Source organism: Leptodactylus fuscus, chromosome 2 (genome assembly GCF_031893055.1).
Source record: "Leptodactylus fuscus isolate aLepFus1 chromosome 2, aLepFus1.hap2, whole genome shotgun sequence".
NCBI lineage: Eukaryota > Metazoa > Chordata > Amphibia > Anura > Leptodactylidae > Leptodactylus > Leptodactylus fuscus.
Genome location: NC_134266.1, coordinates 117,880,594 through 118,024,772, shown reverse-complemented (window position 1 = coordinate 118,024,772; position 144,179 = coordinate 117,880,594). Strand labels below are relative to the sequence as shown.

General features: G+C 41.5%; 2 protein-coding genes across 2 annotated transcripts; both read left to right on the top strand.

Annotated features, from left to right (window-relative positions):
• The first annotated feature begins 47,520 nt into the window (after nt 1–47,520).
• Nucleotides 47,521–109,114, top strand: LAPTM5 (lysosomal protein transmembrane 5). Its single transcript, XM_075264592.1, has 8 exons — nt 47,521–47,629; nt 74,375–74,465; nt 83,510–83,586; nt 85,388–85,516; nt 85,971–86,099; nt 91,160–91,249; nt 104,374–104,472; nt 109,017–109,114. Exons 1-8 carry the CDS (start codon nt 47,543–47,545, stop codon nt 109,089–109,091), a joined length of 777 nt encoding a protein of 258 aa, XP_075120693.1. The 5' UTR covers nt 47,521–47,542; the 3' UTR covers nt 109,092–109,114.
• Nucleotides 109,115–117,156: 8,042 nt separating this feature from the next.
• MATN1 (matrilin 1) lies at nt 117,157–127,827 on the top strand. The gene is made up of 8 exons (XM_075264552.1): nt 117,157–117,357; nt 118,774–119,120; nt 120,761–120,983; nt 124,106–124,231; nt 124,329–124,733; nt 124,932–125,084; nt 125,166–125,246; nt 127,319–127,827. The coding sequence occupies exons 1-8, from the start codon at nt 117,267–117,269 to the stop codon at nt 127,369–127,371; spliced, it is 1,479 nt and encodes a 492-aa protein (XP_075120653.1). The 5' UTR covers nt 117,157–117,266; the 3' UTR covers nt 127,372–127,827.
• The last annotated feature ends 16,352 nt before the right edge of the window (nt 127,828–144,179 follow it).

Sequence of the window (144,179 nt, the reverse complement as noted above, 5' to 3'; positions counted from 1 at the left end):
ATATATGTGCAATACTATTTCACTAAGATTCATCTATGTGTACTGTTTTATACGGTGTTTTGCATCTGTCCAGTATATGTGTATTTCTCTATATTGATGTATATAATTTTTAACATTGTGTTAATAAAGGTATATATTTTTTTATACTTGAACCTGTAGTAGGATATGTTGAGTGTCGATAACTATCTGGCCTGTTCCAGTTTTGTGTTTGTATATCTATGTTTGTGGTTTAAGACATGCTAGGTTTGAAGGGCTTAATGAGGGAGGGAGGTAGGATTGAATTATGATGGGTTATACCTATTCCTCCAATAGACGTGCTATACTTTTGGTATATTTAATCACCCCTGTCCATGCCTCTGCCTCTAGCCACCTTTTTTCCTGCTTAGCTTGCCTCCACATCTACACTGCTTTTGCCCCTAGACATCACCCCTGTCCATGCCTCTGCCTCTAGCCACCTTTTTTCCTGCTTAGCTTGCCTCCACATCTACACTGCTTTCCCCGCTAGACATCACTCCTGTCCATGTCGGGTCGATGGCCTCGTCGTCCACCAACTCCTCTTCCAATTGCTCACTCTCACTTTACTGCAAACCGCTCATAACCACAGCTTGCCCTGATGGCAACTGTGTCTCGTCATCATCACTGAGGCGCAGAAACGCCGGTTGCGGGTCCACAACCACAAAATTGGTAGGAAATGGCGGATACTCTAGTATTTGGGCATCAGGACACACAAAGTCGTCTGGTAGCTCCTGAGATTCAGGAGGGGGCAAGGGTGGGATGACTCTGTTGGGAAGATTGAGCATGTTGGGAGGAAGGAAGGGCAGACTCTTGTGTATGAGCACGACTGCAGGTAGTGGCAGACTGGCTGGTGGAAAAGTTAGCCATTTTAACACCTGTTCCTGGTGCTCGGGCCTGGTCTGAGTTGTACCCTGCACCCTGCTTAACGCAGCTTTCATATCAGGAATTGTAATGAGCGCATGCTAATGTTTCGGTTTACAGTTATGTTTCTGTCCATATTAATGTAGAGGAAAGAAGTTTTCAAATTATTTATCCACTTTCATAGAGGTTCTAGTGAGTTTGTAAAGTGTCCAGTGGAAAGGATGGGATAGAATTTCACATAAGTCTGCCACCCATGGGCACTCATGGTGCAGAAACTGAGGGAGCTGACTTTGATGAACCCTTGGGTTTTGGAGATGGAACTCCATCAAAGGTCTCTGCTGCTCACACACCCTGCTCAGCATATGGTATCTAGGGTTTGAGCGTGTGGTGACCTTGCACAACAGCCGGTGCTTCAGGCAGATGTAGCTGGAGCATATTGAGGTTAGCAGCAGCTACTGTGGACTTGCCAAAGTGGGCACACAAGCGCCGCACTTTAACCAGTAGATCATGTAAATTGGGGTATGTTTTTAAAAACCGTTGCACCAATAAGTTGAAAACGTGGGCCAGGCATGGACCATGTTGGAGGCTGGCAATCTCAAGAGCCGCTACCAGGTTTGGTCCATTATCACACATGTAAAAAAATGCCTGGCCCCAGGTGCAGCGGGAAAAAAAAAACCCTTGCCATATCATCCAGGATGGCATCCCTCACCTTGGAGGCAGTGTGCTGTCTGTCCCCCAAGCTGATGAGCTTCAGCACGGCCTGCTGACGTCTCCCCATGCAATTGTTGCAGCATTTCCAGCTCGTAGCTGGGGTTGATTTAACGGCGGCGGCGGTGGAGGTGGAGGTGGAGGAGGAGGAGAAGGAGGGTGGTGTTTCAGCACTCCTACCAGGAATATTGGGCAGGGAGACAACGCAGGCCACCACAGTTTGCGACCCTGTCCCAGCCTCAACTACATTTAGCCACTGTGCCGTGATTGAGATGTAGCGTCCCTGGCCGCATGCACTTGTCCATGCGTCGGTGGTCAAGTGGAACTTTGTGCAAAACGCAGAACTTAGGGTCCCCTGACGAAGCCCACTTGTGGGTGAAACACATGTCGGGCGTTCCTGATACTGCTTAGGTATGTGTGGGAGATATTAACAATATAAGTGCAGGTTATTGTGGTGACAACACTCTCTGTGTTATTATGGTTGGTTTACCAATGTGATTCCCTCACCATGAGAAACTGTTTGATATTGGTATATGATTAGAGACTTGTCCTCTTTATATTGGTGGTATTGTTCCTTTATTTTCCCACCTCTCTATGCAGTATACTGGTAATCTGGTACATGTGGCTATATACACCCCCATTGTAATTGTTGTTAGTATATTTTTGTACATTTGTATGTTACCTTTTTAGTGTAAATTAATAAAGTATTATTATATTTTATTATTCTATATGTGTGGTTGGATTGTTCTTTATGGCTCTATATGGAATTCCCACACTAAAGTGTTAATATTAGCCTTGGTTGTACTCATTATATTGTTTTCTGCCGGTAAGAGGCTGAAGTCACCTAAAGGGCCTCAATCTCTGCTGGTAGCTCAGCTTATGGGCCTGTAACTTAATTTGGAAGGGCTCATGTTAAGGGCCAGAAAAGTGAATTTTGGAAGGTCTTACCACATCACACACACACACACTCACACACACACACACACAAACACACATCCACAATGACAGTTCAGGGTGGGTACTGTTGGATTTCACATTGCCTATTCCATCTGTGGTTGTTATGGGCAGCGTGATTTAAAGGGGTGATTGTTAATGTTTCTTTAGCTTAAATTTGTGTTTCTGTCCATCCAATTGGGAAGAAAGAAGGTTTCCAGGTATTTTCCCACTTTGATAGAGGTTCTTTTGAGTGTAGAAAGTGTGTAGTTGATAGGCTGTGATGGTGTGGTAAAACTGTGACTTGGACTTGTTAGATTCCACCAGGCAGGCTTGTCCTGCTGTCCCAGTCGCATTGCAGAGGTGTTGGCATCATTTCCTATGGTGTGATAGTGGACTTGGTGACCCTCCTGAGTCGAATTATGGGCTTCCCTGAAACGAAGCTTTTTTCCCCATAGACTATAATGAGGTTCAATATTCGTTCAAATAGTCGAATATTGAGTGGCTATTCGAAACGAATAACGAATATTGAATATTTTACTGTTCACTCATCTCTAGTTATAGTCATTGGAGTATAGGCATATGTGGGAGGTTGCCCACCCTCGGAAAGCCATGATTGATCATATGCTGTTCTTGGTAAGCAGGAAAGAGGCATCAGCACTCATCTGAAATTTTCCGTCTCTTCAAACAGCTGATAGATAGGGTGCTTGGTGTTGATCCCACTTTAAATGCACTAATGTAAGAACCTCGGAACTCACAGGTGGTATCTCTACAACTGCATTTATCACATTTCTAGTCTATTTCATCCAGTCCAGAACTAATAGAGTCGGCATCCTACAAGACAACAGTAGGACACAATCTCTGGTTTTAGCTGTGGCTCTTAGCTAGGGCTATGCACTAATTTAATCCATTTTGCATTCTAGACTTGCCATTTCAAGTTTGTGGGGAAGCAAAGCAACAGACTGTACACAGATGTGATCCATATGCAATTCATTTTTTAGTCATTTATTGCTAAGCTACACTAAGACATGAAAAGAGCTGTCAAGTACTAAAATAGCAGCTTGGACTTCCTCCTGTTATTTTTAGCATATAAGAAAAATGGATGCCACACAGAAAATAAAAAATAGACACACTCAACACACATAAACAAAACAGCGCAGTACCAACAGTCAAATATGATGGAGGTTCAAAGGTGTTTGGGGGCTTTTTTGCTGCCTCTGGTACTGACTGTGCAAGACATCATGAAATCTGAAGTTTTCCAAAGGATTTAGGGCCTCAACGTAGGACTCAGTGTCAGAAAGCTGGATTTACATCTTAGATCATGGGTCTTCCATCAGGAAAATGAAGCCAAATTTACTTCACAAAGTACCCAGAAATGGAAGGAAACAAAGCCCTGGAGAGTTCTGAAGTGGTCAACAATGAGTCTGGATCTAAATCCCATCAATAACCTGTGGAGAAATCTTAAAATTGCTGTTCAAATATGAGAGACCTGAAGCACAAAGGAAATAAACATGCATATAACAAAACATGTGTCATACCAATACATTTTTGAAAAATATTTTCTGGAAAAATTTCTGGCGTGCCATCACTTACCGCCATAACTGTATATAATAGTTCCCACTTATAAAAGCCTCATTTATATATAATAGTTGCTCCTTTATAAATAAGTCCCATTATATATAATAGACCCTTCCTTATGAATAATAGCCCCATATATACAATGATCAAAAAAATAAAGGGAACACTCAAATAACACATCCTAGATCTGAATGAATGAAATATTCTCATTGAATACTTTGTTCTGTACAAAGTTTAATGTGATGACAACAAAATCACACAAAAATCATTAATGGAAATCAAATTTACCAATGGAGAAGACGAAAGGATGGCACAGAAGTCTGAATGATGTTACACCACCATTGTATCAGTATAAGTTATCAGTTATAAATAGTTTCCCCTTATTAATAGCCCTCTCATAAATAATATTTTCACTTATAAGTAATAGTCCCTATTATTATAATCGCTCCCTTATAAATAATAGCCCCCTTTATAAATAATAGCCCACTTAAAGGGGTTGTCCAGTCAAAACTTTAAATCTGCTGGGGACAATGAAAAAAAATGGATACTCACCTGTCCCCGTTGCGCCAGTGTTGCCCTCTTTTGTCTTCTCCCCAAGGTCTTCCCAAGGGGTTGTCTTCTTACCCTTTTTATGCTTCCCAGCCCTCTCTTGTTTTTTTGCTATTGCTTCTCTGAGCGTGCTATCTACTGTTTGCTATTTATTTACATTTCTGACCTTGGCTTTTTCCCTTTTGACTATTCTTCTGTTTCCAACTCTGTACTGCACTGCCCGATTGGTACTGACCCTTGGCTTTTTTTTAGTACTATGTCTGTTTGTTTGTCTTGTCTGCATTTGTGTGTACACTTATATTACAGGAGAGGACTGTCGCCTAGTTGTCCTCTACTGTCTTGGGTAGTTCAGGCAAGTAGGTAATGTTGCAACTGCCTTCCTAGTTCAATGATGGCATAGTTGGTATATCAGCATTGGGGGACCCATTTTTAATTTTATCCAAACCAGATTTTGTCTAATAACAGCCCTTGCTACATGGAAATTGTTCCTGGGTTCCAACATATGTATCGCTGGAGGTCTAAAAAGGAGTATTGTCAGGTTACCTTTCTAACAAAAGAATTGTTCAAAAGGGAAAGTCCCTTTAACTTGCCTATACTTATAAAAAACAAAACCTGAAAAAATAATAAACTGATTTGGTGTACAGCAGGTTAAAATCTTTCTTCTTGCCAAACGTACATTGCGCACCTGTTACTTGTAAGTTCTTACTGTGATTTGCAGTCTGCAAGAGTGTGAAACCAAGACATGACATAATTAGAAACAGAATTAGACTCAACAGTAACATAAAATCTTTAATTTTATTACATAAACCAGTGGTCTGCCAAGTGAATATTTCTAAAGTATCAGTAACATGCAGTCAGTAAGTGAAAAGCAAGAAAAATATCTATCTATCTATCTATCTATCTATCTATCTATCTATCTATCATCTATCTATCAAGGGTCATCTCGTGATACTATACTTTTACAGCTGAATGGTGTTGAGATGGCACCCTCTGTATTCTGTAGCACTGCTATTCTATCACTTCTAAACATAGTAATTTGCACAATAGGTGTATACTAAGGAACTGTGTAATGCACTGTAAGATATTAGTTAATATTAGAGATGAGTGAAAACCGTTCGATTGAATAGATATTTTACAATTGAAAACTACGAGGCAAATGCAGTAAAAATTTGTATCCCCTCCCACCTTCTGAAAAAGGAATTGGTGGCCGAAATCAGGTGACCTCCACTTTAGACGAATGGTGAATTTAACATTCGATTAATTTAATAGATGTACAGGCAGAGTTAGCTAGGGATTAGCTTTATTTAGGGGGGGGGAATGTTACTCACCCAGCTCTTTGGGGCTCTATCTGGTCAGGATCCCTGACAGCTTACGATATGCGGGAGCTGATTTTTTCCCATAGGAATGCATTGACCAGCGTTGATTGGCCAGTGTACAACATTCGGCTAATCAGTGTGCAGCATGGTTCAACGCACACTCAGCACTGCTACATCAGATGCAGCAGAGCTGAGTGTGCAGCATGGTTCAATGCACACTCAGCACTGTTACATCAGATGCAGCAGAGCTGAGTGTGCAGTATGGTTCGACGCACACTCAGCACTGCTACATCAGATGCAGCAGAGCTGAGTGTGCAGCATTGTTCAATGCACACTCAGCTCTGCTGCAGCTGATGTAGCAGTGCTGAGTGTGCGTTGAACCATGATGCACACTCAGCTCTGCTGCATCTGATGTAGCAGTGCTGAGTGTGCGCTGAAGCATGCTGCACACTCAGCTCTGCTGCATCTCTGTGTGTGCTGAGCTCTGCCACTTCTCTGTGTAGCAGTGCTGTGTCAGCACTGCTACATCTGAGATCAGACCACAATGGAAACTGCAGTGGACGGATATTAGACTCCGGCTTCTCCGGCAGAACCAGCGTTGATTGGCCGAATGCTGTACACTGGCCAATCAATGCTGGTCAATGCATTCCTATGAGAAAAGTCAGCTCGCGCATATCGCAAGCTGACAGGGATCCCGACGTAATACAATGACTTGGGCATGTTAGATGCCCCCAGACATGCTTCCCCTGCTGTCCCAGTTGCATTCCAGGGTGTTGGCATCATTTGCTGAGGTGTCATAGTGAACTTGGTGACTCTCCTGAGTCGAAGAGTGGTTTCCCCTGAAAAAAAGCTCTTTTCCCCATAGACTATGATGGGGTTCGATATTCGTTCGAATAGTCAAATATTGAGCGGCTATTCAAAACGAATATCGAATATCAAATATTTTACTGTTCGCTCATCTCTAGTTAATATGGGTGTAATGGTTCACTCTAAACCCATACTACTGATAAGTATAGAATGTCTTTCAGGTCCCAGAAGACTAGAATACTGCAAGTCTGATAATACGAGTTACAGAACACAGAAAATGTTTCTTGGAAAATGTTATTGATGAGGAAATGAGCTATGTAGATATAGATCTATCAAGAACAGACAAAGCAGAAAACATTGCACATTCAATACTGTTAGAGTTGTTTGTGCCCTCTATTTGTTAATGATTAGAGATGAGCGAGCGGCGTTTGAATATCAGGCTCCTCGAGATATTCGATTCCAATTGAATACCACGTGGCAAACGCACTAAAAATTCATATCCCCTCCCACCTTCCCTGGCGCATTTTTTTGAACCAATAACTGTGCAGGAGTGGTAGGACAGAAACTACGACAACGTAGGCATCGAAAAAAAAATTGGAAAAAGAAATTGACTGGCTAAATCACGTGACCTCCACTTTATACGAATGGTGGATTTCAGAATCGGTTCATATGAGACTGTGAACTATGTGACTGTGAGACAGGGATAGATGTACAGGCAGGGTTAGCTAGGGATTAGCTTCATTTAGGTAGGAATGTTACTCAAACAGCTCTTTGGGGCTCTATCTCGTCGGGATCCCTGTCAGCTTGCGTTATGCGGGAGCTGACTTTTTCCCATAGGAATGCATTGACCAGCGTTGATTGGCCGAATGCCATACAATGTACAGCATTCGGCCAGTCAACGCTGGTTCTGCCGGAGGAGGCAGAGTCTAAGATCGGTCCACAGCAGTCTCCATTGTGGTCCGATCTCAGATGTAGCAGAGTTGACACAGCGCTGCTACATCTCAGATGTAGCAGAGCTCAGTGAACGGCCAGCTCTGCTGCATCTCAGGTGTAGCAGAGCTCAGCGCACGGCCAGCTCTGCTGCATCTCATGTGTAGCAGAGCTCAGCGCACGGCTAACTCTGCTGCATCTCAGGCGTAGCAGAGCTCAGCGCATGGCCAGCTCTGCTGCAGCTCAGATGTAGCAGAGCTCAGCGCACGGCCAGCTCTGCTGAATCTCAGGTGTAGCAGAGCTCTGCTGCATCTCATGTGTAGCAGAGCTCAGCGCACGGCTAACTCTGCTGCATCTCAGGCGTAGCAGAGCTCAGCGCATGGCCAGCTCTGCTGCATCTCAGGTGTAGCAGAGCTCAGCGCACGGCCAGCTCTGCTGAATCTCAGGTGTAGCAGAGCTCTGCTGCATCTCAGGTGTAGCAGGCTCAGCGCACGGCCAGCTCTGCTGCATCTCAGGTGTAGCAGAGCTGTGTCAACTCTGCTATACCTGAGATTGGATCACAATGGAGACTGTTGTGGACTGATCTTAGACTCCGCCTCCTCATAGACGAGCCTCCGGCAGAACCAGTGTTGATTGGCCAAATGATGTACACTTTATGGCATTCGGCCAATCAATGCTGGGCAATGCATTTCTATTGCATTATTAGTGGCGTAATACAGGGACTTGGGCATGTTAGATGCCCCCAGGCATGCTTTCCCTGCTGTCCCAGTTGCATTGCAGAGGTGTTGTCCTCATTTGCTGAGGTGTCATAGTGGACTTGGTGACTCTCCTGAGTCGAAGAGTAGTTTCCCCTGAAACAAAGCTTTTTTCCCCATAGACTATGATGGGGTTCGATATTCGAATAGTCAAATATTGAGGGGCTATTCGAAATGAATATCGAATATTTCACTAGTCGCTCAACTCTATTAATGATACATAAAGTAACTGTTGTCATTTTGGAAATCTTCAAAGAACAAGCAAAAACACAATGAATGTATATGATGAAATGGGACCTGGGTGTCCAGACCTATCCTAAGGATAGATTATTAATTGATAAGCCTTGAAAACCCCTTTCAAAAACACAAAACATCCCACGTTTAATAGCTAAGTTAGGGTGAGTTCACATGGGGTTTCTTGGTCAGGATTTTGAGGCGGTATCCGCCTCAAAATCCTGACCAAAAAGATATCTCCCATTGAAATCAGTTCTTTTTTTCCGGGAGCCCTTTGTTCCGGCTCCCGGAAAAAGAAGCAAAATGCTCATTCCTTCAGGCGGATTCGCCGTGCAACATCCACCTGAAGACACTCTCTCCCGACTAGGCCAATTCATTTGGGCCTAATCTGGAGCTGAGTGCGCGACTGGAAGCCGGTGCACTGCACCGGCATTCAGTCGCAGCTACCCGTATTTTGGACCAAAAAAACCCTGTGTGAACTTACCCTTAAAGTTCGCTGCACTGCTTAATTAAATAAAGAATTATTTAGTAAGGTGAAGTTAAGAAAGATGCCTTTCTTAATCTGCAGTGAAGCTCCATTTTCATGAAAATCAGTGTTGTATTCGTAGAAGGGTGCCTTCTCCTAACAGCAATTTTGAGATCTATAAACAGGTGTTCAATGGGATTAAGATGTGGACTCACTGACTGGTCACTTTAGAACTCTCTGGTGCTTTGATTCCATCCACTTCCATTTACACAAAATTTTTAAAAAGGGGCAGCAAATTTGTCAGGCCTATTTTTGGAGTTTTGTGTGAAATTATGTCCAATTTGCCTTTTTTTCTCAGTTTTTTTATGTTGTTCCAATACACCCAAAGGAAATAAGCATGTATATTTTACAGGCAATATATGAAAAGCATAGAATGCTTAGATGCATTATAGAATGCCCGGCGTTTTAGGCAATGTATGAAATGGGAGAATCGTTACATACAGTACTTTGCCTAGACATTCTGCTACTTAGGCAAAGTATGAAAAACCAAACATAGAATAAGAGTGCCATTTCCCCAAAAATGTATTAAAATACAATGAAAGTTGTTTAAAACCCAAAATGTATTAAGGGCCAAAGCAAATGTTTGTTTTTTTGCAGCATTCCCTCGAATTTTGGACAGTTCCTCATCGAATCGTTGTTTCACGTCCTTCTCCAACACTCCAGCTTGCTCCTCCTCCCACATTTTCATGGACATTCACAAACAAAACTAAGTCTAAGCCTGAAGCAACGGCAGAAACCATCGTATCGCGCGTGTGCATGGACGGCGGGTTCATGCTAGAAGCGCGCAATCGGAGATGCTGCTAGTGCCTTGCTGAAGCGAGAATATCACCTATTTCATACTTTGCCACTTTCTCATTTGGTATTGTATAGAATGCCTAGGCAATGTGTGAAATGACGAATCGCTTCATACATTGCCAGCTTGTTTTAGGCATTCTATACAATGCCTATGCATGGTACAGAATGTCGGTTTCCATACATTGCCGGTAACATATATAACAAAACATGTCTAATTACAATCATTTTCTGGAAGGAATACTTCAAAAATTTCAGGGGTGCTAACACAGTTATGACTGTATATGTTATGTTTTACATAGTTAAACATATTTTTTTTCTTTAGGAATTGTGTTAAAGCCACAGGTCCCAAACTTCATGAATGAGGTACCCAAGTTTGAGTAAGACTTTTTTTTATGATCAGATGGTTAATATAAGTCACTAGTAGAATACCCGCGGCTTCGCTCGCGTAAAATGTGTTAAATTGTTGGTTATTAGAGATGAGCGAACACTATTTGAAACAGCCGTTTCGAATAGCACGCTCCCATAGAAGTGAATGGAAGCGGCCGGCACGCCAACTTTGCCGGCGGCCGGCAAACCCCCCACGTGCCGGCTATGTCCATTCATTTCTATGGGAGCGTGCTATTCAAAACGGCTGTTTCGAATAGTGTTCGCTCATCTCTATTGGTTATGCTAGCTAAAGTAAAATTTTCAGTGTCAGACTGAAATTGATGCTTAAAATTGAAGGGCATGTCGCTTGGAAGCAACACCTGACACTGATAAGAGATATAATGAGAGGAATAGTAAATACAGAGCAGCCTTCACACAGTATTAGGGTCCATTCACATGAAGGAAAATGACGCTGTATTTGGTGCTGAATTTTCAGAGCTGAAAAAAAGCCTCGCATTGATTTCAATGGGTTTGGCTAACTTTTTTTCCACTCGCGTAATTTTCTGCTAGCTAAAAATTAATCACCATTTTCCTTTTTTTGGCACTGATTTTGACGCTGAATCCGCATCAGAATCCACATGGAGAAAACGCCTCCCCATAGAGTTCTATGGGTTCCACTCGCTTTATTTTTCCACTTGTGGAAAAAAAAGCTTCCTTTAGGCGGATTCCGCCTGCAAAAACCAACGCAATGGGTGGTGTAAAATCCACATTGCGGATTTGGCAAAAACCACACAGAAAAAAAAAAGTAGTTTTTTTTTCAGGGTCCATGTATTGTGCTGAAGGAGAAAAACAAAAAAAGACTCAAAAAATGCTCCAAAAACCACTTCAAAAAACCATTTCTTAATTCCTGAAGCAGATTTTTTTCATCGCTAAAATCCTCGCCATAAAACTCCATTCTAGCAGAAAAAAAAAAATATTGAGGTAAATGGGAGGCTTTTTTTTATCAGTGCTGAAATTCCATACCAAATTCCTGACCATTTTCCTCTGTGTGAATGGACCCTTACTATGACCTGGAGGAGATGACATCTCAGTAATGAAAACCACCTCACAGATAGACTTGTGGAGTTGCCCATAGCAACCAATCAGAGCTCAGCTTTCACTTTACCTCAGCAGCTTCAGTGATGAAAGCTCCCTGTATAGTAAGCAATACTGACAATCCTATTATCAGGCAGTTTTCGCCTGACCAATATTGCTGCTCAGTAAGGCTGCTTGCACACTACAGGAGTTTTCACGGGTCTCTGTGCCATGGATTCTATATCTCCATAGACTTCTATAAAACTGCTAAATACACAGCTTTGTGCATAAAGAAGTCTATGCAACCACCAAATCCATGGCCTGAAGGCCCGTGAAAAATACTTTAGTGTGCAAGCAGCCACTTAGTGCGTGCGTGTGTGTATGTGCACATGTGTAGTCCGTGTGTGGGTCTTTACATGCGTGCGATCCACGGGTATGTATGCGTGTGTACATGCACGTGTGTGGTCCATGTATATGTATGCATGTATGTGCGCATGTGATCCATTTGTTTGTGCGTGTGCAGTGCAAGTGTCTATGCGTGCAGTAGTAGGGTGTGCTCTGTTCGTCCATGTGTATAGTGTGCATCCATCCAAGTGTGTTTGCGTGCATGCGTGTGTGTAGTGTGCATGTGGGATTTATGGGGTGGTGTTGTGGTATTTGTGGGGTGGTGTTTGTGTTGTGTGTGTGTCTAGAGTGGACTTGTGTTTGTGTGCTGTGTTGTGGCATTTGTGTGGTGTTGTGCTTGTAGGTTGTGTATATGTGCTGTCTGTGTGATGTTTATATGGTGTTTGTGTGTTGTGTGTTGTGTGTGGTGGTGCGGCCCCTTTAGCAGCGACTAAGGTTGAGCCGATCTTGACTTTTCAGGATCGATTTTAAAATCCGATTTCCGATCATTTTTCATTCGAACCCGATCTCGATCCCAATTCCGATCCCAATGCGAGTCTATGGGATTTTTTTATTAATCGGAAATCGGATTTTAAAAGCAATCCTATTCACTATACAGCATGGAATCTAACATTTGAACGCTTTAATTGTTAGAATCCACGCTGTGTAGTGATTCACTAAGTAGCCAGAGGATTTTTTTTTTAATCCTCTGGCTACTTAGTCCCCCCTGGTGTCCACTTACCTCCAGAGATGGCTGCTCCGCTGCTCTTCTCGCTGCCACTCCATGCTGCAGTCTTCTTTGGTCCCTGCCTCTCAGGTTAGCAGAGTGTGGGCAGGTACTGGGAGGGGAGACGTCACTTCTCCCCGCCCTGTACCTGCCCACACTCTCCTAAGCCACAAGCCCCGCCTTCCTAGCTCTTTAAACACTAACCTGGGAGGTGGGGCAGTGAGGCAAGGAAGACTGCAGCGTGGAGTGGCAGCGAGAAGAACACCGGAGCAGCAGAGCAGCCATCTCTGGAGATAAGTAGCTATGAGACATGTTAGTTTAGTCTCCCTTTAGAATGAATGGAGGCAGCCGGCGCATAGGGGGTTAAGGCTGTGTGCCGGCTGCTTCCTTTCATTCCTATGGAACCGGAGCGGAGCCTTCACACTGAGTATACACTATATACTCAGTGTGAAGGCTAAGGGGAAATAGTGGGGAAATAATCCTCGATCTCGATCCCACCTAAATAGATCGTGTTCGGAATTCCAACCGCGATCGTGAAATTTTCTCGATCGTCGATCGGAATCCGATCTTTTCCGAACACGATCGCTCAACCCTAGCAGCGACTCTTTGGCACCGCCTCTATAATCCGTCCCTGTCAGTCACAACTGTTGTTTTCCCCTCAGCGCTTTCACTTTCACATTTCCCCATTATATGTATAGGGCCTAAATTCGGGGGCCCAAATCTCATGACGGGGGGATGCTAGTGAGATGTAACGTGAGCAGTATTCTGCTCCTGTGGGTGGAGAAGGGACGTGCCAAATTTCAGCCAAATCGAGTGAGAACTGGATTTGTATAGAGCAGACTACTACAGAATTTGAGTTTTATATATATAGATTAAATGTCTTCAGTTTCCTGAAATTTTATTGCAGGCAGTTGGGCGGGCAGTCTGGAACATGTCATAAATGACATTTCTGCCTGTGTAGAAATGCATTACTAATATGGTCGCTGATGAGGGTCATGTGGGGCGACCTCAAAATATATATACAGTGTTGCATCTATTGCAGGCCATTAGAGTAAGGTATTTGAAATCCAACCAAAAAATATTTTTTTAGTCTTGGTCTCAAGTGAAATGCTGCATTCTGGCTGTGGGAGAAATGCCACAGCAAAAACGTCAGTGTTTTACAGACCCTGCAAATTCCATCCACACATTGTAGAAAAATAACCGCAATTTCCAAAATCGTCAATTATGTCTACGGAAACGCTGGCAGCTTATCTATAGGTCTAAGTGAAGCAGAAAGTCTGCAGAGGAACTGCTACAGCTGCTATGCGGGGCCTTAGCCTTAATCTTTTTTTTAATGCAGCCACTTTTATAGTCCTGCATTAGACATTGAAAAAGTAATCAGCTCAAGTCCATTGATCCAAAAATTCTGCCAATCTGGCAATCATCTATTTTTATAACAAACAAACATCATGTTTTTATTGTAAAAAGCTTACACAAAACCATTACTGCTTTTCATGACAGTGCCGTATTAAACACACAAAGTAACAATCAAGCAAAGGCTAACAGAATGGGAAGCTGTGCATATAATAGAACTGTAATCAGTTTTACAAAAAGTGGAGATGCTGAATACATTCCTATAATCAGTAAATGCTTAGGATCAAGTGACCCCAATAAAAAAAGCATCACTTACACTGCCTTGCACAATTTGTTTTATTTGTATTGTTGACATAAATTGCGTAGGCCATACTGTCAGGTTTTTCAGGATGGAAGGCCTATCATTAACCTAAATTTCCTGTAAATATAGGTACAAAACACAAAACACATATAAAGCACAAAATTGCCTTCTTAAATGGTCACTCACTTTAAAGTTTATGGTGAGAAGAAGTAGAGGGAGGCAGAAGCTAAGTGAAAGAAAAGCAAAGGCATAGACTGCAGTAGATAACACCACACAACAACAAAACACTTATCGTCTGCTCCTGGGCAAAAACCATTTGTCATATACTAAATCGAGTATGTGGATTCCAAATCCAAAGTAAGAATTGTTGTAACATGTCGGGAAATTTTACTATGCATAAGTATGTCTGAATGAATTAAGCACTTGGAAAGCAGTGAATCATTTTGAACAGAACAACAAAGTTTTTGTAGTAAAAAGTGTATGAAAATGTAATGGAAAAGTAAAAGTCTTACTTGAACGAGGCCCAGGACTGTTAAAAATGCTTCAAGTATCTGCTTTTGTGTTTGTGAATGGTCATATTTTCCTTTTGCAGAAACCAGTAGTGGTCCCCCATCATGTTGGGATTCCAATCTGTTCTCCATTGTAGAAATATCTTTATGGAAACACTCTCCATGTTCATCACTTACGTGTCCAAAATTGGGTGGGAAAAAGTCAAGATGGGAATGTAAGCAATGTATTTTCAATGACATTCGGCAGCCGAGTTGTTCATATGCTGTAAGCTTGGTGTCTACTAATTCAGCAGAGTTTTCAGCTCATCTGTTCCCAAGTAAGTTCTGCACTACTAGCACAAATACATCCCAAGCTGCAAGGTCCATAGGGTTGAGTTTTGTTCTGAATGTGACATCGCATTAGTTTGTTGATTTCGGGGCCAATAAAAATTCCGACCTTTATTTTATTCTCCGGTTTCAGTGCGCTAAACTTCTCTTTCAAATGCTGGAAACCATTTCCATCACGATCAAGTGCAATTACAACATTTTTCATTAAACCAAGTTTAATGTGAAGAGGTGGAAGATAAACTTGAAGTGGATCGACCAGTGATTTGTGTTGTACATTGTACTGACCAACTGTGTGCTCGACTCTGAGAGGCCACTGTCTCGTATTGTAATGATCGTTGTCATCACGACTGTTCCATAGGTGCAATAAACACATATGCTTTGTGTACCCTAACTGTAGGCCAAGCAGCAGTGCTACCACTTTCAGGTCAGCACAATTTTTCCATTTAAGTTCTGAGTAGAGATGAGCGAACAATATTCGAAACAGCCGTTTCGAATAGCATGCTCCCATAGAAATGAATGGAAGCGGCCGGCTACGTCCATTCATTTCTATGGGAGCGTGCTATTCGAATAGTGTTCGCTCATCTCTAGTTCTCAGTATTTGATCATTTCCAATTATCCTCTATTTATCAGGGACATGTGTACATCTAACTCCAAGACCATTTACATCAGTACAGAAACAGACATTGCTTTTCATTGCATAATATGCAGCTAACTTGGTGTGTAAATGATGAAAGTGTGAAGTTTTGGTGCTGGTGCAGGTTTGGGTATGTCCATTGGAATATTTTCCAATATATAATGCATTAATATTAGAAATGAATAGGCTTTGCATCTATAACTTAAAATCTAGACGTGTGAGGCAAATTCCAAGATCATATTTGGAATCTGCGCACACTGGATTGCATTCCTCTAATCCCTTCTCTCACTGTAGAAACTTATGTGCACCCTTTCCACTTGCAAAACAGAAGCCCACCTGTTCACTGGTGAAAAGTTTTTATGTTGCCTCAACACCACATGCACAGTCATAGTGACCTGACCCTCTTTAGTTATGTAACTACGCCCTTTGCTGGAAGGAGAAGTTTGCACAGTTTTGCTTTCCACTGTGTGTTGTCATCAGAAGGCTTTCCAAACACAAAAAGGAGGAGCAGTCATTGGGGGTATTGCTATAGAGTGCAGACTACTGGGCCCTAGCACTGCAAGCAGATTACCCTCAAGGAGCAAACAAGGGATTATGAAGATAAACATGTTTCCCTTAGTCCTAACAGCGGCACAAGATTTCACCACATTGTGCTGCTGGTACGGACGACAGGGAAACATTATTGCATTTCAGGGACAGGTAGTCTTCTCATTTCTCTATTACCAACTCCAGTTTATGTAACAGGTGCCAAAACACCAGTTGACATCATCATGGTCAAAATGTGAGCTCTCACACCTTGGCCAGCCTGGTTTGCAGACAAAATAAGGTCACCTATCTATAGTTTTAGTTACATCTGTGCTTTTTGTCATGTAGTCTTCAGGACCAAGACATTTGATCCAGATGAGCCTCTCTTCAGGAATGTGATAGTATAAAGCAGTGGTTCTCAACCTGTGGTATGGACACCCCAGGAGGAAACCATCCACAGTACCCAGGGGTTGTACTGATGGAGGTGCTTATAGCATAAGTGGCACATTGGAAGCGAATGATGCGCTAAATCCCAAGTCATCACTAACTGCAAAGAGTGCCTTCATCAGTACAGATGGAAGCGTTCATTTCACTTCTAAAAGAAGGGATGGCCATTGTCATACATGTGTGGCACTGTGGGGGCCATTATATTCCATGTAGGGGCACTGTATGGGTCAATATTTTACATGTGGAGGAACTGTGGGGCCATTATGTTATATGTGAGAGTGCTGTGGTGGACGTTATGTTTCACATGAAGACACTGTGGGAGTCATTAGGTTACACTTAGCTGCCATGTTGGGCCATTACATAACTATGATAAGTCATTTATAAAAGATTGCTACTTTTGGGATAATCGGTTAGGACTTTTTGTCACTAGGGGATAATTCACTTAAAAACATTGAGAACCACTGGTGAAGAGTCTTTACCAGGTGAAAAACTAAGTCCTAGTCTGAGAAGTGAGTTGTCTAATATTTAACATGATACATTCTATAGTTTGTCAAGTATCCGTGCTTACCAAGGACATCTTCAATCAAAATCCTTTCATGCTACCATACACCTAATGCGTTTCGGAGTAATACGGACACTCCTTTTTCAAATGTACTGTCTGGTTACAGACTCACAAGTGTATATCAAATAATAGAGGTTCCTACCCATTGGGGGTGTGGACCAGTTGACACACACTTAACAACAATAAAACATAGAGATAAAACCAGAATTAAAATGAAAGTAATCTGTTCCTACCAGGAATGGTTAAAAGGTACCACAGTAGTAGTTCAGGTAAATACCCATAGTTAAATCCAATAAAAACGCAATGTACCACTATTGAATGCTGTTTAGCGTACATGTATAGTGGCATTGTGCATGTCTGCCTGATTGCCGCCTTCTGCTACTGCAGTAACATTTTTCTTTCGGACACCACTCCCTGTTTCCTATTGTCCAACAGAAGGCAGTAATCATGAGGACATGCGCAATGCCGCTACACGTGGACCAACACCAAACTAGAACTTGCTAGTAATTCAATAATGAACATTGTGGTTTCTTCTCTGGATACATTTTTATAATATAAGTGCTCCATTTGTGGAAAGGCACTCAACTGCTTTTAACAACCCTATAAAAAATAAATGCACAACTGCTCTATTTAAAGTGACACTCCAGAGTGTTTTTTTAATTTGTTTTTGGGTTTGGGGTTTTTTTTTTGGCTATGCGAGGTTGTAATGTTATATATTTTCTTTGCGGTCATTGGTTGATAATAGTTACTGGTTTGGCTATTTAAGATCTGGTTTTTGGGATTAGAATCACCCCCTGACGAAGCCAGGAAGTGGCGAAACGCGCGTTGGGCGCGCCATAGCTGGGTAGGCTCATTATACTGTGGATTATACTCTGTGCTGGGTCTTTATACATTTCACTATTGGGTTGCATTTTTACTGTGGTTATATGTTATGTGCTTCACTTTATCACTGATATTTTTATGGTATTTTGTAATACTTTGGTTTATTTATCTGATTGTATGTGGTTTGCACAGTTTTTTATATATGACCTAGCTCAGTCCTACCACCATTAAATTATAACATGTTAGCCTCCCACACTGTGGCATATATTTTATATTGGTCCTTCCCATATTTAATATATCATTGAATATTGTGTATTATTGTTTCTATTTATTTCAATAAATATTTGTACTTTATTTACAAGTGATCCTGTCTTTATAATCCAAAAAAGAGTAGAAGCTTATCTCTAAACATGGAATTTTTTTCGCTATTAGCACATTAGAAACATTTATATACAACACAGGGTAGTTTATATGGTAATGCTCGGCGACTTTTTTCATATTTTCCTTTACCGTTTTGAAAAAATCTTAACTTTTGTTATTTTTCTGTTGACATAGCTATGTGATGGCTTATACTTTGCATCACATGCTGTACCGTATTTTACGGACTATAAGGCGCACTGGACTATAAGCCGCATTGCCCATGAGCGCCTTATAGTCCGTCTCGGTTCATATATAAGGCGCACCGGACTATAAGCCGCAGTCCAGTGCGCATTATATCTTATTGAAAGCGGCGGCAGGCAGACTTTGCCAGCGGCCGCTTAACCCCCCGCGTGCCAGCCGCTTCTACTGGAAGCGCTCGGCAGGCGAGGAGGGGCTCTATCAGCAAAATCATGCTGATAGAGCCCAACCGTAAACGTTAGATTAAACTACCCCCCCCCCATTTTAAAATAAAAGCCTGAAACAGAATGTGAAACTTACCGAGCGGTGCAGGGTGGGCGGGCATTCAGGCCTCCTCTTCCTCCGATGTTCCGTCCTCCTCCGGCGCTCGCAAGCTGATAATGGCCAGGGCACATGCGCAGTAGAAGCATTATGATATTGCGCATGCGCCCCGGCCATTGTCAGCGAGCGCCGGAGGAGAAGGACGGAACATCGGAGGCAGAGGAGGCCTGAATGCCCGCCCGCCCGCCCTGCACCGCTGGGTAAGTTTCACGTTCTATTTCAGGCCGGCGTGACAGCAGGGCTGCCGGACACTTCCCATTCATTTCTATGGGAGCCGGCATGAAAGCGCTCCCCATAGAAATGAATGGACTGCTTTTTTCCATTCATTTCTATAGGGAGCGCTCGCATGCCGGCTCCCATAGAAATGAATGGGAAGTGTCTGTCCATTCATTTCTATGGGGAGCGCTCGCATGCCGGCTCCCATAGAAATGAATAGGAAGTGTCCGGCAGCCCTGCTGTCACGCCGGCGTGTACGGCTGTGATACACGCCGGCGTTCCATAGTGTGAATGCATCCTTACGGTGCCTTTTATGTATGTATGGAAGCGGCACGCAGTCTTTTCCGCCGCTTCCATCCATATATAAGCCGCACCGGACTATAAGCCGCACTTACGATTTCTGAGGAAATCGTAGGTTTTTATGTGCGCCTTATAGTCCGGAAAATACGGTACTTTCTTTTGGCACCATTTTGAGTTACATGTAATATTTTCAGTATATGTCACTTAGTACGGAATGGGGATCATTACGATTTCATTGATACCATATTTATATTGGTTTTTCTGCTTTTACAAATTAAACATCACTTTTCAAAATTGAATAATTTTCCTTGGGTCACCGTATTCTGTCACCTGTACTGCTCTTTATGTGCGGGGCAAGTTGTACTTTTTATTGGCACCAATGTTTGGGGTGTATGACTTTTAAAGCACTTTTTATTGCTATTTATTGGGGAAAACAAATTGACCAAAACACATTAATTTGCGCATCACAGTATCTTATTTTTTTTTTTTTAGCAATATTTACCATACGGGATAAATAATGCTATATTTAGAAAGTGAGGACTTATATGCACATTTGGATATCTAACATGTTTGTTTATTTTGTGTGTTTTTTAAACCCTTAGCGACCACAAATGTATTATTACATCCTGGTTGTTTGGTACCAGCCGCCAATGTCACCATGTTTGTGAGCGGCATCAGGAGCGGGTGTTAGCTTTAGTGCCAATCAGGATTTTTAACCCCTTAGATGCTGCGATCAAGCATGACTGCTGAATTTAAGAGATTTCTCTCAATAATAATTCCCCATCTGCTCCCCCACAGTGAGGTCGGGGGTGCCGATATGTATTTTCCACAGCCCAGGTTCTGACCAGTGACTCCAGGCTGCCAGGAGCCCCACATACCTGGTTGATCCTACTGCGATGGGAGAAAGTCAGTCTATGTGTCTGCATAGGCTGACTTCCTCTATACACTGAAATAAACTTGTATAGTACTGAATCAGGGATCAAAACATCACTAGTTCAGGTACCCTAGTAGGACATTTAAAAAAAGGGGGGGGGAAGCGTTAAAAAAATTAAGGGTGTTAACAAAAATTAATAACTGAATAAAAAAACCAAAATACCCCTTTACTACATAAAAACCTAAAAATTTCTAAAATCAATACATATTTGGTATTGCTGCGCCTGTTATTTAACCTGCACAGGAAACGTCAGAAACATTTTTTTTTTTTTTTTTTTTTTTTTTAAAAAGGAAAATTGCAGAAGTAATGATTTTTCACCATGTCATCTTACAATATTAGCTAGCCTATAACAAGTGATCAAAAAGTGATATGTACCCCAAAACAGTACCAATAAAAAGCACAGGTTGTCCCACAAAAATAAGCTTTCCACCAACTCTGCCAACTGAAAAATAAAAATGTTAAAAATAATTAATGTCCCCAGATGGGTTTTTGTTCTGAAAAATTAATAGCTTATTAAAACAAATCTATAAATTAGATATCACTATAATCATACTGAACCACAGAATAAATGTAATGTGTTACTTATGTTGTACACCACACAGTAAAAAAAAGTAAAGAAAAATATAGCTTTCACAATGTGAAGACAAAAATCTCAGCAGGAAAGGAATATACTAGAAGTGACCCCCAGAGTTCCCCCCTCCTCAATCATAGGAGGTACTGTGGATATAGTAGGCAATTTGGTGTTCCCAATGTACTCGGCACAGCTTACATATTCACTTTTCACCATCCTCAGAGCATTCACATCTACGAAACTTATGCTTACTACAACTCTTGATAAATTCTTTGAGGAGTGCAGTTTTCAAATTGGCTCCCTAAGGGATTACACTTTGAAGCTCTGCAAACTTGATAAGACATCCAGATACCAAACATCTAAATCTGCACTTCAAAAGCTACACAGCGCTCCCTCACATCTATGCCCTGTTGTGTACACAAACTGAAGTTTATACCAACATGCATGACACTGGTGTACCCAGGATAACATACTTAATGTCATATGTGGGTGTCAGCTGCTGTTTGGGCACACCTGGGCACAGAAGCGAAGGAGCACCATGTGGTTTTGGGAGCACAGATTTATACGGTTTAGTTTTTGGACATCATGAAACTTTTGCAGAGCCCTGAAATGGTACAGATATAAATTTTGTTCCAGTTCACAGTTGTGTCCCACTTGTTGTTGATTCTTCCCCCCAAATTTTAATTTTATACCTTTATGTTTGAAGCCTGAAATGTGGCAAAAGGTTGGCCAAATACTTTTGCAAGGCACTGTATAACATAAGGAGCATTATCCTGGGTATGACAGCATCATATATGTGAGCTTAAGCTGTCCTTTGTCACACAGCAGATGTGAAAGAGCGCTATGTGCTTTTGGAGTGCAGATTTAGATTGTCTTGTTTATGGAGACCCTAAAATTGCCCCTACAAAATAGGGTAAAAATAGAAATTGTGTAATGAACTTTGGGGATTTGGGACTAAATTGATGATTTATTAGAAAACAAAGTATTTTTTCGTTTTCACATCCCAATGTTAATAAAAATCTGTGAAACAGATATGGGGTCAAAATACTCAGTATAGAGCTTGAAATTTTCTGTGTGAGTTGTAGTTTCTGAAATGGGGTCACTTTTTGGGGGTTTCCATTGTATTGGTACTTTAGGGGCTCTGCAAATGCAAAATGGCTCCCGAAAACAATTCCAGCAAAATCGGCCCTCGAAAAGCCAAATAAAGTTCTTTCCATTTGAAGCCCCACCATGTACCCATAGAGCAGTTCCCAACCATTTATGGGGTGTGCTGCGTTCATGAGCAATTATTTAGCAAACTGTGGGGGGCTTTTTCTCCTTTAACCTCTTGTGAGAATGAAAACTTTGGGGATAAAGTGACACTTTAAAATTTTTCATTTACACTTAACGTAATGTTAATAAAATGCCTGTAAAATGACTGTGGAGTCAAAATGCTCACTATACTCCTTGATAAATTCTGAGGTGTTTAGTTTTCAAAATTGGGTCATATTTGGAGGGTTTCCATTGTTTTGGTACTCTATAGGCTCTGCAAATGAGACATGGCGCCTGAAAACTATTCTAGTAAAATCTTCTTTTCAAACACCCAGTGTCACACCTTCTCTTCCGTGCACTGCTGTGTGCCCAAAAATCAGTTTACACCCACATGTGGGGTATTTCTGTGCCCCAGAGAAATTGTGTAATAAACTGTGATGTGCATTTTCTTCTTTAACCCTTTGTGAATGTGTTAATTTTAAGGCTAAATAAATGTATTATTGAAAAAAATAATGAAATGTCTTAATTTGACCTCCATACTGTTCTTATTCCTGTGAAATCCTTGAAGGGTTAACAAACTTCCTAAATGCTGTTTTGAATTATTCAATGGGTGCAGTTATGAAACTGGGGGGTTTATTGGGATTTCTAATATATGGGCCTTTATAATCCTCTTCAGAACTGAAGTCATCCCTAAAAAAATTACTTTGGGAAATTTTCTTGCAAATCTGGAAAATCAAGGCTCACTTGTATGCCTTCTAAATAAATGAAAGATTGATTAAAAGCTGATGCCAATATAAAGCAAGGTATGGTAGATAATATTTATTAATGTACTAACATTTGCCCATGACTTCGTCTGCGGGTTGGCATTTGCGCTGAGCTGCTATTATTTAGCCAATTTGTGTTGGTTAGGATCCGCCATGCGCCCCCTGCACCTTCCCTTGCTCTACCCGCGCACCTACCCCCTTCTTCCCATGCACCTATGCCCCTTCTCCCCCTGGTGCCCCCAGCCCCGTCTTTCTCTTGTCCCCCCAACCCCCCTCCCGCAGCCCCCCTGCCCCCCCTCCCGTGGCACCAACTGCCCCCCCCCTCCATCTACCCCACATGCCCCCCACTCACCCCCAGCCACCTGGCACCCTAACCCCCGCCGCTCAGAACCCCTCCCCTCCACAAACTCCGCTGCTGTGTGCCCCCCCATCCTGCACGCACCTTTCCCCCCCACCCCAAAACCACCTCCTGCGGCATAGGTTGCAGACCAGAATCTGCCAGCCTACTCACCAAAGCTCTCCACGCTATACTGTGAGCGAGTGCAGAGGCTGGATGCTTTCTAGATCCCCAACTGTGTGGCAGCCTCCATAGCCCGCAGATGCCAGCAGCTGCTTGGTCCCCGGCAGAGGCGGAAGAGTTCAGGTCCCTGGCGTGCGCACACTGCCGGCACAGCCGATGAAGTTCTCACAGGCCAACACCACATCCGCTTCCTCGGGACGCTCTGGAGATTTCAGAGGAGCCATCTTCTTCTGCCTGCAGGCCGGACGATAGCTCTTCCCACACAGTCACACCAGCCAACCGTGGAGCAGCTCAAGGGCCTGAGATGATGTCATCTCAGGTCCTTGAGCAGATCCCGAAGTGCAAATCGGCATTAGCATTGGTTAAGTCCAGTGGTCTACAGGGATGGTATGTAGCCTATGTTTCAATCTGGGTGCCAAGGTATGTATGTGTGAAATTTCAGACCAATCCATTCATCCTTTTTGGCATGATTGAAGAACAAACATCCAAACATCTAAACATCCAAACCTACAAACTTTCACATTAATATGATATAGGTGGTATGACTATCTGGCTGAAACGCAGAGCATTTCACATTTTGTGATTTTTTTTTTCCAAATTTCCATCAAATTTCCTATTTTTTTCTTAAATAAATAAAAAAATATTGATCAATGTTTACCACTAACCTGAAATACAATGCGTCAAAAAATAACAGTCTCAAAATCATTCACTTGTGTTAGTTATAGCGTCTCAAAGTTATTGCCACATAAAGTGTCACATGTCAGTTTCGAAAAATGAAGTCTGGTTCTTAAGGTAGTTTTAGTCTACGTCCTTAAAGAGGACCTTTGACCTCCTCGGGCACAAGCGGTGTAATACAGTACTAGAAAGCCAATAGATCGCTGAATTCAGCGCACTATGGGCTTTCCCGTTCTATGCCCCCGTTGAAGAGTTATCGGTGCCGGTGCCATAGTTCTTTACTGTCAGAAGGGCATTTTTGACAGTCAGTCAGGAACGCTCCTCCTCACGGTAGCGTCTATTGCACTGTACTGTGAAAGGGGGAGTTCCTTACTGCCCAGCGATGACGCCGAATGGTGAGGAACACCCCCTCCCCTACTCCTGATAGTACTCATGTCAAAGTACAGTGCAATAGACGCTACTGTGAAGAAAGGTGTTCCTGATTCACTGTCAGAAACGCCCTTCTGAAAGTGAAGAGCTATGGTACCGGCACCGTAGGGGCAAAGAATGGGAAAGCCTATAGTACGCTGAATTCAGTGCAATGTCGGCTTTCTAGCGGTGTATTACACCACATGTGCCCTAGGAGGTGAAAGGTCATATTTAAGGGATTAAGTGAGGGATTAAAGACCCATAATAGGAGATATTCCTAAAGACTGGATTACCACATGCAGTTTTCTTGCAAGCGTTCAAGGCAGTTGTCACAGAATTCGGGGTGTCCTTGTACTGCACCTCCACTACTACTATTTGATGTAATTGGTATTCATGTTCCACAGATGCTGAAATGAATACCCATAGTATTGTATGGGCCCCTGCTGAATCTTCTTATACCAACAATGAAACAGTTGTTACATGATGCATCCTCTATCACTTTGCACGTGAATCCTAAGGCTTTCAAGTCACTGCTGACTGGTCACTGTCCTGTCTGCTTACTGGATGAGGAAGAGGAAGCCTAATATTGCCAGCTGTACCCCCTAGAGAGAAGGTAAGTGCTTTTACCACTTCTGCAATCTTGATATTTATAAAGAAGTTTTAGCAATAAGCTTTGTACATAAATGACTGGAAACAACCTCATCTAAATCTGGAGGATCACATGAATAATAACTTGCATTTTGTCATTTTGTCAAATCAGTTTTTATTGATCTCACCATGTAAATGGTTTAATCCTAAAGAATACTGTTGCATAAACATAAAATATAAAATTGAAGATTCCTCAAGGATTATTCTATTCACACTGTGTAAAATGTCAGTGATGACTTGAAGCTTAAGGCCTCATTTACATTTGTAGTTCATACACTGCAAGCATGTTTATTGTACCCCCAAAAAGGTCTGATCATGTCCCAGGTTTCTATCCATTTTGATTAGGGCAGCATGGTAGCCTTGTAGTGCTGGAGTTCAAATCCAGCCAAGGACAACATCTCAAAGGAGTTTGTATTTTCTCTGTGCTTGCATGGGGTACTCCAGTTTCCTATCACATTACGACATCCGCATGGTGCGGTAAGATACGAGCAGTGGGCACACTTGTGGTTTTGGAAATTGCAGCGTGTCGATTATACCTACGCAAATACTGTCAGTTTCCCTATAGGTATAATTGAAACAGGAAACCTCTGCAAACTTTCTGCGAAAGTGCTGCGGGAAAAACTGCGATGCGTTGTTGCCACAGTTTTTCCCATAGCACTTTTTGCTTAGGGCTAGTTCACACGGGGATACCGCATGTACATATTCCGTCGCGGCTGCCGTGACAGGATGCCAATGCAGTGCATGGCATTCCATTGCGGCTGTCCGCTCCAGATTAGGCCCAAATGAATTGGCCTAGTCCGGAGGGTGCTGTTTCAAGGCGGACGCCCCGGCTGAATCAGCTGCGGAATCCGCCTGAAGAAAGGGCAGCTCGCTTCTTTTTTCCGCTAGCGGGAACAAAACGCTAGCGGAGAAAAGAACACTAGCGGTCTACATAGACTTTGAGGAGGATTCCGCACCAAAATCCACCCCCTCTTGCCCCGTGTGAACTAGCCCTTAGTCGTAAAGAGCAATTTTGTTGTTGAGAAATCCAACCTTTTTTCCATATGTAAATAAGTTTGGTACACTCACAACTTGGGGTCACAACTGCTGAAGCTAATTTGTGGTTTCAGTAAATTGCTGTCTCAGGTACATGTCAGTCTCTGTTTAGGGTGCAGCAATAGGACTTTCTTATTTATTTATGCAGGCTATCTGGACAACATCTCTTTGACACTTGCAAAGCCATAGTACTAACCAGTGGAAAAATTAACTACTGTCTGCCAAAAACACAAATAAACTGGAGCTGTTAATCTCTTATGATAATACGTTGGTGAGTTCTTCATTTTGCATGGTTTGTAAGCAGAGATTATGATGTTAATCTGTTTTTCTCTTAGTCCCAATTTCTGAATAAATCTATTCTAGAAGGACAGAGTTAATTTCTGCCCAGGTTGTAGAAACAGATTTGGTAGAGTGAGCATTAGTAAATTCAGGAGGATCTAGATCCTGCAGTATGAAGGCCAACCTTATGGTCTCTTTAATCCACTGAGAAAGATACGGTCTAGGTGCTTTGAGCCCTTTGTTTTTGCCAGAAAAAGAAAGGAACAGATTTTCTTAAAGTCTGAAAGAGAGAGACTTCTCAAAATAAATTCTTAGACATCTAGCAATGTCAAGAGAGTATAGTTTAATCTCTTCCAAAGTAGCAGGTTCTGGATAATATACTTATAAGGATATTACCTGTTTCAAGTTAGCGTATGATGGGTACCTTGGGACAGAAACCCGGCATAAAATGCAATTGTACTCTATGCTCATGAAAGGAGATGTACGGATCCACAGAGGCCTGCGGTTTACCAATTCTTTTAGCTGAGATGACTGCTAGCAAAAACACTGTTTTAAATGTGAGAAATTTAGGACCTACTTCATCTAGAGGTTCAAAAAGGAGGCTCATGTAGTCCTTTCAGGACTGTGGACAAGTCTTATGGGGATGGGGTGAGTTACAGGAGGTCTTAATCTGGTTGCTTCTCTTTATTAAAGGGTCCTAAGGGAGCTGTCTGCCTAAACAGGTTGACAAGGCCAGCACTTGAACCTTCAATGTATAGGTTCAAGTCCAGCCCTTGTCCAGGTTGTCCAGAAGGAACTGAAGAACATTTCAAATGAAAGCACTGGATTCCTCAATCCCTTTTCTTGTGGTCCAGGTAATAGAGATCGAACATTTCCTTGTGTGGTTCCTATCAGTAGACTCTACTCTAAAAAGTGAGAGAGTGTTCAGGATGGCTGTAGAGAGTCCTCTACATCATAATGGGGACTGGTTAACCTCCAAGCTGTCAGATTGAAGTATTTCAGAGCCGGGAGACCTAAGATACCTGGTTCTAAATGGGGGAAGCCTCAAGTAAGACCCGTGGCTCTTCTGTATGAGTTGGGAAAAAGAGCTCTATTTGACCAGAATGGAAGGATGGCGACTTGGTCCTGTCTTATTTTCATCAATCCTTTCGCTGTCGTGGAAACTGAAGGGAATATGTATGCCAACCTGAACCTCTAAGGAACGAAGAGAGCAGAACTTCTCCACCTTGGCATTAAGTGTGTTTGCCATCAGGTCTACTTCTGGATAATGCCACTTTTGGGTGATTGCCTGGAAGACTTTTGGAGAGACCAAACACCTGGAATGGCGAGACTATGACTCAATTAGTCCACTATCAGATTCAGCGATCCCTTGATATGTACAGCAGAGAGATTAATTAGATTCTTCTCTGCCCAACTCAAGATCCTTCCCACTTTGCTTAGAAGAGGTTGAGACTGAGTTCCTCCCTGTTTATTCAAGTAGAGAACTGTCATCATGTTGTCTGACTGCAGTCTGATTGCTTTCCCCACTGGTAGATGAGAGAAGTGCAGGAGTGTCAACCGTACAGCTCAGAGTTCTCTTCAATTGGATGACATCATGTTCTTGTGTTTATCCCAAGAACCCTGGACATAAATTTCATCTAGGTGGACTCCCAATCCTGAGAGTGATTTATCCATCGTCAACAGGGTCCACTGAGGTTGGACTGTGGACTTCCTGTCTTTTAGAATAATCCACCACTTGAGGGATAGATGAGATTCTAAGGACAGGGAGAATTTTCTGCCTAATCCACAAGAACTGGAATTCCAGACCAATAGAACTTCCCCTGGAGGGGGCAAAGATGTCCTAATGCCCAAGGAACCACATCTATAGCTGCGGACATTAACCCCAAAGCCTTCATGCCCATGATTATGCTAATTGGATGGGGGATCAACAGAAATTTTGTGGCTGCTAAAATCCTCTCCTTTCTGGAGGGAGGAAGTGAAATCTTTATCAGGCCAGAATCGATGATGAACCCAAGAAACTGCTTCTGGGTTGCTGGATTTATCCTGGATTTTTCCCAATTCACAATCTACCATAGCTGTTGGAGGAAAATTATTGTGTACTGCTGTACAGGTGCTCTAGAGTGGGCTTTTATTAGCCAGTCCAGATGAGATGATAGAGATCCCCTGGACTCTGAGTGCTGCAGCCACTGAGGACTCCACTTTGATGAAAACATGCGGAGATGAGGAAATTCTGAATGGCAGAACAGTAAATTGACGGTACCTTAGATGACCTTCTATGACCACCGTGATTCTTAGATACATCCTTAAATCAGGAAGGATAGGAACAAGAAGATAGGTGTCTTTAAAATCCAGCATGACCATATAGTGTCCCTCTTGGAGAATAGAGATGACCGACCTTAAAGACTCAATCAGGAATTTTCTTTCCACAATATGACGGTTGAGATATCTTAGGCCGATATCATTCTCCAGTCCCCTGACGGTTTTGGTACCACATAGACTGAAGAATAGATGCCAGAATCTTTATGATGAGCAGGAACCTCCTCCAGGACGTGCTTTCTTATATACCTCTTATATACCTTGAACGACCTCTGTAGTGTCTGCAGGCGGACAGAAGAAAGACAGGTGGTCCGAATAAATCTTTCCTGAGGAGGCACAGAGAATTCTATACTGTACGTGGACTGAATCATCTCCAGGACCCAGTTGTCTGTGATGTTCTTATCCCAACTTTCCAGGAAAGAGGAGATATGACCACCTACAGAGATCTCGCATGAATAAGGAAGAGGGTAATTGTCAGAAAAGTGACAGTCAAGGTAACTCCTCTGGAATCCGGGACATCCCTGATACTGGCTCCTTGTTCGTTGGATCCTCTATAAAGATGGCCCACTGCAGAGTTGTCTATTACATTCGTGAAAGGACTGGAGAAGGGCCTTGCCCTTATTATCTGACAGCCCTTCCATAATATGGTCAAGTTCTTGACTGAGTAATTTACCAGGCTCATAAGGTAATGTTGAATTTAGACACATTATCCACAATCCAATGGTTTAAGCCAAAGGGGTCTGTGGGCAGCCGTGGTCAGTGCCATGGATTTGTCAGACAACTTTACAGGATGTACTGCGGCATCATTCAGCAAGTCTGCTTCTAGAGATCATCTTTAGATGACCCAGCATCTATGTCCCTTCTAAGGGAGGGGTGTTCTGAGCATAGTTTTATAGCCACCTCGTAAAAGAGCACTGGGATGAAGAGGCGGAATAAGCCCTTCTTAGATCCATCTTTTGAAGGAACCAGGGTACCCCTGGATAATTTGGTAACACTCATATCACCTATGGTGAGACTCCAGATTTCATATTGGTGTTCTCTCACCGGAAACAATTTCTTAAGTCTCCTGGGGAGGACAAATGCTATTCTGGGTGTTACCACACCCTAGACATGGCAATAAACAACATATCATCCAGTTTGAAGGCCCTGTGCCCGGTAGAAGTGTATCCAGAGGCTTCCCCAAGTCAACATCATGGTTGATAATGGACTTTAGTAGCTCCTGGATCTTTTCCAGCAGGAATAGAGTTTTCCTGTAACCAAATCAGATCCTCCTGAACAGTTGGCCTCGTCCAGCATTCTGAAGTCCTCATCTGAATGAATAATGGAGGAAAAAGCCTCACTACAGATAGGAGATAAAGACTCCTTTAGATCCTTCATTATATCCTGTACACATTCTTTAACCCAGATAACAATATCTCTGATGGCTGGCTCATCAGTGGGCTGCTTAGGGGACACTGGCAGGAGGTCTTACGCTCATAACCAGCGGGTACGGGGATATCACACTCCCTGAATGATAAATGTTTACATTAGGATGAAGACTTTCATCTAAAGGAGTCACCACCTGACGCAGAAGAAGACATCTAATGGAAGAGAAAAACACTAGTTGGCTCAGATAAATGGATTGAGAAGGAGAAAAAAAAAAGAGAAAAAAAAATACCTCCTAATAAATGATGAAGCAATTCAAACATGCATATACACATATATGTTCATTTAAGGAAATAAATAAAACTTTCCCAATAAGCAATGGGTAGACCACAACCAAGCAAATTGTGCCAGCTCTTAGTTCAGAGAAACAAAGAAGTAGAGCAAGGGAGATCAGCAAAGTTATATAGAAAGTGGGGGGTGGCTTTAGACAAAGGCACTCCTACTTCTACCCAACGTTCAGTTTTCTTCTGCTTCAGGTCTCTTATTTTCTCATTCTTAGACTTCAATTATTTTATCATTCTCTCTCCATAGAGCTGAAATAGCTAATCCAAGGGATAACTTCAGACTTTCTCCAAAATGGCGCTTCTTCTGAAGGCTGGCAGTGTATATATATTTCCTGGCTCAGGGCTGATGCAGTTTGGCTAAGGCTGTGTGTCCCTCTTACTCAGCCAAAGTTAGCACGTCTGCACAGCTTAGTGCTAAGCAAAGACCAGCTGAAAACAGCTGAACTATCTGTAATAACTCTTTTTATACTTATTTAACCCTTTTATTCCTTTCCCCTTTCTAAAACAAAAGAGGAGGAACAGGAGAAGGCTAAAGCAAAAAAACACCAATTTAGGATGGAAGTGATGTCAGAGGGCGGCTTCAACCCTCCATTCTGCCAGTACAGATATGGGGAAGTGCTGAGGAATCACCAGACAGGAAGAAGAGGTAAGATGACATCACAGGGAGGCCGGAGGAGTGCCGAACATGCGCACACCACTCCAACAACCAGGAGGAGTGGAGTATGCGCAGGACGCCATCCAAAGCAGGGAAAAGAAAAAAACCTCCCAAAGATTCCTTCATATAATCTTCACAAATCTGAAGAAGAGGACACAGACTGATCAGGAACAAGGAGGGGATTCGTTTACAAAAAACCTCAATATGGGAAAAGAACACCTTTTCCCCCAACTGACCCAACAACGGAGGAAAGAAAAAAACACAGTTAGGGGTGGGTCTTCCTTAAATTGAGAAGAGGAGGGTCTTATTTTTAACTATTTACAGGTCTTTAGTAAAAATTCTGTTCTGTCCTACCAGAACACGGTGGCAGAAATACCCCAATTTTGTGCTGCTGTTGGGATGTAAGGGAAACAGTAATTCAATCTACCATGGCAAAAATGGAACCTGAAGTGTCAGGCTCAGTAGGTATAAGAAAAAAGCACAAACATTTCCAATACAAAGACTGCAAGGTTTTTTGTGCTAGGTGCACAGAAACCAAATTATAGAACACTACTGTTAATTTCCAACCCAGAATTCCAAAGGGGAAACACATAGAAACTAGGTTTGGAGTCAGATAGATTGAAAATAGTTTGTTTTTTTTAATATTTTGGATTAGCTTTCTTTCAAGATGGTCATTGTCATGTATGGCTACATATGTCATCATTGGTTCTTTTTGATACTGTATGTCATGTAGCAGCATGGTGTCTCACTGGTTTTCACTGTTGCCTTGTAGCGCTGGAGTCCCTGGTTCAAATCCAACCAAAAACCCATCTGCAAGGAGTTTGTATGTTCTCCCCATGTTTGCAAGGGTTTCCTCTCAAAGACTTACTGATAGGGGAATATAGATTGCGATCCCTATATAGGACAGCAAGTGACAATGTCTATAAAGCGCTGCGGAATATGTTGGTGCTATACAAGTAAACTAAATAAATGTAATTTATTTGCTTATGGATGTTTTATGTATGAAAAATCTGACTGTCAAACCTATGCCATCTAATACTTAACTGACAAGATTTCATACTGTTCCTCATAAAGTGACAGTCATCAACTTATAAAAATATATGACAGATGCCACATTTAGGAAGTTGTGGGTGTATCAGCAAGAATTTGCATTTGTTTTGGATCTGCACAAGACTTCTTAGTGTTTGATGCTGCTCAGTAGTACTATCTGTAAAAAACAACAGATGAATATGGTAGATGAGGCATGCTAGAAGTTTCTGGTAGCTGAAAAACGAGTATGGAAGTATATTTCCTATATGACACCCAGCAGCAAGACTGTGGATGTGTCATAGATGTAGGTTTCTTCCAAACGGAATGACTGACCTTTTCCTTTGTATTACATGAGTGAGCTCATTCTCTTGAATTTCATTCATATCTAATGGTGGACTCATTCAGATGCCCGAGTAGGATCATAATCAAGAAACAAAGGAATTCTGTATAGAAATGTTTCCTAGCTGCACAGATTCCGTCAGGTACACGGGCCGGACTGTCACACCTAAGATGTACGTATGCCTACACAAGGATGGCCGCTATGCTACCTGTTAAACAGACTGAGCTCGCTTCCTTCAGACTTGGAGGACAAGCCATTGATTGAGAGAGGTCTGATGGATGTTTTTTCCTAAACAAACAACGGTGTAGTTCTCCTGGGTCCAGCTATTTCCTACCACACTGATCAGTCATTACCCACCTCAGGAGCAGAGGAATGTGCAGATTCCATTTACACAGAGAGTTCACTCATCTACAAAAGTTATACTACTACCTGAAGTATGTGGCTTTAACACAAGAGGTTTCTGTGTGCAGCTGCGACAGAAAAAAAATAGGTGGCCACTTAGACAGTTAAGAATTCTGCATATGACTTAAGGAGATATTTTTTAATAAACTGTAAGATTACTAATTCACAGCTCTTATCATGCACTAGTCTATGTATAGTCATCACCTATAACATTGGTAACCTATAAAGCCTATAGGAAACTGTTTAATGTCTTCATATTGTTTAGGACAGACCACATACATGGAAATAATGATTCCTTTTAAAATCAATGGCAGAAATTGATCCGCTGTGATCAATGATTGTGTGAAGACTTTTATTACAAGGTATTGATGCTGGAACACATGAAAAAGCTATCTCTCATATCCATATTGAATTTTGCCTTGGAGACCTAATTTTGTTTTTATTTTGTCTGTATTTTGCCCTAGACGTCATTGTTTTATACCAGATTAATGGCTTAATTGTTCTTTAATAGCCATCATTTATAACTTTCACTCATGGAACCATCTACTTGACCAAGACTATATTTAATTTATCCATTGTAAATGCGGGTGCTTGGGGCTGGTTGTCAAGCAAGTAAAACACACATGAAGCTTGGTCTTCAGGTTCACACTGATGCTGGGTTTATTACGTGCAATTCACCAAGTTCAAACATAAACAGCTTTCTTCAGCAAAAGGAAAAACAACAGGCTTACTTCAGCCACAAGGCAGTGCAGTCCACAAACTTAGCAGGCTGGCCCTTCTGGTTCTCCCCAGCTACACAGGGTTTGGGTCCTCAGCTCTCAATAGCAGCAGCAACAATGAAAGTCAGAGACACACCCTACTATCCTCACAGGGTTAAGGCTCCAAATGTAGTTGTACCAAAACTCAGGGCCAGAGCTTGGAACCTGGGTCTCTGACTACACCCAACACCCGGAACTGGACTGATCCCTTACCTAGTGGCGAGGAGCCATCTCAATGGGATATACCTTCCCTCCACCACCTTTCCCTCCACTTGCCTACACCATATAGAAATGCTCAATATACTGTACATTGTCGAAAACCAGCTTCACATATTGCAGTACCTACACAGTAATGCAAACTGGTCCAGCCCTTGTCCAGGTTGTCCTGAAGGAACTGAAGAACATCTCGAATGGAAGGATTGGATTCCTCAATCCCCTTTCTTGTGGTCCAGGTAATAGAGATCAAACATTTCCTTGTGTGGTTCCTATCAGTAGACTCTACTCTAGAAAGTGAGAGAGTGTTCAGGATGGCTCTAGAGAGTCCTCTACATCATAATGGGGACTGGTTAACCTCCATGCTGTCAGATTGAAGTATTTCAGAGCTGGGAGATCTAAGACACCTGGTTCTAAATGGGGGAAGCCTCAAGTAAGACCCAAGGCTCTTCTGTATGAGTTGGGAAAAAAAGAGCTCAATTTGACCAGAATGGAAGGATGGAGACTTGGTCCTGTCTTATTTTCATCAATACTTTCGCTGTTGTGGAAACTGGAGGGAATATGTATGCCAACCTGAACCTCCAAGGGACGAAGAGAGCAGAACTTATCCACCTTGGCATTGAGTGTGTTTGCCATCAGGTCTACTTCTGGATAATGCCACTTTTGGGTGATTGCCTGGAAGACTTTTGGAGAGACCATTACCTACACAGTAATGCAAACTTTCAGTATTTCCCTTGTCATTCCCCAAGCAACACAAAAGAACTGCCCATTTTGTTTGTCACACATAGCAATCCATTAAGTGAATACAGATAGCTAAAGCTGTATTCCCACGCAAACACGCTAGACTAGCCTACATCTGAAAAACTTTTGGGATTTTCTTGTGGAAGAGGGTCAAGAGTAGGCTGAAAACAGAGTGATCAAGTAAAACACCCTCAAACAGTGGTACCAAGGTATAGGAAGCTTTACAGAGTAAAATGGTTAGCACTATATAGATAACACCTACAGCCAATGTAGTATATCAATAGCAGTACAACTTGTACATAGAATGTACAAAGAGATGTGGAAAAAAAATGGCCATGCTAAAAACCACTTACATAATAAAGTTAGTAACCAAGGTGCTCTCCAGAGAGGGGAAAAGGACAGGCCCCAAAGTTGGAGTTGAATGAAAACAGACATTTACTTTCAGATAGAGACAGAGGTGGAAGACATGACTCTTAGTAATGGTGGAAATAGTAGTGACAGTTCATTTAGTACTGGTAGTTGTGCTGGTAGAGGCACTAGGGTGAAATTTAAAATTTAAGGGTGGGAATTGTGAGTGTATAGAGAAATCCCAATGTCATGATGACTCAAAAAAAGTGGGGGAGATACTATTGAATGATGGCAACTGCTTAAAGATGACAGGGTGACATTAGAGTAAGAGGATGGTGACAGCTTTAGTAGTAACAATGCAGCTTCAACTTCCAATAAACCTGCCCATGGTAAGTCTAAGGCAAGATTAGCTTCAGTGATGGTGGCACTTGCTGTTACTTTTCCATTGCTGCTGGTGTTTGTGGAAGCAGCAACATGTGGTCATCTCCTTATAATAATATCTTTGTACATTACCAAATGACAAATCCATGAAAAGGTGCAAGATCTGCAAGCAGGAAATCATGGAAATCAGGGAACTCCTTCAAGACTGTTGGAAGACCATTTTAGGTCACTACCTCTTGAAGCTCATCAAGAGAATGTCAAGAGTGTGCAAGGGACTATGGGAAGAATATGCAAATCTGTCTTCCATGATGTAATTAGGAAGTCAGGTGCCTCAGTGTTGCAAACCAATAGAGGGCGCTCACTGGAATGTGCAAGCCTGTCTTCCCTGATGTAATTAGGAAGACAGGATCTCAGTGAAAATAGCCCAATAAAGGCTGCTCCCTTTAACATCATACTCGACCTTCCAAGAGGCCTTTGTTTTCAATGATGCTGGGATTATTACCAGGTATAGTCTCTCAATCGAGGACAGCCGTTTCGATGTTCTTGCATCTCGTCAGCTCGATATAGAGAAGACTAACCTGGTACAGGTGAGAGGCTTAGACAGGGTAAGGGGGGTATCGTCACTCCATGGGTAGAGACCACCATATAGAGTGTGCAAAGCAGGAATCAAAGCAAAAGGTGGCTACTTTGAAGAACCTAGAATATAAGACATATTTTCAGTTGTTTCACACTTTTTTGTTAAGTATATAATTTCACATGTGCTATTTCATAGTTTTGATGCCTTCAGTGTGAATCTACAATTTTCATTGTCATGAAAATACAGAAAAACTCTTTGAATGAGAAGGTGTGACCGAACTTTTGGTCTGTAATGTATATAAGTACATAACGTGAGCAGAAAAGAGCCCGTTTTGAAAGTGAAACTTCAATTGGGCTATTTATGCCACATTTCTTGGATTTTATGATAACCTTTTTTACAAGATTTTATGAGTCATGAGTACAAATAAAGAAACTTGATTGGGAATACTCTAAAGCAGTGCTGTACCATGTTCTACTTATTATCTGATAGATTAGACTGCTGTTTACTCTATGGATCTCAAATACTGGTTAAACATGGTAAAGTTTTCTCTGTCTTTGATCAGAAGAACAGTGTAGTCTACTAACATACTGTACCAAAGCCTGACAAATCTAATTGTCAATGTAATCCCAGTTATTTTTTTTTTTAATAATGGTGTATCTTGTACTTATCTAAATAATAAAATATTATGAAAGATGTAACAAGCTTTCATTGTATGTATGCCCGCTGCCTTGGGGTTGTGTTTGACTCAGACCTTTCCTTCAGCCCCCATATGCAATCATTCACACGCTTTTTGTCACCTCCACCTCAAAAACATCTCCAGAATACACCCTTTCCTTACCAGAGATACATTAAAGATATTTATTGTCGCTCTGATTCACTCTCGCCTTGACTACTGTAGCTCCTTACTAATCGGTCTTCCGCTACTAAACTCTCCCCTCTACAATCTATTCTGAATGCAGTGGCCAGGCTCATCTATCAGTCTAGATCCATGATTGTGAACCTATGGCACGGGTGCCAGAGTTGGCAGTAAGAGCCCTCTCTTTGGGCACTCATCTGTGGAACCGATCATACTGTGTGGGGGCCACTGTGCAGCAGATTATACTGTGTGGAGGGCACTGTGGAGCTGATTTTACTGTGTGGGGGTCACTGTGTAGCAGTTTGGACTGTGTGGAGGTCACAGTGGAGTAGAAAGCTCTATAAAGTCCCATTCACATGACCGTATTTTGCATGTCCATAAATGTCTGCAATTGTGGATCCGCACATTATTAAGGTTAAATTCCCATGTTGGCACTTTGTGATAAATTAGTTGGTTTTGGGTTGCAGTTTGGGCATTCGGTCTCTAAAAGGTTCGCCATCACTGATCTAGATGCTACAGCGATGCCTGTGTCAGTCACTACATTGGCTGCCTATTCAATACAGAATACAATATAAACTTATCACCCGCATCCACAAGGCTCTCTGCATTTCAGCACCTCCATACATTTCCTCCCTCATCTCTGTCTATCGCCCAACCCGTGTTCTCCGTTCACTCAATGAGCTAAGACTTACATCCTCTATTATCAGAACCTCCCACGCTCATATACAAGACTTCTCCCGAGTTGCGTCACTTCTCTGGAATACTCTACCCCGGACAATCAGATTAACTCCCAATTTCTACAGTTTCAATCGCGAACTAAAGACACATCTTTTCAGACAGGCCTATCACAATTTCTAATGTAAACCCTTACATACTATATTTAGAATCCCCAAAATTTAACCCTCCTCTGTTCCAGCTCCCACATTACCCCACACCATATGATGTCTTTTCAGGCTAACTTTATATGTCCAGGTACAATCTGCATGTTAAAGGACACGACTGGTGACTGCTCATACAGTTTTATATTTGTGTAATGACAGTAACCTCTCTTATAAAATTATCTGAACATTGTATAAGCAATGCTATCTCCGATGCCGCCCCTCTTGTGTCACCCCCTCTATCTCATAGATTGTAAGCTCTTGCGAGCAAGGCCCTCAGTCCCATTGTGTGAAGTGACTATTTCTTTGTAATGTATCTTTTTTTGTCTGTACATGAACCCTACAAATTGTACAGTGCTGCAGAATATGTTGGCGCTATGTAAATAAAATGTATTATTATTATTATTATTATTATTATTATTATTATTATTAAGAATGCATTGGACGGCGACTGCAAATCTACATGCCATTGTACATTCTGCTCTTGCCACTGTCTCATGTAAGTTTAGAAAGTGTCTTGTTTAACTAAATTCATCATGTGGCTATCTATATTTGCAAATCCTTGATGAATTTGGTGCAATTTTCACCATCTAATTGACATTTGATGGAACGGTAAGTTATGTGAATTGTAGATGTATTTTATGAATTACCTCCAGTGTGCTGAGTTTTTCTATTCAATGCTAAAACTGGTAAGAAACAAAAACCTGATACTGACATATGAATAAAAGTGTATTAATGATATACAATTTAACTGGTTACATAAATAAATAATAATGCAGAAATTATTTCTTTTATATAACTGCAGCCAAGTTGAAGCAGGCTTGTGCAGTGTGACAGAAATAAAACACAAATGTAATATTAAATGAAAACAAGCATAAACTTACAATATAGAAAAAGACAAGTTCACAGAGGCAAATACACATAAGTGATCCAAATGAAGACTGGCACTTTTTAGTCTAGTCAATGTAGATGTGGGCAGGCCAATTTGCCACAAATCTTGCAGCACATAAATACATTGTACTTTTCACCGGAATATACAAATTTCTCCAAACTTTCAAAGTAATATCAAGTTATAATTATCTAACTTTCCCAGAGTTCTTTTTAGCTAACTCAGTACCAGGAACTTTAACAATGAAAGTTTACACAGCTATAATTTGGGTTTAGAATGAATTTACTGCAAATAGAATGCACATAATAATATGAATAATGGAAGCATTTTCGTAGTATATAGTATATAAATCTAACAGTATATATATGAAAACATAATGTTTTTAATGATCCCATCCCCATGACCGCCAGAAATTAGTTGACTAAACGGACATATGTACAGATGTGGTCCAGTAGTTACTGCAGCTCATTCCCATCCACTTTAATAGGAGTGGGCTGCAGTACAATTGAAAGTCACAAGTTTAGATGAGTGGCTGTGCGTGCATAAGGAAAATTGAAGAGTACATGGCACATGGTTTACTAGTAAGTGAGGCTGAAACAGTTGGCACAACAACAGTATATGTTTTGTTAAATGGTCATCAAAATGGAGTCTGGATGTACAACCAATAAATAAACTCATGAGAAAAGAACATACAAATAAGTGGCATTGCTTTGTAAATCTCCAGAAATGGCTTCCTCTAATGCTACAATCCATATGCAATACAAATGGGATAGGGAATGTGCTGTACCATTACAACTATTCTGTGAATTAGATGGTTGTAGAGAAGCACCAATTGGTGGACAACACTAGATTATAATTAGAGATGAGCGAGTAGTATTCGATCGAGTAGGTATTCGATCGAAAACTACGGTGTTCGAAATACTCGTACTCGATCAAATACTACTCGCTATTCGCAGTAAAGATCCGATTCAGATGGTTCTGCAGCAGGCTCGTCTTTGCTAGTCGGGAGGGCTGGCAGCTTGGGGTTATGCGGGAGCTGACTTTTTCTCATAGGAATGCATTGACCAGCGTTGATTGGCCAAATGCTATACAGTGTACAGCATTTGGCCAATCAACGCTGGTTCTGCCGGAGGCTCGTCTGTGACGAGGAGGAGTCTAAGATCGGACCACAGCAGTCTTAATTGCAACATGCCGCTAGCGGAAAAAAGAACACTAACGGTCTCTATAGACCACCATTGTGAGGGGGTGGATTATGACATGGATTCTGCGCCATAATCCGCCCCCTCTGCGCCCATGTGAACTATCCCTTATAGGATGCCACCATTGTAACAAGTCAGCTTTGGAAATTTTTGAGCTGTATCATTAAAAAGTGGAGGTGTTTAGGAACCATAGAAACTTATCCACATGTCTGACCATGTACCAAGTCACAAAGTGAGTGTTGATGTGCATAGCGCATAAAAATACTCAGGCCAATACTCAGGCCATCAGCACAAATACTGTGCAGCAGGTATCACAAAGGATGGGTTTACTTCGCTGATCAACTGCATGCGAAACTTCCATTAACAGGCACATTAACAAGGATCAGTGGCCACTGGATTCTGGAGCTGTGGAAACATGTCCTCTGAAGAGATTAATTACTTCTCTATTTGGCAATCTGATTCTCCTGGTGTATGCCAGAATAGTGTTATCTGTCTGTCTACATTGTTCAAAGTTGTGGAAAAGGAATAATGCTATGGGATTTGGTCTAGGCCCCTTAGTTCCAGTGAAGAGAAATCTTAATACTTCACCATTAGAGATGGGTAAACTGTAATGCCACATGATAAATGGCAAAGAGAGCCGGATGTCACCAGGAGAGCGCCGGACTTCGTAAGAAGACACAAAAAAGGTGAGGTAAGGTGAGACCTAAGAGTATGATATAGCAGCCATTTTGGTTCTCCATTTGTTCGATTTCATAAAAACCAAAAAATTTAAAATATTTGGGTTAAACCGGGCTCGGTACAAACCAATTCACCCATCACCATATCAATACATTTTGGACAACTGTATGCGTCTAACCTTCTGGGAACAATTTGTGGAAGGCACTTTTTCAGTTTCAGCATGAAACCAGTGCAAGGTTTACCACTAAATAACTCCTTAAAGGGATTCTATCATTAGAATCCTTTTTCAGTACTACTACATCGGAATAGCCTTAAGAAAGGCTATTGGTCCCCTACTTTTAGAATTCTTCTAATTCTACAGAGTACAGAGCCTAAAAATAAAACAGGAAAAATATACAGTGCAATCCTAGGCAAAAAAAAAGTGTGTTCATGTAAAAGCAAAATACTTTAAACTTATACTCAAATTTATTAAAGATCATAATAAAATATTTAGATAATAATAATAATAATAATAATAATAATATAATACTAATAAATAAAGGTTTTTCAAAATATGATAAGATACAAAAACATTAGAGAAAAGAGGGATACACTGCTATCTGTTATAAAAATAAATAGTATCACTTGTAGAAGTAAATAAAGGCCAAACATGATACACACTAGTGAAAAGGAATTGGTTATACACAGGATCAATATAGTAGGTATATACAATGAGAAGTATAATAATAAATATAAATAGCCATATAAAACTCCAAAACACTCTTTCAGATGAAGATAAAGGGGGCTATCTATACATAATAATGTATACCCAGTGGTACGCGCCCCAACGCGCGTTTCACCGTGCTGACTTCGTCAGCATGCATGCATGCTCAGTAGCTCTGTACCGGCATCACTTACGCAGTACGCTCATGTAGCAGCCACAGAAAAATGTCCAACAAGACATGCGCAGCTGACTGCACATACCTTGTCAGCCATTTTTCTGTGGCTGCTAAACAAGTGAACACAGTCTCGCTGGAAGAAGATGCAGGAGGACACGCACGGCTGTAGAAGAAGAAGGGCGTCACTGGAGAGCACTGGACATCCCCTGACTCATTTGCATATGGAAAAAACTGTGAATATCACCAAAACAGCGGCATGGAGAAGAATTGTAAAGGTAGGGGATGAATAGCCTTTCTTAAAGGGATTCTATTATTCAGAAAACCCTTTATCAGCTAAACATCTGCCTGAATAGCCTTTAAAAAGGCGATTCAGGTGCTGCCTCTAGTCCTACAAATGACCCCCCGGTTTCTTGGAAAAACAAAGAAATAATATATGTAAATTCCTGGTCGTAGCCATTGGCAACCAATCAATACAACAGACTGTCATCACTAAGATGGTTAGAGAAATTCTTTAAAACTCTGCAGAATTTTTACATACTTGTATTTGCAAAAATGTTTAACTTTTAATTATCTGCAAATATAGATATAATTATGTTCATGGGAATACCCCTTTATGTGGCAGACAGTGAAGCAAGACTTTGAGACCTGCACCCAGCAAAAGGAAAACCTCATGCAGTCAATACAGGAAGTAGACTTCCGTTGCTTTGGGGATAAAGCAGGCCGATTACACAGCTTTGCGACTAAAAAGCCGTTTGATTATTTTCATCTAATTTTCATGTATTTTGGTGTGTTGATAACAAATAAAATATTGAAAAAACTCCCAGATGTCAGGATTTGCCACAAAATGCTAAATTGTCTTCAAAATTATCAAATATCTCAGGTCTGCAAAAAATAAAATAAATTAAGAGCTGTTTTGGTTATTCCACATAATCTTTATTAATGGAGATTATTTTAATTTATTATGCTAAACTGTATAGCTCAGAGGAGGAGGGGATGATGGAGGAACTTCATATTTGAGTCACTACACACTACTGAGATTAACAATGGAACAACTAGGCTCCTTAAATGCCCCAATTATGGCTGAGGAATTTCATTCTGTCATAACGCATCTCCCAGCAGGAAACGCGCCTGGCCCGGATAGGTGCACAGGGAGTTCTATACAACAATGGAAACGCACATCATGCCATCACGTTGGAGGCTGTGAGGCAGTTTGTGATCTTGTAGGGTTTTATCTTAAAGGGGTTGGCCACTTTCAGACCGATAATGACAAACACATGTACAATAAAAAGATATACAATTTTCCAATATACTTTCTGTATCAATTCCTCACAATTTTCTAGATCTCTGCTTGCTGTCATTCATTCTGTTACTTCTAGAGGATAAAACTCTGACCATGGTCATGTGATTTACGGTCCATGGTCATGTGATGAGCACACAGGTGCCGCTCGTTATAGTCACAGCACAATAATCAGACATCTGCCTGGTAATCAGCTGTGTACCTGTGTGCTCATCACATGACCATGGACGTAAATCACATGACCATGACTTTTTATGTGGTACAGCATCAAAAGCCTTTGAAAAGTCCAGATACACCTTGTCCACTGCATTACAAATATCAAGTTTAGAACTTGACATACTGTAGAAGCTAATTTCATCTAATCCATAAACCCATGCTGATTGGGTGTTATAAGATTATTTATATTGAGAATCTCCAGGATAGCATCTCCCTCCAATATCTTACCCACTACAAAAATCAAACTTACTGGCCTATAGTTTCCAAGCTCGCTTTTACACCCCTTTTTGAACATTGGCACCACATTTGCCATGCGCCAATCCTATGGAACAGACCCAGTCATTACTGAATCCTTAAATATTAGATATAAAGATTTGTCTATTCCTCAGAACTCGGGGGTGTATGCCATCTGGACCGGGGGATTTCTTTATTTTAGTACTTTGAAGGAGATGCCGCACTTTCTCTTGGGTTAAATAGGTGATATTTATTGGAGAATTTACATAATCTCTAATCATGTCATTGGATTTTCATGTGTAAATACAGTAGCACTCCTTACTGTTTTAATTAGCCATATTGGTTTTCTATTTCTGGCCCGATTATTCCCATTAGTCATATGTTTTTTACTGGCCCTATTTAGAATGTTTTTGAAGATGTCCCATTTAGTTTGTGTTCCCGTCACGTTGAGGACATTGTCCCAGTTTATACTACTAACCTCCGCTCTAGCTGGTTAAAATTGGCCTTCCTGAAGCTTAGTGTTTTTGTACCCCCTCTAATGAACATCTTTTTAATGTGTACTGTACAAGAAAACTTATTATGTTATGATCCCTATTACCCAGATGACCCCCAACCACCACTTTTGCCAGTGTGTCAGGTTCATTTGGTAAAATTAGACCTAAAAGTGCCTCGCCTCTTGTTGGGTCCAGTACTAGTTCTGATAGGTAATTGTCTTTTATTACTGACAATAACCTGTTCCCTTTCTTGGATCTGCAGGTTTCTACCTCCCAGTTAATATCTGAGTAGTTTGCAGAAACAGGTAAGTATACAGATGTTCAAAGCAAACTTAATAAGCTTTGTCTGCAGGGGCGGAGGATTATAGCACAGCAATGCGTGTTTAGTAGAGATGAGCGAACAGTGAATTATTCGAGATTCGAGATTCTTTTCGAGTAGAGCCTCAATATTCGACTACTCAATCAAATATCAAATCCCATTATAGTCTATGGGAAAAAATGCTAGTTTCAGGGGAAACCACTATTCGACTAAAGGAGAGTCATCAAGCCCACAAGTAGCAGGAGGAGAGTGTTTAGGAGGAGCGCTGTGCAGTTAAAGCGCACGGACCCCATTATAGTCTATGGGGTCCGTGAGCTTTAACTGCACAGCGCTTGCAGTTGCGCTAATAAAAAATAAGGTTCGTCGTAACCGCAAGCTGCCAGCTTTCCCGACTAGCAAAGACGAGCCTGCGGCAAATCAACGCTGGTTCTGCAGCAGGCTCATCCTTGCTAGTCGGGAGAGCTGGCAGCTTACTGTTACGAGGGAGATGACTTTTTTTGTCATAGGAATGCATTGACCAGCGTTGATTGGCCAGTGTACAGCATTCGGCCAATCAACGCTGGTTCTGCCGGAGGTTCATCTGTGAGGAGGCGGAGTCTAAGATCGGACCACAATGGAGACTCCTGTGGAGACTCCTCACATACGAGCCTCCGGCAGAACCAGTGTTGATTGGCTGAATGCTGTACACTGGCCAATCAACGCTGGTCAATGCATTCCTATGAGAAAAAGTCAGCTCCTTTGTAACAGCAAGCTGCCTGCTCTCCTGACTAGCAAGGACGAGCCTGCTGCAGAACTAGCGTTGATTTGCCGAATGCTATGCACTGTATACTGTATAGCATTCGACCAATCAACGCTGGTTCTGAATCAAATATTTACTGCGAATAGCTAGTAGTATTCCATTGAGTACGAATATTTCGAATACCGTAGTATTCGCTCAAATACCTACTCGATCGAATACTACTCACTCATCTCTAGTGTTTATTACAGTATGGACAAACCCTCAGGACACCTACCAGGACAAGAGGAGTAAAGAAAAGGGAACGCAAGAAGGCTCAGCATCCATAAACCTACTCTGCATATCCCAATGGGAAAAGAGTGGTTTCCCTAAATGTAATTTTATATGAGCCACTGCTTCTATAATATGATCACATTAGAACAATGAGATGAGTTAGTGGGTTTTTATTCCCTTCGATTTAGTAGGGTAACAGTAGTCACCTCCAGCAACTCAGATCCTTTTTCCTTTACTGCCTTATTAAAGGAGTCAGTAAGATAGGGGCAAAGAGCAGAAAAATCTCTGTAATAAAAATTGGTAAGACGCACTGGGAAGCTGTAACAAAATTCAAAATGGGGGAAATTGCAGAAAAATTGTGTTTGTACGAGATTCTTACAGGCTTTGTTTTTACATTGTTCAGTGTGCAGCCAAAGTGACATGCCAGCTGTATTCTCTGTGTCATTATGATAAGCATAAGGCATAATTTTTTGTGGGACCAGATATATTTTTTATTTATATCATTTTTGGGAATGTCTAATGTTTTAATCGCTTTTTTTTCTCAAAGTTTTATGGCAGGCGAAACAGCAATGAAATGGAAGTTTGGTTCTTTTGATTCTTTTCCCTCTATGGCATTCACCGTATGATTAAATAATTTTTATGTTTGTAGACCAGGCATCTTCAGATGTGGCAATATATTTATTTCTTCATACTTTTATTTATTTTTATTTCAAATCTAAGGATAGGGTGCTAGCAGAAAAAGGAACCCATTGAAGTAAATGGGAGGCTTTTTTTCAGCGCTGAATCTGATGCGGATTCCACACCGAATTTAGCACCTCCATGTGAATGCACCCTAAGGAAAACTACATTGGTATTTCACTTCAATTTAGTCATGATTAGCTGACAACCGAAGATAGATAGATAGATAGATAGATAGATAGATAGATAGATAGATAGGAGATAGATAGATAGATAGATAGATAGATAGATAGATAGGAGATAGATAGATAGATAGATAGATAGATAAGAGATAGATAGATAGATAGATAGATAGATAGATAGATGAGATAGATAGATGAGATAGATAGATAGATAGATAGATAGATAGATAGATAGATAGATAGATAGATAGATAGATAGATAGGAGATAGATAGATAGATAGGAGATAGATAGATAGATAGATAGATAGATAGATAGATAGATAGATAGGCAGCCTCATTTTCTCTCATTTTCTGCTGGAGAAGGCAAAACTTCAGTTTGTAATGTCCACATAAGCCCAATCCTTATTTCCCTCAAAGCTGTACGTATCCTTACCTCTTTCCATTCCTTTTCATTTGCAGTACATTTAGGAAAGCGTCAGCTTTTAGTAATATATATATATATATATATATATATATATATATATATATATATATATATATTCTAATTGTTTTTGTTGCTTATCAGAGGAATGAGAGATAGAGGAGCACCACCCTTTTTACTGGCCAAAAATTTAACCTGTTGTGGGCCAAAATTGTGTAATGACGATGTGTATAATGACAAAATGCTTCCCTTATCCTAGAACAGTTGCCAAACAGGTCTTGAACTCTCCAAAGAATAAGCGCGCATTTGCGTGATCCGTTTCTGAAACGTGAATGTTTTGGGAGTAGCGGGAGGGTGTCTGACCTCACATGGACCAACAAACTTACTAGAATTTACACCAGAAAATGTTATAAAATATAGCTCAAATCTGCGCCAGCTCCTGAATTTGAGATTCAGATACATAGAGGGCAACAATCATAACTTTTTTAGAAGCATACGGCTTGGACTAAACATTGATTTTGGCTGCAACTCATGTCACATAACCAAGATCGCTATGTCGCCCCTGTGACTCTTTCACTAATGTTAGGGAATGGATTCACATTATGACCCCGAGAGTGCTGTGACCATCACATTTAACAGCCAGAAAATCTTTCTTTTTTTATCTAAAAGTAGCGGTATTCTCAGTGATCTCTGGTCACATCCAAAATTGCTATGTATGCCTAGCCTTAACTAGGCACCTTTCACTCTGGCACAGGGGTGAACAAGTCTAGTGTAGAAAATTGTTCAACATTTTTGTTCTTACAGATAATAGTGTAAATTTCTCTTTCTACGCGACAGGTTATATGCAAATCACATACTTAACAACTTCTTTAAACTATTTGTCAAATCTGTGGAAACAACATAAAACAAGTTTCTGGTGTTCTGATCATGAAACCTCTTTTTAGAAATTGAATTACAAGTAAAAAGGCCCATAAACATTGAAGTAAATAGAAAGTAGCAGAGAGGGCTCTGATGTGTATGCTATATGCAGGAGACCAGTCACATAAATATCAAGGGAGCTGTATGAGAATAGTGTAGCGTAAGCCACATGTTAATACATATATAAACTGTGCAGTTTTACTAATCATATCTTTACAAGATCAAGCATGTTGACTCATATGTGCAAAGGAGTGTGAGCTCAGGAAGGAAGTTGGGTTGAGTCTTCACATTAACTTCTCTTCTGTCTCAAAAATAGTGACCCAGCAGAAACTGCAGCAAGCAACAAACATGACAGCAGAAGAAGCCAAAGGAATGGCCAAATCTAGAAGGTTAAATGTCCAATCTGTGGCTTATGTTTGGGCCATATATCATATGGTGAGTGATTTTCTACTTTAACCCTTACCGTGCATTTTCTCTACCATCAAAATACAGGGTTGTCACATTTACATCAGGACACCTAAAGACCTTTTGAAAAAGATGCACTGTGCATTTTTTGTATTCTCCTATATAGTATTTCTTTAACTTACCGTATATACTCGAGTATAAGCCCACCCTTATATAAGCTAAGGCCCCTAATTTTACCACAAAAAAATGGGAAAACTTATTGACTCGAGTATAAGCCGAGGGTGGTGAAATGCAGCAGCTACTGGAAAATTTCAAAAATTAAAATGGTTGGAGTTTTTGGGTGCAGTAGTTGCTGGGTGCTGGGTGCCCCTTCCCTGAGCTTAAGGACTGGGTTTTTTTTCTTCCCCCCCCCCCCCACTTGGAATTCAGCCTGGCTTAATATAGGGTATCTGCAGTGCTCCTACACCCTATATTCAGTAGACCGAGCACTGTCAGACACAAGGATACCTAATGTGTATGTGTTTCACAGTCATTTTCACTTATATACTGTATGTATTCTAGGGAAAGGAGTGATTTAGAACTTTTATCTATTTTTTATTTCTAAAGCTTTTTTTTCCCCACTATCTTATCGGAAACTATACATTGATACTGCAGCTGCTCATAGACCCCCCCCCCCCCCCCTTAAAAAATAATAATATATAGAGATGAGCGAACAGTGTTCTATCGAACTCATGTTCGATCGGATATTAGGCTGTTCGGCATGTTCGAATCGAATCGAACACCGCGTGGTAAAGTGCGCCATTACTCGATTCCCCTCCCACCTTCCCTGGCGCCTTTTTTGCTCCAATAACAGCGCAGGGTAGGTGGGACAGGAACTACGACACCGGTGACGTTGAAAAAAGTAGGCAAAACCCATTGGCTGCCGAATACATGTGACCTCTAATTTAAAAGAACAGCGCCGCCCAGGTTCGCGTCATTCTGAGCTTGCAATTCACCGAGGATGGAGGTTTCCGTCCAGCTAGCTAGGGCTTAGATTCTGGGTAGGCAGGGACAGGCTAGGATAGGAAGGAGAAGACAACCAACAGCTCTTGTAAGAGCTAAATTCCAGGGAGAAGCTTGTCAGTGTAACGTGGCACTGACGGGCTCAATCGCCGCAACCCAGCTTTCCCAGGATCCTGAATGGAATACACTGTCAGTGTATTCCCGTATACCCGATATATACCCCGATACCCGTTCCAACGGTGTGCCCCCCCACCTTCACCCCAGAAATACCCTGCAAGTCCCCTAGCAATAGAATTGGGGCTATATACACCCACAATTTTTACTACTGGTATACAGTGCCATTGTCTGACTGGGAATTCAAAGAATATATTGGGAATACAAATACCCTCATTTCTTGCTACTGCCATATAGTGCCAGTGTCTGACTGGGAATTCAAAGAATATATTGGGGTTACGTGCACCCACAATTTTTACTACTGGTATACAGTGCCATTGTCTGACTGGGAATTCAAAGAATATATTGGGAATACAAATACCCTCATTTCTTGCTACTGCCATATAGTGCCAGTTTCTGACTGGTAATTCAAAGAATATATTGGGGTTACGTGCACCCACAATTTTTACTACTGGTATACAGTGCCATTGTCTGACTGGGAATTCAAAGAATATATTGGGAATACAAATACCCTCATTTCTTGCTACTGCCATATAGTGCCAGTGTCTGACTGGGAATTCAAAGAATATATTGGGGTTACGTGCACCCACAATTTTTACTACTGGTATACAGTGCCATTGTCTGACTGGGAATTCAAAGAATATATTGGGAATACAAATACCCTCATTTCTTGCTACTGCCATATAGTGCCAGTGTCTGACTGGGAATTCAAAGAATATATTGGGGTTACGTGCACCCACAATTTTTACTACTGGTATACAGTGCCATTGTCTGACTGGGAATTCAAAGAATATATTGGGGTTATAAATACCCTCATTTCTTGCTACTGCCATATAGTGCCAGTTTCTGACTGGTAATTCAAAGAATATATTGGGGTTACGTGCACCCACAATTTTTACTACTGGTATACAGTGCCATTGTCTGACTGGGAATTCAAAGAGTATATTGGGAATACAAATACCCTCATTTCTTGCTACTGCCATATAGTGCCAGTTTCTGACTGGTAATTCAAAGAATATATTGGGGTTACGTGCACCCACAATTTTTACTACTGGTATACAGTGCCATTGTCTGACTGGGAATTCAAAGAATATATTGGGGTTATAAATACCCTCATTTCTTGCTACTGCCATATAGTGCCAGTTTCTGACTGGTAATTCAAAGAATATATTGGGGTTACGTGCACCCACAATTTTTACTACTGGTATACAGTGCCATTGTTTGACTGGGAATTCAAAGAGTATATTGGGAATACAAATACCCTCATTTCTTGCTACTGCCATATAGTGCCAGTTTCTGACTGGTAATTCAAAGAATATATTGGGGTTACGTGCACCCACAATTTTTACTACTGGTATACAGTGCCATTGTCTGACTGGGAATTCAAAGAGTATATTGGGAATACAAATACCCTCATTTCTTGCTACTGCCATATAGTGCCAGTTTCTGACTGGTAATTCAAAGAATATATTGGGGTTACGTGCACCCACAATTTTTACTACTGGTATACAGTGCCATTGTCTGACTGGGAATTCAAAGAATATATTGGGGTTATAAATACCCTCATTTCTTGCTACTGCCATATAGTGCCAGTTTCTGACTGGTAATTCAAAGAATATATTGGGGTTACGTGCACCCACAATTTTTACTACTGGTATACAGTGCCATTGTCTGACTGGGAATTCAAAGAGTATATTGGGAATACAAATACCCTCATTTCTTGCTACTGCCATATAGTGCCAGTTTCTGACTGGGAATTCAAAGAATATATTGGGGTTACGTGCACCCACAATTTTTACTACTGGTATACAGTGCCATTGTCTGACTGGGAATTCAAAGAATATATTGGGGTTATAAATACCCTCATTTCTTGCTACTGCCATATAGTGCCAGTTTCTGACTGGTAATTCAAAGAATATATTGGGGTTACGTGCACCCACAATTTTTACTACTGGTATACAGTGCCATTGTCTGACTGGGAATTCAAAGAGTATATTGGGAATACAAATACCCTCATTTCTTGCTACTGCCATATAGTGCCAGTTTCTGACTGGGAATTCAAAGAATATATTGGGGTTACGTGCACCCACAATTTTTACTACTGGTATACAGTGCCATTGTCTGACTGGGAATTCAAAGAATATATTGGGGTTATAAATACCCTCATTTCTTGCTACTGCCATATAGTGCCAGTTTCTGACTGGTAATTCAAAGAATATATTGGGGTTACGTGCACCCACAATTTTTACTACTGGTATACAGTGCCATTGTCTGACTGGGAATTCAAAGAGTATATTGGGAATACAAATACCCTCATTTCTTGCTACTGCCATATAGTGCCAGTTTCTGACTGGGAATTCAAAGAATATATTGGGGTTACGTGCACCCACAATTTTTACTACTGGTATACAGTGCCATTGTCTGACTGGGAATTCAAAGAATATATTGGGGTTATAAATACCCTCATTTCTTGCTACTGCCATATAGTGCCAGTTTCTGACTGGTAATTCAAAGAATATATTGGGGTTACGTGCACCCACAATTTTTACTACTGGTATACAGTGCCATTGTCTGACTGGGAATTCAAAGAGTATATTGGGAATACAAATACCCTCATTTCTTGCTACTGCCATATAGTGCCAGTTTCTGACTGGGAATTCAAAGAATATATTGGGGTTACGTGCACCCACAATTTTTTACTACTGGTATACAGTGCCATTGTCTGACTGGGAATTCAAAGAATATATTGGGGTTATAAATACCCTCATTTCTTGCTACTGCCATATAGTGCCAGTTTCTGACTGGGAATTCAAAGAATATATTGGGGTTACGTGCACCCACAATTTTTACTACTGGTATACAGTGCCATTGTCTGACTGGGAATTCAAAGAATATATTGGGGTTATAAATACCCTCATTTCTTGCTACTGCCATATAGTGCCAGTTTCTGACTGGTAATTCAAAGAATATATTGGGGTTACGTGCACCCACAATTTTTACTACTGGTATACAGTGCCATTGTCTGACTGGGAATTCAAAGAGTATATTGGGAATACAAATACCCTCATTTCTTGCTACTGCCATATAGTGCCAGTTTCTGACTGGGAATTCAAAGAATATATTGGGGTTACGTGCACCCACAATTTTTACTACTGGTATACAGTGCCATTGTCTGACTGGGAATTTAAAGAGTATATTGGGAATACAAATACCCTCATTTCTTGCTACTGCCATATAGTGCCAGTGTCTGACTGGGAATTCAAAGAATATATTGGGGTTACGTGCACCCACAATTTTTACTACTGGTATACAGTGCCAATTTCTAACTAGGAATTCAAAATGCGCAAGGCTCCCGGAAAGGGACGTGGACGAGGCCGTGGGCGAGGTCGGGGGAATGGTTCTGGGGAGCAAGGTAGCAGTGAAGCCACAGGGCGTCCCGTGCCTACTCCTGTGGGGCAGCAAGCATTGCGCCACTCCACAGTGCCAGGGTTGCTTGCCACATTAACTAAACTGCAGGGTACAAACCTTAGTAGGCCCGAGAACCAGGAACAGGTCTTGCAATGGCTGTCAGAGAACGCTTACAGCACATTGTCCAGCAGCCAGTCAGACTCTGCCTCCTCTCCTCCTATTACCCAACAGTCTTGTCTTCCTTCCTCCCAAAATTCCGAAGCTTTACAGAACAATAACCCAAACTGTCCCTGCTCCCCAGAGCTGTTCTCCGCTCCTTTCATTGTCCCTCAACCTGCCTCTCCACGTCACGATTCCACGAACCTAACAGAGGAGCATCTGTGTCCAGATGCTCAAACACTAGAGTCTCCTCCATCTCCGTTCGATTTGGTGGTGGATGACCAGCAACCCACCCTCATCGACGATGATGTGACGCAGTTGCCGTCAGGGCATCCAGTTGACCGGCGCATTGTGCGGGAGGAGGAGATGAGACAGGAGTTGGAAGAGGAAGTGGTGGATGATGAGGACACTGACCCGACCTGGACAGGGGGGATGTCAAGCGGGGAAAGTAGTGTGGATGTTGAGGCAGGTGCAGCACCAAAAAGGGTAGCTAGAGGCAGAGGCAGAGGTCAGCAGCTTAGGCGAAGCCAGGCCACACCCGGAATCTCCCAAGATGTTCCAGTTCGTACCCAGCCCCGAAAAACTCCCACCTCGAGGGCACGTTTCTCGAAGGTGTGGAGTTTTTTCAAGGAATGCGCCGAGGACAGATATAGTGTTGTCTGCACAATTTGCCTCTCGAAATTGATTAGGGGCTCTGAGAAGAGCAACCTGTCCACCACTTCAATGCGCCGTCATTTGGAATCCAAGCACTGGAATCAGTGGCAGGCAGCAACGGCAGGACAAAGGCCGCCTGCCGTTCACGCCACTGCCACTGCCTCTGCCACTGCCTCTGCCTCTGCCACTGCCACTGCTGACTGTGCTGGCGATGCACTCCAGAGGACGAGCCAGGACACCACTTCATCTGCCTCCGCCACTTTGTTGACTTCTACCTCATCCTCCCCTGGTCCTGTCTTATCTCCTTCTCCTGCACCATCAAAGGCACCATCAGGCGTTTCTTTACAACAACCCACCATCTCTCAGACATTGGAGCGGCGGCAGAAATACACTGCTAACCACCCACACGCGCAAGCCTTGAACGCCAACATCGCTAAACTGCTGGCCCAGGAGATGTTGGCGTTCCGGCTTGTTGAAACTCCCGCCTTCCTGGACCTGATGGCAACTGCGGCACCTCGCTATGCCGTCCCTAGCCGTCACTACTTCTCCCGGTGTGCCGTCCCCGCCTTGCACCAGCACGTGTCACTCAACATCAGGCGGGCCCTTAGTTCCGCGCTTTGCACAAAGGTCCACTTGACCACCGACGCGTGGACAAGTGCATGCGGACAGGGACGCTACATTTCACTGACGGCACACTGGGTGAATGTAGTTGAGGCTGGGACTGCTTCCCAAACTGGCCCGGTGTACCTCGTCTCCCCGCCTAACATTCCTGGCAGGGACACGAGAAGAACACCCCCCTCCTCCTCCTCCTCTACCGCCTCCTCCTCCGCCACCGCCTCCTCCTCCGCCACCGCCTCCTCCTCCGCTGTTAGATTGACCCCAGCTACGAGTTGGAAACGTTGCAGCACTGGCGTTGGTAGACGTCAGCAGGCTGTGCTGAAGCTGATCAGCTTGGGGGACAGACAGCACACTGCCTCCGAGGTGAGGGATGCCCTCCTCGATGAGACGGCAATATGGTTTGAGCCGCTGCACCTGGGCCCAGGCATGGTCGTTTGTGATAACGGCCGGAACCTGGTAGCAGCTCTGGAGCTTGCCGGACTCCAACATGTTCCATGCCTGGCCCACGTCTTCAACCTAGTGGTGCAACGTTTCCTAAAGAGCTACCCCAATGTTCCAGAGCTACTGGTGAAAGTGCGGCGCATGTGCGCCCACTTTCGCAAGTCGACAGTAGCCGCTGCTAGCTTAAAATCTCTCCAGCAACGCCTGCATGTGCCACAACACCGGCTTTTGTGCGACGTCCCCACACGCTGGAACTCAACGTTTCAGATGTTGAATAGAGTGGTTGAGCAGCAGAGACCTTTGATGGAATACCAGCTACAAAACCCTAGGGTGCCACAAAGTCAGCTGCCTCAGTTTCACATCCATGAGTGGCCATGGATGAGAGACCTTTGTGACATCCTACGGGTCTTTGAGGAGTCCACAAGGAGGGTGAGCTCTGAGGATGCGATGGTGAGCCTTACAATCCCGCTCTTGTGTGTTCTGAGAGAATCCCTGATTGACATCAGGGATAACTCAGATCACACAGAGGAGTTAGGGATAGCATCCGATCCGTCACAGCTGGAGAGTAGGTCCACACATCTGTCCGCTTCACTGCGTTTAATGGAGGAGGAGGAGGAGGAGGAGGAGGAGGAGGAAGAAGAGTTGTCCGATGATGTGATGGTGATACAGGAGGCTTCCGGGCAACTTCGAATCGTCCCATTGTTGCAGCGCGGATGGGTAGACATGGAGGATGAGGAGGAAATGGAGATTGAACTTTCCGGTGGGGCCAGAGGAGTCATGCCAACTAACACTGTGGCAGACATGGCTGAGTTCATGTTGGGGTGCTTTACAACCGACAAGCGTATTGTCAAAATCATGGAGGACAACCAGTACTGGATCTTTGCTATCCTTGACCCCCGGTATAAAAACAACATCTCGTCTTTTATTCCGGTAGAGGGGAGGGCCAATCGCATCAATGCTTGCCACAGGCAATTGGTGCAGAATATGATGGAGATGTTTCCAGCATGTGACGTTGGCGGCAGGGAGGGCAGTTCCTCCAGTAGGCAACCAAGTTCTCACCGGTCCACACAAACGAGGGGCACACTGTCTAAGGTCTGGGACACCTTGATGGCACCCCCTCGCCAAAGTGCCGCCACGGAGGGTCCTAGTGTCACCAGGCGTGAGAAGTATAGGCGCATGTTGCGGGAATACCTTTCCGACCACAGCCCTGTCCTCTCCGACCCCTCTGCGCCCTACACGTATTGGGTGTCGAAGTTGGACCTGTGGCTTGAACTTGCCCTATATGCCTTGGAGGTGCTGTCCTGTCCTGCCGCCAGCGTCCTATCTGAGAGGGTGTTCAGTGCAGCCGGTGGCATCATCACTGACAAGCGCACCCGTCTGTCAGCTGAGAGTGCCGACCGGCTCACTTTGATAAAAATGAACCACCACTGGATAGAGCCTTCATTTTTGTGCCCACCTGTGTAAAGCACCCCAACATGAAACTCCATGTCTGTACTCAACCTCTCCAATTCCTCCGCATCCTCATACTCATCCACCATAAGCGTTGCACAATTCTGCTAATACTAGGCTCCCTCCAACATGATTTCCCCCAACTCTGCTGGTTAGAGGCTCCCTCCACCCTGATTTCCACCAACTCTGCTGGTTAGAGGCTCCCTCCACCCTGCTTTCCCACAACTCTGCTGGTTAGAGGCTCCTTCCACCATGAATTTGCCAAAACTGGGCTGTTTAGAGGCTCCCTCCACCATGAATTGGTCCAAACTGGGCTGGTTAGAGGCTCCCTCCACCATTAATTGGTCCAAACTGGGCTGGTTAGAGGCTCCCTCCACCATGAATTTGCCCAAACTGGGCTGTTTAGAGGCTCCCTCCACCATGAATTGGTCCAAACTGGGGTTTTTAGAGGCTCCCTCCACCATGAATTGGTCCAAACTTGGCTGTTTAGAGGCTCCCTCCACCATGAATTGGTCCAAACTGGGGTGGTTAGAGGCTCCCTCCACCATTAATTGGTCCAAACTGGGCTGGTTAGAGGCTCCCTCCACCATTAATTGGTCCAAACTGGGCTGGTTAGAGGCTCCCTCCACCATGAATTGGTCCAAACTGGGTTTTTTAGAGGCTCCCTCCACCATGAATTTGCCCAAACTGGGCTGTTTAGAGGCTCCCTCCACCATGAATTGGTCCAAACTGGGCTGGTTAGAGGCTCCCTCCACCATGAATTTCCCAAAACTTGGCTGTTTAGAGGCTCCCTCCACCATTAATTGGTCCAAACTGGGCTGGTTAGAGGCTCCCTCCACCATGAATTGGTCCAAACTGGGGTTTTTAGAGGCTCCCTCCACCATGAATTGGTCCAAACTTGGCTGTTTAGAGGCTCCCTCCACCATGAATTGGTCCAAACTGGGGTGGTTAGAGGCTCCCTCCACCATTAATTGGTCCAAACTGGGCTGGTTAGAGGCTCCCTCCACCATTAATTGGTCCAAACTGGGCTGGTTAGAGGCTCCCTCCACCATGAATTTGCCCAAACTTGGCTGTTTAGAGGCTCCCTCCACCATGAATTTGCCCAAACTGGGCTGGTTAGAGGCTCCCTCCACCATGAATTGGTCCAAACGGGTTTTTAGAGGCTCCCTTCACCATGAATTGGTCCAAACTTGGCTGTTTAGAGGCTCCCTCCACCATGAATTGGTCCAAACTGGGGTGGTTAGAGGCTCCCTCCACCATTAATTGGTCCAAACTGGGCTGGTTAGAGGCTCCCTCCACCATTAATTGGTCCAAACTGGGCTGGTTAGAGGCTCCCTCCACCATGAATTGGTCCAAACTGGGGTTTTTAGAGGCTCCCTCCACCATGAATTGGTCCAAACTTGGCTGTTTAGAGGCTCCCTCCACCATTAATTGGTCCAAACTGGGCTGGTTAGAGGCTCCCTCCACCATGAATTGGTCCAAACTGGGTTTTTTAGAGGCTCCCTCCACCATGAATTTGCCCAAACTGGGCTGTTTAGAGGCTCCCTCCACCATGAATTGGTCCAAACTGGGTTTTTTAGAGGCTCCCTCCACCATGAATTGGTCCAAACTGGGCTGGTTAGAGGCTCCCTCCACCATGAATTGGTCCAAACTGGGGTGGTTAGAGGCTCCCTCCACCATTAATTGGTCCAAACTGGGCTGGTTAGAGGCTCCCTCCACCATGAATTGGTCCAAACTGGGCTGGTTAGAGGCTCCCTCCACCATTAATTGGTCCAAACTGGGCTGGTTAGAGGCTCCCTCCACCATGAATTTGCCCAAACTGGGCTGTTTAGAGGCTCCCTCCACCATGAATTTGCCCAAACTGGGCTGGTTAGAGGCTCCCTCCACCATGAATTGGTCCAAACTGGGGTTTTTAGAGGCTCCCTCCACCATGATTTGGTCCAAACTTGGCTGTTTAGAGGCTCCCTCCACCATTAATTGGTCCAAACTGGGCTGGTTAGAGGCTCCCTCCACCATGAATTGGTCCAAACTGGGTTTTTTAGAGGCTCCATCCACCATGAATTTGCCCAAACTGGGCTGTTTAGAGGCTCCCTCCACCATGAATTGGTCCAAACTGGGGTGGTTAGAGGCTCCCTCCACCATTAATTGGTCCAAACTGGGCTGGTTAGAGGCTCCCTCCACCATTAATTGGTCCAAACTGGGCTGGTTAGAGGCTCCCTCCACCATGAATTGGTCCAAACTGGGGTTTTTAGAGGCTCCCTCCACCATGAATTGGTCCAAACTTGGCTGTTTAGAGGCTCCCTCCACCATTAATTGGTCCAAACTGGGCTGGTTAGAGGCTCCCTCCACCATGAATTGGTCCAAACTGGGTTTTTTAGAGGCTCCCTCCACCATGAATTTGCCCAAACTGGGCTGTTTAGAGGCTCCCTCCACCATGAATTGGTCCAAACTGGGGTGGTTAGAGGCTCCCTCCACCATTAATTGGTCCAAACTGGGCTGGTTAGAGGCTCCCTCCACCATTAATTGGTCCAAACTGGGCTGGTTAGAGGCTCCCTCCACCATGAATTGGTCCAAACTGGGGTTTTTAGAGGCTCCCTCCACCATGAATTGGTCCAAACTTGGCTGTTTAGAGGCTCCCTCCACCATTAATTGGTCCAAACTGGGCTGGTTAGAGGCTCCCTCCACCATGAATTGGTCCAAACTGGGTTTTTTAGAGGCTCCCTCCACCATGAATTTGCCCAAACTGGGCTGTTTAGAGGCTCCCTCCACCATGAATTGGTCCAAACTGGGTTTTTTAGAGGCTCCCTCCACCATGAATTGGTCCAAACTGGGCTGGTTAGAGGCTCCCTCCACCATGAATTGGTCCAAACTGGGGTGGTTAGAGGCTCCCTCCACCATTAATTGGTCCAAACTGGGCTGGTTAGAGGCTCCCTCCACCATGAATTGGTCCAAACTGGGCTGGTTAGAGGCTCCCTCCACCATTAATTGGTCCAAACTGGGCTGGTTAGAGGCTCCCTCCACCATGAATTTGCCCAAACTGGGCTGTTTAGAGGCTCCCTCCACCATGAATTTGCCCAAACTGGGCTGGTTAGAGGCTCCCTCCACCATGAATTGGTCCAAACTTGGCTGTTTAGAGGCTCCCTCCACCATTAATTGGTCCAAACTGGGCTGGTTAGAGGCTCCCTCCACCATGAATTGGTCCAAACTGGGTTTTTTAGAGGCTCCCTCCACCATGAATTTGCCCAAACTGGGCTGTTTAGAGGCTCCCTCCACCATGAATTGGTCCAAACTGGGGTGGTTAGAGGCTCCCTCCACCATTAATTGGTCCAAACTGGGCTGGTTAGAGGCTCCCTCCACCATTAATTGGTCCAAACTGGGCTGGTTAGAGGCTCCCTCCACCATGAATTTGCCCAAACTGGGCTGGTTAGAGGCTCCCTCCACCATGAATTGGTCCAAACTGGGTTTTTTAGAGGCTCCCTCCACCATGAATTTGCCCAAACTGGGCTGGTTAGAGGCTCCCTCCACCATGAATTGGTCCAAACTGGGGTTTTTAGAGGCTCCCTCCACCATGAATTTGCCCAAACTGGGCTGTTTAGAGGCTCCCTCCACCATGAATTGGTCCAAACTGGGGTGGTTAGAGGCTCCCTCCACCATTAATTGGTCCAAACTGGGCTGGTTAGAGGCTCCCTCCACCATTAATTGGTCCAAACTGGGCTGGTTAGAGGCTCCCTCCACCATGAATTTGCCCAAACTGGGCTGGTTAGAGGCTCCCTCCACCATGAATTGGTCCAAACTGGGTTTTTTAGAGGCTCCCTCCACCATGAATTTGCCCAAACTGGGCTGGTTAGAGGCTCCCTCCACCATGAATTGGTCCAAACTGGGGTTTTTAGAGGCTCCCTCCACCATGAATTTGCCCAAACTCTGCTGGTTAGAGGCTCAATCCACCCTGATTTTCAAAACAAATGTTGGTGCCAACCTCAACTTACTACAAGGGCCAAATTCACTGCTGGTGACAAGCTCTCCTCACTGCAAGTGCCAAATACACATGTTTCAAGGTGTTTTCCTACTGTCAGAGAGGTGGTATTGAGTGTGTAAAGTGTGTAGTTGTTAGGCTGTGATGTTGGGGTAATAGAGGGTCTTTGGTGTGTTAGATGCCCCCAGACATGCTTCCCCTGCTGTCCCAGTGTCATTCCAGAGGTGTTGGCATCATTTCCTGGGGTGTCATAGTGGACTTGGTGACCCTCCAGACACGGATTTGGGTTTCCCCCTTAACGAGTATCTGTTCCCCATAGACTATAATGGGGTTCGAAACCCGTTCGAACACACGAACATTGAGCGGCTGTTCGAATCGAATTTCGAACCTCGAACATTTTAGTGTTCGCTCATCTCTAATAATATATATATATATATATATATATATATATATATTTTTTTTTTTTTTTTTTTTTTTTTTTTTTTTTTTTGTTGACTCGAGCATAAACCGAGGGGGGATTTTTCAGTACAAAAACTGTACAGAAAAATTTGGCTTATACTCGAGTATATACGGTAGTTTAATTCTTCACATGACACATTAAGACTGAGGTCTCACGTAGTGTAGACATTCTTGCGAATCTCATCAACACTTTACAGAAAAATACATAAATTATTTGTACCTATGGAAAAGCTGGTGTGTTGATGTGTTGCCACCATGGTTTTTCCCACAGCGCTTTTTTGCTGCGACCCACTATGTTGGGCCTTAGCCTGATAGACAATAGGTACAGTAATATTAAGAATATTTTAAGATGCCATCTGGAAGAAACTGGCTATAGGCATCTTTTCTGAATGAATACTGTATATGTCTAATATCATCAGAAGTTTCTTGATATTCGGTGGGTTACTCAGTACAACGGGATTTATTATGAGATATATCCATTGTACTTGTCTAATTAATTTAGCCACATTTATTGAAGAAGAAAATATCTGATGAAAAGTCTGAGATATAAGGACACTGGGGAAATGAGTGGAGATCACTGCTAGAAGTATTTTTATGCATACAAAAGTGAAAGGAAACTATACTGAGATATCATCTTTCTAGAAACAGAAGTGCTTGGAAATTTTTCTGTAGATGAGCAATTTATGTCAAAAAGCTTAAATGTGCCAAATCTGCAGTAGATAAACTTCTTTATACTGAGACTAAAATTCTTCAGACAAAATGGAGAAATACACAAGAAGAACCTATCCCATTCATATATAAGAATGTGCCTTGAAATTCTATTAGATTATAGGAAGCCATGAAAAAATGCTTAACGTCAGGGCCCCCGTGGCGTAAAAGCCACAGTTTGATCACAGCAGAAATGCTGTGGAAAAATACCTAGCATTCTACAGTCACTGCATAGTGGATGAGATTGTAGCAAATCCGATCCACACCACGAGGAAAAATATGCGCAGTGGACACACTGCTATTTCCAAAACCATTGCGGATTTGGAAATCGCAGCATGTCATTTATACCTACGGAAATGCTGGCTTTTTCTCTGTAGGTATAATGGAAGAAGAAAGTCCTTTCGTGAATAGTGCTGCTGGAAAAACCGTAATGGTTGCCGCTGTATTTTTGCCCGCAGTGCTTTTTTGCTGTGGCCTACGTGTGCCATAGTATAATGACTTACTTGTGTGGAACAAATCTCATATTTTGTTGGGATTCCTCAGTTGAACAGTCAAGGCTAATTATTTATGATGCTGCAGCTTATTGCATGGAGTAATGCATTAATATGTTAATATGCATGTTCAATTGAATTAAAGGGATTGTTCTAACTGGACAACCCTTACTCTAAAGGATGCTATCCAGCTGCTTATCGCTGAGGAAGCTATGATAGAATGGTAAATGCAGAATTAAATGGTACCCATCCAAGTGACTACATAATGACTATTGCTGAAACTGAAGCATTTCTTAAAGGGGCTCTATCATTGGGAAAAGTCATTTTTAACTAAACACATCCTATCATAGCCTTTAGAAAGTCTATTCCACACCTACCTTTAGTATGTAAATTGCCTCAGTGGTTTCTGAATAAATCCGTTTTTATTCATATGCTAATGAGCTTCCAGCCAGCAAAGGAAGTTCCCAGCAGCACTGGTATCTCCTATTATCTCCTATGTGTGTGTGCAAACAGAAAGCTGAGTCATCATCAGCAGCAGCCTGTGCATAGGAAACAATAGCAAAGGGGGTGCACAATGCATCGTGCACCAGTCTAATTAGCATATGAATAAAAACGGACTTATTCAAAAATCGCTGAGGCAATTTACATACTAAAGTTAGGTGTGAAATAGCCTTTCTAAGGGCTATGCAAGGATGTGCTTAGTTAAAAATGACTTTTCCCAATGATAGAGCCCCTTTAAATAGGTTGTCTGGCCTATAATTTTATTTATTAATTAGGCTGGGGAAGGTATAAAAAAATAAAATAAAACCATACATACCGGCAGAAGAACATGCTTCACGTGACAACTGAGGCCAATCAGCAGCTTCAAGAAGGGAATGGGTGACATTACTACCTGTGACATTCCCAATTCCTTTCCTGAGGCTGCTGATTGGCCTCAGCAATCACTTAACCACTGAGGCCAATCAGCGGCCTAAAGAAAGGATCGGGTGACGTTACTACCTGTGATGTCCCCGGTTCCCTTCCTGAGACCACTAAGGTCGCTGATTGGCCTCAGAAGTCACGTGACCGCTAAGGATTATTAGCTGCCTCAACAAAAGGTATCCGGAACATCATAGCTGGCAAGAAATTCATCAACAAGGAGGCAGACCGGAATGAACCGCCCTGGGGAGACACTGGAGCATCGGGGACAGTTGAGTATTTTTATTTTTTCACCTCCCCTGGCCTAATTAGAAAATATTATTTAGCATGGACAACCTCTTTAACGCTCCAGTCATTGTCACATATTTAGCTTGGCATCTATTCCCAATATGTAAAAGAACATCTTGAGAAAGAAATGCTCTGTTTTCTACAGATATTTCACCTATATTTCTGATATCCTAACACTGACAGTACAGCTGACTCTATGCAGCCTTCATTTCTGTTTAGAATGTACTGACATAAAAGTGAATTAAATCCAATCAATTTTCCATAACATTTCATCTGCTTTTATTACCCATTTCAACAGCGTATGAAAGCTTTGCTCGTGATTTCTTAATTTACTACATTTGCCATTGCAATTACCAAGGTAAAATTAGATAATAGATATTAACTTGCTTTTAACACTAATAATACTCTTATTCAAGGTTAGTGTCTGAAAAGTCAACAGAATAGAAAACAATTCTCGAGAATTCTGAAGAGCAATACCTAACACATTCATTTATGGGTTTTTTTTTAATAAAACAGAGAAATGAGGGTGAATTGAATTTTTTATTTTTGTAACACTTTTTTACTGCAATATATATTGTCAGATTAAACAGACCCTGCGTATTTGCTAGGAATCGACTACCCAATTACAAAGACAATTCTCTGTATAAGACATAACCTTTATTTCATTATATGAAATATAACTATTAATGTTTACACCTGCACAGATAGAATATGATAGAAAGATAGAAAGATAGCATTTTCGATTCACAATGATGCTGGCTTAAGCCAGATAAACATGGCATCTGTTGTTCATGGCCATCTTGCACCCGAGAGTGTATGGAGGAATCAGTAAAATCAGATGATAATAGATCTTGACCTATATTTTGACGATCCACGAAAACGGTCATGAGAATAGAATCCACTGAAATTACTGCCGGCGTGTGGCATTCATTATAAAATCAGACGTCACACTGTTAGTTTTCACCGTCAAGTGAATGTAGCCTTACAGTGATATTAGATTTCCCTAGACATCCTTGAGGAGTTGTCTTTTCTCTTTTAATAACACCTCCTGGAGCACATGCGGTGTATTACACCACTAGAAATCCAACAGTGCGCTGAATTCAGGCTTTCACGTTCTGTGCCCCCGGTGAAGAGCTATCGGTGCTGGTACCGTAGCTCTTCACTGTTAGAAGGGCGTTTCTGACAGTCAATCAGGAACGTCCTTCCTCACAGAAGCCTCTATTACGCTGTACTGTGAGAGGGGGCGTTCCTTACCGCCCAGCGATGATGCTGAGTGGTGAGGAATGCCCTCCCAGTACTCGTCTATGGACAAGTACTGTCAGGAGGAGAGGGAGACGTTCCTCATCGCTCTCACAGTACAGTGCTATAGACACTACTGTGAGGAAGGGCGTTCCTGACTGAGTGTCAGAAACGCCCTTCTGACAGTGAAGAGCTATGGTACCAGAACCGATAGCTCTTCACCAGCGGCACAGAACTGGAAAGCCAATAATGCGCTGAAGTCAGCGCACTGTTTGCTTTCTAGCAGTATATAAAACCACATGTGCCCCAGGAGGTGAAAGGTCCTCTTTAAGTACTGCCTGTTGACTGGTAGCCTAATATATCACACTCATTGATGATCACTGTTATTCACTTTTTCTATTTTAATGTTGTAACTGATGAACATATTACACTGTATATCAAACTAGATTAATTTAATAACTTTATATTAACTTTTCTAGCCATTTTATTTAATATAACTAGACATTAAACTTTATCTTTTAGAGTTCTCCATTCGCAGCAATTATAGCTCTCACCAGCCTCACCCCAGATGTATGCAAGTGTATGTCTGTTTAATTCCATCAAATCTATTGTCCAATTATATAACCAAGAAGAATATTCAAAACAGTCGCAAATTGGTGTCTTGGGACTTTTTAATGTCACTTGAGACAAAAAAAACTTATGGTAGTGGAGTATGAGAGCGTCAGATTCACTATTATTAATGCTACTTTGTGTCATAAGTGATGACAAAAATCTATATCAAGTACGAGCTAGCATAGAGTTCTGTCGAGGCACATGGCCTGGCGGATATGTCTGATTCAGAACAAGACACAGGCCTCATCATAAATCGGGCAAATTCACTCTGTTGTAAGGGACATCCCGACCACTATACAATACACCAGTCTTGATTAATTTCTCCTCAGTGTTTTGACATTAACGTCAATGGCATTTATGACACTGGAGCAGTACAGACCTGGTGTCTTCAGTACATCACATTTCTGGCCTGCTGCATATTAAAAACGACCAAATACTAATAATAGGGAATTGCACAGAAAAGTAATTTAATTCATTTCACTCTTTGCAAATGTATGACCATATAATTACAGTATACTTCATATTTTTCTCCTTTGATCAAATTTCTCACATTGGTGTCTGAAACTGCAGAATCTAAAGTATTATCTAATTTGCAGGGGGTCGCCATAAGTGGCAGCTTTATACTTACTGTGCATGCGTGGGGCTGTACATTGGGTCTGTGGACTTGACATGGGTTGGGGGAGGTCTAATCTGGTCTGCAATTTTTACAGTCTGAATAATTATAAGGTGTTTGCATATACAATAGTGACTAATTCTGGTTGTGTATACAGGGGGGATAGTATTGGGTCTGTATACAGGGTTGGGGTCTTTATAGTTATGAAGTCTGGTGTGTGTTCTGTATCTATGTGGGGGTCTGCTCAAGGAGGTCATATGTACTTTTGATCATTCAAATACCATGGTTGCAATAGGTTGAAACATAAGGAAAAAATGATGTCCTATGCATGCTGTCTTTTTTCCTTTAGATATTTGGTAGCCATAAGCAGTGTTGGATCCATCACTCAACAGATGCTAGTGAAAGCCTGACAGATCCTAAAAACATTGAATTGCATCCATTCAGGTGCAGGGTGGTGTCCGTTATTTTGATAGTAATAATGGGGCTACATGCTGTACTATTCTCCCTGTCAAATCTAATGAAGCTACCAACAAAGGCTCCAAAAAGAGTCAATAGTATGAATAGAGCTTTATTTTGTTAACCGATCACATCTAGTTAGACCCAGAAGCAGCCACATGACCAACAGAAGAAACCAATGTAGTGAATGTATTACACAGCACTTGAAGATGTATATACAGTGGTGAAACTATGGTGACCACAACCTTAGGGGGCCTGGTGGTTCCCTTGCTCCTTTTTATAAATAGACCATTGCCTATGGACTACTACAGCTGGTAATGGCTGCTATTTATGTAGCAATCCCCAATCCCATAGCTCTATCTGCTTCCCATTTAGCCCCGTGCATCAAACATCCAACATCTTGATGCAATTCAGTGCAGTACACAGCAAGAAGGGAAGTATTTTTTTGGTAAAGCCAATCTGTGACATTATGCTATGCGGAGGGGGCTGCTTTGGGACATTATACTGTATGGAGGCTGCTATAGGACGTTATACTGTGCGAAGGGGCCACTTTTGGACATTATTCCATGTGGAGGCCTGCTTTCAGATGTTATACCAAATAGCGGGGGTATATGGAACAGGGGTTGTCAAGGAATTAGAGAAACCCTGAGGGGTCTGGGCCAGGTGGCAGCTTAAAGTCACTAGAACGTACTGTAAAGAGGACACTTACTGTGTGGAGGACAGTACAGGAGGCAGCAAACTTGATGGTAGCCTATAAAGAGGCAATATATGGCATTATACCATGTGGGTGCTGGTAAAAGGGTATGTTAATACATACGGGGGCCATTAAAATGGCATTATGTTGTATGGGGGCCAGGAAAGGGGACAATATACCATGTGGGGGGACCAGTCTGTGCTAGTTATGCCTAATGTGAATATGTGAATAGGGAAGACAGAAACAGTACAGATTCGATCTTCTCTCACTCGTCTTCAGCTGCGACCCTGAATTTCATTTTCCTGATCACTAGGGATACATTAAGCCTACTTTGGGTTGAATGAAGTTTTCAGCTCCCACTGGCCTAAAGTTTTTAAAAAGATCTGACACATACTGCCTATGCCGTTTATAGTACAGAGATTACTAGACCAAGACCAGAATCAAGTTAACTGCATAGATAACGTACTAGAACTAGACCGACTGAATAGATACTTTACCAGAAACAACCTTACAACACAGCTACAGTAAAAGAACCAAATTTATACAATAAATACTGCAACAGAACCATGCTCAGTACGTAGATATTGTACTAGTACCATGCTTGTTGCATATATACAGCGCAAAGAACCAAACTTACTACATACACATGTTACCAGAACCAAGTAGATACAATAACAGAACCAAATTTACTGGATAAACGGATTAGAGAAGTGGTACTGTACAGCACCGATATAACAATATATAGTATTAGATTAGTGGTACCATATGGGGCCCATATATACAGTATAAGAGTACTGGTACTACACAGTTCCTATAGACCAGGGGTGCTCACACTTTTTCTGCATGTGAGCTACTTTAGAAACTGACCTGACAAAAGATCTACCACCCACTTTTTGTGGGCGGGCCGGGGCGGGCCTGTGGGTGGGGTGGGTGTGTATGTGGGTATGGTCGGGCATGTGGGCGGGGCCTGGCGGAGCGCGAGTGCAGGAGACAGCCGTTCTGTGGCCGCCCAGGGATCCCCGCTGTCTGCTTCTTCACAGCGCAGACTAAGAGTTATCTCTGGACACTGGCAGGCCGGTGCTGCGGGAGCCCCGCCTGCAAGTGTCCGAAGATGACTTTCAGCTTGTGCTGTGAACAAGCAGCACCCCGGCTCCCTCCATCCCCTGGAGCTGCTGCTGCCTGGCCTGCAAGTGTCTGGAGTGCTCGTTCACAGCGCAGGCTGAGAGTCAACTCTCAGCCTGCGCTGTGAACAAGCAGACACCGGGGATCCCTGGCTGCAGTCCGCGATCGACCCATATGTCCTTTGCAATCGACCGGTAGATCGCGATCGATGTATTGGGCACCCCTGCTATAGACAATAGCTAAACGAAGACATACTATGCAGTGCTCATGTATGTACAGTAACAGTAGTGGTTCTCTGCTGTGCCAGTATATATACCGTGTTTCTCCGAAAGTAAGACAGTGTCTTACATTCTTTTTACCCCCAAAAGTCCCACTATGTCTTACTTTCGGGGTATGTCTTATATTGGGAAAACCAACCACCCTCCCCCCCCCATCATCATCATCATCATCATCAATCATATGGATTGAAGAGGCGGCCGCTTCCATACATTGCAATGGGAGCGTGCTATTCAAATAGTATTCGTTCATCTCTAACTTTAATTGTAACTTCTTACAATTGAAGTTAGAGATGCGCGAATACTATTTGAATAGCACGCTCCCATTGCAATGTATGGAAGCGGCAGGCGGCCGCCGCTTAACTCCTCATGTGCCGCTGCTTCAATCCATCAACCCCTGTCATTTTTTTTCCAATATAAGAATTCTACCATTAAAAGAGGTTCTTTCCTCTGACCACGTCGGAATAGCCTTAAAAAAGGCTATTCGTCTCCTACCTGTTGCCATAGCCAGCGCCGCCTTCTTCCTCAGCTGCGTCCACCCCATCTGTCTCTTCTTTGGGCCTCATGGATGATGCATGCGCAGTCGGCTCTGGCTGCGAGAGCCTGTTAGAGCCAACTGCGCATGCGTCATCCATGAGGCCCGACGGGGACACAGAAGGGGCGGACGCAGCTGAGGAAGAAGGTGGTGCTGGATATGGCAACAGGTAGGAGACGAATAGCCTTTTTTAAGGCTATTCCGACGTGGTCAGAGGAAATAACTTCTTTTAATGGAAGAATCCCTTTAACTCCTCGCGTGCCGAGCACTTCCATTCATTTCAATGGAAGCGTGCCATTGAAATGAATAGAAGCGGCTGGCACGCGGGGGGTTAAGCGGCCGCCGGCAAAGTCCTTCTTCACAGCGCTGTGCTGTGAGAGCCAGGGGGAACGCCCCCTCCCTCTCCCGGGGGTTCCCCCCGGCTCTCACAGCACAGCGGAGCCCCGTGTTTCCCCGATACAGTAGTAACACCCCCCCCCCCCCCCCCGAATGTAAGACAGTGTCTTACATTCTTTTTACCCCGAAAGTCCCACTATGTCTTACTTTCGGGGTATGTCTTACATTAGCCGACCTCCCTAAAACCCCCGCTACGTCTTACTATCGGGGGTGTCTTACTATCGGGGAAACACGGTAGGATTACAAAAGTGCAGTTCCCAAATATGTGGGATATGAGTAGCAGTATTATGCAATGCCAGTATACGCCCCCAATACTTTTACTGTACATGTAACACAAGAGAAACTGGTGTAGATGTATGATAAGATATAGGAGTGCACAGTGCTAGTGACTCCTCTCTTTGCTAATGGTATATGGCTACATCGATGTTCGTGGGTGATTTGGGCCCTGGGCAGCCACCCAAATTAAGCGTATTATAATCTGGCATTGCTGACCACTCTGTAGTGGCCATATATTAGTAAATATAAAGATAGAGTAATACAGTTTAGAAATTGATTTTAGTTTTATTAATGGAGATTCTGACTTTTCCAGTTTGCAATAACCTGGGTTTTAGATTGGTAAAATGTTTACCATTAGCCTGAAATGTATAATGCTGCTTGACTAAAATGTTCCAGATCCATAAAGTATATAGTTATAAAAACTTTATATTTTATAGTCACTGAGGTGTATGTAATATACCAAAATGTGACTATATGCAAGGCAATACTACTGTGTAAAGCAGAAGAAACTGCAGTTGCCATGAAATACAGAAGCAACGAAAGCTGTAAATACTGATGGTGCGGCAAAAGACATAAATATAGACATAGCGAGATATGTAATAAATAGACCTAGCTGGCATGTTGCAGCAGATGCTGTCTGTGGTTGCATTAGTAATAGCAGGTGCCTTCTCGCAGATGACTAGGTTGGCTCAGAGACTACGCATTTATTTCCCAGGGGAGTCCAAGTTCATCTGATAATGGAAACTTTTATCTAACCACTAAAATGGAAGGTGAAAACATTTCTAGTTAGTGGTGAGCTGTGGGCATGAGCGCATAAAATAGGCATCCTAGTGAGGGTGCAGAGCCAAATGAACCCTTTAGTGACTGGACTGTTTTAGGCTTTAATGACCAAAGCATTTTGGGTGTTTTTCCACCTCATCTACCAACATCTATAACTTTTACATTTTTCCATTAATGTAACTGTAGGAGGGCATTGTTTCTATGGGACAAATGAAAGTATTTAATGACACTATTTTGGGGTAGATATATCTCATTGATTCATTTTTAGCAATTCTTTCTTTGAAGGAGTAAAATAAATACAACAATTTTGCGATTTTGTAACGTCTCTGCCTGTTCGGGTCACTGCGCCACCCTCTGCTCGCATGCCGCGGTGCAGGAGGCGTGTGCAGTTTGTTTCCTTGCTTAAAGTCTTTGGTTGCACTGTGTCAGCTCTGATCTAGTTCTGTGATTGAATTTCCACCCCACCCGTCTTCTGCCCTTGTTTGCCGCTGTTCATGAAGTGGTTAATTCTGGTCTTGCCCTGTAATTGACAGCCTGTCTACCTATTAACTCCATGGCGATTTCTTCCTCCCTATTTATGCTTGGCTTACATTCACACTGGTGCTTGCTTTTGCCTTGTGCGTACTTGCTTTTTCTCTCGCTGTTATTACTTATATTCTGATTCTTCACCTCCCTCTGGCTTTCCCTATTGACTATTCTTTTGGATTCCGATTTTAACACCTTATTGATCGACTGTTACTGACCCTGGCTAGCTGACCTCCCTTTGATGTTATTGTCTTGTCTGCGTTTTGTGTGCCACATATATAGGTAGGGATCGTCTCTAAGGTGCCACCTATTGTGTAGGATAGGGCCAGGAAGGGACAGTGTGTGTGGGGGGGGGTTCAGCTTAGGGCTCACTGTCTCTTGTGCCCCTTTCTCCAGGGTTTCCAGCAGCTTCTGGCGAATTGCTGTCCTAGCAATTCTCTAACATAATAGCAAGCCCAAAAACCAACTGCCATACTTCCCTCCGGATAAGCATGGATCCTATTCAGGGCCTTGCAGCCAAGTTGGAGGGATTGGCAGGTCTGGTAGCTGAGCTAGCTAAACAGGTTCAGACCCTTACTGAGGCTGCTCTGCTGCATGATCCCCAGCTGTTTCTTCCTTTCCTAGGGTTAAGATGTTACTGCCAGATTGTTTCTCTGGGGACCATGAAAAATTTGAGACTTTCAGGGAGTCTTGTCGCCTGTACTTTCGTGTTAATCCACATGCGACTCAGGCCCAAGTGGTGGGAGTGGTTATATCTCTGCTACAGGGGGATCCACAAGCTTGGGCCCTTAAACTCCCTCCTGAGGATGAGGAGTGGTCTGACTATGAAAAATTTTTTAAGTTCCTGGGCTCTATTTATGCTGAGCCAGACCACATTGCACTTGCGGAGTCTCAACTCCTTGCCATGCAGCCGAGGAGTATTGCACAGAGTTCCGTAAGGGATCGTCTCCAAGTTGCCTCCTATTGCGTAGGATAGGGCCAGGCAAGAGGAAGGGACAGTGGGGGGCTTCAGCTTAGGGCTCACTGTCTCTTGTGCCCCTTTCTTCAGGGTTTCCAGCCGCTTCTGGGGAATTGCTGTCCTAGCAATTCTCTAACAGATTTCCCTTTTATGCCATAAAAATGCCATTCACCGTGTGGTTAATTAACCATTATATTATTTGCTGAGTTGATTACATTAATACCAAAATTTGTATAGTTTTACACAGGTGCTCCATCCCTAAGAAACATTTAGGGGGACTTTTGGCGGTCCCCTGTCCTCCTAATCAGTTAGGGACCACCAGCGATGGAATTGGGCCACCAGCGATTAGACCCTTACCTCCTATCCTCCGGACAGGGAAGAAGTGTCCATAAAGCCACAACCCCTTTATTTTTTTTAATCTTTTTTTGTCAACAGAATTGTGTGATGGCTTATTTTTTGCAGGAAGATCTGAAATTCTTTTTGATGCCTTTTTTTGGGAACAACACTTTCTGATAGCTTTTTATACTGTTTTTCAGTGGCCAAAAGATAAAAGAGCAATTCTGGCATTGTTTCCCTCAGTCACCATACAGGGAAAGTAATATTACAGTATTTATTAAGGTCATTATGAATGTGGCAATGCTCAATATGTGTTATGTTTTGGGGGTTTTTCATTATTATTAGTATTTATTAAATATTTAAGGATGGGATTATTGCATTATTAAAATTGTACTTAGACTATTTATAGTCCCCCTAGTGGACTTGGGCTTGCATTCTTCAGATCGCTTATATAATATATTGCACTGCCTATTTAATGCAATGTACAGCCTAATAGGGTTATACAAAAGGCAGCCTATAAAGGTGTAAAATTAAAACACTAGTAACAGTATTTGGCCAAGTGGGTGATCCCTGGTAGTTAACCCCCTATTGATGAATAGCTAGGAACCACATGGCATGCAAAGGCCTGGCAAGTGGAGTTCATATTTGGTGTTCATGCACTGTTACTGGTTGCCATGAGCAATAAAGGCAGTTTGTCTTTTATAGAATTTCATAAATTTCCAGATTGTTTCTGTTGTGGTGTTAAAAATTATATTGATGAGGGAAAGGAAAATAAAAAAATTTGGGTTATCTAAAACACATTTCTACTTACGCTAGGTTCACACTAGTGTTGGCCTATAGCAGATTGCTATAAGGCTGAGTTCACACTGGGTATTTTGGTCAGGATTTTCAGGCAGAATCCGCCTGATAATCCTGACCCAAAAAACGGCTCCCTTTGAAATCAATGGGAGCCGGTCAGTTCTTTTTTCCGGGAGCAGTTTGTTCTGGCTCCCGGAAAAAAAAGAAGCGACATGCTCATTCTTCAAGCGGATTCGCTTGAAGACACCTCCCTCTCAACTAGGCCCATTCATTTGGGCCTAATCCGGATTGGAGTGCTGAGACTGGATGCATTGAACGAACTTACTCTCGCATTTAGCTCGGGCTGGCAAGGTCTCATCACTTTCAAACTTCACCTGCAAGCACATCTCGTGGCAGCCCATTATATGCTAGTCGGGATCCCTGACAGCTTGCATTATGCGGGAGCTGACTTTTTTCATAGGAATGCATTGACCAGCGTTGATTGGTCGAATGTACAGCATTCGGCCAATCAATGCTGGTCAATGCATTCCTATGAGAAAAAATCAGCTCCCGCATAACGCAAGCTGCCAGGGATCCCGACTAGCATATAATGGGCTGCCACGAGATGTGCTTGCAGGTGAAGTTTGAAAGTGATGAGACCTTGCCACCCCGATCTAAATGCAAGAGTAAGTTCAATGCAAACACATTGTGACAGCGCACCATATGCTAATCGGGATCGCTGGCAGCTTGCGTTATGCGGGAGCTGACTTTTTCCATATATTTACTGTACGCTTGTATGTATCTTGGGCTGGCAAGGAAGGTATATAGAGCCCCAAAGAGCTGTTTGAGTAAGATTCCTACCTAAATGAAGCTAATTCCTAGCTAACCCTGCCAGTACATCTACCCCTGTCTAGTTCACAGTTGCATATGAACCAAATCTGAAATCCACTATTCGTATAAAGTGGAGGTCACCCGATTTAAGTTTTCCTACTTCCTATCCTACCTCCCCAGCACAGTTAATGGTGTAAAAAAAGGGCCAAGGAAGGTGAGAGGGGAAACAAATTTTTACTGCATTTGCAGCGTGGTATTCGATTGGAATTGAATATCTCGAACAGCCTGATATACGCTCAAATAGCTATTTGATCGAACGCTATTCGCTCATCTCTAATTATTAGCAATATGCAGTATATAAACACAGGCAGGGTGTTCTAGTGTGGCTGGGACATTTTGCTTTTTGCTGACTAGAAGATCTAAATTCATCTTTCATTTACTTCTGTCCTTGACCCATATAATTACCTTACAGGTAAAAGGAAGGCTAACCAAGGGGGTTTGAGGGGCTCAGTCATGGCAATAAGAGTGACTATAGGAGTAGCTGTTGGGTAAGCAAATCTAATTTTCCCTGAAGTCCAGAAAGCATCTCTTATGATGTGTTCCTATGCTGCAAAACCAAGTAAGACTTCTGAAAAAATAGTTTTCTTAGTATTGCAGATCAGCCTGATTGAAGTGAACTGATGATTCTTATGCAACTTCACACAAATACCATGGACAAATTGGATATTGGGTGAATAAAGATTCACTTGCATTGAATTTATTAGAGTGCTTCCTTTCTTTTGTCATATTCAGCCCTTGGACAAAATTGGTGCTGTTTCTTTAAATAATTCAGAAGTTGTAAGGGAATTGCTAAGACAGCAATTCCCAGAACTGTTAAACCCTGGGAGGGGCACAAGAGACAGTGAGCCCTAAGCTGAAGCCCCCCGCTTTCCCTTCCTATTGCCAGGCCCTATCCTAGGTAATAGGCGACAACCACGAGGACAATCCCTCCCTGAATATGTGAAACACAAAACGCAGACAAGACGAACAACAACAAAGGGAGGTCAGCTAGCCAGGGTTCGGTAACAGGAGAGCGATGCAGTGCCAAATCGGAGTCAAGAGAATAGTCAATGAGAAAAGCCAAAGGTCAAGTATAATAGTATAAGCAAACAGGGACAGTAAGAGCAGGTATGCGCACGGCAATAACAAGCACTGGTGTGAATGGGAACCAAGGCTAAATAGGGAGGAAGAACCAGCCCATGGAGTTCACAGATAGGCAGCTGTCAATCACAGGGCAAGGCCAGATTAACACTTAATGGACAGAGGCAACCTTGGCAGAAGACGGGTGTGGTGCAAATCCAATTAAGGACTAGAGCCGTGTTCACACAGTGCAACTAAAAACTTTAAGCAGATTCTCAAACTGCACACGCCTCCTGCGCCGCAGCATGCGAGCAGAGGGTGGTGTAGTGACCCGAACAGGCAGAGATGTTACAGAAGTGTTTTATACATATCTCCAATTCAGTTTTAATACAGCATAGTTTCAATCAATATAGTGCCATACAATCTATTATAATCTATACTTGTAAGCCAACCTGAGTCCAGTACTGAGCCTAGATTTTTATTTTACAGGGAATCAGCGTTATACTCTTCATTGAATATTCTGTTGAGATGGGCAAAAGGAAGAAATACAGCACTGAGCTGAGCAATTTTAACTACATTGGTAAGTCTATTATCCTACTAATATTATAAAAGTGAAAGTTTGTGTGTTTGGATGTTTGTTCCTCAATCACGCAAAAACGTGCATTATATGGGGTTTCAGCGAGCTGCTGAGATGCCGTAACAATTACAGGCACGGTGCAAAGAACAACTTCAGTGCCAGGCCAACTTGAGAGCTGCCGAAACGCCGGAGGAGGTGGATTATCAACACCAACAACATGCTCATTATATAGCATCCCAGTGAGCTTCTGAGATGCGAGCTGCCAAAACACTAGAGCAGGCAAACCATCAAAGGCAGCAATTTGCTGAATATAGGCGGATCATCCACTCCAACAACCCGCTGACAAAGTCGCGGACAGAGGCTAGTCTTAGGCCGAGTTCACACAATGTCTTTTGGCACATAATGTGGCACGTAGACGCCGCGGGAGCTTTTGCGGGCCGTATACGCTCGCATTGATACGAGCGTGGATCGTATACACGGCGCTATATTGCGGCCGTGATTTTGTGTACACAGTCCCGGCTCCCATTGAAATCAATGGGAGCATATACGGCCCTCAAAAGCTCCCGCGGTGTCTACGTGCCACATTACATGCCAAAAGACATTGTGTGAACCCAGCCTAAGTATTATTTTGTCCCAGAAAGGGTCTAGACAGTGAGATTTCTGATCACAGATATACTTGAAAATATACAGATGAACTGCAGCTTATTCTGGCTGTCAGCATAATAAAGGATTGATAGTAGCGTACCTGGAGGCCTTGCTGGAGGTCCCTGACTACCAGGGCAATACTCCAGTGCCCACTAATTTCCTTGGAGGATGGCGATCATCATTATCATAATAACTGTTAAGAGCAATACTGATGTAACATACACAAACAGATAGATACAAATACCTCATTCTTTAAAGACAAACAATAAACCAGCATATAATAAATAGCACACATGCACATCCAGATGCAGTGAACCACAGGTTTTTACCCAAATACAATGATTCAGTTACTGAGGTATCATCACATTATTTTTTTTCACATAAAAATGTGCTGAAGTAAGGGCAGCAGGGTGGCTCAGTGGTTAGCACTGCAGCCTAGCAGCACTGGAGTCCTGTGTTTGAATCCCGCCAGGAGCAACATCTGCGAGGAGTTTGTATGTTCTCCCCGTGTTTGTGTGGATTTACCCCCATTCTACAAAGACATACTGATAGTAAAAACAAATGTAAATTGCGATCCCTATATGGGGCTCACAATCTATATTTAAAAAGAAAAAAAAAAGCGTCCTGAAATATGTTCCAACACTAGAATTCAATAAAGATATGATTAAAAGAGTTTGGGTAGTTACACAGTCTCTGGTCTCATTGGCCTCTTAATGCAGGACAACTTCACTATTACGTATTAAGAAGTCAAATGTTCCCACAATTTAAAGTGGCTATAACAATAAAAGCCAGTAATTAACTTTTAGAGTCTATTTGGCCATATGTGAATTGTTCTATTACAGGGGTTTTTGTGCTATTATAGGCCATTCATTGCATATTGCCTTCATATGCCATCATAAGCCAATAAACAAAGTTGAATCGCACTCCAAGAGGTTATGCTTCTTAAATAATTTATTATAGTTTAAAGATCCAACTATAAACCCTTCATCAGGCTGCATGGAAATAGAGTCTATGGAAGATCCATTGAGTGCAGCTCGTTCTCTTGAATTATGTGGAGTTCCTATAAGTAAGTTGGAAAGGTTCTGCTTGCTGGCACACACGGGGAGATAGTTGCATACAAGGACTTTCATCTAGGAGTAGTAATACGTGCTACATCCAAAAGGATTCACATGGCTGATTATCCAATTATGCAGGGGTCAGCGGTAGGGTATGCTTACCAGGTTTTCTGGTATCCAATCAGTTATGTGTTATGAGGCTTGTCAGCTACTCTATGATATTTCTCATAGCACAAGACTTCCTGTTCTTGATGAGTTGGGTGAGAACTGCCAGTGTTTTTTTTTTTTTTTTTTTAGAGGAAATAGAGGTGAAAGACAATCGTGTAGTAGTAGCACAGGGTGTGCTACTGTTAGTCATGCTGGTAGGGGAACTAGGGTTAAATCTGTTGTGAGGGCATAGAGGAACCCCACTGACATGATAAGTCCCAAAAAAGTGGGGAAGAGGATGAAATTATTGAATCAGATGATGATTCTATTATAGATAAGACCTGACAAACAGGTCAGGGTGACAGGGTGACATCAGAGGAAGGAGCGGTGGCAACTACAATAGTAAACAGCCCCTACATCCAAAAGACCTGCTTGGGGTAGGTCTAAGGCATGCTGGGCTGGTGGTGGCACATTTAAGCTGCTGCTGGTTTTGGCGGCAGTAGCTACATGCATACATTCCAATATGGGAATTTTTTTTTGTGGCCAAATGACAAACTGCAAGGTGCAAGATCTGCAAGCAGAAAATTAGCTATGGGCATGCAAGTGTAGGATTAGGTCTCTCCGTACTAACATGAAATAGTTTCACCAACCCATTTGCCAGAATAGTACTGGCAATGGCATCAAGTGAGCAAAATCATTCTATTCCTTCTCTCCATGATTATTTATAGTCCACATCCACACCTAATACATAGTCATCATCATTATCATTATCTTCCCTGTCTGCTTCTCCCCCTTCTCTATCGCAACATCAGTCATCATCCATAAAGAAATGTAAACAGCAGTTTGTGCCCAATCATCTAGCTGGTCCGCAACTTTAACATGCATGGAAATTACCTACCTACCATTATTTCTCTAGGAAAGCTATCCCTTCTTGATATCGCAATATAGGCCTCTGGGCCATGTGGAAAAGTTTCAGGCCACTGTCAACAGATGGAGCACCAATTATGGGAATGGACAATAGATAGCTTCCATGGCCTACTGGGTCATTGTTTTGAGTGTCAGCGGCCACTGCAAGCTACAGTATAATCCAAATTTTTTTCTGCCTCCCAAGACCTCTCAGAGTCATAGAATCCTTTCCAATTCATAAATTATTCTAGCTTTTTCATCTGGCAGGCCAGGCATGCTGATGTTCCTTTTTTTGCTGCACTACCTTTTTGAGTGAAAACAAACTCTACCTTTGTTTTGGACTAAAAGAAACTGGACTTGTGTGTCTATGCCACCCCACCTAGCAATCCCAGACCCTGACTATATATATATATATATATATATATATATATATATATATATATATATATATATATATACAGTCCTATGAAAAAGTTTGGGCACCCCTATTAATCTTAATCATTTTTTGTTCTAAATATTTTGGTGTTTGCAACAGCCATTTCAGTTTGATATATCTAATAACTGATGGACACAGTAATATTTCAGGATTGAAATGAGGTTTATTGTACTAACAGAAAATGTGCAATATGCATTAAACCAAAATTTGACCGGTGCAAAAGTATGGGCACCCTTATCATTTTATTGATTTGAATTCCCCTAACTACTTTTTACTGACTTACTGAAGCACAAAATTGGTTTTGTAACCTCAGTGAGCTTTGAACTTCATAGCCAGATGTATCCAATCATAAGAAAAGGTATTTAAGGTGGCCAATTGCAAGTTGATCTCCTATTTGAATCTCCTCTGAAGAGTGGCATCATGGGCTACTCAAAACAACTCTCAAATGATCTGAAAACAAAGATTGTTCAACATAGTTGTTCAGGGGAAAGATACAAAAAGTTGTCTCAGAGATTTAACCTGTCAGTTTCCACTGTGAGGAACATAGTAAGGAAATGGAAGACCACAGGGACAGTTCTTGTTAAGCCCAGAAGTGGCAGGCCAAGAAAAATATCAGAAAGGCAGAGAAGAAGAATGGTGAGAACAGTCAAGGACAATCCACAGACCACCTCCAAAGAGCTGCAGCATCATCTTGCTGCAGATGGTGTCACTGTGCATCGGTCAACTATACAGCACACTTTGCACAAATAGAAGCTGTATGGGAGAGTGATGAGAAAGAAGCCGTTTCTGCACGTACGCCACAAATAGAGTTGCCTGAGGTATGAAAAAGCACATTTGGACAAGGCAGCTTCATTTTGGAAACAAAAATTGAGTTGTTTGGTTATAAAAAAAGGCGTTATGCATGGCGTCCAAAAAGAAACAGCATTCCAAGAAAAACACATGCTACCCACTGTAAAATTTGGTGGAGGTTCCATCATGCTTTGGGGCTGTGTGGCCAATGCCGGCATCGGGAATCTTGTTAAAGTTGAGGGTCGCATGGATTCCACTCAGTATCAGCAGATTCTTGAGAATAATGTTCAAGAATCAGTGACGAAGTTGAAGTTACGCGGGGATGGATATTTCAGCAAGACAATGATCCAAAACACCGCTCCAAATCCTCAGGCATTCATGCAGAGGAACAATTACAATGTTCTGGAATGGCCATCCCAGTCCCCAGACCTGAATATCATTGAACATCTGTGGGATGATTTGAAGCGGGCTGTCCATGCTCGGCGACCATCTAACTTAACTGAACTTGAATTGTTTGTCCAAAATACCTTTATCCAGGATCCAGGAACTGATTAAAAGCTACAGGAAGCGACTAGAGGCTGTTATCTTTGCAAAAGGAGGATGTACTAAATATTTATGTCACTTTTCTGTTGAGGTGCCCATACTTTTGCATCGGTCAAATTTTGGTTTAATGCATATTGCGCATTTTCTGTTAGTACAATAAACCTCATTTCAATCCTGAAATATTACTGTGTCCATCAGTTATTAGATATATCAAACTGAAATGGCTGTTGCAAATACCAAAATATTTAGAACTAAAAATGATTAAGATTAATAGGGGTGCCCAAACTTTTTCATAGGACTGTATATATACACTCACCGGCCACTTTATTAGGTACACCTGTCCAACTGCTCGTTAACACTTAATTTCTAATCAGCCAATCACATGGCGGCAACTCAGTGCATTTAGGCATGTAGACATGGTCAAGACAATCTCCTGCAGTTCAAACCGAGCATCAGTATAGGGAAGAAAGGTGATTTGAGTGCCTTTGAACGTGGCATGGTTGTTGGTGCCAGAAGGGCTGGTCTGAGTATTTCAGAAACTGCTGATCTACTGGGATTTTCACGCACAACCATCTCTAGGGTTTACAGAGAATGGTCCGAAAAAGAAAAAACATCCAGTGAGCGGCAGTTCTGTGGGCAGAAATGCATTGTTGATGCCAGAGGTCAGAGGAGAATGGCCAGACTGGTTCAAGCTGATAGAAAGGCAACAGTGACTCAAATAGCCACCCATTACAAACAAGGTAGCCAGAAGAGCATCTCTGAATGCACAGTACGTCAAACTTTGAGGCAGATGGGCTACAGCAGCAGAAGACCACACCGGGTGCCACTCCTTTCAGCTAAGAACAGGAAACTGAGGCTACAATTTGCACAAGCTCATCGAAATTGGACAATTGAAGATTGGAAAAACGTTGCCTGGTCTGATGAGTCTCGATTTCTGCTGCGACATTCGGATGGTAGGGTCAGAATTTGGCGTCAACAACATGAAAGCATGGATCCATCCTGCCTTGTATCAACGGTTCAGGCTGGTGGTGGTGGTGTCATGGTGTGGGGAATATTTTCTTGGCACTCTTTGGGCCCCTTGGTACCAATTGAGCATCGTTGCAACGCCAAAGCCTACCTGAGTATTGTTGCTGACCATGTCCATCCCTTTATGACCACAATGTACCCAACATCTGATGGCTACTTTCAGCAGGATAATGCGCCATGTCACAAAGCTGGAATCATCTCAGACTGGTTTCTTGAACATGACAATGAGTTCACTGTACTCCAATGGCCTCTACAGTCACCAGATCTCAATCCAATAGAGCATCTTTGGGATGTGGTGGAACGGGAGATTTGCATCATGGATGTGCAGCCGACAAATCTGCGGCAACTGTTGATGATGCCATCATGTCAATATGGACCAAAATCTCTGAGGAATGCTTCCAGCACCTTGTTGAATCTATGCCACGAAGAATTGAGGCAGTTCTGAAGGCAAAAGGGGGTCCAACCCTTTACTAGCATGGTGTACCTAATAAAGTGGCCGGTGAGTGTATATAGCATCTTGTACAGTCCAATGTGCAGCAACAACAAACGAATTGTTTGCTGATGGAGCAAATTGGGCTCCTTAAAGAGACTGTTGTCACTAGCCCGCAAAGACCTATTGAGCACAGAGATGAGAAGCGGGCTGTGCAAAGAGCTTTGCAAAAGATGACCCCAGATGATGACGTGGAGGCCTTCCTGACTATGTTTGAGAGAGTGGCTGAATGGGAGAAACTGCCAGCTGCTGACTGGGCAGACGTCATTGCACTCTATTTGACCGGTGAACTCCAGAAGGCCTATTATGACCCCTGCCAGTATATATATAATAGGCCTTCTGGAGTTCACCGGTCAAATAGAGTGACTTTGGATGTTCGGATGTTTGGCGGTCAATCACGCAGAAACCGGTCCACCGATTTGGCTGAAATTTTCCACAAACATAGTCACTACACTCGATTGCGCAATAGGCTACTTTTTGTCACAATAGCGCACATACGTTTTTCCCAGGACCCCCACAAAATCCAAACTCACATCACTATCTCTGCAATCTCACACACTTTGGACCCCGATTTGGCTGAAATTTTCCACAAACATAGTCCCTACACTCGATTGCGCAATAGGCTACTTTTTGTCACAATAGCACACATACGTTTTTCCCAGGACCCCCACAAAACCCAAACTCACATCACTATCTCTGCAATCTCACACACTTTGGACCATAGCAAGCCACAAAATTCATATTACCCCCTACAGCAGAGGTCAGCAACCCCTGGCACATGTGCCAAGAGTGGCACTCCTGCCATATTTCACTGGCATGCCAGCAGCACAGGACCTGCAAGAGTTAAATGAAGTCTCTGCTAGAGCTGAGGCATAAGGACAATCCCCTTTGAGAGGGGTGCAGGAAACCCAGGGGGTGGAGCTTAATCGCTCAAGTCTCTGCCTGCCTGCTATAGTGATAGCTCCTGCCGAAGCTGCTGGCAAACTGAAAGTAAGAAACACACAGCTCCCTTCCTTTAGTTCCTATTCACATTAATGTCAGGCATTTGGTGTTATTAGTTTAGTGTTAGTAACTCCATGTGCCTCACATTAATAGGAATAAACCCCATCATGTCCCTCATATTAACCCCTGTGTGCCCCATATAAAGGTTACTAATATGTGAGACATATGGAGGGACTAATAAAAGACCTCAGTAATGAAGATACTTAATTATTACCTCCAAGTCTCTCACATATCAGTAACTAGAGATGAGCGAGTACTGTTGGGATCAGCCGATCCGAACAGCACGCTCCATAGAAATGAATGGATGCAACTGGTACTTCCGCTTGGACGTAGCCGGCGCGCTTAACCCCCCGCGTGCCGGCTACGTCCATTCATTTCTATGCGAGCGTGCTGTTCGGATCGGCTGATCCCAACAGTACTCGCTCATCTCTATCAGTAACTCTTACACAGGGGTTAATGTGAGGGACATGATGGGGTTAATTGCTATTAATAAGAGGTGCATGGAGTTACTAAACTGTCATGCACAGGGCCAGACTTTATGTTGCTTGCTCAAGAGTATCCTGTGCCCAAAACTTACATGTACTGGCGCAAAATAACAACTCATACAATGTCGTATATCGAAGTATATTAACCTGAAATACCTCTGACCCAAAGACACTATGTACAGTTTATACCAACACCGTATAGCAGCTGAACTACAAATTATATTCAACACAAAAGTCTCATGTGCTCTCAGAATTACAGCAAAAACAAGATACAAAGTTACATTTCATATCCCATACCTTATACACACTACGAAAACCTTACCCGCGCCTGTATATACCCACTTCTACAATCACCGCAGACGAAGTCGAGGGTACCAGCTAATATATATATATATATATATATATATATATATATATATATATATATATCGAGTGTAGTGACTATGTTTGTGGAAAATTTCAGCCAAATCGGTGGAGCGGTTTTTGCGTGATTGACCGCCAAACATCCGAACATCCAAAGTCACAAACTCACAAACATTTCACATTTATAATATTAATAGGATATATATATATATATATATATATATATATATATATATATATATGTGTGTATTTTTCTTGTTCTTTATAATTACACAGTTGTGGGGAGGTTCTTTCTTCCTTATATTGGAAGGGAGCGGGGCTAAGTATTTAACTGTTTAAAGGTTATTAAAATTTCCATACTGTCCTGCCAGCACACAGGGGCAGAAATACCTCATCACTGTGGTGCTGTTGGGACTAATGGGAAACAGATTGACATTATAATCAATGTTTGACTTCTGTTTTTCCATAGACATACATGTAACTTTCACTTTGACATAACTTTGATAGAAATAGGATAGATAGGTTCCTAGGAGCTCTAAGAGTTTTCTACACTATGTTTTAAGCCAATTTAATATGCTCTTACCAAACTTGCACAATCCAAAACAAATCTTGGGCCTGAAGCATCTGTACCCAAATTAAGTGGCTCTTGAGAGGTTTGCCTATCTCTAGTCTTTTCCTGTTTTCACAATTCTACATTGACAAGACTGAATTATGGAACTGACTGAAAATTAATACTATACCAGTGTTTCCCTCTATAAAGAAAAGTCTGAAATTGGGAAATGAGTCAGAAAGAATTTAACAATGAATACTGCAAAGCACATTACAAATGACTAGAACATAATTACTCCCTTACATTTTAATGCTAAACAATTAGACTTACTGCAAATTCTATGTAATCGACAGATTTTAGCATTTCTGTAATATGTGGATTAGAAGTGAAGAGGACCAAATACAAACATAAAGCAAAGTCAGTGACTCATTTTTTATTACATCTTATTTATTATTAAATTTTACTAAATTTGTTTGGCTTTCTAATTAACTTTATCTGACTAACACAATTACATTGGCGATTATGACAGATGAATTTATTAATTCTAGTGGAATGTCAGCACAGTGAAAAATAAATTTTAATGTACTGCCTGCCTGTTTCTATTTTTCAGCGGACACACTTTCAAGCTTCCTCCTTCTCGTGGTCCTGTTTCTGATCAGTCTCTCATTGCTGGTTGGTACCAAAATGGTAGGTGATATACATAGTTCGAGCCATGTGTAAGTATTAGAATAAGGAAGATATGCAAATTACCATATAAACAAGACATGTCTCATTTTAGGATAAGACTCATATATGTTATATACAGGGTGGGGCAAAAGGTATGAACTGGTTTTGACCAGCTAGCGCTCAGCCTGTGGTGGTGGTGGGAAGAGGGGTGGGGCCTCGTTGTGAGAGTGGGAGGGTCTAGTTGTCAGTAGAATCCATGCCTTGGACGGGAGAGCATTGTGGGTTTGCTGTGAGGACGTTTTTTCAAAATGGCCATTCTGTTATCACCAAGCAGAGGGCCTTCCGACTACACTTCAATATCCCTGTTGGGGGTAACGTCCCTAGGGGTAATGCAATTAGGCGTTGGGCTAGGACATTGGAAAAAACTGGTTCAACAGCAACTCCTTCAGCAATTGGAAGACCCAGAACAGTAAGAACACCTCAAAATGTCATCCTGGTAAGAAATGCTATTGAAGTGTCTCCCAACAGGACGGGGCTACATCCCACACTGCTAGGATTTCACCCCGTCTCTGTGAGGGGTGATGTGGAGTGGCCTGCACGCTCACCAGATTTGAGCATTTGTGACTTTTTCCTTTGGGGTACCTAAAGGAAAAGGTTTTTAAAAATCGGCCACATACCCTGGAAGAACTTAAGGACAGAATCAGGGAGGAAGTTACTCCAATACCCATCCAAATGTGCAGAAGAGCTGTTGAAAACTTCAGAATTCGCCTTCAAGAGTGTATCGGTGCTGACGGCCGCCATCTTCCTGATATCATCTTTAAAACAATGTAAAAAAACTAGATTCTGAACTGAATTAGGCAATATAAACATAATTTCTGTAAGTTGAGTTGGTTTTGTTTTATATCCCTTTAAAACCGGTTCATAACTTTTGCCCCACCGTGTGTTAGAGGGGTCTAATAAAAAAGTACCTTAAAGCTTACCTAACCTATTTTTTTCTGGCGGGATTTGTGTTTTTAATACATTGTGTTTTATTTTTTTGCTGACAAATTTCTGTGAAATCCACATTCCAGTTCTCCCTTGAGATCCCTGGTTTCACTCTTGCTTCCAGTATAGTATTGACTATATTGGAGTCCATCAGGTGACCATTGTTTCATGACAAAACCGTGTATACAGCATATCTTTGTCCAGACAGATATTATGATGAAGTTGTAATGCAAGTGTGAACATAGCCTTAATAGTTTCATTTTGTTCATTGTCAAAAATAAGTAAATGAACTAAAGAGAAATCTAAGTCAAATCAATAAATCAATATTTGGTGTAACTAACTTTTGCATTTAAAACAGCATTAAAATATGCACACAATGTTTAAAGGAAATTGGCGGGAAGGTTGTCCCAAACATCTTGGAAACCTAATCACAGCTTACATCTCATATCTTACATAGATGTAGGCGTGCTCAGATCTGGATTCCGTGGCGAGAAAGGGCAGTTCGCCTCTTTTTTTCGCGAGCAGCAAAAAGCTGCTAGCAGAAAAAAGTGAAGGGCTCCCATTGAAGTCAATAAGAGGCGTTTTTTGAACCCAGATTCTGAGGCAGATTCCGCGTCAAACCCTGTGTGAACGTACCCTAAGGGTTTTTCAGTTTTAGTGTTTTAACTTTCATTTTGAATGCATATTTCTACTTATATATTGCACCATGTAAACTAGCACTAAAAAAATTCAAGGCTTGAATGTAAGTGTAAGGTAAAGTAAGTGTATACAGGCTACATCATTGTTCTGCTCTTGTTAACCTTATATTTTTTTATTTATTCATTTTCCTTTATTGCAGAATCAAGGAAGACTGGTTATGCCGTTTTTGGCTTTACAGGCAATGGATTTCATCTTGAGTCTTCTGATGTTCTTCAACAGTTATAGTGATATACCTGCCAGGGAAACAACTTTCATAGAGGACAACATGGTGAGTTAATAGGCCATGACCATCAACTGTATCTGGTATTGCAGTGGCACCCCACCATATGAAATACCAAACACAGTCCATGGGTTAGACAGAAACTGTTTCTGAAAAAAAGGTTTAACTTTCTTAAAAATATAAGTCTCCTTTATGTCGGGGCCCCACGTTGCAGAAATACATTGTTTTGGCCATGGCGGAAATGCATTGCACCACACATTGCAGAAAAAAATCTGCTGTAATTTCAAATACACTTGTGCTTTTGATAACCGAAGCATGCCAAACATACCTATGGAAATGCTGATGTTTTCCCTATATGTATAATAGGGGCAGAAAGTCCACAGAGGAAAACTCTGTGGACTTTCTGGGAAAAACGCTGCAGAAAACTACGTCTTGCTGCAGCTCAGTACCTGGAACCATAGCCTTAATGTGCATAACTGTGATATTTATATATTTCTTTCAGATAATATCCAAACTGGACACTCAGTCTACAGAATGGCGATACCTCCAGATGTTCCTTACATCAATGACTACCAGTAGCTGTTATTCTCAAGTTCCCACCTACTTAAACCTGAAATCTACGAATGACATTGTATGTAAAGAGCCATTATATTATTTGTATCATTGTAAGCTACTGTTTTAGGTTATCTATACTATCCATAATATCATGGAGGACACAATAAAATATAAATCACTTCAGAGGTTCTCCTTATGTAATAACACAGGTGACAAGGACAGTAAGAAAACTCTGCTTATTCTTATAAACTAAATCGTAGTCATAAAATACAGGGGTGTCTGCTGAATAAATATAGATAGGGACAGATTTACCATGTGATATCTGCTCCTACCCAATGTGTGGACAAATGTATGCAACTGCATGCCTATGTTCACAGAGCCATATGAGGGCTTAATTTTTGCAGGACAAATTGTTCTTCATGATGCTACCATATATTATTCTGTACAATGTACTGGGAAAAAAATGCATTTGTATAACTTTTTTGTGGGCTTCATTTTTATGGCATTTACTATGCAGCCAAAATGGCATGTCATCTGTATACTAAGTTTCGGTATGATTCTAGGGATGCAAAATTTATATAGTTTTACTTACATTTTAACCCTTAACCAAAATCCTAAACTTTACAACAAACTTTTTTTTAAAGTCACCATATTCTAACACCCGTAACTTTTTTATATTTTCATGCACGGCGATGCATAGGGTGTCTTTTTTTGCAGGACCAGGTATACTTTTTATTTATACCATTTTGGGGAATTGCTATTGTTTTGATCATTCTTTAGTCAAATTTTTATCGTAGGCAAAACAGTCAAAAAATGGTGGTTTGGGACTTTTGACTTTTTTTCCCCACTACGGCATTTACCGTACCGGAAAAATATTTTTATAGATTTTTAGACTGGGCATTTTCGGACACAGTATTTAAGTACTTTTACGTACTTTTACATGTGTTCTAGGGAAAGGGGGGTGATTTTTTGCTGGTCCAGATGTAATTTTTAGTTACACAATTTTTGGGGAATGTCTATTGCTTTGATCACTTTTTATTAAAGTTTTTATCAGTGGTGAAACAGTTAAAAAAAAACAGCGGTTTGGTGCTTTTTTTTTCCCACTGCAGAGTTCACCATACAGGAAAATATTTTTAAAGTTTGTGGACTGGAATTTTCAAACACAGGGATGCCTAATATGAATGTGTTTTACAGTAATTTTCTACTTTTATATGTATACTAGTGAATGGGGTGGGGTGATTTTTTTTTTTTTTTTTCATTTCTTAAGGGGTCCTTAAGGGTCTTGGAACCCAGGGGGTCTGATCACTAATGCGGTGATTTCAATGGGACATCCCAGCAGTCACCACTACAGTTTGTACAGCAAGTGAGCAGCGCAGCTCACGGTATGCAAACAATGCTGTTGTGGTCCCGATGATCCATAGGGGGCCTGGGTGTCATACCTCTGCAGATCTAATATTGATGATCTATCCTAAAGCTAGGCCATAAATGTTATAAACTGGAGAAGCCTTTTAAAACCTTCACTGTCTTAGACCACTAGGATAACTGAGACATTAACCCATTCACTGTCCTAGACAAGCAGAGATACTGACATGAACCCTTTCACAGTCTTAGACAAAGGTATACAAATATTAATCTTCACTGTCCTAAACATATATTCTATATAGTACTGGTTACATGTATCTGGCTTCTGCATGTACAGCGACCCAGGGCGCTGCGGTCTGGAGATGATGTGGTTAGGAATAGGCTCAAAACAGGAAAAGAATGGCTATATTGGTTCTGCAATTTTGGGTGTGGCGATATGGGATTGCCTGTTAACCCCGAGGGTGCTCTGTTCAAATTTGAACTACCCTCTCCTAGCCATAGCTCTCACCTCATGTGAATAGAAAGTTACCTCCTGGCTAAAGACGTATGTATATATCTAACACTGTGTCTACAGCCACACGTGTGACATACTTGTACACCTCATACAATAAAAATCATGGAACATCTTTTCTTATTACACTGTGGTTCTCTTCCATGAAATGTATGAATAAATAATACAATTCCGCTTGCCAATAGAGTGCATATACAATATCAGAGTACAGTGCCTACAAGTAGTATTCAACCCCCTTCAGATTTAGCAGGTTTGATAAGATGCAAATAAGTTAGAGCCTTCAAACTTCAAACAAGAGCAGGATTTATTAACAGATGCATAAATCTTACAAAACAAAAAGTTATGTTGCTCAGTTAAATTTTAATAAATTTTAAACATAATAGTGTGGGTCAATTATTATTCAACCCCTAGGTTTAATATTTTTTGGAATAACCCTTGTTTGCAATTACAGCTCCTATGAAAAAGTTTGGGCACCCCTATTAATCTTAATCATTTTTAGTTCTAAATATTTTGGTATTTGCAACAGCCATTTCAGTTTGATATATCTAATAACTGATGGACACAGTAATATTTCAGGATTGAAATGAGGTTTATTGTACTAACAGAAAATGTGCAATATGCATTAAACCAAAATTTGACCGGTGCAAAAGTATGGGCACCTCAACAGAAAAGTGACATTAATATTTAGTAGATCCTCCTTTTGCAAAGATAACAGCCTCTAGTCGCTTCCTGTAGCTTTTAATCAGTTCCTGGATCCTGGATAAAGGTATTTTGGACAAACAATTCAAGTTCAGTTAAGTTAGATGGTCGCCGAGCATGGACAGCCCGCTTCAAATCATCCCACAGATGTTCAATGATATTCAGGTCTGGGGACTGGGATGGCCATTCCAGAACATTGTAATTGTTCCTCTGCATGAATGCCTGAGGATTTGGAGCGGTGTTTTGGATCATTGTCTTGCTGAAATATCCATCCCCGGCGTAACTTCAACTTCGTCACTGATTCTTGAACATTATTCTCAAGAATCTGCTGATACTGAGTGGAATCCATGCGACCCTCAACTTTAACAAGATTCCCGATGCCGGCATTGGCCACACAGCCCCAAAGCATGATGGAACCTCCACCAAATTTTACAGTGGGTAGCATGTGTTTTTCTTGGAATGCTGTTTCTTTTTGGACACCATGCATAACGCCTTTTTTTATAACCAAACAACTCAATTTTTGTTTCCAAAATGAAGCTGCCTTGTCCAAATGTGCTTTTTCATACCTCAGGCAACTCTATTTGTGGCGTACGTGCAGAAACGGCTTCTTTCTCATCACTCTCCCATATAGCTTCTATTTGTGCAAAGTGCGCTGTATAGTTGACCGATGCACAGTGACACCATCTGCAGCAAGATGATGCTGCAGCTCTTTGGAGGTGGTCTGTGGATTGTCCTTGACTGTTCTCACCATTCTTCTTCTCTGCCTTTCTGATATTTTTCTTGGCCTGACACTTCTGGGCTTAACAAGAACTGTCCCTGTGGTCTTCCATTTCCTTACTATGTTCCTCACAGTGGAAACTGACAGGTTAAATCTCTGAGACAACGTTTTGTATCCTTCCCCTGAACAACTATGTTGAACAATCTTTGTTTTCAGATCATTTGAGAGCGGGCTGTCCATGTTCGGCGACCATCAAACTTAACTGAACTTGAATTGTTTTGTAGAAAGAAATGGTCCAAAATACCTTCATCCAGGATCCAGGAACTGATTAAAAGCTACAGGAAGCGACTAGAGGCTGTTATCTTTGCAAAAGGAGGATCTACTAAATATTAATGTCACTTTTCTGTTGAGGTGCCCATATTTTTGCACCGGTCAAATTTTGGTTTAATGCATATTGCGCATTTTCTGTTAGTACAATAAACCTCATTTCAATCCTGAAATATTACTGTGTCCATCAGTTATTAGATATATCAAACTGAAATGGCTGTTGCAAACACCAAAATATTTAGAACTAAAAATGATTAAGATTAATAGGGGTGCCCAAACTTTTTCATAGGACTGTAATCGTCTTTTATAAGACCTGATCAGGCCGGCACAGGTCTCTGGAGTTATCTTGGCCCACTCCTCCATGCAGATCTTCTCCAAGTTATCTAGGTTCTTTGGGTGTCTCATGTGGACTTTAATCTTGAGCTCCTTCCACAAGTTTTCAATTGGGTTAAGGTCAGGAGACTGACTAGGCCACTGCAACACCTTGATTTTTTCCCTCTTGAACCAGGCCTTGGTTTTCTTGGCTGTGTGCTTTGGGTCGTTGTCTTATTGGAAGATGAAATGACGACCCATCTTAAGGTCCTTGATGGAGGAGCGGAGGTTCTTGGCCAAAATCTCCAGGTAGACCGTGCTATCCATCTTCCCATGGATGCGGACCAGATGGCCAGGCCCCTTGGCTTTCAGGGGTTGAATAATAAATGACCCTCTGAATAAACTTTTCACAATTTAAAAAAAAAATTAAACAAAGAAATAACATTCTTTTTTGCTGCAGTGCATTTCACACTTCCAGGCTGATCTACAGTCCAAATGTCACAATGCCAAGTTAATTCCGAAAGTGTAAACCTGCTAAATCTGCAGGGGGTTGAATACTACTTGTAGGCACTATATATAGAGGCAAATCCCATTGACAAGGGAAGTTGTAACAACCAGTTGTCAATTTATCTATATCAATTATTAATTTATTCCAGGGGGAATAACAGAGGAATTAGACAATGCAAAGTTCTGAGAAAGGATGTTGCAGAATTATTACAGAGGAGGATTAGGTATTTAATTCCTAAAAGAGAAGGTTAAAGATGACTGAATATAGTGTCTGTTATATACTGTCGCTTCCAAAAATCTTACACTCATATGTGAAAATACATTGCTATATGAATCTTTAGGGACTAGTAGAAAAGCAAAGATAGCACATTTGGATTTTTGCATGAGTTGTGCTAAATTAGACTCATTGGTATATTACAAAATTGACAAATTTCATTTTTCTGCCTTTGTAAGTACATTATAAGTTAAATACTCCATTTACAGTATGTTGCTGATAATTCTAAGTGAAAAGCAATATAAAGGTAAAGATGAGCTAGATTTGAACTCCATATTGCTGCTAAAATAAATCAATATTCCAGATACTTTAGATCTGGGGAAACGTATGCTGTTTTATATCACTCTGAAATCTATGGGATTATAAAATACATTAGCAATTCTGTTTATGGGAAGAAAACGTAATAAACTCTGCTCTTTATCTTAGACTTACTCTTCACTAAGTGTGCCTTCTGAAAAATACATCAAGAAAGTGATCATCTTCTCGGTGCTCCATTTTGCTGTGATCTTGTATAAGGTAACATTTTGGTTTCTGAATATACATTACTAAACTTTACACTCCGCTGTTTAATTAAAGCGAGTAAGCGAGAGAAAGATGATTCAGCAAGTCAGCGCAATGCAATTAGCGAGCGGGAGATATACCATGTCCGCTCCATAAACTCCCTTACATAGCACCAGCAAAGCACAAGGAACTGAGAGAAATAAACTTATCGTAATGTCCAGCAATGGTGGATGGGCAAAGGTCTCTCAAGACACTAAATCTCAGACTATTAATTCCTGCAACAATAAATTTTCTACGGAGGACTGTAAATTGTAATAATATTGCACATGCACACTATATACACTCATTGACAATAAAAAAATAACACACCCATATGTTGGATTGCTGCAAAATTCTGCATGTAGTTATGTCTCAGTAAGAGATGAAAATGATATTCCCAGGAATGTCTCCGCAGGATTACAATTAATGATGGATGAATCGATTCATAATAAACCGGGTTCATCCAGAGTATGCAAAAGTGTTAAGTTTTTACAGAGCTGAACAAATGGCGTTTCGCTTCTCAAAAAAACAAACCTGTGCTATGAGAAAATGGCCGCCGACATGTGTTAAACTAGGAAATACAGAGCAGTCAATGTCAAGTAACATGTGACAGCCTTTCAGCCAATAGACAGTGGCAGGAGGACCTTACAGTGGTGATGTCATGTGGACTACAAAACTTTGTACTCTCGTCATCAGCCTGATTTGGTGTAAATGGTGGACATGCAAAGACATCTGTGTTCTATCTCATAGCTATTCGTCAGGCTAAAGGCAGCACAAGTTAGAACATTGAACAATAGTTATTGAAGTACTTAGAGAATCGAGCAATAATTATACACAGGCAGATTAATATCGCTAGAATAGAAATGAATAGAAAGACATATGTAGGACAGGTTCAGTAACTGAGTCTGCTGCCTACAGTTAACCCTTTCATTGGCAAGCGATAATCTATATTGTTTGACAGTACTTGCTATAGAACAACTTCGTATCTACACACATTCTATAAACATACTTTGCACTAAATACAATCCTGTTAGTGAAAAATGTTTTGTTAAGGACTTTTTTGGGCAAGAATTAAGACTTCCTTGGCTGACCCAGTCACCAGATTTGTCTGTGAGCATTTTTGGGACCAGCTGGGATTCCAGCATTGATTTCCTACAAGATTGCGAGGTCTACAGGCTTAGTTGCATCATCTAATCATCTGTGATCAAATTTGCAACAGGTTGCCATAATGAACCTGTATGCCTCCATGCTCAATCAAATGTCATCATGTATTTAGACTATAGACAGCCTAAGAGTAAGTTCCCATGGGAGTTCTTTGGACCGGATTTTGACGCAGTGGCTGCCTCAGAATCCGGTCCAAAAAAACAGCTAGCTGCGACTGGATGCCGATGCAATGCATACAGTGCACCCGCATCCAGTCGCAGCATTTCACTCTGGATTAAGCCCAAATGAATGGGCCTAGTCGGGGGAGGGAGTGTTGCAAGGCGGATGTCTGGGCTAAATCAGCCGCGGAATCTGTCTGAAGAAAGGGCATGTCGCTTCTTTTTTCCGCGAGCGGCTCCCTTTATTTTAATGGGAGGCGGTTATTGAGCCGGATTCTGACGCGGATTCCACATCAAAATCTGTCCCAAAAAACACTATGTGAACCCGGCCTAATAGGATACTAAAGCCTCCTTTCAATTGTACCGTTTTCCAGACTAAACATATTCTCTCTAAGGGCTAATTCACACAGAATTTTTTGCCAGCGAATTTTGACCGAATCAGCGAATCTGCTTCAAAATCCACCTGCAAAAATGCCTCCCATTCATTTCAATGGGAGCCGCTAGATTTTTCTTTTCTGCTAGTGTTTTTTTGTCAGCTAGCAGAAAAAAAAGTGACATGACCTATCTTCAGGCGGATTCCGCCAGGAAAAATCCATTGAAGTCAATAGGAGGCGGAAAAACTGCAATGCAGTTTTTGTCGCGGTTTTTTACGTTTTTTGCAAAAAAAAACGCTTCAAATACCACTAGTATTTTTCAAGCAGAATTTCAAGGTCCATACACTGTGCTGGAGAAAAAAAAATGCCTCAAAAAATGCTCCAAAAACGCTCCATAAAAACGCCTCATGTAAAAAAAAACGTGTCAAAAAACCCATTTCCTATTTCCTAAGGCCGGGGCCCCACGGACCGGAAACGCCGCAATTTGCCCGCAGCGGAGACGCTGCAGGAAAAATCGCGGTGTTGTACAGTGCAGGCAAAGTGGATGGGATTCATGTGAATCCCATCCCCACTTTGCAGAAAAGATCGCAACGCGAACACACTGCGATTTGCAAAGCCGTTGCGGCTTTGCAAATCGCAGCATGTCAATTATATCTACGGCTTTCCCATAGATATAATGTTAAGAGAAAGTTTGCAGAGTGAAAACTCTGTAAACTTTCTCTTAAAAGCGCTGCGGAAAGAACCGCAATACGATCACGCAGCGGTTCTTCCCGCAGCGCTTTATCACTGCATTTACGGCCCTTGGGGCCTTAGCCTGAAGCAGATATTTCCCACTGCCAAAAAGCTCCGTGTGAACATACCTTAATATTCTAATCACTAAATGCTTTCAACATTCAGTTCCATTAGTGTGCCCTGTATTACAGGGCTAAAGATTATTGCAGTTCTCTGGAGTGGGGCTTTATTGCAAATTCACAGTATAACTATTGTTGGAAATGACTATTACTGGTCAATATGATTGATTTATTATTCATATGTGAACGCTAAAGTCTACATTTCTAATATGTATAGTAGAATGGCAGGCTGACAGTCTGAAAAAAATGAAAAGTCTTTGCTGTCTTGAGAAAAGAAAACAGACTGAATGAAGATGCACAACTGGCAAAGAGGATACGTAGAAGACAGGCTTTCACTCTGTGATAATAGTTCCAGCAGGTAGCACGCTCTGACTTATGTAGGAGAATTGTGTTATATGACAATACGTCTCCAGAGTGGCATTTCAGTTTTGTGCAATTCCCTGGCAGCAAATGCCATAATACAATACACAGATGATAATACAGTACAGTACACTGGTAGATACCGTAGGTGTCCTGTGATACATTTCCTAGTACACAAAGGAGAGGGGAAAGGTACATTCACTGATGTCCTGTAGGGTTTTGGGATTTCAGTTCTCAGATTTCCACTAGAGAAAGATGACAAATTCTGTTACTTCCAATGGAAGAGTGGGGGTGGTGAATTAGTTCCTTTAGTTTCCTGTGAAGATATCTTTCATACTGGTAGTAAAGCGGCAACGTGTAAGAGGAGGGATTTTTCAGTGTCAAGTAAGAAAGTCAACATTGTCCCATGTGAATAAAATTCCTAGTAGTGATGCGTATCATTATAGTAACTTAGTCCGAGAGTAGGACCTTTCACCACTAATGTTATCCAACCTTGCTGCTTAAAGGGGCTCTATTATTGGGAAAAGTCATTTTTAGATAAGCACATCCTTGCATAGCTTTTACAAAGGCTATTTCACACCTACCTTTAGTATGTAAATTGCCTCAGTAGATTTGGAATAAGTCTGTTTTTACTCATATGTTAGTGAGCTTCCACAGTGCAGCGGAAGTGTCTGTGATCACAGTAGAGGCTGCTGTGCTGATGACTCATTTCTGCTGTATATATATATATATATAGAGAGAGAGAGAGAGAGAGAGAGAGAGAAAGAGAGAGAGAGAGAGAGCAGACAGTGCACACAGACACTTCTTGTACTCGGTGGAAGCTCATTAGCATATGAATAATACTGACTTATTCAAAATCTACTGAGGCAATTTACATACTAACGGTACTAGAAGCAAACACTTGAAAGAAGTGAAGTTCGCAGCACTCTTGGGTCTTCAATTCATATTAAATACTTTAATATGTATTCAATCAAGCAATTTGATGCTAGATCGGAGTGAATAAAGTTTGTTCAAAGAAAAAACTTGTATAAATGCATTCCAAACGCATAACCAAAACACCTTATAAACATACTCCCCTTATATGATACACATTTAGTTTAGACTGTTAATTTCATCAATTGTTGTTTTTAAGATAAAACATATAGGATAATGTAATTAGCTGCCTAGCTTATGTCTCGATACAATCAAACAGTAACTAAAGCATCATATCAGGCTTGCTCTCAATTCAGATAAACAAACGCATAGACTAAATAGACGATGCGTCTAATGTTTTTACCCTTCACATATAAAAATATACATATTCAGATCTAAGTTCCGTGGCTACGGAGAAACATTACTTTGCAATCCCATTAGCAAACATGGCGTGGCAGTCTCGCGGGACTATGTCTTATTCTAAGGTAAACCCCTTATTCCGTACATCCTGGGTCACGTGGTAATAATACACCAATAAGCTCATGTTTATAACATACAGTTTTATCAATCAAGTCTACCACGTACCATTACTACCAAAACCCACCCATTTCTCACGTCATAACATATCACGTGATTCCGGCTGGCCAATAAACGCAGTTTGAGCTAAAGAGATGAAAATAAACTTTCACCACTGAAAAGAAAGCATATACACAGATCAACAATGATAATAATGTGGCCATCACACCGCAAGGTAAGTAGAAAAATGTTACATTTAGAGATGATCGAACACTAAAATGTTCGAGGTTCGAAATCCGATTCGAACAGTCGCTCACTGTTCGAGTGTTCGAACCCCATTATAGTCTATGGGGAACATATACTCGTTAAGGGGGAAACCCAAATCCATCTCAGGAGGGTCACAAAGTCCACTATGACACCCCAGGAAATGATGCCAACACCCTGAAATGACACTGGGACAGCAGGGGAAGCATGTCTGGGGGCATAAAAATCGATTTTCGCAAGCTAACTTTTTCCCATAGGAATGCATTGGACAGCGCTGATTGGCCAGAGTACGGAATTCGACCAATCAGCGCTGGCTCTGCTGGAGGAGGCGGAGTCTAAGATCGCTCCACACCAGTCTCCATTCAGGTCCGACCTTAGACTCCGCCTCCTCCGGCAGAGCCAGCGCTGATTGGCCGAAGGCTGGCCAATGCATTCCTATGGGTATGCAGAGACTCAGCAGTGTTGAGCCAGTTCTGCTCAACTACACCGTGTGCCGGTCAGCCCTGCTGTGCGAGCTTGGCACACACTCAGCTCTGCATCACCGCTGGCGTTGGCCAGCATTGATTGGCCAGTATACAGAATCAGTATACAGAATCAGCAGAACCCTTGTGCACCCTCGGCTCTGCTACATCTGAGCCGAGCGTGCACTAGAACCCTTGTGCACACTCGGCTCTGCTACATCAGAGCCGAGGGTGCACTAGAACCCTTGTGCACTCTCGGCTCTGCTACATCAGATGTAGCAGAGCTGAGGGTGCACTAGAACCCTTGTGCACACTCGGCTCTGCTATATCAGATGTAGCAGAGCCGAGGGTGCACTAGAACGCTTGTGCACACTCGGCTCTGCTACATCAGATGTAGCAGAGCCGAGGGTGCACTAGAACCCTTGTGCACACTCGGCTCTGCTACATCAGAGCCGAGGGTGCACTAGAACCCTTGTGCACACTCGGCTCTGCTACATCAGATGTAGCAGAGCCGAGGGAGCACTAGAACCCTTGTGCACACTCGGCTCTGCTACATCAGAGCCGAGGGTGCACTAGAACCCTTGTGCACACTCGGCTCTGCTACATCAGAGCCGAGGGTGCACTGGAACCCTTGTGCACTGGTGAGTGTTACCCTGGTGTTTCAAGGCCAAGTGCCTAGACGCACCCGACATATTTTCCGTGACACTTTTGCCGCAATCTCTTAAATGCTCCAAAATTCGCACTTTCAGGTTTATTTTAGTGCAGCCCACATAATCTAGCTTACATTCTATGCACTGGATACAGTACACAATGTTGTTACTATTGCAGTCTATATGGGATTCAATGTTCCATTTAAAATTAGCTGCATAGCTGGTTATATCTTTTCTTGCATATGTGTATTTGCATGTTTTGCATTTTGGGAAACCACATTTGGAAAAACCTTTTTTGGAGGATGTCCTCTTTTCCAATGGTGGCAGACAACTTGGTGACACCATGTTGCCTTTTGTTTTTGCTCTTCTTGCCACAAATGAAATACCATTATTTAGAATATTACTGGTAATTTGATCTGTTTTAAGGATACAAAGATTTTCCTGAATTATTTTTTTTATTAAATTAAACTGAGGGCTGTAGCGAGTAGAGAAAAACGGTTTTCTACTATCTTCTTTTCATTTCCTACCCATCGGATTTTGTTCACCCCATAAAAGTTTTCTACGGTCTTTCCCATTAACCTTAGAGATAGCTCTCTCAATCATCCACTTGGGATATTTTCTTTGTCTCAGTCGGGATGTGGCTTCCCTACTTAGATTGCCAAAATCTTCACATTCACTACATGCTCTTTTTGTTCTGAGCATTTCACCATATGGAATACTTAGAATTGTGTGCCTGGGATGGCAACTGTTTGCCATTAGAATAGAATTCCCCGCCGTTCTTTTTCTAAATAGAGAAGTTATGACTTTACCTGAGGAAACCACACCTGTGAGTGAAACATCCAAAAAGTTCACACAGACCTTATCGTGAACATGTGTGAACTTTAAATTGTAAAGATTACCATGCAAAAATTCCATAAAGTCTGGTATGGGCGCTATATCTCCATCCCACACAATGAGGATATCATCGATATAGCGCCCATACCAGAACAAATTGGATAGGAAAGGGTTAGATCCCACAAAAATGTACCTCTCCTCCCAAAAGGCCAATAGCAGATTCGCCAAAGAGGGTGAAAAGGGGGCACCCATCGGTGTCCCCCGGACCTGCAAGAAATATAGATTGTTAAACATGAAGAAGTTATGTGACAAAAGAAAATCAGTAACAGTGAGGATGTATTCACATATTGGGCCACTAAAGGTACCGTACTTATATAGATGAAACGCCAAGGCGTCTATTGCTGCCCTATGTGGTATGTTAGGGTACAAGGCATTTATATCGCAGCTCAACCAACTAAAGCCTTCCCTCCATATGAAATTCTCAAATATTTTTAAAATTTCACGACTGTCTTTAACCCTGCTGTTCTGTTCGGGTCAATATGACCCGAAATGATTTTTGAGACCCTGCAGATTTTTTTTAATGAGGATTTGAAACTAGTGGTTCCTTGACTTTTCCTCGTTTGTGGAGCTCTACATTTTTTTTTTGTTTTGTTTTGTTTTTTTGTTTACTTTTTGCTACACGCTGATTGTTACACTTGTACTGTTCGGGTCAATATGACCCGATAGCATTTTATACTGTTCTACAGGTCTCTGATTATTTCTGACTGCAAAAGTTATGTTTTTTTATGTGTACTTCATCTCCAAATGGTGGTGGTTTCACTGTTCTTATCAGTAAGCAAGTAATTATCTAGTCTGTTTGTGAGAGAGGAGACTGGTTGTCTATCATTCAAAGGGTAAAAGTTTGTGGAATTGCGAAACCGGTCGCCACATATTTAGAGCTACAATGTGTCTTGAAAGGTTTCATGACGTTTCGAGAGTACTGCGGTTTGATTCTAAAACAGATAGCATGGAAAGAAGAGCTAAAGATAAACTAGCCCCTATTAGAAATGTTTGGAATCAATGGGTAGAGATTCTACCAAAATTGTATAACAGTGGTGAAAATGTAACTGTTGATGAGCAACTGGTGGCTGCTATTCTCCCCACTAATGGCTGTAAAATCCCATCTAGCCAGCTTCCCAAGTGTTCGGTAATAGAGTTATTGCTAGATATGATAGGTCTCAGCGGAGGAGGGAGCGTCTCTTTATGGAGCTTGGGTAAACCATAAAATAAAAATCAGCTTCCAATTGATTAAATAGCCCCAGAGACACCCCCTCCTCCACTAAGACCCTCATCTCTTCTCCGAATTTTTCCGTGGGGTCGAAGGACAGGGATCTGTAAGTGGACTCATCCCCTAGGATATCCATGCAGCCTTTTATATAATCCTCCCTGTTCATGATAACGGTCTTGCCCCCCTTGTCTGCCTTCCTTATCACGAGTGAATCCATTTTTTTAAGCTCCTTCAGAGCCTGGCTTTCCTTTACGGTTAAATTCTTATCAAAATGGCTATCCTGCATAATCTGATCCTTAAGTTTAAACAAATCTTCCTCCACCTTTTGTTGGAAAACTGAATAGTTCAATCCTCTAGATTTTATGGGGTAAAAAATTAAATTACGCCTTTTGACCTCAATATCCTCTGTCAAATTACAATCTTCCCTATTCTCATATTTTCATATCTATTAACCCTTGAGTGGCCGTATGTTCAGCTACCGTGCTCTCCAAAGGCAAAGACAGCATGTCCTCATGAATATAATTTTTTTCTTTTTCAACAAAATTCACATTAGCATCCTCTGGGGGAAAAAAAATGTCTTTTAATGGTCAGACCCCTGATAAATCTATTCACATCCATTATTGTGTCAAAAACATCAAAGTCTTTTGAAGGGGCGAAATTCAAACCCTTCTCAAGAACTTTTATTTGTTCCCTGGAGAGGGTTATTGAAGATAGATTAACTACATTGATGTCAGAATTTTCTTTTAAACTCTCCTTTGTATCGGGTAACGGGTTTTCCTTGCATCTTTTCCCAATGCTTCTTCTGGTTCTTTTCCCCCATTTTTCACGGGGTGTCTATTGAAGGTTTTTTTGGTGCTGTCTGTTTGTATTCTCACTGGATAGATCCGAGTCATCAAAGGACATGCCGGATTCTGGGCGAGAAAATAAGGACCCATCTGAATCACCAGAGAAAAAAGATACTCTGCGTCTTTTGTTGCGTTTGGCACCTCCTCCACGATGGTTTTTTAAAATAGATCTTGGTTGAGGGGTAGATGAATCAAATGTCCTTTTATATATGTTGCCGGTTGCATAATCTTGCGAGTCTCTCTCAAATTTTCTCTTTTTTTGAGCCATGATTTTCTCCTCCAAAATGTTTACTTTTTTCTTTATCCCCCTCATACATTTCTTTCAATTGAGAGGATAGGTTCAGTTTATCCAATTCCTCCTGTACATTTTTGATATCATTCTGGACTGATTTAATCTTTTTAACTTCATGGTCCACAATCAAGCCCATTAATTTCAGTGAACAATCCGTTAATATTTTGTTCCAGGATAATTGGAATTCCTCATCATAAACAAAGGTAGGTGTCTTGTTCATTCACAAGCCTCTATGGACCATTTCTTTCTGAATATATTTAGAAAGCGTCACCTGGTCCCAGAAAATCTTAACCTCCTGGCAGCATAGTTTTTCTTTTTGTTTAATCAAGTTTTTAGCGGTGCCTGTTGGTTCCAATTCACACTCCGTTGATCCACCAAAAACTGCTGCTATTTTATCCCTGCGAGCTTCCTCCATATTTCAATAGCTCGCCAAGATACAATTAGAATATATATATATGTACTCAAGAAAAATTAGGGTGAGACAGTCTTGAAAAAGTCCAATTATACACATGAGCTTATTGGTGTATTATTACCACGTGACCCAGGATGTACGGAATAAGGGGTTTACCTTAGAATAAGACATAGTCCCGCGAGACTGCCACGCCATGTTTGCTAATGGGATTGCAAAGTAATGTTTCTCCGTAGCCACGGAACTTAGATCTGAATATGTATATTTTTATATGTGAAGGGTAAAAACATTAGATGCATCATCTATTTAGTCTATGCGTTTGTTTATCTGAATTGAGAGCAAGCCTGATATGATGCTTTAGTTGCTGTATGATTGTATCGACACATAAGCTAGGCAGCTAATTACATTACCCTATATGTTTTATCTTAAAAACAATTGATGAAATTAACAGTCTAAACTAAATGTGTATCATATAAGGGGAGTATGTTTATAAGGTGTTTTGGTTATGCGTTTGGAATGCATTTATACAAGTTTTTTCTTTGAACAAACTTTATTCACTCCGATCTAGCATCAAATTGCTTGATTGAATACAGATGGTTAATAGAACCCATACCATATATAAAGGTTTACCTGCTAGAATGTAGACACGCTATGATTAAGGGGACCTTGAACCTCGAAACGCGTTAGCGTCTTTTTTAACCACATGTTTTTTTCCTACTTTTGCACTATTTTTGTTGTGTACTATCTGTTTTTTTTATACGATGCGTAAATAAAGTATTTAATATGAATTGAAGACCCAAGAGTGCTGCGAACTTCACTTCTTTCAAGTGTTTGCTTCTATTGCCGTATGTTCCCCACAAGTCCAGGGACGAAGTTTGGCACCTCCGGTTAAGGTCATCTTCAAGGGGTAAGAAGCAGTCTCATTACTTCCTATACTAACGGTACGTGTGAAATGGCCTTTCTAAAGGCTATGCAAGGATGTGCTCATCTAAAAATGATACAGCCCCTTTAAATTGACACTCTTGTTTTAACAAATTTTGGATAAATGAATAGTACGTGCAGGAAAATAAATCTTATCACAGAGAAATGTATCTTAGGGAGTGTTCACACTAGCGTCACTGTCTGCCCTTTGTGAGTCTGTCAAAAAGCCAGGCAAAACTGCTCAGGGACAGCTTGCCGGTGGTCAGCTTAAAAACCCATTCATTTCAATGGGTTTTTAAAGCAAACCCCCGGTGTCTGCATGCTGCCTCGCCTTTGTGAAACTGTTTGGTTTTTTGCACGGACACAAAGTCGGACATGCAGGATTTTGTGTCTATGCAGAGGGGGAGAGAAGTGAGCAAGGAGTACAGGAGATAAAAGAAGAGAGACAAGATTAATGTAATGCTGACACTAAATATGATCTTTGTAAGGTAGTGCTTAATTCACATCAGTACATCTTTATTTCTCTGTATTTGTCCTGCATGATCCTGGAGCAGTTTATGCGTGTGAGAGATAGAGACAGTTATATAGCATATTTTTCTCTACTCGCTGCTTTCTGTGTATGACAGCTAGTCTTCACCCACCATAGTTTACAGAGTACTGTAAACTATATATAAATATACCATGCAGAGGAGGAAACTGCTGAAAACTGAATATTTAACTGAATGTAAGTCTTGTAATGACTAGAAATGATGACGCTCGTGTACACGCAAACACACATAACATCTAATCCTACAAAGCAAGGTATGTTTTAAGTAATGACATTGAAAGGCAGCATTGCAATCCAGGGGTCAAGTTGTAGCCAACTATATGTGCCCTCTGGAATGGCTACCAGAGCGAAGCAAGCGAATGGTAATCCATGTAATGCTTGGATAATCTAGGTCCGCCACAGGGACCATTTATATTCTGAGCTGCCCCAAAAAGACATATGGAAATAGTTTTTCTTGGTGAGAAAACCCCATTAAAATAAGTCTAGGGGAAAAGGGAACTGTTAAAGAATATATGGTACGTGTTCAGTAAGAATAACACATCAATTCTTTAGAAGGCAAGTATAGCAAAACAAATACTTTAGAGGGTCCGTAGTGTTCAGAAACGGGTCTAAACTGTTAGCAGGAGTGTAGATAATAAGCCTGTCCTCTCAAGTGACCTGCGACTGAAGGGGAATAAATGCTGATGCTGCGTTTTAATGACTGACAGGATTAATGACAAAATATTTGCTCAGCCATACAAGACATTTCAGTGTGTTCTGCACATAGAGCTTTCTATTCCAAACAGCAATTTATTTATTGGGTCAAATAAACTTCCCACATTTAATTGGATGAAAAAGTTGTTTACAGGCAAACTGGCACAAACCTTCCATTTTGTTGCTGTGTCAGCCAACAGTAAATCTTGTAGTGTCTTGGTCTCGTTGATAAATAGGATTAGTGTCTTTATCCTTTATTTACTTTGTCTTGAAATGGAGTGTATCACTTCCCCCAAGGATATTCTACTGCTTCCACCACTTTACAGAGCACATTACAATAATAATCAGCAGAACTCTTATATAAGATGAACCTCTTATTTACATCATTTTTGTATATTTGGGAAAAAAACGACTTTGAATTCTTTAGAAAATGGGGTAGTTGGAACGCTGACAGGTGGGCCTTCAAGTGTCCTGGGAGCAGTGCCCTTGCTACTGAAGTAGGATGGGAGACGTCTTAGCATAGGGAGGATCGACTCTAATGGGGTGGTACAAAAGAAGATGGTATGGTAATGAGTGTCATGTCCAGAGAGCTGAGACCCAATCCCCAATGCAACAATTGTCTAATCTATATAAGCCTTCAAAGCTGTTTTTAGTCAAGAATGCCATCCATAACAGGAATGCTATTTAGCACTCTAATGTGCTCTGTAACATGGTGTTAATCATACATCACAATATATTCATCTCATTTATCAAAACAATTCAGATTCATTATGATGTGAGTCAATATTAGGGATAGGATGGGCAAGCTGATTCATTTAGAATTGGATTCAACCTTATATTTAACAAAAGTTCAGGTTTACCCGGATTTTTGGATTTGGGTTTTTGACTTTCATCACCCACGAAACTCTTTTCAGACCCCAGAGTATACTAAGTGGAGGCCCAGGGGAGGTGATGGAAAATATCAAACATGTATACTCACCTTGCCTCACCTCTCCTGGGTAGCATGTGATTGAAACTCAGCGGTAACCCTGGCATCAGACAGAAGCCAGGAGAGGAATAAAGAGGATGCCTGGCACCACCAGTCGCCACAAAGATGCCCAGGAGAGGTGAGGCAAGGGGAATGTAAGCATTAGTTATTTTTATTCCCCTCCCATAGGCCTCCACTCATTACACGATGGGGTCTGATAAGACTCTAGAGCAGTGGTAGGGAACCTTCGGCTCTCCAGCTGCTGTGAAACTACAACTACCATCATGCTCCATTCACTTCTATGGGAATTCCAAGAATAGCAGCGCAAGTATGCATGCTGGGAGTTGTAGTTTTGCAACAGCTGGAGAGCCGTACGTTCCCTACCACTGCTCTAGGGTATAAATGGCACTTCTGGTTCTATCCAAATAAGTTCACTACCAAATAAACTGGAGGGCCAAACCTCACAAATATTTGCAAAACGAATCTCGTGAGCTTCTTTCATATATAGTCAATATACATGCTTCATATTTCAATATTGCATATATATAAAGTGTATGTACAAAATATAATATAATAACATGTATAACGTGAATAAAAACAATGTTTTACCTGCAGGGACTTATGATCTGGTGTGTCTGGAAAGTCTTCAAGGGTTCATATAATTTGGTAAAGAATCCGTTAAAAGACAAGCTTCCCATGAAAGAAATCTTAAAGGTAATGTCCACTCTACACATCCTTGAGACAGAACATGAAGTACTGTATATATTTTTATACATGATATACAACATTTAGCAAGTTAGAAACAATTGCATTCATATAGTTCAAGTATGTCTCACTGATAGAGCTTGGGTTATAGGCTATTGTAGGGTCATCTCAGCCTCGATTGTGTTTACAGTATATACAAATAAACTAGGCAGCTTCTTAAGTAATCTATCAAGTATATTATACTATAAGATAGCTTGGTTGAGATGTATAAGCACTAGTCCTGTAAACACTGGACAAAGGGGTGCATACCCCGAAACGTGCGTTGTGTTTGTGACTTGAATAAAGAATTTCTACTGATTATACCACCCTGTGGAAGCTCGGTCCTTTGATTCCTGGAGAATCCTCTTTTTGTCCTGGTTACCCATAGACCCACCCTGGGAATTGACATATTCATCTGTGGGCCAGTTCAGGCCTGTATGTATGCGTACATTATGCGAGCATATGTATTGACATTGAGTGGTTAGGAATATTCAATCACAAAGCAATCTGGTTATCCTGAAGATTCTAGATTATTGGAATTGCACAAGGACATGTTTTCATTAGGAAAATCAATAAAATCTATTAGTACTTACTGTGTCAACACGAAGTAGCAGAGTTTGAAGAATAAGATGACAGAAATGTGTTTGTCGTGCCCAGTCCTAAATTACATATCTGAGATATTATCTTTTCTTATTTTAGATTTTAAATTGTTTAATATTGTTATATATTTATTACTTCTGCTTAAATCAGTATTCTGTAAAACACATGCACTGTAGTCGTATGCACCTTGCTTACATGCTACAACGCATATTATATAAATAAAAAAAATATGCATATTTGTCATAATTAACAATGTTCCATTTAGTGTCTACAGCTCCTATGCAGATCTATGTGACTCTATGGCAAACAAACACTCAAGAGTTACTACTGCTCATCTGCTGTGTCTCCTGTGTCTGCAAATCAGCAAGAAGCATATGCTAGATGAAAGAGAGTCATATATCACTGCAGAGTCTGACTACAACCATCATTTGTTTGGAGTCAGTTATCATGAAGGCGCATAGATTCCCATAGGAGAGCTACAGAAGAATTGCATCATAGTAAATCCAGATCATTTGTAAAATAGTCTTATTTATCACTTCAGACGCACTGGAGCAATAAGGGTTTCAAACACACACAGCAAATTTGTAGCAGGAGAATATGTTCAATACATGTCAATACGTTTGTTTCTGCAGCAAGTGCATGAAATCTAATAATTCCCATTCAGATATATTAAAAGGAACCTTTGTACAACACACCTGCAGAATGTAAACAAGTAGTATCCTAAAAATTGGGTGCTAAAGTAAATTTAACATTAATATAGGGTCTTGGCTAAATGGTTCTCCTTTTCAAGCAATAATTGCATTAAAACGCTTCATGAGACAGTTTCTACCTATTTACTTAAAGGGGCTCTATCATTGGGAAAAGTCATTTTTAGCTAAGCACATACTTGCATTGCCTTTAGAAAGGCTATTTCACACGTACCTTTTGTATGTAAATCGCCTCAGTAATTTTATAATAAGTCAGTTTTTATTCAGATGCTAATTAGACTTCCTCATGCACCTCTGTGCACTGTCTGCTTTATGTGTATGAGAGCAGAGAGATGAGTCATCAGCACAGCAGCAGCCTGTCTGCTCTCATACACATAGAAGGCTAAAATTAGCATATGAATAAAAACAGACTTATTCAAAATTACTGAGGCGATTTGCATACAAAAGGTACGTATGAAATAGCCTTTCTAAAGGCTATGCAAGGATGTGCTTAGCTAAAAATGACTTTTCCTAATGATAGAGCCCCTTTAAGGCAGGTAAGAGAATCTGTCATCAGAAAAGTGACTATGCAACATCCCCAGTATATTGCACCCAGAGCTTAGCAGAACAAATAGTATTGTAACAAAAGCTGGAGAACAGAGCGGACATCTATCAAGAAAATATAAAGCAGGGATTCCTGAGGTTAGACAGAGTCAGGATGTGCTCCATTTCTAACTCCGTGTTTCCCCAGAGCTGCCCATGTTTTCTTGATTGACATCCTCTCTGCCCTCCACTCTCTTAGTCCCTTCGCTAGCTCTTCTGGCTGTTCAGCCACAATATTGATGCATTTGATGTTTTGATGATTATTGTGAAATAGAGTTCACAAGAATTCATTAGAATTCCCTTTTTAAACTAAATACACGTAGGAATAACCTTAAGAAAGGCTATTCTTCTCTTACCTTTATTATTCTGATCTGTGCCGCCGTTCCTTAGAAGTATCTTCTTTCTTCCTTATGTAAATGAGTTTTCTTGCAGCACTAGAGATGTTCCCCTGCGCTCAAACAACACTAAGGCATCCCCAGTGCTGCTTGAAAACTCTCCAGTGACGCCCCTATCTTCTTCTCCGCCTCTGCCTTCTTCTCTCGTGCTCCTCTTCTCTTGGTTCCAAAGAGCCGAATGGGCATGTCCGTCGGCCATTTTCCCGTTCGACCACAGGAAAATGGCCGATGGACATGCACATGCTCTTTGGAACTAAGAGAAGAGGAGCATGCGACTTGACTATTTGCCTATTTATGAGGAGACAAGTGCCTTGTCCTAATTGAGGCACACCCTCTGCCATCACATATGTACATTTGTAATGTGCTTTTCTCACAGAGACTGAAAGCACAGAGAGCATTGTGAAGTAGAGGAATTAACAGCTACCATACAGGGGCTGATCCCCAACAGTCAGTTGTTTGTATGAAGAGTCAATTTACTATCAACTTATTTTTGCTATGTGGGAGAAAACAGGAGAACCCCCAAGAAAACACAGGGAGAACATACAAACTCCATTTAGATGTTGCCCTTGGTTGATTTTGAATCCAGGGCCACAACACTGCAAGGATAACCACTGAGCCACCATGCTGTCCCTAAAAATATTAATAAAAAATCATTAAAAAGTCATATATATCAAAAATTGGTAACAATAAAATCTACAACTTGTCCTCCAAATAAAGAGCCCTTACGTATCTCTATTAACAATACAGCAATAAAAATTATAGGTGTTAGAATACGGTGACCCCAGGAAAACCATTTACTTTCTAAAAACGGCATTGTATCAATAAAACGAGTTAAAAATAAAAAAAAACTGCATTGTATTAGCAAATGTGGTAAAAGATAGTAAAACCAATATAAATAATGTATTGCCGTAATCGAAATGACTTGTCAGACAAAACCGCCAGATATTTCTTAAAGAGGACCTTTCATCAGATTGGGCACAGGCAGTTCTATATACTGCTGGAAAGCCGACAGTGCTCTGAATTCAGTATCGGCTTTCCTGATCTGTGCCCTGACATTCCTGACAGTCACTCAGGTACGTCCTTCTCCACAGCAGCGCCAATCGCGCTGTACTGTGTGAGTTGGGAGGAACACCCCCCCCCCCTGCTCACAGTGCTCGTCCATAGACGAGTATTATCAGGAGGATCAGGAGGGGAAGGGGGGCGTTCCTCCCCGCTCACACTGTACAGCGCGATAGGCGCTGCTGGGCTGAAGGACGTTCCTGACAGAGTGTCAGGAATGCCCTTCTGACTGTAAAGCACTACGGTACCGGGACCGATAGCTCTTTACCCGGGGCACAGATCAGGAAAGCCGATAGTGCGCTGAATTCAAAGCACTGTCAGCTTTCCAGCAGTATATAGAACTGCCTGTGCCCAATCCGATGAAAGGTCCTCTTTAAGGCAGAGTGAATGCCATAGAAACAAAATGCAAAAAATTCTGGTAGAATTGTGGGATTTTTCACACAGTACCCCAAAACATTAATTAAGTCCTCACATAGTTAGGTCAACAGAATAAAAAATTGTTAAGAATTTTGGAAGGTGGGAAGGAAAATATGAAAAACATGACTGAGCATTAAAGTATACCTCAGTTATAAACAACTTTTCATAAGCGAATGGTGCAAGTGAATACCAGAAACTTTGTAGTATATGTTATTAATGAGATCCATTTCCTCTACTACCTATTAAGTTGTTCTCCTGCTCCTTATCTTCTATCTGACTCCTTTGTTTATGCATCACATAGAGCTCTATGGAGGGGGAGGAAGGAATGAGATTCTCTGCTGGTTAATTGATTTATTGCACATTATGTGCTCTCACAGCCTGTTACCTACAACTTTGCAATGTTTAGAAAGCAAGTGTAACAGCAGCAACTATTAGAGTGCCTTTTCTAATCCCTCTCCCCTCGTCATAGACTAATATGGAGAAAGAAACTGCTTGAAAATTGGAGAAAAAAATATACTTCTTTAATAAGATATATTACACAGTTTCATATTTAATCTGTACTATTCATTCATGGATGGAAGTATGCTTTAACATCCAAATGACCCTGCAAACATGGAATCTAGAGTAAAACCAGAATGAATATGCACAACTAGGAAAACATTCCTAACCATGATATTTTTGCTTTAGAAGACAGTAATAAATTATATTCATAGTTTATTAACCTTGTATGTTAATGACTGATTTTCTTTTACAGACTGAACTTCCTTCCGACCAGGAGATAACAAAAATGGAATCCAAAGATTCCCCCCCTCCCTACTCTGCTGTTTAACTATAAGCCTACAAGACAAAAAAAAGACTTGTGCTTCTGTGTTTAATGCTTCCTTTCATCTTATACTGAATGCTGTGAGTAGGGCGTAGAGGAAAGCCTATCCGTCTTAAAGCAAATATGCATTATAGAAAGAAACACTTCAGTATGCAAAGAATCCCCCTATTTACTAGCTGCACGCAATAAGATCTATCGATGTTAAATTGCAGATTTTGCTGCGTTTTTTTGAGCCAAAGCCAAGAATGGTTACAAAACCAATGGGAAGAATGGAAAAAATGTTTTGGAAGCTCATACACTTGTCCCTTCTGCTTTATCCACTCCTGGCTTTGGCTCAAAAAAACACAGCAAAATCCGCAACAAAAAAGCTGCGTTTCCGTAATATGGGGCCTCAACCTTAGGCTAAAGTCCCATGTGACAGAAATGCAGGGACTTTTGTTGCAGATTTTGCTTTGGGTTTTTTTGGACTAAAGATAGGAGCTGCTGGAAAAGGAAGCTCTTTAGAGGATATTCACACTACCGTTGGATGTCTGTCCACTCTTATAGTATTCACTAAAAATATGAACACCTATTTAATGTATCAGTTAAAAACAGCACACACATTAGTATCTCTTAGTGTACATTATTGTCCATTTTTCTTTTTTCTTTTTTTTTTTTCTTTTTTCGTTTCTGTTTTCTGAGCATGCGCAAAAAAAGAAGAGACGACAGTAACGACCGTTCATTACAGTCTGGTAGCCATAGACATAAATGTTAAAAAATAATGGACACTAATGTCCATTATAAGTCCTTCTTTTTGAACAGACAAAAAAATCCTCCACCCCACGTTATTATGTCTGTTAAAAAAAATGGACATCCTATCGAAATCAATGGGATTTTTAACCCCTTAGCGACCCTTGACGTAACTGTACGTCATGGGTCGCATGGGGATGTATAGAGCGAGCTCACACGCTGAGCTCGCTCCATACACGGCAGATGCCGGCTGTATCATACAGCCAGGACCTGCCAATAACAGCAGCGGTCGGTGCCCGAGCCGATCGCTGCTGTTAACCCTTTACACACTGCAGTCAAACGCGACCGCAGCGTGTAAACAGCGCAGGCAGCATGGGCGCCGCCATGTTTCCCCGATCGCCGCCCTCCTGAACGTCACATGAGGGCGGTGATCGGTTGCTATGACAGCCGGAAGCCTATTGAAGGCTTCCAGGCTTGTCTCTGCACTAGATCTATTAGACGATGGCCGAGGCATCGTCTAATAGAAGTGCTGCGATTTTCCTATTCACTGCAGTACTGTAGTATTGCAGTGAATAGTATGAGCGATCAGACCCCCTAGGTTTCAAGGTACCTAAGGGGTCTGATCATAAATGTAACAGAAGAAAAAAAAAAGTTTTTAAAAGTATTAAAAAAATAAAAAAAATATAAAAGTTCAAATCACCCCCCTTTCCCTAGATTAGCTATAAAAGTAATTAAAGAACATTAAACATAAACATATTAGGTATCCCCGCGCTCCAAAATGCCCGAACTATTAGAATATTAAAACATTTATCCCGTACTGCGAACGGCGTAGCGGCAAAAAAAATAAAAACAGCCAAAAAGCGTTTTTTTCAACACTTTGCCTCCTATAAAAAATTGAATAAAAAGTGATCAAACCATCAGATCTTTCCCCAAATGGTATCAATAGAAACGTCATCTTGTCCCGCATAAAAAGACACCACAACCAGCTCCATACATGGAAATATGAAAAAGTTACAGGTGTTAGAACATGATGACACAAAAAATTTTTTCTATTTTGCAAAGTTTATCATTTTTTTAAAAGTATCAAAACATTTCAAATACTATATAAATTTGGTATCACCGCGTTCGTACTGACACGTAGAACACAGGTAACATGTCATTTGTACCAAACAGTGAACGCTGTAAAAATTAAACCCATAAGAAAATGGCGCAAATGCATTTTTTCTCCAATTGCACCTCATTCTGAATTTTTTTCCAGCTTCCCAGTACATTGCACAGCATATTGAATGATGCCATTACAAAGTACAATTTGTCCCGCAAACAATAAGCCATCATGTGACTCTGTGAACTGAAAAATGAAAAAGTTATGGCTCTTGAAATGTGAGGAGGGAAAAACGAAAATGCGAAACCAAAAAATGGCCTGGTCCTTAAGGGGTTAATGGAATTACAACGGATCTGTTTGTGTCCATTATTAACATCTTGTAATGCATGCTAGCTACGGACAGTGGTTGTGTGAATGTCCCCTCTAGCTCTAAAAAAGAGAGCAAAACCTGCAACAAAAAACGCTACATTTCTGCAATGTGGGCCTTAAATTTAAGCAATTGATGTACCTGGACTATATCAAAGTGCTTTGATAATTCTCATGAAGGCAAACTGGCTTAGTTCTTTAGTGTATTTACAATAAAAAATTTCTGAAAATCATTGCTAATGATCTCATTAATAAAAATAGACAAAATACTTTAAAAAGCTCTTCAGGTATTTTTTTTTCCTTGTGTATTTTGACAATGTTATGCTCTGTCAGCTTTGCAGACATCACACTCTCTTGGTTCTCCTCATATCTCTCAGACCGCACTTCCAGTGTATCATTTGCGGGCTCTGTTTCTTCCCCTCTTCCCCTTGCTGTTGGGGTTCCTCAGGACTCGGTCCTCGGCCCCCTGCTCTTCTCTCTCTACACAGCTCCTATTGGACCTATAGTCTATGGGGGCCATGAGCTTTCACTGGCACACCTTTGCAGTTGCGTTCGGTATTCCATTCAGTGGAGTCCTCATGCGGACTCCCCCAGTCGGAATACCAACGCAGATGTGAACAAGGCCTTACTAATCGGTCTTCCCCTTACTAAACTATCCCCTCTACAATCTATTCTGAATGCAGTGGCCAGACTCATCTCACAAATGCTACAGCGATACCTCTGGTCTGTGTCAGTCGCTACATTGGCTGCTTATTCATTACAGATTACAATATAAAGTTATCACCCTCATTCACAAGACTCTCCATAATTCTACAACTCTCTATATTTCCTTCCTTATATCTGTCTAACACCCAACCCGTGCTCTCTGTTCAGACAATCTGAGAAAGACAGAGGTACTGCACTCTCCTTAAATGTGGTGTGGTGCCGCACTCACTTCTTAGGTATACAGAATCAAGCATATCCTTAAGACACATATGTTTCAGAAGGGTTTTTCCTATTGTAAATCCTTCTGAAGTTAGAATCCCTAAATCGAACCCTCCTCTGTTTATGCTCCCGCATTACCCCACAGGATATGATGCTGTATCAGACTGTAAATTTATATGTTCAGGCACCATCTGCATATTAAAGGAAACAACTGGTGACGGGTGATACAGCTTTATATATGTGTAATGAAAATGATGGCTGGACCACGGTATAAGCAATGCTATCTCCAATATCGCCCCTGCTACCTCTTGTGTAACCCACTTTAAGTCATAGATTGCAAGCTCTTTTGAGCAGGGTTCTCAATCCCATTGCGTGAATTAACATATTACTATGTAATGTCTATTTTTGTGTGCACTTGAACCCTACAATTTGTAAAGTGCTGCAGAATATGTTGGTGCTATATAAATAAAATGTATATGTATGTATACAGGGTGGTCCAAAGGTAAGGAGACACTTGAATAAATGGAAACAGTGGCTGGGAATTCCATTGTGTGTGTTGCATGGAAGGGAGTAAGTCTGTGAGGGGCGGTGTTCAACACAGCCCTCATTTTGAAAGCTGCCATCTTGGAACTCAATTTTTTTCAAATGGGAAAGAGTGCATGCAACATATGCACATGATTGTTGGGTTATTTTAAGTGTGACTTACCTTTATTCCTTCCAAAGTTATTATCATAAGTTATTATATTTGTGAAAGACACAGATATGGCTGCAAGATTAAAAAGCAGGGCTAGGACAGAGATAGTGTTGATCTTCAGGAAGGAAACTTTGTGAGGTCGCCCATACAGCATGGCATAGTTGGCAAATTGCTTGTCAAATTTTGCAAAAAAGGTTCTGTGTTGGACCTGCCAAAAAGAGGACATAAGAAAACTGGCACAAAAACAATAACCATCCTGATGTCCTTCAGCAAAAGCCCAAATCGTAGCACCCAGTGTCTCTCACAGGAAAGCAAGGGGCAGTTAAAACATGTAGTGACTACACACAAATGGAACCTGTACAAGATCCATTTGTTGCATCTTCACAATAAGAATCCTGATTGCCATGTTGAATTTGCAGAATGGGTGACAAAGCACTTACAACCAAACTCACATTTCACAGAGATAGCACTGTTCAGTGAGGAAAAAAACTTCTACATCAACGGGGTGGTAAACAAATAAAACCTTCGATACTGCCCCAGCATCACTGAACTCCCCGCAGATTAGCATAGTCTCTGTCCTCTCCTTGTATGTGAATATGCCAGCCATATCTATGTCTGTAGCAAAGAGAGCCTCTATTTTGCTGTAAAAAACCAACTGAGGGCCCGTGCACACGGACTTAACACGAGCGCATTTTAGCATAATACACGTGTATAGAATACACGTGTAAAAATAACACTAGTTGACTTCAATGAAATTTTTTACATGTGTAAAAGTTGTCCCTGCTTTATATGTCCTTGTGTCAGGGAATGTGGGCTTTTCCTTGGATATGTCAGTCTAGGGAAAGGTGCACACCACCATCAACACATGGAGCAGCAAGTGTAGACAAGAATAATGCATAGCTTTCATAGCCCACTGGGTCAACATTTTTATTGCCAGCAGGCTCACTCCAGATATCTAACAATGCCAGGTGTTATTTCCACCCTGATTGTGTTCCCAGTTCCAACATCATGCAAGGCCCCTTCTTCTGATCCAGACCATGCCCCACCCCCATCTTCACCAGGGCAAGCTGTTGTTTCCATTCCTCTTCCTATCCCCTCATTTCATGGGTGTAAGGTGAAGTGCTGTCATGCAGTTTGACAATTAATGAGCCTGGAGGAGCCACACAGCAGAGTAGCTTCTTTGCTGTATCCTGCAGCAGGTATCCTACTGGATGGCTCATCACCATCTCCAACTGGGCAGCATTACTAGTAACAATGGCACCAATATTGTTGCTGTGCAACACTTTGGACTAATAACACATTTTCTCTGTAAAAAGGTGCTTGTCATGACCAGAAAAGTCTCTGCGCATTTCAGCCATTCTTATGCTGCAAAAAAGCACCCTATTCAATTTGCAGCAACAAAATTATCTACTTTTGCACCACTTTATCTGTGATGTTCCAACTCAGTGGAACTCCATCTTAAACACGCCAGGGGTGAGCAACAGAAGGAGGTGAATGATTATTGCATGAATCAGACCACAGGCACAATGTGTTACTTCAAGAAAAGTCATTGTATGCTCAGGAGGGAAGTGTGCCAGCTTCTCAAAACCTTTAGAGAAGCCACCAAATTTCGCAACAGGGACAGCTGCAGAATCAGCAATGGGATACCTTTATTGTACATCTTACAGGAAACCCTTACACTCATGCAACGAGGGACAGAAGAGGAAAAACAGTAACCATTTAGATAATGTCATTATCTGTGTTGATGGATCTGGGTCAGGGTCATTATGGTAGAGGAATTGGAACTCCTAGACTAGAAGAGAAGGAATACAGTCCCTTGGATTCAGGGGAGTAGGTTGACCCTTACATTTTCCAAGATGATGATGATGACAATGACCATGCAGGCAAAGAACACAAATCATGGCAGAACTCTGGGTCCATGCATATTCTGGCAAGCATGTGCCAACTGGAACCACAACACACAACAAGCAACTGTCACCCATCAGCTGCGTCAAAGGTACAGTCATACTGCACCTACATTACAGAAGATAACTCTGACCCTATGGAAATGTGGGCCAGTATGTTAGCGCAGTGGAAGGAGCTTGCCCAGCGTGCCATGGGAGTTTTATTTTGTCCAACGTCATGTTTAATTGCAGAGAGGGTGTTCAGCGCTGCCGGTGGCATTGTAATACCTAAAAGGATGAAACTGTTCACCTCCAAAGTAGAAAACAATTACTTTTGTCAAGATGAATCAAGCTTGGGTCAGTGAGGACTTTCACACACCACCCTCTGATGCTTCAAAACAAGGGGGGGGGGTCACCATCCCACTTTATTATCATATTCCATTTACTGTACTGCTGTTGATGCTGGCTGCTACTCCTAAACAGCTACCACCATTGCCATCACTCAGCCAGACATGTCCTGTAGCTTTGCCCATCACATCACTCCATGTTGCACTGCCAGTCATGTTATAGCCACCACCATACAACTAGATATGCCTGGTCCATGACATTCCACAACAGTGCACTGTTGGTGCCACAATGTTAGCATAAAAAAAAATTTGATGCTCACATTTTTGGTGACTTTGTTTTTTTGTTTTGTTTTTTAACTAGACATACACCCACAAATTCATCTCCCAAATAGCAATCAGCCTGTAACACTTACAAGTCATCATAATGGGCTAATTTTTCTACAAAACTATATATACTGCGTACAATGAAATCTCTTTGACATGGCCACCAAAAATTGCATTATCTAAGGGTAAAACAGTAAGACATTTTACAACATTTTAATGTAAGGTAATGTGTTAGTATAAATTGGACATAAATAATACATCAAACACTAAATGTAATAGGAGGCACAGAATAGCTAGCTGTGTTTTTCTATCTAATATAATTTGCCACATTAACTTTCAAAGGGGTTTCAGACCGCAAATGCATGCTTCACAAATTCATATTCAACAGGATAGATCATCAGTATCTGATCTGTGAGGGTCTAAAACCCGGACCCCGGACAAATCAGCTGTCCTGGTAGTCTCAAGGTGTTCGAAGCTGCTGCAGTGACCAGGAAGCAACCAGCTCCTATTCAAATAATATGTGCAAAGCTGCAGCCCCATCCACTGTGTAGTGGTGGGTCAGGGAATTGCAGCTCCTTTCCTATTAACTGAATAGGAACAGAGCTTTTTATGCCTCCTGTACACTGCATCAGTTTCCAGCCATAGAACAGCTGATCTATGGGTTCCCAGTGTCAGAACCCCTCAAATCAAATGCTATAGGTCAGTGTAATAGTATGAGATATGCATTTGGTGCCACAAAACCCATGTTGCTTACTCTTCTCCGTTCTTTATTTTTCAGCACTGTACATCTTTATTTTCACGCACAGGTTACTTACAAAATGTCTACACAATGGAGAAGGCAAAGTTCTATATAGGGAGTTATAAGAGGAGGAAACGTAAGACGCTACAGATTGATTAAAGGTACTGATTGAGTTAACTGCGTGCTAAAAAGGAAGACTTGTACATTATATATAGAGAGAGAACATATGAACAGTTACTGTTTTGTTTGGATTGTCATATAAAAGTAAAGCACTACACTGCAGCCATTCAGGAACATTAAGTGTTTCCGAAATACTTCTTTAACTCCCTGTGTGCCATGAGTCCAAACACTTTTTAAAATTGTACTTTAGGTCTACTTGTATAGCTGGCAGTAGGTTATTACGTTGCTCCACAGCAGCAATGAATTGTGGCATGTCGAGCTATGGAGATACTTTGTGTGCAAAGCCTGGAGTTAGCCCTGTAGCTGAACAGAGACCTTTATGTCTTCCCTACAGATACAGGCCTTCATTTATAAGTCACTCTGAAAGGATCTCATTTAGGTAGCCTTCACCTGATTAACCCAAAAGTGACAGAGCCGCTGGCTACAACTTACAGATATTTGGTTCCTGTAAGTAGTGAATCATATAATCGACAGCCAGTCCCCTGGGTGTCATAACCAGTTCAGCTGTTCAGCCCAGACTTCAGCACTGGACAGATGAACAGCCACCTCTATAAGGCTATCTCTTATTGCGTTACAGACAGGTTATCTCCACAAGGGCTAGACATAACTTTGTTTGAACATTTCATAGTATACCTAATGTCCTGTTCTAAGAAACCTTTTCCATGTAACCGTAATAGTGTTTTGAAAGCCAATATTTTTAGAAGAACAACTATCCTTCCAGTGATCCTTTCCACCTCTATATATACTTTCCTTGTGCCAATCTCCACCCACCCCACCCCTCTTACTGTCACTTAACTGGGAGGTACACCTGGAGGTGTGTAGGTAGGATACCTTGAACACATATTGCCCCTTCCATCCTTCTCACTCTGCTTTCTGACTCCTCTCCAGACATCATGAAGACCTCTCTGTACCTACTTTCTACTGTCCTATTCTTCAGCTGCTATAGCTATGTTGCATTGGGAGCAGTTCCTCAGCAGCTAAGAGGTGAGTGCTTTCTACTTCTGAACTTGATGATATGCCATAAACTCAGACAGGTAAACCCTAAGGTAGTAGCATTCACATTACTACATCAGAAATTGGAGAGATAAAGGGTAGATATTAATGCGAAATGAAAAGCAAAGCTAGTATAGGAGAGATAAAATAATGGGAACCATATCTGATGTATATACGGTAAGGGCAAGGTGGATACCATTGTGGATGAATATCTTCAATCATCCTTTTCCTGCTATATGCTTTACAATGAACATTGGATAAAATCTGAGGAATGATAAAACTGTCCAATATAAATCCATTACATTGATTTTCAATATTTTGTGATATAACTATCAACAGCTATAGCAATGTAAACATTCATCAGTTTCTTCTGTAAAATATTAATGAACTCGTGGCGAGAACAACATGAAATGATATAATATGTTATTATGAAGGTGATTTATTGAGAAATAGGATTTATTATAATCTAAACTGAAAACCTGTTATACTTCTCTAAATATGGCCTACCCTATAGATTAACATAGATAATGTATTTATTATTTATCATTGTACAAGAATCTGAATGTGTGATTGTAAGGGAGGTATCTAGGTTTTTTGTTGCTTTTTTTCGGCATAAGTTTGCTCCTCTTTTCCATGTATCGAAATACACTGGCCAAGGGCAGAATCTTAGAAGCAACTTGTCCTTTGCATAGTCAATTATTCAGTAAAATTGAAAATTTCTAAAATTATTAATTACATAGAATGATAGTATAACAATTCTTGTTATTGTTTAATTTAAAACAAAATTATTTTAAAAAAAATCTACATGTGACATGTATTAATTCAGTCGTGGTACTGAGACTCATACAAGAAGCCAAAACTTTAAGTAGTGAACTGTTGCAATATGAAGTCTGTAAACCTTTTTAGCTTGGCTATGACTCAAAATAAACAAGCCATTAACATCTGCCAGATTTCGAGAACCAGGTGCCAGTTACGGAGATCAGGTTTCGAAGTCTGTTTCATGAAAATTGAATGTCATGATTTCCAAAAGACCATATCAATCACATCTATAAGTTTATAGTCATAAGAACATATACATATATAACATATGGATCAGCTAAACTAGAAGATTCCACTCTCCTGTCGAACCCACGTAGTTTTGGCTTTCAGGCTCTAAACGTAAAAATAGGATTATATTATTAACTCTGTCTCCCTGTCAAAATGCTTATTCCGCAGATCTAGCCATCTGTTCTAATGCATCATCCTGAAATTATATTACTTATTATGCTGGAGTAATACAATTAGAAAACTTGTAGAAGACAGACGAGTAAACCTTGTGATTTGTCGATCGTAGACAGTAGGGTCAATATAGACTACTAATTGTTTTACAAAGACTTGAACTGCTTTTTCGATTTCTCTCCTAAAAAGGCCCCAATTGCAGGACTCATCCCACTGACTTGGTGTTCATCATAGACAGCTCTCGTAGTGTAAGACCCTCTGAATTTGAACAGGTCAAGGTTTTCCTATCTCAGGTCATTGAATCTCTGGATGTTGGTGTAAATAACACAAGAGTCGGTCTTCTGAATTATGCCAGCTCCGTCAAAAATGAGTTCTCCCTCAAAACCCACAAGTCTAAGGCTGCTCTACTTCAGGCAGTCAAAAAAGTCCAGCCTCTGTCTACCGGAACAATGACCGGCCTCGCTATTCAATATGCCATCAACCATGCTTTCACTGAAGGAGAAGGAGCAAGGCTCAGATCTCCAGGCATTAAGAAGGTGAGTAATATGGATATGAAATAAGTTATTTTTACAACTTGCTGAGTGAATTTGTCAGGGTAAGATGGTAGAGGGTTCTAGGAGAAGGGTCAGGACATAGGGGTTATTAAAAAAAGACATTTTTACAATCTTCGGAAACATGTAATTTTTGTTAATGGAACCAAATCTTATGGACTATAGTAAAGTATCTTTGTTTTTCATTTTCTATCATACCTATATCTTTCTGGTTATTTACTATATTTTATTTTGACCTTGCATTAATAATATATAGCTTGATGGTAGTACCTAAAGGAAAATACTCTCTGCTTCTCTTGAGTCATTCAACAAACAGCAGGTCCAACAATCATCAAGATTCTTGAGCTATGTGCTGCTGGTTTAGAAAAACCATAGCTATGAAGTTAGGTAGTGGTAGCTATAGAGGAACCACCATATCAACATTTCCACCCAAGTCCTGCATACAATTCCATCCTCTTAGGTGATTTCTCTAAACTGCAACAGCCCATTTGAGTTAGGCATAGCTTATTATGGCATGTGGCACTTGCTTGGGGTTAGGGCAGTATGAATTTGCTCGCACGACTCTGTAAAGGTCCCAACGTTTTTCCAAATGTTTGAAGGAGGAACCTTCACTTGTCTCATGGTACATGTTTCTATTGCTTGGTAAACTGCTGCTATCCATGCTTTTGGATTCATTTCCAGTATACAATTAACCCGTTCTTGCTCCCTCTGCCATTGCCAAATCTTGCTTATGCCTCATAGTAGAGGTCTGACATTCTACAAATCACTGCCACTAGCATTTGGATGCTAAAGTGATACCAAACAATATAAATCCTTCCCATGCACCTTTACGACATTATTACATTCCTGAAGCAGGTAGTGAAATATCTTGTATTTCATTGAGGGTGATATCTTCCTACCTGTAGAAGAGTCAGCTGAAGAATGCGGCTCTGATAAAGCTAAACAGAGACTTGTCAGAGGTGTTATCAGCTAGAACGGTGAAGGGACGGCGAGTGGGCCCCTCTCGAGGTGTAGTATAACTGCATGTGGGAACACACAAACCATTGTCCAGCAATAGCTGTCACTGATGTATAATAGTCAAAATAAATGTCTTTTACGCACCGTAGTGTTATCCTAAATTATAAGGTCAGTTATTGGCAGTATGAGGAGCGTACAAGAAAAAATTACTAAATTATAGCGTCATGCTATACATCAGGGATCAGCAACCTTCAGCTTCTGCTGTTGTGAAACTACACTTCCCAGCATGCACAAAACTGCCATAGAAGTGACTGAACCATGCTGGTAGTTGTAGTTCCACAACAGCTGGAGTACTGAAGACTCCTACCTACCAAGGAAGGGAGTTGCACATGTAAGATATGTATATATAGGTATAACATACTGTATAGGTAGCTGAATCCTCTTCTTTCACGGCTGACACAAAAAATGAAAGAAAGACAAATGACAAATAAGTCTAGAGAAACTAGAGTGCGTTTACAGTATATAGCAGTAGGTTACTGACTTGCGTAGAATATTTATGTATACAGTATCACATTGTGTTCAGTGTTCAACAGTACTGATATATTGATGACATTCATTCAGCTGACAGTATACGAAACATATATTTTTGCTATTTTAACTGTTTTTAGGTAGCCATTGTTGTAACTGATGGTCGGCCACAGGATGGTGTAAAGGATATTTCAGCTAGGGCACGAGAAAGTGGATTGGAACTATTTGCCATTGGAGTGGGACGTGTGGACATGAACACCCTGCGTCAAATTGCAAGTGAACCCCTGGATGAACATGTGGACTATGTGGAGAGCTACAGTGTGATTGAAAAGCTCAGCAAGAAATTCCAAGAAGCATTTTGTGGTAGGCCTTAGATTTTTTTAAATGTAGATTGTGAGCCCCATATAGGGATCACAATGTACTTTTTTTTCCCTATCAGTATGTCTTTGTAGAATGGGAGGAAATCCACACAAACACGGGGAGAACATACAAACTACTTGCAGATGTTGTTCTTGGCAGGATTCCAACCCAGGACTCTAGCACTGCAAGGCTGCACCGCTAACCACTGAGCCACCGTGTTGCCCCAGATATTTTTTTTTTATTTTAACCATAGACAAGACATACCTTAGGTTACACTGCACAAGGTGTGGAATTTTCTTTTGCCTCCCCTCACATGGCTTGCACTTCGCATCTGATAATATACTGGACATGAGTAAATCTAAATTACATATATAAACTTCATCTTCTGCAGTTTTGTGCCCTAAATAATGTACACATATACAGCAGTATGAACCTCCTTAGTATAAGAGGCAAATACATTTAGGCAGATTTTACTACTTATCAATTAGATCACCCCATCGCCTGGAGTCAAGAGATGCAATCACGAGAACCATGTTCTATGTCTACAAGACTGACTCGGAGTTCATTCATTCTCCAGTACACTTTTACACAGTATTGGGAGCCATGTACCTATGTGACCATCACATGACTAGGAATGACCTTTATACACCTTGAATGTGGAAAATAATCTTTAATTTAGACAGGGTAGTATTAAAGAGATATCCTGACAATGAACATTTATGATACATACATATGATATTTATGATATATACATATGATATGCAATTTTTTTTTGTAAATAATGTTTTATTGAATTTTTAATAAGACAACAACAAAAAAAATCATATATATCAATTTTTGAAAGGCGATGGTCACACATTAAACCATGTACTGCATCAGCACCTGAATACAAGGAGGGTGTTGTTACCCTCTTGACTGATTGACTGATAACCTTCAGCCCTCTGTAGTTTAGTATAATACCAGGGTATGGTGGTAGTTGTTAAGAATGTCTTACTGATAGGGCAGAAGTCTTAGACCAGGTGCCTCAGTGATTTGGTCTTAGGGCCCCTTCACACAGAGTTTACGCTCCGTGTATTCTGTACATTTTACACATGTAAAAATACACGTGTAAAATGTAGTTAGTCATTGAGTTCAATGGCATGTTCGTATAACGCGCGTCTTTTTGCGTGCCAAATACTCAAACAGGCCTTCAGGTGGCAAGGGGATGAGGGGTTGCACTTAAGTCGTTGATGGTAGAGATTGTTCCCCCGGGCTCTTCCTGCTATAGTTCCCTGGGTGTTGGTGTTTCAGGGTGGCCTTGATGTTGGGTGTGCATGAGACCCAGGAGACACAGTAACAGTCAAATGAGTTCATGCTTGTGGAACAGTTTACTTAACTCCTTCTCACCATTTTTCAAAAGTCATAAGTTTTTATTTTCCATTCACAGAGCCGTGTAATGGATTCTTTTTTTTTTTTTTGCAAGATAAATTGTTCTTAATATGCCACACGATGTGCTGGAAAGCTGGAAAAAAAACAGAATTGAGTGGAATTATAGAAAAACTGTTTCCGTATAGACTTTGTCATTATGGCGTTCACTGTGCTATGTCACTTGTCTCTTGTGGATCAGTGACATTACTGGCAAAAATTTCTTGTAGTTGTCATATTTTAATACCCGTAAACTTTTTTATGTGGAGCCAGATCTACTTACTTTTTATATAATTTTTTAGGAGCGGTTCGGCAGTTTTTATCTTTTTATATGTTAGCCGTTATGTGATTCACCATATACAAAAAATATTTCTAAAGTTTGTTTTCAGATGCAGGGATAGCTAATATGTCTATGTTTTACTTTATTTACTTTTATATATATTCTGAGGAAGTAGGGTGATTTTAATTTTTATTTGTATCATTTTTTACTTTTAGACTCCGGGGGTCTGATTACTAATTCAATACACCGCAATGCTAAGGCTTTGCAATTATTAAGATCTACCTATAGTTCTATTACAGACTGCCAAATGCAGCCTGTAATGGAACTAATCTAATGACAAGCCTGGGAGGCTTCAATAGGATCCCAGCTGTTATAGTATTGGATTGCTGACCCCAGATCTCATTCCAGGGGCTGGTGATCCACCCCAAAATGATGGCGCCTATGCACCACCAGGAAAATGACACCGCAGTCATGTTTCACTTAGGCTTTAAGAGGGTTAATATCAGTGAACCGCTTGGGCACTGATTTTGGGCATTGCCTTCGGGTCCCGCTGTATAATACAATGGAGACTCAGTGGTTATGGCAGCTGCTCAGTTTCTGAATGGAAGCCATATTTAAATACTCAGCATAAGAAAATTATGACTGGCTTTCTGACAAGTACCAGACCATATAAAATTCCTACGTTCATGGTCATATCCAATGGCAACTGATCAAAACATCAGTCTGTTAGAACCAAGATGATTAAAGAATATTTTTTTAAAACTCGGGACAGTTTTTACTTATATTTTCAGAAATATTTAAAATGTAATTGTCTACAAATGAAAATACTTTATGTTTGTGGAAAAAAAATCAGATATTCCAGTCTCAAGTATTTAGACAACATCCACACAGGGCACTCCACAAATACCTACACATACACCTCTAGTGTTTTGTTCCTTTCCATCATTGTGAATATGGGTCGATCCTGGACTTGATCCTTTGTTTTAGTCACTATTGGGAAAACACAGGACTTTAGCCATGGACACTAGGCTTCCTTAATGATAAGTAGTGGAGATGTTCTCTCAACATAAAGAGGTGATGTGGGGTACAGTATTATAGTCGAACTATCACTAGTCTGCAGATAAATACACAACAACCATAACCAACTGGCCTACAATGGCCGATGAAGATCGCTCTGTTACCTGCTCTTTCCCATTTCTAGAAACTACAGCTCAAATGCCACTTCAATTTACACAGAATAATAGGAATGGATGCAATAAACATAAGAGAACTGTGTAAAATATATGAAACATCACCATAATAGTTCAACCTAACATATTATCGCAATGGATGTCCTTGTGGGACTCGATATGACCATATCTTAAGATTGAATATACAGTTAGGATAAAGTTCATATTTATTTGAGCATGTACTTATCTTTCTTTACAATTCTCTTACCTAGAAATGGCTGACCTCTGCTCCACTGGAGATCATGACTGCCAGCAAATTTGTGTTAGCTCCCCAGGGTCCTACACCTGTGCCTGCAGAGATGGATATACATTAAATGAAGATGGCAAGACCTGCAATGGTATGAATCAAATAAAACCTGTCCATGTGATATGGCATTGTTTTACTGGTGGCAATAAATCATTAGACTATGTTTTGTTTTGTTTTTATTTCTTTAGCTTGTGGTGCTTCAGCTATTGACCTGGTGTTCCTTATTGATGGATCTAAAAGTGTTCGTCCAGAGAACTTTGAACTTGTCAAGCAATTTATCAATCAGATTGTGGAGTCTGTAGATGTTGGGGAGAACAAGGCACATGTTGGTCTTGTTCAGTACTCCAGTGCAGTCAGACAGGAGTTCCCCTTGGGCAGACATAATAACAAGAAGGACATTAAGACAGCTGTAAAAAAGATGTCTTACATGGAGAAAGGAACCATGACTGGTCAAGCCCTCAAGTATCTAATTGACAACACCTTTACCATCTCCAACGGAGGAAGACCAGGAGTATCTAAAGTTGGCATTGTCTTCACAGATGGTCGTTCCCAGGATTATATCAATGATGCTGCACTGAAGGCTAAGGAACTGGGTAAGGCAATACTATGACTTGAAACCATGCATTCAATGTCTTAAACTACAGAAAATGGCCAAAATGGAAAAAGCTGTCCATCACTGTGTATTTGGTAGATCATCTATTTTTCAAATGTGGTTTTTTATTTATTTTTATCCAGCATCACTTTCCCATGCTTAAACATACTGTTTAACTAGTGTTGTACATATTATACAGGCTATAAGATGTATGCTGTTGGTGTGGGCAATGCAGTGGAGGATGAACTTCGGCTTATTGCTTCTGAGCCTGTGAATGAGCACTATTTCTACTCAGCTGATTTCAAGGCCATGAAGGAAATTGGCAAGAAACTTCAGATGAAGATCTGTGTGGGTAAGTGTCATGCAACTCTCTCTTAACTGAAACTATAGGCCATTGCAATAACTAATAAAGTTTCTCTCTTTAAACTTTTAGAAGAAAATCCCTGTGAATGTGAGTCTATTGTCAAATTCCAGACCAAGGTGGAGGAACTCATCCAGGCATTAACAAGAAAGAATATCCTTTTTTTATAAACTTCCATTCACACCTAGTGACACTTACTGGGTTATGTTAAAGGGAGTGGAATAGTCATCTTTCTAGTATTTTTTCTGATACAACTATGTTAAAGGAAGTCTGTCAACATAGAACTCAATATCAAACCAGCCATCCTGCATTTTAGGAGACATTATGCTGAGCACTATCATACCTTTAGACCTATACATGCACCAATTCCTTGAAAAAGCTGTTTTTTTAATATAAATATGCAAACAGATCCATTTGCATAGTTCCCCCACTAATGCACTGTGGCTGGTTTGACATCAAGTTTTCTGGTGACAGATTACCTTTATGAAAATATAAGCCTCTGGCCAAACAAGCTTTGGAGACTTCCAGGCTTGTCTTCCATACATTTGTATGGCACGCTGTATGGTACACATGCTAGAGGGAGCACTCAGAGCCCTTTCTGTTGAGATGCGCACCGTCACCCAATCCAGGCTTCCTGCTCACTAACTAACGGGGAATCCGGTACAGGATTCCCCATTAGCAAGCAATCGCTTTTTTCTGCTGTATGTGCAAATTCACATACAGCTGACCACAGTGTAGGGCATTGCTTACACCGACAGAAGAGTGTGACTTCTGTCCCGATGTAGACTTGCTGACATCATTCATCTGCGCATATCCTGTGGAGGAAGAAAGAGGTCAACCGGCTGCTCTTTGTGGGAGGTAAGGTAAGTAGCACATTATGCTGTGTGGGAGCTCACTATGGAGTATGTTATACTTTGTGGGGGACCTCTGTTGAGCATATAATACTGTGTGGGAGCCCACTGTGTGGTTTTTTTTTTAAGACAAAAGATGTTAATGTATAAGTCGTTTAAGGTTACATTGCCATGTTGGCACTTTGCACTAAATTATTTGGTCTTGGTTTGTAGTTTGGGGAACTTGGTCTCCTAAAGGTTCAACATCACTACCCTAAGGGGTCTAATAAATCCAATAATAATAAAAAGTAATAAATAAATAAACATATATATATATATATATATATATATATATATATATATATATAATTTTTTTTTAAATAAATACAAAAAGAACTAAAAGTTTAAATCCCCCTCATTTCCCTAGAAATACATACATATTATGTATCTCTGTGTTCAAAAACGCCCAGTCTACAACTTATTAAAATATCTTTCCCGTACAATGAATGCAGTAGTGGGAAAAAGAATCCAAAGTGCCAAACTGCCATTTTTTCACTGTTTCACATCAAACTCGAATAAAAAGTGATCAAAGCAATAGACATTCCCAAAAATGTAGAACTACAAAGTAAACCTGGCCAGCAAAAAAGACACCCTATGCCCTATACATTTGTCAGAATATGGTGACTTTTAGATAAAAAAAATTTTTTTACAAAGTTTTATATTTTTGTTAAGGGGTTAAAATGTAAATAAAACTATATAAAGTTGGTATACCCGTAATCGTACCAAAACATAGACTACAGTTGACATGTCCTTTTGGCTGCAGAGTGAGCGCTGTAAAAATGAAGACTATAAGAAAGCAGCACAAATGCACTTTTTTCCATATCCACCCCATTCTGAATTTTTTTACAGCTTCCTAATACATTGTACAGAATAATAAATAGTACCCTTATGAAGAACACTTTATCTCGCAAACATTAATCCCATGTGAATGGAAAAATAAAAAAGTTATGGGGAAGATGAAAATTAAAAATAAAAAAATTCCTTCAATGGGAAAGGGTTAAGCCCTCCATACACATTTGTATTGACAATGTGCAGGGGTAAGGTTTAAGAGAAGGGGTCCGTGTGGATTTGACAAAATGTTTTTTTCCTAGGTCAAAATGCATCATCCAATAAAGAATTACCTATTTACATCACCTTGAAGTAAGAGGGGCTATATGTGTGCTGAGATAGAGTCTCCACTCGATAATTATTGAATCTTAATACAATTTTATTTTACCTTATAAATTATCTAATAACATGCCACTTTCATGCATGCGGGCAACCATTGTGATTACATATATTGTGAATTCTTTTGAGAATTATTATCAGTCTACATTTCTTTAACTCCTTTCTTACTCGAAGCTGTGTCCAAGAGAATCACTGCTCTGGAGAATAAAATCACTGTTTGAAGAAGACCTGTCCTATCGCTCCTTTAATGTTCAGAATCAGTCCTAAGGCCTTCCCATCCCTTTATATTATTGAGGCTAAATAAACATCATTCCCCACTTCTAGCCTACATAAAGAGAGCCTTAACCCCTGAACTGCCACATGGATGATGAAACACCATGGATTGCTGACTACAAGTATTGGATTCTACCAACTTCCTTGTCACACTTACGTCACTTGTGATGATGGGTACATGCACCCTGTGAACGATGGCAAACAGATACTACCTGGTTTGTTTTAGATGTAAAAAATGCTTAGGCACACATGTATATACCCTTCTATATATATAAAGATAGATATATATACCTATATATACACAATATGTATATAGATATATATCTATATAGGTAAGATATATTTATATACATGTATGTCAAGTAACTTCACATTTATATGTGACTATACAAAAACACATAATACACTAAACTGTGTGTATATATAAATAACTACTACTTAACTACTCTAAACACACATATGTATCAAGTGTAAACATTACCCCAACCAAAAACTCAAGAATTAACTTATGTCATATTGGTTGGAAGGTAAAAAGCTTACAAAAAGCCTACATGCCTATAACTCAGAGGCTAAGCTAGTTACAAAGCCAATGACAATCTAACACATACACACACACAATATTACTCTAAGTGCCTGAAGAATATGCATTGCAACACTTTCCATATCACATTATATTCTATCATACATTAGTATACGTTCTCTTATTGGACAGGCTTTCACGAAGGAGTATGAAATATTGCACAATATTTGAGATCTCACATTACTACTACTGTGATGTGACAATTCTTCCATTCGTATATTTATAACTATATCTGTACATGCATTGTTATATGTGTGTTAGATTTGGAAGGAATATTTGCTTTTCTTTGTTAAAAAAAAATAATATATATAATCCGTGTATATATATATATATAATATAAATATTGTTTTTTTATATTAAACATTCACTTTTCTGTCCTCATGAATCATCCATTCTGCTTGTCAAAATGAGTTAATTTAAAATGTTAAACTGATCTCACTGCCAAGATAAAAGAAAATTAAACCACAACTATACTTGTCGTGTTGTCTTTATCAGTGGAAACATATTAATTCTCTTCTTTTTGCCAGTTGTCCTTGTAGATAAATTTTCATTTATTGCATTGCGAGGTGACATATGAGAAGCCATAGAGACACACATATATATCCAGGATTGTGGAGCCTTAGAACAAACCACCTGTTTCTTTGAATGTTGGTGTAACTGCTAACTGAATAGCTAACATCCTATGATTTGTACAGTAATTAAAAGATATAGTTATTAAAAGCGGTGGTGAACCTAGCCTCTCTGCTGCCTGATGATCAAGAGACTGAATACCGGGGGAAAGGGGGGGGGGTGTCTCCGCCTCAAGCAGCAGAGAGCATGGGGGGGGGGGGTTTCTAGTGGCAATATTACAGTGTGAATATAGTGCAGTTATATTTTTTACTTACAGGAGACGTCTTCCCGCATTTCCTGTCTTTTCCCTTTGGACTGCCATGACAACTTCTTCCAGCTGTGACTTCACTCTGCAAAGTTTGCAGCACAGACATTTTTGACTTCTCACAGTGGCCACAATGTTCCACAGTGGCCCCTGCAACCTGTGTTATGCCCCACAGTGGCCCCCTGCAGCCTCTATTATGCCCCACAGTGGCACAACAGACTGTAGGGCATAATAGAGGTTGCAGGGGCTACTTTGGGGCATAATAGAGGGTGCAAGGACCACAGTGGACCCTGCAACCTCTATTATGCCCCACAGTAGCCCACCAAACTATAATGCCCCACAGTTGTCCACGCAACTCTATTATGCCCCACAGTGGCTCACCCATGAACTATTATTATACTCTGGGGTATTTTCAGACCACCGAGTATAATAATCAGAGACCCAGGGGAGGTGAAGAAACATAATAAACACTGTTACTTACCTCTTCGGGATCTGATGTTACTCCTAGCAGGCTTCGGGCCTGTATGGTAACATCCCAGATGTCATGTGGTCTGGGACATTACCATACAGGCCCGAAGTCTTTTAGGATTAATATCGGATCCAGGCGAGGTGAATAACAGTGTTTATTATGTTCCCTCACCTCCCTTGGGGCTCCAATTATTATACTCGGTGGTCTGAAAAGACCCTCGAGTATAATAATAGTGATAGTTGGGGTTTGCGGGCTAGGCCCTGCTCACGGCCGCCCCTTCCACCGCATCCTATAGCAGAAGGGGAAGTGGGGGGCAGGCCCATTCAGGTAGGTAAATAGGCCGCTGTTAGGATGGGGTCCCGCAGATTTGCCTTCCGGCGCACAGCGCCACCTGCGGGCCAATCCAACCCTCGTTCCCGGCGGCGTGCGGTGAAGTCTCTGTAGACTAAGACTCAGTTTTCTCCGACTGAGCATGCTCGGACTTTTTGGAGTCGCTCACAGCCTAAGTGCCAGTTCTCTCTGACTGAGCATGAGCGGTGAGGTCATGGCCACCGCCCTTATTGGGCGGGGACTTTCCTTTAAAAGGAGTGAGTCGACGCCCGCCCGGCGCTCACACTTTATCTGAAAGTTACCAGACCTAATGACTGTAGTCCCAGGGAGAGTCTCCAGTGTTCAGGCAGGTTGCAGTATAGGGTGCTACTAGATAGACCAGTAAACCCAGAATGACTGACAGCTCTACACCAAGGCCTGGAGCAATAGACATTGTTCCGGCCTGTGGAGCTGCAGCAGGTGTGGTTCCCCAGATAGCCGTGCTGGCCTTGCCTAACATCATTGGAAGCTCCTAGCGGTGTGCAGGAGCTCTCCTAGCTACTACAGGGTCCTAGTTGTTTGCCTCTTCCTAGCTGTGTGCAGGAGCACCCCTAGCTATTACCGGGGATTATGTTTGTCGCTGACCTAGGGTGAGTGTTAACCCTGGGCAGCTGTCTTGTATTTGCTTTCAGCCTGTTCACATTGGGAGCTGCACTGTCCGTCACTCAGTGAGTTAACTGGTGAACGTGTGTTGCTCCTAGTTCATACTGTGCTGTACCGCCGTACTGTCGCATACAGACATACAGCCGCCCATAGGGCCTGTGGACCTCGCTGCAGTGCCTTTGCAGCCCAAGAGGTTCTGCGGTTTTAAAAATATTATTTTTATATATATATACCCAGAACCATAACAGCCGCTAACTGCTGGGAATACAAAAAACAAAAAAAAGTGTTTACTCACCCTACCTGCAATCCCATGTCACTGCTCCTGCTGCCGCCGCCTCCTCTTCACAAGGCTATATATGTCTGCATCTCAGCACAGGACATGTGATGACGCCTTCTGCGCTAAGACACAGAGCTCTAAACCAGCTCAGGATGGGGCTACTCAGTTTGTTTTTAGAGCAGCCCTGTCCTGTGCTAGTTTAGAAAAAAAGTTAAGCCGACTCTGAAAGTGCCGCCTTAGGCGGCCACCTCACCTTGCCTTATTAGAGTTGCGGCCCTGATTAAAAGTGGTATTTCTATCAACCGGATATCTAATACATATTAAAGGAAGTCTGTCAGCAGAAAAAGATAAGATAAGATAATCCTTTAATAGTCCCACCATGGGGAAATTTCAGTATGTTACAGCAGCATGATAATACGGATACAGGATAATAACAGTAATATATTACAGAAGGAGACACACATAAGCTCAGAATAGCAGATAGGAGAAAAATGCTAGGAGTCATAGCAGCTAGAGAAAATTTCTCTGTGGAGTGTTCTTCGCCTGATGTTGATTATGCAACCTGACCACAGTTGGGAGGAAGGACCTCCGCTAGCGCTCCTTCTCACACTTGGGATGAAGCAGTCGGTCAGCAACAGTACTGCCAAGTGCCGTCAAGGTCGCATATATGGGATGGAATATTATCAAACTAATGAGAGTACCCTGTAAAGCTGCTTCTGCATTTTCCAAAGATTCTTTTCTTATTGTGAAACGTAGCTCCTGCCCCTGACTTTCGGGAAACTGGAGCTGCAGTAAAGAAAAAGAAAGGTATCTTTGGAAAGTGCAGAAGCAACCCTACAAGGTAGTGGTATTACTTTGATACTGATTTTTCTTCTTGTAAGGGATTCCTTTGCAGCAGTCACCTTATTTACATAATAGAAAAGACTAAGAGGATTACAATTGAACAATATAACTCTATAAATAACAGCTCTAACCTATCATTGCACATTACTCTACAATAGATGATGTCCCAGCTTATCTATTCTCCCCTCCCTGTACAAAGCATGTCTAGAAAATGTCCCTTTAGAACTTAATGCAGGCTATGACCATTAACTATTTTGTAAATCCTATCAATAAATGCTATACAGTCCAGTCAGATTAATGACCACCTGTCAAAATCCAGAATAACCACCTTTCGCAGAGCGGATGTGCAGGAAGAGAGGAAATGTTGTGATGTTGTTCACTGAGATGTTGAGCCATGGCGACTCCAGTGCCGTGTCCAGCAGCGCTAGGCTACACGGTTGAGCATCCATGTGGTCTCACAGATTCTCAATTGGGATCAAGTCTGGGGAATATGCTGGCCAAGGGAGTACGGTAAACCCATTCTGGCGCTCCTTGAACCACGCACGTACACTGCCACGTCGCATTGTTCTGCTGGAAGATGCCATCATCCTGAAGAAAAACAATTCGCATTTAGGGGTGAACATGATCCGCAAGGATAGATGCATGCTTGTGTTGATCCATAAATGATGAGTGCACCCAGATCGCTGATGACACGAGCCTTCTGGGATTGGTTATTTAACATTGACATCAAAATTAGGCGTTGTCACATTAATATGACTGGACTGTGTATGTGACCTAGATCTGATTCTACATCTGCAGCCTATTTCTTGCCCAGTAATGAGCCAAGGATCTACACCTTGGCTTAGGCCTACTCCAGATCCGCCCTGGACCAGACATATGTCAGGAACCTGGGGCTAATATATCTGTACTCCAGCACTCTGCCTGTCATCTTCTCACAGTAGACAAATGTAAGATTATGCATTTTGATCGCTGAAATAAAATATATGATTATGTACTTATTAATAAATTACTGGGTAAGACTGCCAATGAAAAAAGCTAGACCAGTGCTAGGCAGCTATTGTGAAATCAAATTATGGGATGCATTACAAGAACATAGTTATGCCTCTATTGAAAGCACTAGTATAACCACTCTTACAGTATTGTGTGCAGTTCTATGCACCTGTGTACATAAAGGACATAGCTGAGCTACAGAATTTGCAGATTTGGGTAAGCGGTCACAAAAAATGGCCGTGCGCAGGTGCAGTTGGCTCTGCCCGAGGCCCTCAGGCAGAGCTGATTGTGCATGCGTAGAAGATTGAAAGCCAGGCAGGAAGACAACGCTTAGAGGCGATTCCTGAAGAAAATGGAGGTGGCGCTGGAGATTTCTCTCGCAGCATTGGGGATGCCCCCAGTGCTGTTTGAGCATTGGGAACCGCCCCCAGTGCTGCAAGAGAACTCATTTGCATACAGACGGAAAAAGGTATTTCTACCGAACGGCGGCCCGGAGAAGACATCTAAAGGTAGGAGAAGAATAGCCATTTTTAAAGCTATTCCTATGTGTAAGAAAAAAAGGGATTCTAATGATAGGATCCCTTTAAAGTAATGCAAGACATTTCCTCCTTGCATGTGGTATGTCATGTACATATTAGTTATTACAGAATATTGTATATGTAATTTTCTATGTCTATAGAGTCCCAATTTGATTTCACTTGTACTATTAATACTCTGACCCTTGCTCGCTTTATGTACATTAAGAACTGTGTAATGATGATTAATACATACATAGTAAAATATGTCGATGTCTACACTGTAAGCCAAGAACATTTCCTTGATGATTGATGTGCGGATTAAGGCCCTAATTAAACCCAAAACACACAAAGCCTGCAGCTGCAGTACAGCGAGCTTGTCTTCATCAAACAGTTACAGCTCCTGCACAATGTCATAGATGAGGGCACACATGTAGCTGTAAAATACTTACAGGGATAGTTACACTGACTGCTTGTAAGAGGGAATTTAATTACGCCTTTCACAAAAAATATTTTATAAAACACCACAGGAAGCTCATTTCGTATGGTATAATACTGAACGTAGACAGATTATTATGGATTATATTAAGCTATTTAAAGGAATACATTTGCAAATTGATTATGGTCGAAATTAATATTGACATATGTAAAAATGTAAAAGACTGGACAATGGGAACAGCAGCAGTAAACATTGTGCAGTATCCAGTTATAGAGCTTTTGTACTACTACAATTTTTTTACATTAGTGTCATATAAAACTGTTCTACTGTATTTTCATAGGTGTAATGTTGCTATGGATGCTTTGTGTGCCTTTAAAGGGGCTCTATCACTAGGAAAAGTCATTTTTAACTAATCACACCTTTGCATAGTCTTTATAAAGTCTATTCCACACCTACCTTTAGTATGTAAATTGCCTCAGTGGTTTCTGAATAAGTCCGTTTTTATTCATATACTAATTAGACTGTTGCATGATACATCGTGCACTCCTCTCCTATTGTTTCCTATGGGAGGCTGCTGATGATTATGATGATGACTCAGCTTCCTGTTTGCTTCATACACATAGAAGATAATAGCAGAGAGGAGGCTGCTGGGAACTTCCTGTGCTGGCTGGAAGCTCATTAGCATATGAATAAAAACGGACTTATTCAGAAACCACTGAGGTAATCTACATACTAAAGGTAGGTGTGAAGTAGCATTTCTAAAGCCTATGCAAGGATGTGATTAGTTAAAAATGGCTTTTCCCAGTGATAGAGCCCCTTTTGAAGGGGTTTTCTGGGCAAAAAAAATATATATATGAAGAGCTCAACGGAAAAATGGCCTAAGTCCACATTTTGTCATATTTCAAATTATTACCTAGAAAGCTTCTTTGTACCTCGTTCTATGCATTGGGTTTACAAGGTACCTAGGATTAATGACCTAAGTCCATATATTTCAATGCAGAAGAATTTACATTCAATGGAATAATGGCCTAAGTCCAATACAAACTTACTTACTTCACTCTCGTTGGTCATTTTTTCATTGAAATCGTGACTTTCGGTCTCTTGTTTATATTAGTGTAAAAACTTTGTCTTATTGTTTAAAAGGCTCTAAATCGACTTTTGCACATATTTAGCGCCGAAAAGGGAGGCAGGTAATTATTATTCTTCATCGTTTAATAATAGTAGTAATTAATTAATAATATTAAATAAATAATATTTATACATGAAGCTGCAATTTTTTTAATAAATAATACAATTTATGATTAGGATTAACGGTGTTCATTAGCTGATTACATTGGATAGATATATTCCACAATAATGCTCGTTTGCTTTAGGCTAAAACTTTAAATTTCGTTTTTCTCACAATATTGATTTTTGGACTTAGGCCATTTTTTCGTTGAGCTCTTCATATATTTATTTTATTTTTTTTAAAAAAAGGTCTGTTAGTACTATTAATGGGTTCATAAGTGCACCCAAATATCTTTAGCACTGTTTTGAGTGATTTCTGGGTTTCTCTGGTATCTCCTGGCATCCTCTGCATTTGTTCACATGGTGCTACTTCTTGCGGTGTAAGCTAATGCAATGCATCATGGTAGTTTTAGACTTATTCACATTACCTACCTCTCACTCCCTCACACCCCCTCTCTGTCTCCCTAGCTATCTCTTCACTTCCGTCATACTTACCTCTCTTCCTCTCCAGACTCCTCCTTCTTGAACTCTGCTGGTAAGTGTGCAGGCCAGAGGTGCCTCTGACGCCTCCACAGTAGAGATGCAGTGCTCAGCTACAGTGCAAGGCTGGCACTATTGTACATACACTGACATCAGAAGTCAGAGGAGAAGTGGAAGAGTCAGAAGTGGAGGAGCCAGCTAGCCAGATGGGAAGTCCGGAGAAGAAAACAGGTAAGTATGATGGGTTGAAGGGGAGTGGAGTATTGGTGACGTTCTGAAAATGGGGAAATGGAAAGTCACCAGATAATCAGAAAATGTGCATGGGTGTTCACATGGCTGCACCAGGGATATGGGTAACTAAAAATTTTTGCTTAAGTATGTAATTTAGAAACTAGGCAGTGGAGGCTGTTTAGATTATTGTAGGAATTTCTTTTGATGCCAGACAACCCCTTTTAATAAAGTCTTTCATGTCTAAAATGCCTCCCAATGGAGCCTAGGTAAAATTCGGAGGCCTTAATGCCCGTGATCATTGGGGATAAGAAATTAAGTACTGTTAGGGATTAAGCACTGTGTTATATGATGCCAGACTTGACTTACAACCTCATCTCCCATCCTAACTGTATCGCCAAACCAAAGAAAAAGCTTAAAGAAAAAAAAAGCCTGGAATGTTTAATCTTATAAATTTGTTATCCATCTTTTTTGTCAGTGTTACCAGTGCTATCAACTTTTGTTTCCCTTTAAGAAAGAAAAAAAGAAAGAAAGAAAGAAAGAAAGAAAGAAAGAAAGAAAGAAAGAAAGAAAGAAAGAAAGTCCACCATAGTATAAACTAATTCCTACTCAATAGGTAGAAGTGTGCACCAACTCAGCGGGGCAGATTTCTTAAAACGGTCTAAAAGCAGAAGTGTCTGTGTTGCCTACAGCAATCAATGTCAGCTCAGCTCTCGTTTTATATTCTGCTCCTGAAAGCTGCATTGTGACTTGTTGCTATGTGCAACAAAGACAATATTACTTTTAGACCATTTTAATAAATGTGTCCCAAATACAGTCCTATGAAAAAGTTTGGGCACCCCTATTAATCTTAATCATTTTTAGTTCTAAATATTTTGGTATTTGCAACAGCCATTTCAGTTTGATATATCTAATAACTGATGGACACAGTAATATTTCAGGATTGAAATGAGGTTTATTGTACTAACAGAAAATGCGCAATATGCATTAAACCAAAATTTGACCGGTGCAAAAGTATGGGCACCTCAACAGAAAAGTGACATTAATATTTAGTAGATCCTCCTTTTGCAAAGATAACAGCCTCTAGTCGCTTCCTGTAGATTTTAATCAGTTCCTGGATCCTGGATAAAGGTATTTTGGACAAACAATTCAAGTTCAGTTAAGTTAGATGGTCGCCGAGCATGGACAGCCCGCTTCAAATCATCCCACAGATGTTCAATGATATTCAGGTCTGGGGACTGGGATGGCCATTCCAGAACATTGTAATTGTTCCTCTGCATGAATGCCTGAGGATTTGGAGCGGTGTTTTGGATCATTGTCTTGCTGAAATATCCATCCCCGGCGTAACTTCAACTTCGTCACTGATTCTTGAACATTATTCTCAAGAATCTGCTGATACTGAGTGGAATCCATGCGACCCTCAACTTTAACAAGATTCCCGATGCCGGCATTGGCCACACAGCCCCAAAGCATGATGGAACCTCCACCAAATTTTACAGTGGGTAGCATGTGTTTTTCTTGGAATGCTGTTTCTTTTTGGACGCCATGCATAACGCCTTTTTTTATAACCAAACAACTCAATTTTTGTTTCCAAAATGAAGCTGCCTTGTCCAAATGTGCTTTTTCATACCTCAGGCAACTCTATTTGTGGCGTACGTGCAGAAACGGCTTCTTTCTCATCACTCTCCCATACAGCTTCTATTTGTGCAAAGTGCGCTGTATTGTTGACCGATGCACAGTGACACCATCTGCAGCAAGATGATGCTGCAGCTCTTTGGAGGTGGTCTGTGGATTGTCCTTGACTGTTCTCACCATTCTTCTTCTCTGCCTTTCTGATATTTTTCTTGGCCTGCCACTTCTGGGCTTAACAAGAACTGTCCCTGTGGTCTTCCATTTCCTTACTATGTTCCTCACAGTGGAAACTGACAGGTTAAATCTCTGAGACAACTTTTTGTATGCTTCCCCTGAACAACTATGTTGAACAATCTTTGTTTTCAGATCATTTGAGAGTTGTTTTTTGTAGCCCATGATGCCACTCTTCAGAGGAGATTCAAATAGGAGATCAACTTGCAATTGGCCACCTTAAATACCTTTTCTTATGATTGGATACACCTGGCTATGAAGTTCAAAGCTCACTGAGGTTACAAAACCAATTTTGTGCTTCAGTAAGTCAGTAAAAAGTAGTTAGGGGAATTCAAATCAATAAAATGATAAGGGTGCCCATACTTTCGCACCGGTCAAATTTTGGTTTAATGCATATTGCACATTTTCTGTTAGTACAATAAACCTCATTTCAATCCTGAAATATTACTGTGTCCATCAGTTATTAGATATATCAAACTGAAATGGCTGTTATAAACACCAAAATATTTAGAACAAAAATGATTAAGATTAATAGGGGTGCCCAAACTTTTTCATAGGACTGTATGTACATATTCAATGTGCATAGGCTAGATGAATTTAAAGTGCACCTAATCTTTTAGAATTTTTTAACCTCAATAGTGCAGGTGAAGATACAGTATATTACAAAATGAGTTACAGTATTAAATAATATTTCCTGCTTCTATAAATATGCTTCCTTTTGTCTCGTCTCTTATCACTCTGTATTCACTGATCCTGTCTGTACACTGAATACTGTACACATACAGATCTGTTTACAAGAATTCTATAAAGAGATGAGGGGAAGAAGGAGGACAAGGGAGATATAAAGCAGGGACATACAGTATAAGACTGTCAGCAGCATGTACTGAGTCATTTCAGAGGAAAAAAGGTAGCTTTCTGTAACTACAATTCTGATTTACAGATGTAGCCCTCACCAAACAAATCTGTGAGGCATGTTGCTTCACTCTGAACATGGTCCTCACCAATTTCTTTGGTCTGTTTGATCATCCATTTGCAGCAGTATCTTTTTTAATGGGAATGGTAACAGGGGAGATGGATTGTAAGCACTTACTTTACTGCATTTATGAATATAAAGTATACAGTGGAGATATATATATATATACACATATACTGTATATATATATATATATATATATATATATATATACACATATACTGTATATATATATATATATATATATATATATATATATATATATATATATATACACTCACCGGCCACTTTATTAGGTACACCTGTCCAACTGCTCGTTAACACTTAATTTCTAATCAGCCAATCACATGGCGGCAACTCAGTGCATTTAGGCATGTAGACATGGTCAAGACAATCTCCTGCAGTTCAAACCGAGCATCAGTATGGGGAAGAAAGGTGATTTGAGTGCCTTTGAACGTGGCATGGTTGTTGGTGCCAGAAGGGCTGGTCTGAGTATTTCAGAAACTGCTGATCTACTGGGATTTTCACGCACAACCATCTCTAGGGTTTACAGAGAATGGTCCGAAAAAGAAAAAACATCCAGTGAGCGGCAGTTCTGTGGGCGGAAATGCGTTGTTGATGCCAGAGGTCAGAGGAGAATGGCCAGACTGGTTCAAGCTGATAGAAAGGCAACAGTGACTCAAACAGCCACCCGTTACAACCAAGGTAGCCAGAAGAGCATCTCTGAACGCACAGTACGTCGAACTTTGAGGCAGATGGGCTACAGCAGCAGAAGACCACACCGGGTGCCACTCCTTTCAGCTAAGAACAGGAAACTGAGGCTACAATTTGCACAAGCTCATCGAAATTGGACAATTGAAGATTGGAAAAACGTTGCCTGGTCTGATGAGTCTCAATTTCTGCTGCGACATTCGGATGGTAGGGTCAGAATTTGGCGTCAACAACATGAAAGCATGGATCCATCCTGCCTTGTATCAACGGTTCAGGCTGGTGGTGGTGGTGTCATGGTGTGGGGAATATTTTCTTGGCACTCTTTGGGCCCCTTGGTACCAATTGAGCATCGTTGCAACGCCAAAGCCTACCTGAGTATTGTTGCTGACCATGTCCATCCCTTTATGACCACAATGTACCCAACATCTGATGGCTACTTTCAGCAGGATAATGCGCCATGTCATAAAGCTGGAATCATCTCAGACTGGTTTCTTGAACATGACAATGAGTTCACTGTACTCCAATGGCCTCCACAGTCACCAGATCTCAATCCAATAGAGCATCTTTGGGATGTGGTGGAACGGGAGATTCGCATCATGGATGTGCAGCCGACAAATCTGCGGCAACTGTGTGATGCCATCATGTCAATATGGACCAAAATCTCTGAGGAATGCTTCCAGCACCTTGTTGAATCTATGCCACGAAGAATTGAGGCAGTTCTGAAGGCAAAAGGGGGCCCAACCCGTTACTAGCATGGTGTACCTAATAAAGTGGCCGGTGAGTGTGTATATATATATATATATATATATACACACCAATCCCAGATTGCTCACTTATGTAATGTAAGTGAGGTTACAACATGGATCAGTAACAAAACCTCAGCTGTGAGAAGACCTGTTAACCATTTCCTTTCCTACAGCAGGAAGGAGCCTTCAAGAATAGGTGGGAGCTTAGTCTCCTGGGGAGAGAGGAGGAGCCAGGTTCTGTCCTAACACACAATGACAACTGGTGAGAGACCAGTAAGAACCATTGCCTTTGTTTTTGCCCTGTTTGTTGACCATGTGGCTGAAGCAAACTACATGTATAGTTAGGGTCTCTTTGTTTAGTTCGCAGCTCAGACGAGCAGGATTTCTGTTATTTTTTTGCATGAAGTTATGGCTTATTTTGTTTTGCCATTTTTGGATAAATAAACGTACAGGGTAAAACCTGTTTGTACTTGACTTTTTTTGTGTCTGTCTCTGACTGTCTGGGTCTGCTGATACTACCACTGAGCCAATACTCTCACAATACCTACACACAATATAGATAGGAATCAACATAAAAGAACAAAAGATTCTGATCATACATTTTGATCAAAATGCACAAGGTCAATAGCCCAATAGCCACGACAAAATCTATTGGGTGTTGCTCCTCAAGTCAAACACCGCTACATACTTACATAACATATATATATAGTGTATATACTGTATATATATAGTGTATGCCTATCTGTATAACAGCCCTATCAAACATTTGTTAGGGTGGTGCCCTTTATTATGTAATTTTTATTATGACATATTATGCAGTAACTGTGGCAAGAGCTGTATTTGTGAGACAGGGAACTGGAGTGCTGCTATGTATCTGGCCCTTCTCAGCCTGACAGTACAGTTGCCCTCGGTTGCCCCAATATCCAACCATCACTAGATGATCAGGTACTGGATTGAACCCAGCTCTTCTTAGTACCCCTGGTGGTAATTGGTAATGAGGCAATAATTCTAAAAGTAGACCACTGAACTGTAATAACCACAGCCACAATATCTAATATGGCCAATGCTTACCCACGCTCCACCTGTACTTTATTATGAGGGCAAGTGTGGGAAAGCTGGATAGACCCAGTTCCCTCTATGCTCTTCTACCCCTGTAACTGTATAAAATTACATAAAATATGGAGCAGAATAGTGCCTGTAAGAACCCTTCCTCTTGGGAGCTAATACTTTATTTAGTTTAATGTTCCCTTGGAGAACAGTAGGTCTGTATGCAGTGGCTATTGTCCGGCTACTGTTTGTTATGTAGTTTCCTGTTACTAGAGGGGGGAAGGCTAGAGCGCTGCTATATATTACAGTATTAACAGTCCTGGTTGCAAACTGAAGATCTCCTCCTGACCCACCTACTTGTCCCCCAGTCCCCCATAATACTATAAAATATAGCTGGGCTCCGGCTCCTCAACCCCAACTGCATTCCCTTGTGCATGTGTGCTGGGGAGGTCTGATATACAGTTATAATGGCCCTAACTAACATTTGTTAGGGTTGCAATCCCCTCCCCTCATTTTAAGATAAAGCACTGTGGGCAGGGCAGCAAAGGATTACACTGCTGTTCCATATAGAATAGTGTTCCTGCTGTATGTTTGGCATGAACTACATCTGTACAATAAATATATGTGCTAAATCCTTAGGTCAACTGTTGTGGATTCTCATCAATGCAGAGCTCTGGCAATGGCCTCTATCCTGGTTGGCTAGAGGATACTCTAATGCAGGAAGGTTCTATGTCTCCTTTTTAGGTGCTCTGTTGAAAGAGAGAGAGACAATAGTTCAAATAAAAATCCAGTTTTATTGTGAGAGAAAACGGTCAGTGCATAGTGCAGATGGGTTTCTTACCTCTCTTCTATCTCTCTGTCAAATTTTTCAAACTGGCCCTATTGTCTGAAGCTTAAACCTGAACAAACTACTGTATAAACATTGATCTATGGTAAAAGGAGGGAAACAAATTGTAACACCGGCAGTCTGCAACTGCCAGGATACTTCATCTCCTAGTAGGAAACCACCACCAAGTTAGCTCTGGTACATAGTCTCTGTTCCCTGCTTCCCCATAGTACCATTCATAAGCTCTTCCTTCTGCTGTTGTTTCTATTGGGCCTAAAGGGCCCGTACACTTCCTTCATAATGCTTAAAGGGCAAAATGTTTCTGTTTTTTTTTAAAAAAAGGTCTGTTAGTGAAATTAATGGGTTAATAAATGCACCCATATACCTTTAGCAGTGTTTTCAGTGATTACTGGGTAACTCTGGGAGCTCCTGGCATCTTCTGCATTTATTTACATGGTTCAACTTCGTGCTACATAACTTCCACAGTAGCTCCTTCTCACCTCACCGTCCACTTCCTCTCTGCCTCCCACGCTATCCCACCCACTACTAATTACTAGCCCTTCCCTACCTACTCAGCCCAACCCCTAACCCCATTATATAATTACCTCTCTTCCTTCAAGTCTCCCTCCTGCAGGATGGAAAATCTTTCTTTACCGCTTCCGTTAGTGAGTGCTATTGTCCCAGCGCTGCTCTGTGCTCTGCAGGCAACAATCCACCTCTACTGTGCAGACGTGGGAGCTATTTGCACGCCTGCACAGTAGAGGTGGATTATCGGCTGCAGAGCACAGAACAGTATTGGGACTATATCACGCTCTGGCAGTCAGAAAACAGAGAGGAGCCATTTCGCAGGAAGAAGTCTGTAAGGGCCCCTTCACACGGAGTTTACGCTCGGTGTATTCTGTACATTTTACACGTGTAAAAATACACGTGTAAAATGTAGTTAGCCATTGAGTTCAATAACATGTTCGTATAACGCGCGTCTTTTTGCGCACGTCTTTTTGCGCATACAGAATACATGGGCGTAAAATCCATGTGAAGGGGCCCTAAGGAAGATAGGTAAGTATGATGGAGTGGTTGGGGGGAAATAGTAGTGACATTCCGTTTCCAGAAATGGGGAAACGGATCGTCAACAGATAACCAGCAAATGTCCCTGATGCAGTCACTTGACCGCCCCAGAAATGTGGGTAAATATACATTTTTGATAAATTATGTTATTTAGAAAGTCAGCAAGAGGAGGGGGTTTAGATTAGTGTAGGGATTAGTTTTTATCCTGGACAACCCCTTTAATGAGTCAGCAGTCAGGACATATGTCAGTATCTCTACCTCAGACAATCTCTGCCAGCATGTGTGCATAAAGTTCTGATTCACCAGCCACACCTTGTTTGAGCAAAGGTTCTAGTTTCTCTAGTGTCCTACAAAGGTGTGATTGTTTGTTAGTGATTGATATACTGTGCATGACCTTGGATTAAGTTTTTGACTTTGTCCCTTGTTTACCGAGCTGTTAGACCTGTTGTAGAGCAGGCCCGTTCACAGTGGCATAACTAAAGTCTTGTGGGTCCAGGTGCAAACTTTTGTCCGGGGCCCCCTACCCCTTCCTAAAGTTGGCTCCTAAACAGTATTACATACTCCACTGTGGCCCCCAACAGTTTTATGTGCTCACCAGTGGCCCCTCACACAGTATTATGTGCTCACCAGTGGCCTCTACACAGCATTATATGTTCACAGTGGCATCATACCATATTATATGCTCACAGTGGCCCCCACACAGTATTATATGCTCCCATTATCTCCTCTTGCTCACACACAGCCTGCACCCCCATGTTCCTCTCTTGCTCACACACACAGGCTGCACCCCCATGTCCCCCTTTTGCTCACGTATGTTTTCTTCTCTCCTCCTTACCTTCCATCAGCCTTAACTCAGAGAAGAGTCCTACTGTGTAACACCAAACTGTCCTGTACTATCCAGAATCACTCCACCCCATGATATCATCCAAGGTCCTTTAGCCCACTAGGATTTAGCATCTACCACAGATAGATCCCCAGAGCAGATGTTCACCCCAGGACAGGTGAGTAAAAGTATTTTTTTTTTTTATTCACCTCCCCCTGGGCTGGCCTTTAATGGAAAGGGGCCCAGTCAGGCCCCTTTCCATTAACAATATGTATAGTGGTTGGGGAACAAGGCTTTCCCCGACCACTCTCATGGTTGTCTGAGGCCCCGGCCGTTTCCAGCTGGCCACGGGCCCCATACCACTCCAAGACCGGTTGTGGTCACAGTCTCTGCGACGATGATCATTATGCCACTGCCTGTCAGGGCCGCCGATAGGCCAGTACTACTGGTACTGGCATCAGGGGCCCGGCCAAATTGAAAAATGGGGGGGCCCGGTTTTGGCCCGCTACCGTGTGCCGGCCCCCTGGCGCCCGTAGCAGTCATTGTGTATGTCCTATTTCAACTCAGATCTGCATCCAGAGGACGCAGATCTGAGTTGAAGACATACGCGGCTGAAGCAAGGAGCTGACACAGGTCAGCTCCTTGCTTCGCCGCTGCGTGCCACTCTCGCTGACACATATGCGGCTGAAGCGAGGAGCTGACATGTGTCAGCTCCTCGCTTCGCCGCCGCCGCTGCTACTGGCTTGTAGACGCGATGGCTGAAGCGAGGAGCTGACCTGTGTCAGCTCCTTGCTTCGCCGCCGCTGCT

What these genes read in the sequence shown, in the direction of transcription:
- LAPTM5 (XM_075264592.1), top strand. Translation starts at nt 47,543, where the DNA reads ATGACAGCAGAAGAAGCCAAAGGAATGGCCAAATCTAGAAGGTTAAAT. An exon ending in TGCTGGTTGGTACCAAAATG is followed by an intron (nt 83,587 to 85,387) that starts GTAGGTGATATA and finishes CCTTTATTGCAG; the next exon opens with AATCAAGGAAGACTGGTTAT. An exon ending in CCATGAAAGAAATCTTAAAG is followed by an intron (nt 104,473 to 109,016) that starts GTAATGTCCACT and finishes TTTCTTTTACAG; the next exon opens with ACTGAACTTCCTTCCGACCA.
- MATN1 (XM_075264552.1), top strand. Translation starts at nt 117,267, where the DNA reads ATGAAGACCTCTCTGTACCTACTTTCTACTGTCCTATTCTTCAGCTGC. An exon ending in AGTTCCTCAGCAGCTAAGAG is followed by an intron (nt 117,358 to 118,773) that starts GTGAGTGCTTTC and finishes TCTCCTAAAAAG; the next exon opens with GCCCCAATTGCAGGACTCAT. An exon ending in ATTCCAAGAAGCATTTTGTG is followed by an intron (nt 120,984 to 124,105) that starts GTAGGCCTTAGA and finishes TCTCTTACCTAG; the next exon opens with AAATGGCTGACCTCTGCTCC.